The sequence below is a fragment of the Buteo buteo genome, chromosome 4, assembly GCF_964188355.1.
Source record: "Buteo buteo chromosome 4, bButBut1.hap1.1, whole genome shotgun sequence".
Classification (NCBI taxonomy): domain Eukaryota; kingdom Metazoa; phylum Chordata; class Aves; order Accipitriformes; family Accipitridae; genus Buteo; species Buteo buteo.
Genome location: NC_134174.1, coordinates 43,890,823 through 44,035,001, shown reverse-complemented (window position 1 = coordinate 44,035,001; position 144,179 = coordinate 43,890,823). Strand labels below are relative to the sequence as shown.

At 40.0% G+C, this 144,179-nt stretch overlaps 1 protein-coding gene and 2 long non-coding RNA genes across 3 annotated transcripts in view; 2 read left to right on the top strand and 1 right to left on the bottom strand.

Annotated features, from left to right (window-relative positions):
• The window catches only part of LOC142030128 (uncharacterized), a 17,168-nt gene extending 2,183 nt beyond the window's left edge, over positions 1–14,985 (top strand). Inside the window, exons 2-8 of the long non-coding RNA XR_012650093.1 lie at positions 1,620–1,676; positions 2,263–2,373; positions 2,832–2,929; positions 9,023–9,062; positions 9,164–11,058; positions 11,382–11,692; positions 14,533–14,985. This is a non-coding gene — a long non-coding RNA (uncharacterized LOC142030128). The remainder of the gene's footprint in view (positions 1–1,619; positions 1,677–2,262; positions 2,374–2,831; positions 2,930–9,022; positions 9,063–9,163; positions 11,059–11,381; positions 11,693–14,532) is intronic.
• Positions 14,986–63,299: 48,314 nt separating this feature from the next.
• Positions 63,300–123,238, top strand: LOC142030127 (uncharacterized). Its single transcript, XR_012650092.1, has 3 exons — positions 63,300–63,452; positions 110,845–110,901; positions 122,291–123,238. It is a non-coding gene; the product is annotated as an uncharacterized LOC142030127 (long non-coding RNA).
• An 18,749-nt stretch (positions 123,239–141,987) lies between these two features.
• ZNF503 (zinc finger protein 503) overlaps positions 141,988–144,179 on the bottom strand; it is a 3,978-nt gene continuing 1,786 nt past the window's right edge. The window contains exon 2 of the mRNA XM_075026907.1: positions 141,988–144,003. Within this exon, the coding sequence (XP_074883008.1) occupies positions 142,483–144,003 (1,521 nt within the window). The 3' untranslated portion in view covers positions 141,988–142,482. The remainder of the gene's footprint in view (positions 144,004–144,179) is intronic.

Below are 144,179 nucleotides of genomic sequence, written 5' to 3'. Positions count from 1 at the left end.
CTCTTGGCAGAGAAGTAACAGTAGATTTTTTTTTAAAAACAAAATTTCAACTTTTCCTTCATAATTAAGAAAAGCGTGAGGTTCCAGGGTCCATCATCTCTTTTAATATACATGATCTAAATATTTAGGAAATGTGATGGGTGTTTTTGGCATCCTCTGTTTTGGAGCATTCTGTAAGGCTGAGGTACTTCAGTGTGATGTTTATGACTTTCTCATGCGGTAATTTCATTTGCAACGCAGGAACACTCCTAATGGGTCTTTCAGGACAGACAACAAAATTGTGTGTTGTAGTATGGCAGGGATTAGCTGGAGTTTGAATACTCTTCCTTTCCCCTCCCCTCCACGGCTTTGCTAGGCAACTGTTGAAAAGTGGTTTTAATTGACTAAAATTTTATTATTAAGCATGATTTTCATAGCTGGTCACAGGGCACTGCGCTCACCCACAAAACTGCACAGCTGTGGCTCTGAAATGGGTAATTGACCATTTCTTTACTTCACACAAGTCAAAAAAGAGCATTAAGAGACCTTTCACTCAGGCTGAGCCTTGTAAAGGGATTCATGTTTAAATCCGAAGGAGGAAACTGTAAACCCAATATTAGCATCTGAGTATCATGTAAAGCCATAAAAGTCACAATTTATACCTGAAATTTGTAGCTTCATTTGGAATTTGTAACTTTATCAGCTAAAATATTTCTGATCATATATAGTGCATGAAGTGTTAACTAAACTAGCAGCCCACATTGGGGTATAGTGAAAATGAAAACTCTGAGACCTGCTCCCTGCGTCCAGGAGACAAGGCCAAAGTCCATCATGTTTTAACTTGGGCAAAAGTGTCAATGTCATTAGTAGGTCTAACACTCTTGATCTATGACAAAACAGGCTTAAAATATCTTGCTTATGAAAAGAAACAGCGTGTGTGTGAGTTTGTGTGTGAGAAGCATCCAGAGTTCGGCTCATCTGCAACTGTTGAAAGAGCAATATCTTGCTCTTCATATATTGTCCATCATTTCAGGATCTTAATGTCTTCCCAAGTGGTCTTGTCACAGCCATCCTATGACACCACTGGGGAAATGAAGACAGAAAGAAGGGAGGTCATTTGTTCAGTGTCCTATAGGAAATGTGCTAGAATTGGAACCCAGCTCCCCTGCGTCCTGCTCCTTTGTCCTGATCAAAAGACTGCTCTACCTCTCCATAGGCATCCACTGTGTGTTTCAGCTGTTCCTTTCTTCTGTGGGGCACCCTTTGTTTCAGATCTAAATTTAACTCTGTTTCACACACAGCTTGGCTTTTCATGCTGCTGTTATCATAAATTACAAATCCGAAAGTCTGATTCACCCAGTGGTAAAAACTGTTATTGTTACAGCCTAGGAACACAATACTGTTTCAGAAACTGATATTTGGTTCCTTTTAGTTTGGGAAAGCCTTAAACCTTTTCCTCTGTGATAAAACCCAGCACCTTATGGCCTGAATGGCATTGTGTAACTGCTGAAACAAATGACTACTACCAAGCTGGTTTGCTATCTAGAGGTTATGGAGTTTGGGTTATCTGAAATGTAATATTCAGATGGATCCCAAGATTTTGTCTCATCAGCATGATTTTTTAAATTTTTTTATTTTAGGGTCAAGAAAATGAATTCCTTAGGGGCAAGAAGAAAAACCCACTCAGATCAATCTAGGTAGGACCTTGTTGATTGCCTAGATGCAACGTGAACAAGTAAACAGTCAAACTTATGTTCCACTTGCCTGCAAAAGAGTCTCTGCATCCTCCAGAGGGTTTGTGCCTGCACAGCACAACAGAAAACCCTTCCCCCAGTAAGGCAGAAACCACTCATGGAACAGATTTAGTGGAGCAGAGCACTTGCTTATAGCCCCTGCTGCCGTTCACACCTGTCAGGTGGCTGCAGGGGCTGTATGGCAACTCTCAGCTGTGCTGTTCCTGATTCAGTCCCCAGCCTCTACTGGCATGTAAACTGAACCTAATTCTGAAATGTGGGTCATTCAAGGGCCGTTAGTCTGTTGGCCTTCAAATCTCATCTGTGAGAGCTTGTTCTTAGGCGGAGTAAGTAACAGGTTCTTCTCCTTTCCATCAAGGACAACCCCATAGCCTTTTGCAAGGAGCCCCACAAGCTCCACAGGAGGTTTACTAGCAGAGTCTTGTCCTTGTCAATAGAAATTTTGGGAAGCAGTTAGGAGGGGAAGGTTTTCCTATCACATGGACTTTTTTGTCTTGCTGATGGAAGAATATTGGTGCTGTCTGTTCAGTAGGTCTGCATGAAAATATTGGAACAAATGCCCTGAGCGCTTGGTCCAAGTTTAGCATGAAAATGTGACTTCAGTGCTGTTGGCTGCTTTACTGTTGCATCAAGTTGTTTGGTAAGTCTCTGTTTATCTCTGTTTCCTAGTTTGTGTTGATTCCTCTATTGGATCTTATTTTACCATCTTTCATCACAGGAAACTGTGTGTGTGCATTTTTAAAAATAACTAAAATAAAATGTCTTATCTCAAAAAGATACATATGTTTATTGCTATATGTAGACATTCAGGGTGCAGGTGTCATCCCTGACAGAGAACCAGCCTAGGTCTTTCCAAATAATTCAGTGTTTGGATTGGTGGGGGGTGGCAGCAATGGATTGTGTGGTTTTAAGTAAAACAAACTGTTAAACTGGGAGGCTGACAGAAAATATTGTGCTAGAGACTGATATCTAGGCATATCAGCCTCTTGCCTGATGGCTGTATGTCCCTCTGTATGTCCCTCATTTGGAGGCCTTTTCTCTAGATGTCTTTCATAACATGATAGTAATAACATGTGGATTCAAATTAATTTTTTCCAGAACACCTTCTTGAAAAATCGGTTAACCTGTGGAAAGGGAGCCAGCCAGAGACAGCTCTGAAACTACGCATTTGATCTGAATACCTACCTAATGCAAAGGTCAGACACAGACTACATCTGGCTGCCATGTTTTGAATGAACCATGCCAATCCCGCCCCTTGTCCACACGTGCTCCTGCAGGAAAAATACAGAGTTAAGTTCAAGTCTGAAATTATTGTCTTTTGCAGATAAGAATCCTAGATTCTAAATATCTCCAGCTTCTGAAAATCCATCTATAACACCTGGTACTGGAATACCTTGAAAGTCTGGCTGTGAAGCCTCATCCCACAAACCTAACCAATCTTTTCAAGCCTCCTTTTTTCTAATGGAAAAAATGTGTCCAAACCTTTTAATAATGAGAACCTTTGGGTGCAAATTTTACTGGTTTTCTTCACTTCTAAAAATGCACTAGTTGCTTCTCAGGCTAAGATCAGTGATTCCGCATCATTGCCAGGGACAGCCCTTGTAGCACAAGGGAATATATATTCATAGTTCTCCAATGTTGAGCTTCAGAAACACATCAAGGTCTTTCCCTACACCTCAGTTGATGCTCACAAATTTGGAATAGTTTCCTGCTCAGGGCTAAGCGGCTTACAAAAACAAAATCTGATGAAGTAGCCATCATGATTTACCAGGAAGCACACTCTAACTGCACCTAATTTGCAACAGCAGTGTCAGAAAACGGAAGGAAGGGAGAGAATAGTTCATTCATTGGGGGGGTTTGTTCATTTGATAAATGGCAGCTTGTCCAGGTGCTGTGTTAGAAATCAGTTTCAATTTGATTAAAGAATTGGGGAAGGAATACATTGCTTCGTTCATTCAAAGTCCATTAGTAGTAAAAGGAAGCTGGTTGCTTCCCCATGACATATGCAGGTGTTGCTCATATTCTGACTGCTATAAATTGCATAAATGAGGATGGGGGTTCAGGTAGTGAGTGGTGCAATGGAGCAGGCAAAACAATCAGAATAAATCTGTGGGAGGTCCTTCCCTCTTTTGACCTAGGAGCACGTGAAGCGTGTACCTAGTAGTAATGCCAATTGAGATCAAAGCTTCAAAATGGCACCTATAGTGTAGCAGACTGGTTAAGTGCACAAAGAATTAATAGAGTGATGGAAAGGATGGTAGGTTCTGAATCTCACTGCAGAAGGTGAAATGAAAGAAGGACAAGGCAATTCCACCAAGTGTTCTAAGTGACAAACTGTTTAGATTCTCAAAAACCCATTTGGCTCTCACCCAGCCCTGAAGATACATAAAACCCATTGATGTTAATGTTGTCAAAGGACCAAAAGAGATGCTTGATGTTGAGATTGCTGACCCATTGAGGGCCTCGCTTGTATTGAAGCCCACCCAGACTCACAGATTAAGTGTTCATGTGCCCATTTCACTGGACTAATACCAATAGACTTTCTCAGAAGATAGGTTCAAGGTAGGACCTAAAACCTAGGCTGCTAGATTAAAAGGAACCATGTAGTCTTCAGGAATGTGTTGGAAAAGACTGCAGTCCACCCTTATTTCTGAAAAATGGGTTTGTAATTCCAAGCTTCATACTCAAGGCTGTGAGTTTTAAATGGCAGCTACTAAAGTCAAGGTCTGGGAAGATATCTTTCTAAACTGTGAAGTCCGAAGTCATAGTCTCCTCTGAACTCCCTGTTGGCAAGCTCAATTTGCTCCGTGTTCAGGGTGCTGGTTTAAGCACCCATTTTTTATGGTCTTACTCTCTCCACACACCATGGGCAGACACGATAACAAATATTAGAATGCAAGATTCTTGCAAGGCCAGGTCTGTCCTGCTGGGTGCTTCAGTGCTCGCATTCCCTTCTAGGATAAACAGAGGGTGGTTTACTCTTTCAGCTATGATTTTTACCTCTTAACAGCACTAGTGCAGTAGAAAGCAAGCTACCATCAGATAAACACACAGATAAACATGTGGTAGCTATTTTAATTAATCATACCCCGGGAGCTTTGCCCATTGTGTTCCCAAGAACAGTGCACAAGATTCAGCACTCTAAAGAAACGCCATTCATTGCATCAAGTGACCACTTACCCAAAAACATGGCTGAGAAAAACTGTAATTTCCTTATAAGAATCATATGTCAGTACCTTTCCAGCTATGCTCTTGAATGCTCTTCATCTTTTTTTTTTTTTTTTGTTGTTGCCCACAAACACTGCACATAAACCCATCTACAAGGTGACTCATGGCATTATTCCGTGTCAAACCTCTTTCTCCGAAAAGGCTGTGCTGCAGTCATTTGATGCCCTGTTTGTTAGTGCCCTGGAGGCCTCCAGGCAATCCCCAAGTCAGCTGAGTTCTTGTTACCAGGGATAAGTGAGCTGCCACTCAGACTGCATGCCTGCACAACTGTGACTTCTTTTCAGTCATAAAGTCATTTCCCAATTTATGTGGAAATTATACATTGCTTACCAAATATAGGAAACAGGTCACATTGCAGTCAGTATTTCACTGGTGCTTTATGGCCAATTCTGGCTGTGACTCATTCAGAAGTTCCCTTTGGCTTAGCTTCTTCATAGCTGGGCTATTCACAGAAAGCAGTATTTTGTATTTGGCAGGTAACCTTGTTACAAGTGGGAGTAAACACTAACTATTTACAGGATAGATAATTGCTCAGGGGAGCAATGCTCACCTGCTTTCCTCTTTTTTCCCCCTTCTTCCTCTAACCCTTCAAAGTCTGGATTTCTGCCTTGTGCAAGAAAGTTTCTTATAGAGTTAAGAAAGTGGAAAATACTAAGAGGCTCAGGGAAGAAACATTTTCTGGACAGCACCTCCAGGGATGTTGGTATTCAAAACCTTGAGATCTATATTAAAGCCAGAACTTTGCAGAGTGAGGTTTTTCCCTTTTTACCCTGGATTCAAGCTTACACAGCTCCCTTCATGTTTTGGGAAGCATTGCTTCAAAGAAGCTCTAAGCTGGAAGAAAGCCCCTTTTATATTGAGGGATTGGGATTCTCCAAAGTGTAGATGTCCAGCGAGACTGCTAAAAAAAAGGTAGCAAACTATCTGAATAACTAGCCTGTCTATTTATGCAGGTCCTTTTAATCTCAGCTCACTCGCAAATGATTAGCAGGGTGTCTGTTGTCTGAGGGAGCTGTAGTACTCTAGGTGTAGTTGGCCTTGCCTGCACTTTCAAGGCATGATCAACCAGGTTTTCCCCTGGACCCCAGAGTGTGATAGGTCTCAGCATGAGGAAGCAGAACAAGATCCTCCAAGGGAGTGTACTTGCTGGTTCTCACCATGATGGGAGATGAAGCTATGCTATCCAGATGAACTCTCTCCTGCTACTGAAAGCTCAGCATTCCCTGATAATTTAATGAAATTGAAGCTGAAAAGTTAATGTTTAAATTAATTCTGAAAGATGCATTTAAACCATGAGTCCTTATATCTGATTTTTTTTTTACTGATGAGAAGCTTTATATTCTTAGAATTCACATTTTGTGCAGAGAGAGCTTGAAATTTTGTTGGGGGTTAGGGTGGTCATGTCAAAAGACACTTTTTAGGAGCGTATCTGAAGACAGAAGGTGGGACTTTGAAGACTGAAGAGCACTTCTAGACCCATAAATTAGAGCTCATCAGGTGAGAGGCTATGGTTCCAGAGAGATAAAAATCCTCTTTACAAAAGGGAGAAAAGAAAAGATTTAACATTTTCCAGTTTCTGTTTGGATTTGAGGGAGAGTACAGGCTGATCACTAGAATCTAGTCATATCTATTCAGAACTGGATATATCAAATTGCACAACTGGTCTTTTTTGTCTGGTGGTTGTGCCAGCACACACAGTGGTCACCAGCATGTGTATTTTTGTGCCATTTCATCTGTTCACTCCAGTCACCTTGTAGGGACACTAGGCTGCAATGTCACCTCTTTAGGCCTTTCAGAAAAAAAGAAAAATGTCATAGGGATGGAATAGGATCTCACCTTCAAGTTGGGAATCCACGCAGCACTGGAGCAGTTCAGGACATGGGAATGCTGGAAAAGGGCAAAATTCATATCGACAGATTGCTAAGCTGGAATAGCTACCGCCTGCTTGAAAGCCCAGCCATTCTTTTGGAGCCAGTTTAGGTCATCGCCTGTAATGTCAGTAAAGGCAGCCCAACAGTCAGTGAAATCTTCCATCAGATTAGGTTTCTATACATTTCCCATTGTGACATCAAGAGAGAATTTGAAGAGAAAGCTGACAGACCTGTGATTATACTGGCACAAGATATGGCTGTGATCTTTCCAGGGCACTCAATATAAGCATCATCTTTGAAAATGAGTTAGCATGTACATCTGTGGCTCAAGGGCAGCCCTGAGAGCACCCTCAGTCCTGCACAAGACACACAAAATGAAAAAGCCATCATGTGTCTCCCTTTCCTGTTAAGGACATCTAGTTCTGTTCTGAAGCCGGAACCATACAGTCTGTATAGGAACAGAAGTCCAAATTACTGAAGTTATTTTGATAATGGTATTGTGTCTAGGGCAGGCTTTGAGAATGCCCATGTACATAAGGTCATGTACTTACATTTGAGAATGCTCCAGTGCATAAGGTCTCTGGGGGACATCTGGATCTTATATATTACCAGAAATTTTCTAAAGTTTTCAATCCATTTTCCTTGTGCTTTGTAAAATGAGGCTACCTCAACAGGAAAGCAGTATTTCCCAATAAGCAAAACTATTTTATAAGCATGAACACAATTCCTCTGTGTTGGTGTCCTTCCATACATAAACAGCCATATTTTGCATCCTGTGTTTTCCTTTTTAAAAAAAAAATAAAAAACCAAGCCACAAACTATCAATGGAAGCTCTGCTGTGCCAGCTAACCAGTTAGCTTGGTGTAGCATAAGGTATGGGAAAGAAATGAATGTGGCTTGTTGTGACTGATTAAAAGGGGCAAGGAAGGAGCATGGGGAACAATGAGTGCGTGCTGTGTGGAGTGTGCATAGACCCAGAAAGTGAGTGAAATGCTGCTGAAATATTGATAGCATCTGGAATGACTGACAGCATGTGTGTATGTCTTGGCAAGTTTAATTGGATTTGTTGGGGTAGAGGGTGGAAGAATGTGGTGCATTTCCTTTTATGGGTTTCTTTCTTTCAATCTCTTCTTTTCTCTCCTATAGAATTGACATTCAGTGCATATACTTTTCATTGTCTGCATAGAAAACGTGGTCTTTATTCCCTAAATTTTAAGGTTGAGGGAGCTGTGTAGAGGGGATGAAGAGAGATGTAAAACAACTTTCATTGCATTTTATTTACTACTTGTCTTCACTCTTCAGTGAGTACTCATGCCTAGTGACAGTAGTAATTTGGAGGGAAAAAGAAGAAAAAAGAACATATAATTGAATAGTGGCTAAATGAATCTCAGTGTTATGATGCCAGTCATAACAGGAATTCTGTCTTGAGGACTTGTGTATATGCTGTACTTGAGTATTTCTGTGCTTTTGGTTTTGGCTTATTGTCAGTAACTAGATTCCTCTCATCTTGCCACAAGATTTGAAGCTGGGACTTTAGGCACAAAAGTGTTAGGTTATACCAAAGTGATAGAGTCCAGATCATCCAAAAAGCTGATAAGCACAACGTCCGTTCAGCCTCCTAACTTCCATTGCAACAAGCAGTTGGGGAGCTGCCTCAGTTGTTTTGATGGTCAAAGCCTGGATTCCCAACAAGTTGCGAGCCATGGTATATGTGGGCTTTCTTCTGCAAGGCTGTCTTTCAGCTCTCCTCTCTCCCTCCTGCCTTTTTCCTTTGTGAGTATCCTGTGCTTTTAAGCGGAGCTGTTGAACCATCTGTTCTCTCTCCAAGTCTGATTTCTACTCGCTTCGGTGGGAATCAGGAGTTCCCCTGATGTCAAAGCTAGCGAGCAGAAAACCACTCTGGATTTCTGATACCTATTAAAAGGTTTTTTGTTTTTATTTAATAAAACAAACTACTTCTAACAGTTGTTTGTTTGATATTTGCATTGCACTTACTGTTGGTGAAAAGTCCTAGCTTGGGGACTGCATGGATGGCAGCTATAAAAGTTTTACCTGCACTGCTGGGCTGGTGTGGTGGGGTCCTGACCTGGAGAGATACATCCATGGCAGATAGGGAGAAGGTATTTTGGCCTTCCACTTCTTAGCCTTTCACTATTACAGGTTAACAAGCAATCTACTTATTTCACACAGGAATGTGGATCTGGAATGGACGTCACGTCTGCTGTCACAGGTGAACTACTCCAGCTCCATCTTAAAATTAGTTGGGTTTGTCACTGTGACTCCAGTTACAAAGTTATTCCCTCCTCTGACCTTTGTCTGATTTCTGTTCAGGTCTTGTAGGTCAGAGAGCTGAGGCTGAGGATGACGGCTTCCAAGGTGTTTCAAAGAAAGAACCCCAATCGTTGCTCCTGGGCTCAATGGGAGAGAAGCCTGCCTTCTGCAGAGGTGTGAGTGAAAGAGCAGAAAATTGAGGAGGGCTTGCTTTGTATGGGGAAGATTGAGAACTACTGACAGAGGATACTGCATTTCATCAAAGGGTAAAATTTTTCGCTTGCTCCTGCTCTGAGTTCAGCTTGACTCGCTAGCCAAAAACTTGGTAATCCTTTTTCAAACCTGTGAGCTTTCCAGGCCCTCAGGCACATACTTCAGAGCTGTTGCCTCTTCCCTTCTTTTTGCTTCACCCTGCCCCGCAAGCAAACTTAACAGTCTGTGAAAACTGGTGGATAGGTAGGTATGGGGGGGCGGGGACGGGACAGACACTTAATGACATGTTCAGTCATCTCTGAAGAGATGAAGCCAAACGTGTGTCTGGTAGCAGAATATTTTTGGAGCAGTTTGTCTGTTTTCAAATAACAAGCTTAATTTAAGAATGTCATTACACAGCTCTAAATTCAAGGATGTGTTTTCACTGAAACACAATAGAAGCTAAGCTATCAGTCAGATACCTCATTTTCATTGAAGTAACAGCCAGCTTCACTGGCAGAAGTATTTCTGAATTTTTCACTCTTACTTACTTAAGGCTGCTTTTGGCATGAGATAAATGTATCTTCCTGAGACTGATTAAAAGACTTCTGGAGGGGGGGGAAAGGCAGAGTACAGGAGAACATTCACTGTCTGCTTGTTCGTTTGATCTGATTTGTTTTTATTAGCACGTGTGTTAAATTCAATTTCTGAGAAAAATTATTGATGCAAGAAACCAGGCATCATTTTTCTGCTCTGGATGTTGTACCTCCTTTCTTATGAGAAGCCTGAATTTCAGAAAAAAGCAACAAGAGGTAGCATTCATGAAGAGTCAACGCATGTCTTTATTACTCCACTAATCAACAAACCTCCATCTCCTGCTTGCTGTAAATCTGCTCCCATTGCCCCAGATGCTAACTCTATGGTCAGTTGTCTTTAATCTTAGCACCCTCTGCTGTGGACAGGTATAATAACATCGTATTTAATTATTCTTTTTTTATAACTTATGTATCTCTTTTTGTACCAAAGGGTCTACAAATGCAACACAGCCTGTGTCAGTGGAGCTGCATGTATCTCGTATGAAAAATGTATTGTCTTTCTTGTGTTAATCTGGAAGGTAGCTTCTTTCTAATGTTTACTGAAGAAAAGATATGTAGAATGGTTTTAAAATGTTCTGCATTAGAGAGGTTCCTGAACCAAAATCTTAATCTTTGCAGGAGAGAGGTGTAGGCATGTAACTGTGCTTGAGTCTGGAGATCACCTCCAGGTTGCAAAGGCTATGAGAAAAAGTTTATATTTGCCATGTTTTGTCCCTGTGGAACATGCACTGATCATACCACTTCTACATCTGGTGTCAGATTTTTATACATGAATGGGGCACATAGGTTAAAATTGGCTTTGTTGGCTCCCTCTTAACCACAAAATCTTTCTTGCCAGCACAGTCCCTAGCTAGTTCTTTGGGTCAAGGCATCACTTATGTCAGCAAGACTGGACCAGGACACGGCCTGTTGTTTCTTCTTATTTTTTTTGAAAGAAATACCACTCTGAAAATGTCAAAATAGACAAGAAGTGAAGAGCAAGTATACATATCTGCCTAATTTACAAAGAGAATTTTGCAGGGTTTATACTTTAAAAATCAAACTTTGTTATTATATCTTTTCAGTAACCAGTTCCATTTTTCTAATCTCTCAATGACAGGAGAGGAATAGATTTGATTTCAGCAGAGATACAGCCTGAAAACTGAAGGAAGAAACTATTCCTAGTAGGTAAGTGATGGTCAATTCTTCCACATTTGTTTACAGACAGAAAATCTCCTTTTCCACCCTAATGAAGCTTCTTGCCAGAGATCCTCAGATGGGAACACCATTTCCAGTGATTCTTTCTTCTCCCTCATGTCACACTTAGAACCTTTCTCCAGGTCTTGTCAGGCTTGAAGGCTAACAAGATGGCTATGCCAAAAGGATGCTTTTGAAAAATGTGATAATTTCCGATAACATTTAAGCAGTTGTCTGTACTTTAAATGTCTTCCTTTAAATACTTAAGTATTTGTTATCAATCCTCCCTTCATACTTTCTGTTTTGCCTTCTAGAAAGCAGCATGTGTAATAGTGATAATAGTATGAATCAGTCATTTCCCTTCTCACTCCTCCAATTCCATCTGCTGATCACTCATATGAGAGCTGCTTCTGAGGACTGTTGAAGATGTGGAACAGTGAAAGCCTTCCTGTCAAGCCTCCAAGAGCAAAGAGCAGCAGAGATGAGATTTTGAATACATTAATAATAATACCTTATGGATCTCAAAACACTTTACAAACATTAACTAATTAAGCTTCAAAACAGCGAAGTAAGTTTGCATTAATAAAGCCTATTTAGCAGGTGAAGAAGTGGAGATAAACAAAGGGTAAGTGAAGTGACCAGAGTCAAGTGGTGAGTGAAGGTCAGAAAAAGGTGTTCTGACTTCTAGTCATTCTGCCTTTCATGTGATCTCATTGAGAAAATTTTTGCAGTGAAGCTTGCAGCCATTTCAAATTGAATCATTTGGGATGTTTTATCTCAAGCCTGAGCATTTCTTACAAGAATCAAGATGATATAAAAGCTTACCAAAGTAATAAACATTTTTAACCTCTCAGGTCCAGCTTTGATCGACAAAGGGCCATTTCTGAAAGCGAGGGCAGGGGGAGAGGCAGCAGTGGTCATCGGGTTTTCTGTGTTGTGAGCCTTTCTTTTCTCATTTGTGTTGCTCTGGTGGTGCTAGCTGGATAGAAAACTGCCTTAACCTGCTAAATGGGAATTCACGTGGGCTTGACACTGATGTCATGCATCTATCCCACCCTTCCTATGGGAGGAGTAAAGCCTTCTCAAGGGATTGCTCTGCTCTGGTGATCCCAGCCAGTTTGTGCAGCCTTGGGGGCTATTATAGAGTGGAATGGCTTAGAGTCAGTGGAGCAACCCTGGCTTAAACCCAGCATAACAAAGTGGAGGATCAGGCACACAGTAAGTGAATCATGCAGAGCAGTGCTGACCCAAACAGAGGATGATGGCTTAGAACAGGTTCCTCAGAGACATTAAGTTATCCTTGGAAAGGCAGGTCTCAAAGCCAAGGCTTATAGTTTCCTAATGGGTTTCATTAGGAAGAAAGGAAAGGAACTGGAAAAAAGACGTGTAGCTTAAAAGGGAACAGCTTCAGCACAGTCTAAAATTCTTTCCATTTTTCAGTAAAAGCAGCCAATCCTGCCTTGAAATTCATGTCCCTTCAAAGTTCAAGGAGGCCTGTATTGTTGGCCTGCTCAGTCAGAACTCTCCAGCCACTTATTGTATGTGGATTGTACTCCAGGGAGTGACTGAAAAAATATGATTTAGTGAAAGCTTGTACCCAAAACACATCATTGGCCTCTGATCTCTGAACATTTAAATATTTCAAGCTTACAAGCGGACGCTGTCACGAGGACAGACCCTGATCCCTAGCTGATTCTAGAACATCTGTTGAGGCATTTACCAAGTTAATAGATTAGCTATGAGAATCAGGCAGGTGTTTTTCACCAAAGCCAGAAAACATCAAAATCAGATTGCCCTCCAAGTCTTTCAGCACAGGCAATCGAGTTAGAATGACTCATAGAGTCTAACAGATAATAAAACACACATAACATTTGCTTTAAGGTACAGGTGGGGATATTTTGTACTGTGCTTAGGAGAAAGAAAAACTAACTCTATTTGGGAATAGAGTAATTGAATACAGATGGGAGGAGGCAAATGAAAGAATTTAGCAAATATCTCAGTGGAATAGCTAATGGGAACGAGACAGAATAGGAAATTAAAAATTATTCGAAGCAGATGGACCATTCTTTGAGTTTTTTAAAATTTATTAGGGCTGCGAAAAAAATGTGTCTGTTTATTTTCCACGGCCATGAAATTAATGACTTGGTGAGTTGTGCTTGTGCAATTTTATGACTGCCATGTCATTTGTCATAATTTGGGTGCTGTTTGATATGGATTTATGAATATTTCCTCCCCCCAACATGATTTATGGATGTTGGTCATATGTGAATTAGACTGTCACCTTTAGTATGAAAAAGTACAAATGACAGATTATTAAAAAAAAAAAAGTGCTCAAGTCCTTAGTGCTGGAAATCAGAGTTCACAATCCCCTCCTCTGCTTCTTCGTTGGAAGTTTTTGTTTGGAGCTGACAATTAAATGTTTGGACTTGAGTCAAGCATATGGGAACATTGAGAGGGCTTGAATAGATCTGAACTCATCTGAACTTCACCTGTGAAGCTTGAGTCATCCTTGTACTGTGCACTGAAGAAAAAAAAAAAAAAATACACTACTTGCTATAGGAACAACTGATTTACTGTACCGCAGCGGCAAGGTGGCCTGGCAGATTTGCTGTCTGGCTTCCAGTAGTGGCTAGCTCTGTGTGAAGTTTCCATGAAAAGTGAAAATAATCTCACACAGTATGTCCAGTTATGCAGCACTGCATAGTTGAAGGAGCAAAGTTAAAGGATGTACAAAAGAGTCTGGATTTCTGTAATAATAATAGTATCCTAGGTTTAGATCCAAAGCACTAACTTGTATACTAACTGTTATCACTTCTACCAAAACTATTAGTATTTGCCATTTGGTTTGCAACATGTAGCAACAGCATGCATCACTTACGGACAGGAGAGGCAGCACGGTTGCTCCTGGATTTGAGCCACCTGACTTCAAGCATATAACTGAGGCACCTAAGTTAGTACCTAATCACCCGAGGCTCCCCCATTGATGCTGGAAAGTGATATGCACCTCCAGAGGGCAATTCAGCCCACGTGTCCCCATCCGTTGGCTATGCAGGCAGACTAAAACAGTACCCCTTCCTAACTTAGCTCCCCAGTTTGGTGTAGAAAGTCATGTGGGAGGAATTAGAGCCCAGCATGGGATATAGCTTTAAAAAGAAGAAACAATGCACCTTACATGACAAGAAAACGTTGCTGGTCATCTTTCATGCTGAGCTAGCAAATGTTTCCTTTATGGGGGATACAACTGGTTCATTCTATGGCTCTTAGGCAACTGTATGCTGAAGTTCATTTACTGAGGCCCAGACAATGTTGCTTCTCCAGTGGGAGGCTGATAATTCTTAGTAGTAAGTATCTCTGCACTTGTGGGGAAAGGATGGATTACTTTGCAGGGAGTCACCAAGGCAGTCTTTGAATGTCTGAATAGCACCTGTTACCTCTAAGGATAATTGATCTCTTCTTTTTTTGTAGATAGCCAAGCAAGAACCTGTGTTAGCAAACCAGTGTCATGTCTGCTGTTGTGATGGTAGCTGAGATGCTTTGCAGTGGTGTTATGCAGCTTCACAGAACTGAAGTTTCTTGCAAAAATAAACGAGGATTGCCTGTATTGAACTCAAGAGTGAGATCCAGTGATCTTAGCTGACTCATCAGGAAACCTTCACAACTATTGGAGGAAACTGCTTATCAATTGCAGTATGTTGATATAAATAAGAAATATCTCATTGCTTGGGCTAATGAAACTTGTTTCTACCTAGCAAATCTAATCAATCCATGCTCAGGCTCCTAATACTTTCAGCATGAAAAGTAGCTGATTGTTAAGTTGTCTGGCACTTCTAAGGTGAAAGTTTTTTCAGAAAACTGAAAAAATTTCAGTTTCAGTCAAGTAAAATATTTTGCTTAAATAAAAATGAAAATGAAATTATCTGCTTGGGATTTACCTGTGTTTAAGAAGTTTTTTCCTACTTGAAAAATGTTTCCAAACAAGCTCCTTTTGAATTTTTTAAGAAATCTTTTTTTTTTAAATTACCAAATGTGAATCATCTCAGTCCTTTTCAAATATTTTGAGTTTTGCTCCGTTATGGAAGTAAGTGAGTGAAAATGAAGCAAACTTGCAGAACCTTTATGTTTCACCAAGCCTGCATTCATCCCCAAAAATGTTTTGGTCAAAGCATTGAACCTAGATTAATTCTCCTAGTTACTTTTCTATTTTTTCACTTACTAGATGGATTGCCTTGTAAGTCTTGCATTATATTTTGCCATATTTTGAAATTGGTGAATTAAATATGAAATCTTTTTTTATAAAAACAATTATACTAGGTTTGGGGTGGAGAGAGGGGAGAATATCTGCTGTTGGATAAGGGTAGTGTTCTCACTGAGCTTAGATCAAAGCTGTTTTGACCATATCTGGCATTTAAAAGGCCAACCTGCTCATACCCTGTTGCCATAAAGAAATTTGCCAGGAAGGCAGGTGTCTAACTATACAAGCAATCAGATTGCAGAGCAAAGTAATCATGATTTCCAATTTTGAGCATAGCTTGCCACATTAGCACATGTACTTTGGAAGAGAGGGAGAAGTAATCAGAGGAAAGATAGAGACAAGGGTGGAGATCATTTCAGCCAGTACCGTTCTAATAGGATAGTAAATTTTATGTAGCTTTTATTAAAGTATTTTGTTTCTTTTCTATAAAAAAAAGGTCAAAGCTATCTGAAAATGAGAAAATCCCTGAGTTTGCTTTCATTTGTTTTTAAGAGTTACTGAAATGTAGCAGTGTGTTTCTTGGGAGGCACCGTTTGCACACACGTCTGCAACTCTGAGCGAGTCACAGCTGCAGAGTTTCTTTAAGGCATGCATGCTTGGCTTTGACATGCTGAGATTTATGGTGAGATTTAAGTTCTTGTACCAATGGTGACGTTTCCTGAATAGTTTTCATCCAGATGGTCTCTGAGAGGATAAGGTTTAACAAGATTTATTCACTGAGAGGGGGCAACGTGAATTAAAATTACAAGGGGTACTGTATATACACTACTTCTTTCCCATTCACTGTCTCACGAAATGTAGAAAATGCTCTCTTTCCATTCCCCCCCAAACAAAGTTAAATGGAGTTGCTTCTTTCAACATACCGTTCCACTCTGGGCAGATTAGGGCTCTGGCAAACAAGTGCTATTAATTTTGTTGGGGTGGAGGAAGGAGTTACTGCCCTTAATGTCTACCCAGCCACTTTGCTGTGGTCTTCCACCCTACTAGTGGAGGCAGCAGATGCAAGCAAGTGCCAGTTTATCAACTGTCATAGTTTGCAGACCATTGGCAGTTAAAATTAATGTGCTGGCTGTGAGCTGTATGGATGAGGGCTGGACAATGTTGCTTTCTGATGGCTCTGTTTCAGCTTCTGATGGGGGACCGCTGCAGACAGCTGGGAGAGGTAACCTCTTAAACCATTACCACTAAATCCAGCACAACCTCTTTGACTGAGCTCCAAGTCTTCAGCTTTTGAGAGCTGTTAGGACTAACAGCACTGTTTGGGGTCCTGAGACTGTATCTTCAATGGGTTGTGGGCTCAGTTAAAGGCAGTGGAGTGCCAGTGATTTGTTCAGGCTGAGGATCTAAGCATGGTAATTCAGATTGTGATTGCTGAACCTAGATTTTCTGGAAATTGCATGGTTTTTACAAACAAAATAACTGATGTTATTTCATATAAAAACCTTGTAGGTTTTTATAAGGTTATTGACACACAGTGAAACAGTTAAGCACACGCTTAACTGCTGCGAGATAAGTATCTTCACCAAAGAAACTAAGAGGTATTGCTCCCATGCCCAAAGTTAAATGTTTTGTAAGCATTTTGTTGGACAGTGTTAGAAGATTTATTGTTTTCTGGGTTTATCTTTTTAAAATACTATTAAGTCATTATGGAAGTTCTAGTACTATAGGCTTATTCAAGTTCTGCTTATAAAAAAGTTGGTTGGTATTAAAAGATCAGTATGTTTTTATCCATTGTTGTTTTCCCCACTTGCAGGCTGATTCTCCGCCCCCCCCCCCCCCCCCCCCCCATCTTGAAGTACCAAAAGTATCTTAACTGTTAGTAATTTGGCTTCTTTAGCAGGATTGACACATTTCAGTTTGAGTATCTCTGAACCAAGCCACAACTCAAGTGATGGAAGGCAACAAGTTCACCCTGGAGTAGCATTTGTAGAAAAATACACTGTACTGCTTGATAACCAGAAAAAAACACTTTTGCCAGCATATTGCATTTACCACTTTGAGCATGTTCAAGGGTTGTTTTGTTTGTTTGGTTTGTTTTATTATTTTGCTTTGCTATCTCATATTATTCTGGAGAAATTATCTTTCATGCATTGCCTGCTGCCAGTGAAGTTCTAACAGATGAGGTCTTCACAATCAATGACTGGTCTTGAGTCCTTCAGTTTGAGTTGTCAGCTTGTGATTCTTTTATTTTTGAACGTTAGCTACTTGGCGTTTCGTAATATCATCTGCCCTTTTATACTCTCGGTTTCATCAGCCTCAAATATAGGTACTCAAAATCACCAATTGCTTTTGAAATCTTGGGCTGGGTGAACAACATCTTTTTAAAACAATAGAAATAACAAGTGAGAAGACTTTGTGATTGTTCTTTATGTTTAAGAATGGACAGCCTGAGTAAAATGCAAAAGGGTTAATAATTGTAATGAAATAGGCCTCATTGTATTGTTGCAAGTTAAAAATATGCTTCTTGCCACAGGGCCTGCATTAATATTGTTTGAGAGAAGTAGCATCAATGTACTGTAATAGACTTTTATTAATAGGCTAGCACAGTCATCAGTCTCTGGCTTGGTGTATTCGGTGTGTGCTGAATACAGTGAACATGAGCATCTTGACAAGCAAGTAACAAAATCTATCAATCACTTTCAGTATGAAGATGCTGTGATAATTATGTTTACAGTGGTAATAAAATATGGATAAATAAAGTGTCCAAATCCATGGAAATTTTAGGCTCCATAGTGAATATCCTGTGAAATATAAAAGATAGCATCACCATAAATTCACCTAGCTGCATAGACTGAGATCATTATTCTCTTGACCCATCTTGCTATTTTTAGAGTAAATTTTGTGCATTTTTCATTCAGCACTGTTCAACGGTAAAATCACTCCAAGGCTAAAGGCCTAGGTTGCATTCTTTCCTTGCTGTAATCATATGCAAGGATGTTCAGTACCCTTCCTGTTGATGGTGCTGATGCCCTCAGAACAGCAGCGTGATGGCATTTTATAATTCGTGTTAGTCACTTTTTCTTTCCAGTATTGGCCAGAAAAAGAATGGGGCATGTTCTGCTCCCTTTTATGCTGCTCTGTGTGGGTGGTTGACTCCATTCATTTCAGTGGAATTACTCTAAGTTTACGGTATAAGGAAAAACAAACTTCCTGGTCTAGTGGCTTCTGGTGTCAATGAGTCAAAGTCTCCTCGACTGAGAAATGATCTGTCGTGATTGCCGGGAAGAAAAAGGTGCTGAGTTTTTTTTCTCTGTCCTAGCCCCGTGTCCCTGACAGGACAAAGAAGCCTTATGTAGCGGGAATCCATTGCATTTACATCAAGTTTCAATCTCTTTATAATGGCAGGTTAATCTATACTTTAGCATAAAGTCTGAGTTGCCAATCTGCCCCGCACTAGACAGCATCTGAATTTTTTTATTTCTAAGAAAATTAGTAAATTCACTTCCTGAAAAAGGTGCTAGTTTGACAGTCCATGATACTGATGTCTTTGTGCTCGACCATGGCACAGCCCTGCTCAGGCAGCAGCAGAGGCAGCTTCTCCTGCCAGTGTGCCTCCACCCTGGCCTGTAGTGGGGGAGAGGTAACTTTGCTTCCCCTGCTTCATTTAATTCTTGGCTCTATCTGCTGAGAATGGTAACAGAGTTGCCAGTTGTGGCATGCACATTTATTGCTAGGAAGTGAGCCAGAACCACCAATCCTTTTTGCATAGACACTGAACAGCGATGGTAAATACTTCTTGTTCATTACTAACCTAAGCCAGTTTTGAACTGAAGTCTTGGACGTGAAAGACTGTCTCCCATTCCTTAATCCCCTTAACATCTCAGTCTGCCTCAAAAAATTTTCTAAAACCAAATGTAAACCTTGTGTATAAAATAAAATCCAGGAGAGAAAAGAAAACCCAGAGTGAAAACTGAGTCTGTTTTCTTCTTCAGCAAGCTTCTTTGCTAGTAGTGACCCTGGAAAATTGTTCACTGATTATTCTCTTGAGAGATTACTCTAATTTCTTGCTGCTGTAGATGGCCATATGATCAATTGTCATCAGTCACTGCCTGATGATGGGTCATTACTTACCAGTGCATACTTGGGGGGAAAAAACACATGCGACTTCCATTAGGAGGCAGAGTGCACCTACATCAAATATGAAGTATACAGTAAGTTCTCATTAATAACATTTCAAGACTGTCCTCCTAAAGTTCCTAGCACAGAAGCTGCCTTCACAGTGGAAGAACTGAAGCTAAGAAAGAATTGCAACTTACACTCAGGAAAATGAGTATTCCCAGAAGTAAAAAAATCTGATTTTCAGTTGAGCATTTCAATAACAGAGATGGGTTTTATTGAGAAAGAAAGGTAAAGCTCGTTCTCTTCTGTTCTTTGCTTCAGGACTTCCTAGCTTGAGAGAGCTTTTGTATTTTAATTAATTCATTTAATTAAATTAAGTTACAGCCAGTACAAATATTCCCTTGTTGTTCCATTTCAAAGTTAAGAATGTATGTATAGCACCATGGAAAATGCTTCATCACACGGGTGTTGTATTGGTCAGGAAGTCTGGATGTCTTCAAGCACATAGAGAATAATTTTAGTGAATTTTTTAAATATATTCTTTCATATTTTCTAAACATCCTAGCAGCACTTCGAATCAAACCCTCAGCTGAGTAAACTACTGATAATTAAACAACGTAAAGCAAGCACAACCCTGCTATGCTGAGTGGCCTTTTGAATGGATTCTACAAGGACAGCCTCTTTCCTATAAAGGTGAAGGTAGCTTCTGTCTAAATCACAAGGATTTTCATTTAGGCTTTCAAAGTGAAATCTGGTAGACCAAGAGGAATAAGGTTAGAAAGGTGAAATTGGAAGAAGCAGTTGGGGTTTTTGGTCCCAGCAAATGGAGGGCATTGAAATATATAGAGATAGGATTGGATGAGATTCAGTGTTATCTAGTCACATTGCTGTGTGTTCCAGTCTGGTGCTGAATGACACTGGGTCTGGTGCATACTGTTGTAAATGAATAGATATACCCATAGGTGTTCTGTGAGTACGATTTGTTTCCATGCTTCCTCCCACTTCCCTGAAGTCCCATGTCTGTGTGGAAGACCTCTTAAGAAGAAGTCTGAAGAGAAGCAAAGAAAGAGGAAAGTTCATCCTCCAACTCATGCTTGTTGGTATCTTTTGTACAAACTGCCGGTAAAGGTGTTGGTGTGTAATCGCAGGCATAGATTCTTACCCATTAAGAAACTGAGGGTAGACTTCTTTTTTTTTACTGTGACACACTATGTAAATGTGTGCAGATTACTGGAATAACTGCATTTGAAATGACCATCAGACTACTTATTTTTAAGCACCTCAAAGCCAGTGTTGAAATTCTGTAGACAGGAAAGGGAGTGGTCAGCTCAGCCCTCATGTTGTCCTCATGTATGCAGGCGGGACCATGCTTCAGTGCTGAGAGAAGGCTGAAGTTCAGAAGCTTTAAATGAACTGGCTTGGTTGACTTAAGTTGCTCAGCTGTGACAATCTGAGTCCTTACCCAAGACCCTGCTGAAGCCTGCACTGCTCTCAGTATTTAAGCTAGCCAGTTTAAGCTACTTGGAGTATGTCCCCACCTCTGGATTACAATGGAAGTTATTGCAATGAATCACAACTGCAAACATTTTGCTTGAAGCATTTATCAGCTGAGCTTTGGCCTGCTTCCTGATCACAAATTGGCCCTGGATGGTTACTTGTAATATGCTGTTTAACACTGGAATGTACATTTTGGACACATTTTGGGAAAGGATCTCTTTGGGAAATATCATGGTCTCTAAACCTTCCAGCTTAATGCACTATGCTCACTCATCTATATTTACTAAGTTGTATGGGTTTAGATGGGGAATTTTATAGAGGAAGTTTGAGCCACAATCCCATTGAAATGTAGGGAGAGCTCTGTACCTCCTTCCCTTATATTATAAAATTGTAGGTAAAAGCCCTTTGCACATTTTCCCATTTGAAGTCATTTAGGACTATGTAGATGCCAGGTGTAGTAACCAAGTGTTCCTAAGGTGTTAGAGGCCTGATGTCCACTGAAAGTCAAGAGAATTTAGGTCTCTTTCTGTATCCTCAGGTCACTATACTGTTCCTTCAGACAGTGAAGTGTGTTTGTAAATCTCACCCCCAGTATTCTTGAAAATTCTACCCTTTAGCTGGTGCTCTTCTTCTTTAGATTAACATAACCACCCCATTGCCCCACTGTAACTAAAGCAAGGCTGCAGTGTTACCAATGTGTATTCCTCTCTGGCACCATCTAGTGACTCCAGAACTAGGCTTCTAACTACTACTCTCTTCCCATTGGAAAACAAGATGTTTTCCTTTGACAGTATCTTAAAATTCAGTTCAGTGCAGATGCCGCTCTCATGAAATGAACTCACCTTAGAGCAATGGTTGCAAAGCCTTTGGGGAGAAAGCTTTGTAATATGGCTCTTGTACTAACAGTTTAGATTCGTAATTCAAGGTGCAAAACTGCCAAAGCACATGAAAATAATGTGGAGATCTTGTTATAGATATTTTGTTACAGTAAGAATCAAGAAGGGTGTGTGTGTGTGTCTGTCTGTCTGTCTAAGAATGTCATAGTCTTTGAGCATCTTTTCTACTCCTAATAAAATAGCTGAAAATGAAATGAACATACTTAAATTATAGAATGATTCAGGGCATCATGTTGTTAATAATGTAGAGAAATGAGATATAAAAGCTTTTACTCAAGCATACCCTAAAGCAAATTTAAGTAGAGCACACAGCTATGATGCTGATTGTTTTCACAGGTGTTGGCACCATATGAATTAAATGAAAAAAATGGTGAAACATTTATGACTCATTAGAATTATGTGGTTTTCTAGCCTGTCCTAACAACTGAAAAAAGGTGTAATTTACATTTGCAGCCAAATGGCGTGAAGTAACATTATACTTTACCGACATGAAAAGAGGAGACTTCCAGATGACTACTATTCTGAATTTCTCTAGTTCTCAAATCCTGGATTTTCAGTTTTTCATGTGGACTTTTGAGAGCTAAAATTATTGCCCCATAAAAAAACCCAAAAGGAATATGGTAACTTTGAATATATAGAACATGTGGTTTCAAGGAGCGAAGTGCTGTCTGCTACACATAACACCTTTACAATCAGAATATTTCTCTTTTTCATCAAAGAACAAGCTTGATAGATCCAAAGAGAGCCACATCCATGTTTTTTTAAATAAACAAAACTCTGCATCCTCCTTTTCCTCTCTGTTTTTCAGAGTTTAATTTTTTTCTATCAGAATTGTTTTGTTGTAGATCTTAAATATTTACATGACGGAGGTATCCTGACAGGCTGATCTATAGCAGGAAAGCAACAAATAAACAAATTCATGTCTACAGTATTTTAGATTCTGGTTTCCTGAGCTGCTAAGTGTTTATTTTTCCTATTGTAAAAACCTGCATTGAACTACATTCAAAATAGAATTCACATGGCAGCTTTCAGGCAACCTCTAATGTTTTAACAAAGCCATAATACAAGCCTTAGCTTCCCATATGCTGCATAGCTGGCTAAAAAAGAAAGCAGCTGATTTATCAGAGCCTCTGTGCTGTAGATGAGTCTTCAGAAAAAGAACATGTCATACTTTGCAACTGAGACTTTTTTGCAAACACCTAATAAACCAGAAAAAGTTTTATGGGGCTTCATAAGCACATTTTTCTCCTCTCACCAGAGCACCAAACCCAGTTTGTAATCCTACTTTAATTTGTTTCATCGTCCCCTAAAATTTCTCATAGCACAAGCTTGCTCAATTCTGGCTGGCTAATTTGCATCTCATGGCCTGCAGTATCTCTTTAGGAGGTTAACTATTAAAAATACATTAGGCTGGTGTGGATGGTAATGGGCCAAATGCTGCTGCTTTTGAAGGAATCTGGGAAGCCTCATGCTCTCTCTGACTCTTGATAGCTGTGCAAGTATGTTGTTTGCTTTTGCTGTCCTCGGACTTTAAAAGTTCTAGCAGCACATGTAGGTGAGATGATTGTTCTTCTCAAACTCTCAATTGAGATAAGCACTTTTCTTCCCTTCCAAGCTTCCTCTAATCTTTAACATTACCCTTATTTCTGTTCTGCCAGAACTATGTCCTATTAGCATCCAGAAATGTTACACATAACTTTGGCTTGCTTACAGAAGATGATCCAACCACTAACATTTGCCTTCTGTAGCCGAATGCTGAAAGAAAAAATAATCCACATTTGAAATGTGAGACTTTGCTGCTGTCAGTTTCTGGAGCTGATTATTAGGACTACAGTTTTTATATACTCACTTGTACAGTAATTAAAAGCAATTCCCTCATCAGTTATCCTGCAAAGCCAGCTTTTAAGCAATGCTTGATGTACAGTTTATTAACCTAAGCCCACGTTGAAGGGAAGGTGACATAGTTTAAAAAGTAAGAATGAACACATCTGCTCTAAAACAAAGAGCTGAATGTAAAATAGATGCTTATTGTTAAACTGGCAAAAATGGCAATGTGATTTTAATTGGCAAAGTAGGAGTAATCACCTGGCTTGGGTCAGGTGTACACCTTCATTCTGTCCACTCCCATCTGTATACTTTTTATGTGGATTATTTTCTGTGTGGATGTATCCTGTCATGATGGAGTAGATGGTAAAAGACTTAAGGAGGGAAATCAGGGAATCAGTTAGTGTGGCATGCTGAAGAGGAAGAGCTATTCCGCCACCCGACAGCCTTTGCCTCCAGCCACCAACATTGTAGCTGAGGACACCTTTATTGCAGGAAAGAGATGTCAAATAATAAGCACTGAAGATCATAATATTTACCTGTGATAACTTTTCTAGATGGGTGCTGGAGACAAAACACTAGGCTGAATGAAGGCAAACTGAAAGTGAGCCCAGCTATGGATCTATCACATTGGACTTTTCTTGACCGTTGAAAACAACGTGGAATCTTGTGAGAATGCTCAAAGATTAGAAAAAAACCAAGCATTTAGAGAAGAAAATTGAAAGTGGAGCAGAAGTCCTTAAAGCATTACACACTTGCAGAACACCTAAAGCACCGATGGGGGGTGCCTGAGAAAGGGGAGTCAAACAGCTCTGATGTAGACTGCAGCATTTACTGATGGAGTCCTGGTATACGCAGAAAGGGGAAACAATGAGGTGAAAAGTTACTAGTGACTTAAATGGAGCTGTTCAAGGCAGTCCAACAGAACAGCATGGTGTGTGACAGGCAGTAAAGCAATTTTCAATCCACGGTCAGCCAGTGAGAAAGGAGCAAGCGCCATAGGAAGTTGTGCCCACTCCCAGCCACGCTAGGAAGTGAATGAAGAACTGCATGGATTTTGTTTTAAATGGAACTGAACAGTAATCCCAGGAGATATAAGAGCTGAGATCATGCAGTGGATACATATTTCACACCTGGGGATAGAGACATGCCTGAGATGAGCCAGGAAATGTATCTACAGGCCAGGCATGAATACTCAGTTGAAAGCATACATAGAACAGTGCAAGCTGTGTAAAGAATATAGTGATTGACAAGAAACGCCTCACGAAATCCCAGCCCAGCCCTGGGAAAAGGTCACAACAGATTTGTTAATTTCTTATGAAAGAAACTTTATGGCCACGGTAGCTTACTAACCCGGTTTTTGGAAGGTGTACAGGCAAGAACAATGATCAGAAAAGTGAAGGCACAGATTTTGACATGTGCTGTACCTTATTTACTGGTACCAACTGAGTGGTTCCTGATAACTCTTCATTTAAGCATTTGAACTTTTTGATGCCTTTAAAAACTTCTGCATAAGATTTATGTCCCTGAAAATACACACCAATAGGAAGATGGTATTAGCCTTGATGGCAGCTAAGAAACTGATGGTAGTGTTAGATTGATAATATGGGTGTTTGGCCTGGCTATTTTGAACCTCATAAATGCTAAGGGTTCACATGGTTTAAATAGAGACGTGTACTCAGACATTGGCCTCGCAGTCTAGGTAAGCATGTCTACTAAATCCTGGGGCCAAAACAATTGGTATTTTTTCTTTACAGTTCTTAGGAAAGTAAGCAAGCATGAAAGGACCTTTGCACCAGGGGATCGTAGTCTGTTAGGCTAACATAAGCAAGACAAAAAAGGATGTGAAGTGTGTGATCAACACAGAGGATCAATATGACCCTTTTGAGTGTCCTCATTAATAACAGGAAATAGGGAAGTTGAACAGTATGGAGAGAACTTGGTGGTTTCATCATTGGCATCTAGTGTTGTTTTAGCTCTTACAGAGTAGCCTGCCTGGCATCCATTTGCTACCCTGGTGGAGTGTCAGTCTGCTTTAGGTCCTGCGTCATATCTGCTATTCCTGTGCAGATGTCCTGGATGCCTTAGGGCTTCTCAAATGGCACTGGGCACCTGTGCATTGGACAGAGGAATCCTGGCCTTCGCTTTACAAAGCAGCATGCTCTTGAAGGGCCACAACAGCGTGGTAATAGCCACAGCCAAGTATGGCAGCAATGAGCAAGTTGGAGAAATCTTTAAACAGGTAAACCTGTGCAATAATTATCTTCAGCTTGGGTCTTTTAAGGCTGGCTGTGGGCTTAGCCCTGCAGCTTCCTGCCTTGGCCAAGAATTAATCACCTGTGGGGAGTTGTAATTCCCAGAGCAGATGGGAGCTGTCGGGTTCACAGTCAGAAATGATGGAAAGGGATACAGTGTGTAACAGTTCCCTTTGGGCAGGAGAGATCGGTGGGGACAATTGGGTCTCTCTAGCCAAAGAGAGGATATCACAGATAAAGGTGCTTTAGGAAGATGCTTTAACAGGCAGTCAGGTGTCTATGTAAAATACCCAGAGGAAAAAGCAATTAAAAGAGCTAGTTGACTTAAAAAAAAAAAAAAAAAATTGAAGAAAATTGAGTTAGTCTGGGACTGAACTTAATCACTTCACCAAGGTGCCCTTGAAGTTTATCAGACCACCTAGAGGTGCAATATCCTAGACAGGCAATGACTTCTCAGAAATGCCCTTCATCTGATCTTTTTTTTATTATTTTTCCCTACCCTAGAAAGACTGAAGTGTTTTGGTTTGGTTTTGTTGGAAGACTGAACTAGCTTGCCAGAGGGAATTCGGAGGAAACCAGAACATTTTCTCAAAGAGAAAGTAAGGCCCAGCCACACCTTGCAACATCAAATCTTTAATCATGTACCTGCCTGTATAGCAGCAGCAATATTCAGTGTTTCTGTAACATCATTCATGCAAGAATTTCAAAGCACTTCATAAGCACTAATTAATCAAACCTCACAAACACTTAGCAAGCAGCAACTTTGCCCACCAGTGAAGCGTAATCACTTCTAAAATGGAACACGATGGCAGTTTGATATCGCATAACGTGATGCAACAGGTCAAGGCAAGTAGAACAGGAGCAACTGAGGGCACTTGGGAAGGTACCCATCCTTAAACAGGTTTGCCGATACAGTGCTTCTGTTACACTGGATACACTTTGTGGAAATATTTTTGTGAAAAAGCAATTTTTGTATTGCACCCAAAAGAACAATTTGAAATATATTTTTTAACTCCTGGTAGAGGTCCTAATGCTAAAGGCAAATATCTATACTCTGCAGGGGCAATCCATCAGGATGCTTTCCTCTCTTTGTGGGACCTATTGTTTCCATCTTTCTAGCCAGTGGCACCTGCAGTCCTAGAGATCATGAAATAAACCACTCCTGTGTGGTTCTTGACCCCCAGGTGCTGCCAGCTGAGGTTCCACAGGGAAGGAAGCTGTGTCAGAGATGTCAGTCTTTACCGTCAGTTCCTCTATGTTTTGAGGAATGGCCTGGCACACTTACCCCCAGATGGGTCTCTCAAAGCTGTGATCCCCAGCCACAAAACCTGCTCCAGTACAGAAGCCACAGGGCCTAAATTAGGGCCTTCTGTTGGCCCAGTTAAAGCTATCAACATTCCAGTTGACTACAATGGGAGAAAGATTGGGCTGGCTCAGTTTCTTTATATTTCTGCCAATCCGATCTTGAGGGGCGGACTGATTCAGTTGTGTATATGTTGCTAATACTCTGAGCGTGTATCTTCCCAATTAAGCATATGTTGAACAACCTTGTGCTTTTCCTGTCTATAGGCAAAACATCCCTGTAGTTTAGGTCTCCTATCCCATCACTTCTCATCTCTTTTGGAAGCAAATGGGACATGGATTTTTTTTTTTGACATCATACAATAAAATTATATTGTACTTGTGTAAAACAATGTGCAAACCATTAAGTAGAATAATGAAATGCTGGAATTTAAAACAATAAGCTCGGATGATTTAAACCTTGTTACATTTTAAACGTGCAATATGTTTGCAAGAATGAAATTGGTCTTAGGGGCTGAATAAATAGTACAGATATCCAGCCCATTTTGGAAAGAACAAGTAATACCTAAGAACATAATTTAAACCAGTATTGTAATTAGCTGGTCATTTCACATTACTAGAGTTCTGGTCTTGTTGTTTGGCTTTATAAATGACCCATATAGTAATTTTCTAATTATACATAATATGTTTAAAAAAAACCAGCAAGAACCACCAAACTGTTTGGATGAGAATCTTTCCTTTGGCAGAATAGTGAAGAGTAAATTATTCAGATGGATTATGTGGTACGCTCCCCATTAATATGCCTTTGCAAACTTATTTAAAAACCCAAGATCTAGAGGCTCCTTTAACCATACCTTCAGGATACCATAATTCTCCCTGACTTGACTTCCTGATCATGAAGTAACACTATTTTCAGTCAAAACTCATCTCATCGTACATCTAATTGATAAATAATGGATATTACTGTGAATGCAAAAAGATGGCTTTGTTCCTGATTATGGTAGAAACTGTAGAAGCAGAAATTCTACTGTAGAAATTCAGTCGAACTTTTGCAGGACTAAATTGAGAAGCTAGGACCACTGGATGTTTCCTTGGGACTTGTTCTCTGTCTGCAGCATAGGGTATGAAAATCTTTCCAACTTTCAAGCTGGGTCAACCATATACCATGCCAATATTGAGATGGAAATCAGAACTCTCTTAAGGCTGCTCTCAGTTACTGTCACCTTCTTAACACCCTCAAGAAATCTTTTCAGTTCCCTGGGATTAGGGAGAGAGAGATGTTCCTAGTCACAGTTCCCTTATAACTTCACCTGTAGCAGATTAGCAAGTGATATGCTGCAGAGGAAGGCATTGTAAAGCTGCCATGTGGGTTTTTTTATTTTTGTTTTCCAAATCCAGCATTCTCCCAAAAGAACGTGAAGGTATGGGTATTTGGTTAAACTGACTTTTTGTCCGTTTCATTCTTGCCAATTGCTGGAAAGCAGCTACCGCAGGAGGTCAGCATCTGGCCCCAAATTTGAGTTCTATGCAATAGAGTGAGGATTCTTTAGTAGGCTGAATAATGTCATTAATATCAGCATGTCTGCAAATGGAACACTTCAGTGAAATCTCATTTCTAGGGAGATTCTAGATTGTGAATCATGATGCTGTATTGTGAAATTTTGGCTGTGTAAAGCTGTGTAAAGGCTTTCTGGATGCATAGATTTCAGCCCTCTAACTAGCCCCTTTTTACCAAACTAAAAATTAAGAAAGTAGTCTTTCATGTATTTGCCTCTTTTTTTATTCTCTTGGCTTTACAACTTGATTGAAAATCTATGCTAATTATAGATTTGCTGCAATAAAAAAATACATTGTGCCTATTCATATACTAGAAATTAAAAGTTGGGGGTGAGAAATGAAAAATTCATAGCCTTGGATGTTGAGAAAGTCAGACCTGCTGTCTCCCCTTGAAGTCACCTAGGTGAGGCTTTTTGACATAGTGGAAGCATCAATGAACTGCTCTTGATTAAAAGTTTGACAAGTTGACACTATCCCCCTGAACAGGAAGACCAGGGTTGAAAGAAAATTTTAATACAAACAGAATTTCATTAATACCACAGTTTGCTATAATGGGGGTCGGGGTTTTTTTTCCCACTGATATTTTTGCTTAGATGGTGTCATTACCTTTAAAAGGGGAAAGACACTATGGTTAAGCTTTGTCTTGGGAACAATGTCATGCTAATGGAATGGGAGCTTTCAAGTAAAATCTGAAACAAACTGCCTAGAACAGTTCTGATTCTCCAGGCAGAAACAAAACCAGTTTTAATAGGGTGGTTCCTTTAAATGCAGGCTCTATTCATTGAGCTAACATTTATTTTGTAGAGAGAGTACAGAAATTAATTAAACAATATAAAATAATCAATATAAACAGAATATTAGAATGGCCTTACATCTTCCAAGATCCAAAAATATAGTCTCACTTCACTTTATTTACCTTCTGAGAGCTTTTTTTCTAATCTGGTAACTGTTAGGCTCTATCTGCTCTGCTCAGTGTTAGGGCTGTCACGATGAAAGTGCATAAACAATATAAATAATAGTTGTTGGCACATGAAAGGAACTCTAAGTGGATTGTTCTTTTGGAATCTAACCGTCAGGGTTTTTGTTTGACTCTTAGGGATTTTTTTTTATTATTTTTTTATGTTTAATCCAAAAATTCTTATAATCTTAAATTGATTATTTGAAAAACCATCATTCTTTTAATATTTACATTGCAATTTAATATTTATAGCTTGATGCCAGGCAATTCTTATACCATTTAGTAAATATTTATTAAATCAGACTTGTTTTTAAAGACTTATAGTTTTGTAACTACTCTCTAGCGCTAATACCCTTTGAAGCGGAATGTCAGCCTGCACAAGTCAGTTTCTATATTGTCTTTCCATTCCTTGTCTGCAGTGATCCTTCTTGACTTCTTTTCACTGCTGAATAGTTAAATAGTTTAATCTCTTTCAGATCCTTGATATTATCAGGTTATATAGCCTCCCACTCCATTCCCACTCATCATCTCTGCAATGTAAGATTTGCACGTGGATTTTTGACTTCTCATTTGAGATTTGTAGAGGCCTTTAAAGCACTGTTTAAACCCACAACATCTCTCCTCATGATGCATTTTTAATTTCTCGTTTACAGGCAAGTAAATTGACTTACTGTGAGCTTACAGGTAATATTTTCCTGATACCGTTTAATTGTAAGTGTTCAGTTTTTAGATGTGGAGCTTGAGACATTTACCACCTTACTTACAGACTCATTCTAACTCTTTTTTGAAGACAATGAGTGTTGAAGTACTGACTCACAGTGGAAAGCAGACTGTGTACCTATTCTCAGTTTGGAAACCTAAAACTGAGCCATCTAAATCAATGAACTTGATACAATGCTATAAACAGCTTACCCAGTCACCAACAGAGTCAGTAATAGAACTTGGGCATCTGCTTCACATTTTCTTGTTCTCCTGCTATGCCATTCCTCTCTCCTTAAAGCATCAGTGACAAATTAAGTAGAAGTGGACATGTGAGGAGTACGGGGAAGAGAATGTTGAAAACAAAGCAATTCAGAGCATTTTATCCTTTCTATCCAAGTCAATGGCAGGTGTTCTATGTCCTATTACAGCCTTGATAGTGTGTTATGTTGCATCATTTCAGCATACTTGCTTTCAGAGTGGATGACTAAATGTCAGTTCACATAGCAGTTATCTAATCCAAATGATCCACAGTTGGATGGCAGCAGGTGAACAGAGGAGTGTCCAGTTCAAGAGCCTACCCTACCACTCCATACATGGAAGGCTGTAGATATTCCAGATTTTGTTAGTGGAAAGAAGCAGATGTAAACTAGGAAATATTTTCCTGTGATTTTACAGTTCTTTCATGATTGATTATGGGTCTACACATGATGGAGAAGAGAGCTTTTCAGAATAAATATGAACAGTTCTGATTATCCATCTTCCCATTTATTGACACAAAATGGGCAATAGACAACATGTTATAAGCAAAAAATGTTTCACTACATTAGGAACCATTTCTTTGCTAAAACACCCATGAAATCAGCCTCTTGACATATTCCCCAGCAAGTTAATCTGATCATGATTGGCTCTGAGTGAAATGGAAATGAGAAAATTCCAATAAGCATGTGAACATACAAAATGATTTTCAACCCATTTTAAACACAGGTTGGCTGAAGACATTACTTGTATAGGCAAGTAAGTGAAAAGCTGAAGTGCATTTGAATGTAAAAGCCAAAATCAATTTGATTTTAAATGATTTTCAACTGATTTTAAAAAGCAATGGTGTGGAACTTATGTGGGAGGTTAAAAGGCTCCAGTTTTATTCCCTTCAGACTAAAGCAAGCTTATTTTTTCTCCTTTATTCAATTTGTTATTTTTTTGTCCCACTACTGTTTTCAGGGGCCTGTATATCACTTTACCAGTTTTAGTTGCAATTATTGGACTAACAACGCAAAGTATTTTTATACACGGAACTGAACACCAGATAGAACTCCATGAATATTATATTATTCATAGCCACTTAATTAGACATACCTTAAAAAAAAAATAAAGCTGGTCTGCTCTGGTATAGCCTCAGCTTTATTCTAGCTGCAGGTTTCTTTCACTTAACATTCATAAAGTAACCCAATGGACTCTGATCAAAATCCCCTTTGAAAATAGCAAGAGCTCTTCCTGTTGAATTCAGTAGGCTGCTGGTCAGACTGTGATTACCCTCCATTCATGGAGCAAAATGATTTTGTGGTACAGGATCCATAATGAGTCTGAAGAAATCTGGATTCAATTTTTGTCCTTGTTTTGCCTAGTCTTGGCAATCTTGGGCAAAACATTTGTTCTCTCTCAGCTTTTGTTTCCTAAACTGTAAAGTGAGAGTAATATTTTTTCCTTTTTTTTCATCTTCTGTTATCTGTCAGTTTAGACTTTACTGGTTTTGGTTAGGGGATTGATTTTTATTGCATGTGGAACAGCAGCAATCCCTGCTTATTCCATTTGAAAAGTGGGTTGTAGCTTCTTACAGTACTTGGAATATTGTTGTGCTAATTAACTGCAATTCTAGAAATATTTTGATCAAACAGTGACAAGGAAACATAAGGTACTACAGCTCCTCAGGTTGGATGGACAGACACTAGCCACTGAATTCAAATTGTTCTAAGCAATTGCTGTTTATGCTTTGGAAGATGCTTCTCAATACAGATATGATAAGGACCCAGAACTGTGGTCAAACACAAGTTTAAATTATGTGGAGAGGTATTCTGCAACAGAGCTGAGCAGGATTTAAAAGTTTAAATTGGAACAGAATAGATCTGGCTGAAATCTTTGCACAAATATCTGTGATTAAGGATGGTGACAAATGTGTCTGTGCTATTAATTGTAGAATCCCATGTCACAAAGGATTCAAAAAACATAATCCATTTGTCTGGCAGTGTTTTAAATGAGGAGGAAACAAGAAGATTTCTGAGCCTTCTTTACATCACTGTAAGTTGAAGTAGAATTTTCTCCAGAAATTAGACTGTTTAAGTGTCATGAGATCATTTTTATCCTTTCTTTCAATCTCTCTCTTGGCATTCCAGTCCTTATGGCTTCCTACCCAATGATTTAGTTTTCTGTTTGCATTTATAAGGGGGTTTTATCACTAGTGTTTTTGCACAGTGTAATTAAAAAGCAGCTTCCTTACTGAATGCAAGGACTCTGAGTCAGTTCCCCATATTTGATACACCCCTCATAAAGCAATATGATAAATCTTGTATATGAAAAGAGATTAAGGATAAATTTAAATTTTGCCTTTTACTTCCGTATTTATCTATTTTTCAGAGAAAGTGCTTAAGTTCTCGGCACTTGGAACCAACTTAAGTGTCTGAGGGTCTGAAATCTCAGTCAATGCATTTATCCCTTCACTACCATTTAAAGATTCTTTGTGGTACAAAATGTCCGTTTTCCAATCTGCCTATTTACTCACTGTGTACGTTTTACTACCATTTTAAACTATTCATTATTTTTAAAGCTCCTGTCCCTGCAACAGTAAAAACTTAGTGATATAAATAGGCTACTAAAATGGTCATTGAGCTATTCCAGCTTCCTTAGAGTAATGCAGTCACATTAGTACTTTCATAATTTCCTTTTTGAAAACATTCAAACTATTCTGAAAAAATATTTGCTAAGCTGAATTTTCTCATGAGTTTGGTGCAAAATCTTTAGTTGGTGGAAATGCTCTGAAGATTTTGTGCATGTGTATTGTTGCATGACAGAATACTGCTATTAAGTTGGTGAGCAGTTAAATAGGGATTTTTTTCACTTCTGTATACCTACAAAGATTCACATTTGCAAAAAATTCTGGGACAATACTGAGTATGAATCTATAACAGCTTCACATCTTGAAGATTATATGTATTTCTTGCCCTCCACTCAAAAAGACCCTACATACAAGATTTAGAAAAGATAACAACAGTAAACCAATTTCTGGAAAGGTTTCCATATGAGAAGAGGTCAGGTAGAATGAGCTTAGAAAAGAGGTCTGAAGGCTGCAAAATTCCTCTTGATAGAATCTTAAATTCTATGAAGAAGTAATAGGGAATGCTTATTCTCTATTTCTTAAAATTGTAATAGTGCTTAAACAAATGGAAGTGCTTTTCCACATAAAAAACATTAATAAACTGTGGAAGTCTTTGCCACAGGATGCCATAAAAGCCAAATTAGATTAAGAAAGCAATTATCTAGACTTGTGAAGGGTACGCTTGTCCTTGCAATTAAAAACCAAAATCCTTCCTACTGAAAACAAAGATCTTGATACAGTCTCAGTGCAGGAAGTCTGGAAGAGCTGAATTGCAGGATATATACCATAGAAAGGAGTCCTCTGTGTTATATAATGCTGGACCACTGCTTTTCCAGAAGTTTTTGGGTTTGTGTTTTTGTATTCCACAATGAAATTTGATGGAATGTAGGAAAATCTTACAGCGTTGTTATGCCATTACAATTGTTTCACTAATTTAAACCTGTCACATAGGCACACTGCATCACCATCAAATATAGCTGCTTTCATTTCCAAGTGTGCTGATAATGTACTTTCTGACTCTGGTACATAGCAACTTTATTTCCTGTCCGTATTTCATACCCCATATAATACCCTGTGTATTCTATAAAATAAATGTGGAGTATATAGTAAGTACTAAAAGAAATGGATCTGTTCATATGGGCAAATGGGCAAGATTTTCAATTTGACTCCTAGTAGCATATGCATGCACCTACACGCAAATGTGATATAAAGCAAGAATGCCTAACCTGAGGCCTACAGACTCACTCCAAAAATACTAGAGTTCAGCCCTGGACTGTATTCATCTTAATGAGGGACTGAAATCCACAGTAAGACCTAACATCCTAGAATTCAAGTCATCCATCTTATGTTAAGAAGCATGTTGCGACCAGTGATGATTTTTTTTTTCCCCCAAGAGCTAATCTGGCACATAAAGGATGAGAACATTAGACATTTGCTTCTTTTTATTGCAAAATAGTAGCTTTTTTTTGACAGGACAAAAGTTGAGTCACTCTCAGGAGGATTATGCTACTAATGTACTTTGCTTATTGCTATATGGTATTGTCTCAACAAAAAAGCAGAGCCTACTGTTATCCATTACTTTCTCTTCTCATAGAGCTGCTCTGGATTAGCCAGACAAGTTACTGGCTGCTTAGCATTTTGCACACTACCAGCAGAAGTAGTCAGTTCCTGCAAGCATCTCACCTTGACAGAGATAGCTGCACTTTTTTTTTCAGCTAGTGTTTTTGTTAGAGTTTGACTGTTCATCCACTGGAAATGCTGACTGAGCCCATGGCTAGAACTCCCCATGGTCTGGCAGTGTGTTGCACATTTCAAGAAAGGAGGAGAACTTGGTCTTTTTGTTGTTATCTATGCATGAAGTTGTATTGTCAGAGTCTGGGCATGCTTCATGAACCAGCAGACTTCTATTGTGCCAGGTGGCCATGAATGGAGTTACTGCATGGCAGAGAATGGTGAATGAAGAGATTAAACTGTTTTGTTGGGGTTTTTTTGTGTGTTGGGTCTTCTAAAAGTAAAAAACTCAACCTTTTTAGGCTGACTCCCCCTTCCTCAGTCCACACAAAATTCAAGTTAGCCCAGCCACTCTATTGAAATACTTCTTTCTACTAGCTACAGTGGCAATGATACATGAAATGTCTTCCCTGACAACACATGAGCTCAAAGAGGACAGTTCACCCACCAAAAGGCAAGCAGCAGCTAGCTTTTTTGCTTCACCTTCAAGTGCCCCTTTACTGTATGCAAGCACCTGTAGAGGTTAAAATCACCTGAAAGTGATTGCCTGGATAACCAGCACTGGTAAGTTCGGGGCTTTGAAAGGTGGGGGAAGGGGAAAGTTTGGGTGCATAAATAAGCTGAAAAAATCCTCACTGTCAAATGAAATGTTCCTCTGCTTTATCACCATTATTTTTAGTGAGATTTTGCATTATGGTACCTTGAGTTTTAAATTAAATGTCAAATATAATTTGGCACTACAAAGAATGAATTATGTGACTGCCCTTAGAGAAAATCAGAAGGCTTAGCTCTGCGAGTTAAATTGGTATCTGCCTTATACTGAGCTGATGTGGGCTAATTGATTAGGATCTGACAGGATACCATATTGCAAATTCAGCACAATCTCTTCCATTAAAAAAAAAAGACTTAAGGTACCTTTAGGGAAAAGCAAAAAATCTTCTGTAAAACAGAATGGGAAGAGGAAAAGAGTATCTTCAAGGACTCTCTTTTGCATTGATCGTTTAGATTCCTCAGAAGCCTACACTACTTAAGGGTACAATATGGACGTTAATGTGACCCAGGTCACTTTGGAAGCAGATTTGCAGTCAGATTTCAGGTTCTTCTGGCCTAATTTTAAAGAGCAGCAAAATATTTTCTCAGATAGCTGACTAAATCTATCTCCCTAAGAACTAAGATGACAAAGTGCCACTTTAGATCATTAAAGGATGGTAATACATTTTAATCAGCAATTATATGAGGAAGGACACACCAAATGCTATAGCAGTGGGTCATTTTATAAATTCAGTACTTGTGGCCCTCTCCCTTTCAAAATGCATGATGTTATTTCCTGGAAACATCAGTCTTTAAAACCTATTGTCAAGTAAACAAGCCTTGTGTTTCTCACAGCCTTCATGTCTGTGTAGTCTGGGTTTAATTTTCTGTTAAGTACGGGTAGTGTTGGGGGGGGAGGACTAAGTCTGAAGTTCTAATGTAGTCAGGCTGGAATCTGTCACTCAGCTTATTGCATGTTGATGACTCAGTGCAGTTTCAGCTGTAAGCAGACCATGATTTATGGACACCAAGTGAACTCCTGCGGCAAAAACCAGCCATGAGATCAGAGCAGCAATAGGGCCCTTTTTTGGCAGGAGACAGCGCCTGCATTTTTCTCATTCATGCCAAACTGCTTTGCACGGCAATTAGCTCTGTCCTCATTTAGTCTCCAGTCCCAAAGGGTAATGAAAGCCATATATCATCTTCAAGGCTGCTAATTATCCAGCTCAGTTACAGGTAGGCTTTGTAACTGTGAGAAGGGCCTGTCTGCTTGATATTTATTGCTCTTCCAATAAGCAAGCAAAGGAGAAGGGGGGAAAAACTTTCTTGAAAGCTTGCCCATACCCCTTGCCTCAGATCCTTGACATACCTTCTGCAAATGTGCTAGTCAAAGGGGAAATGTCTTCATTCCACACATCCATTTTTCATGCTGTAACTAAACATTCAGCAAGAACAGAGAGCAAGTGCTTGAAACATGAGAGAATGTACATTTGGGGTGAGCTTGTCTCTAGTTGTTTGCTTGTGGAAAGACAATCCTCTGAATAAACAGCCATGAAAACAGGAAGAAGGGCAATAAGGAAGAATGAGGACGATCTTTCTCCTCCTCCATTCTTTTCTTCTCCTAGCCCTTCAGCACACACCACAGCAGCATGTTGGGAAAGCGATGGGGTTAGAGAACTGCAATACTTTTACTGAAGATACACCAGAGGATGCCTAGAACTCCATATTTGAACCCTCTCACCATCAGCCCTGACATACAGTAAAATTCAAATCTCTGTCCAGAGCTTGGATCCTGCCTGACTTTCTATAACGGGCTGAACCAGATGCTTGACAATTTCAGTTGTTTTGCATGCTGGTACTAATAGAGCCAAGTCTTGTAACTAGGAGACATCTTTTGCTGTTGTCAATATATTGGCTAAATCAACAGTCCAGGTATCTGAGTCCTTACTCTGCTAAGGAATGAACTTCCTAAACTTGGGTGAAATCCTGCTATGTTTTGAAAAGGTTTGGCTTGCTTTTGACCTCTATTTCATTTGTATTTTACCTCTTTATTTCATGCTTATTTTGATCAGTAGGCCTGAAGACTGCAAGTTCCAAGACTAAGCAGTCTGTTGCAGTGCCAGTGTGGCAACATCTCCAAATCCCATCAGCCAGTGAAGGAGTTGCCAGATGTCCTTTGTAACTGCCCAGTAAAATCTCACGCTTCATATGGAAAGCTCACAGAAAAGCTTTCTCCATTATTTCGCATCAGCTGGGTGCTTTTTTGACATGGAAAAAAGCTACCATGCATATGCAGGAAAGTAATTCTGCTGTCTCCAGCACAGGGCACGTCAGTGCATACGTTGTGCAGCTGACCTGTGCATGCACAGCATGCATGGAGTGACAATGCATCTCAAGGCATGACATTTGATCTCTCTGGCATTACCAAGGGTCCCGTTTACTGCAGGGTCCATTGTCTCAAAAATCCTCAAGACAACCTTGTTGTGTAGAAAGGCAGCTATCAAAGTAAGCCCATGGAAAGGGGGAGCTGGGACAGAAGCGGTCAGTAAAGCTCAGCAAATAAAAAGCTTTGGCTGGCACTGAGCTGCAGCTGGAGGTACAATGGGCAGGAGGAGCTGAGATTCTCATCATTTGTGCACAATGAGAGCAGTGTGTGACTATACTGGTCGAAGGTAGAGAAGATACAGACCTGTTGGCATAGTAGAGACACACTGAGAAGAGAATACACTGCTAGGTACATGGCTCTTTGGGTGGGGAGCTGAACTGCAGCACGGTGGGAGTTCTGCAGCCTTTCATGGCTTTGAACTGCGGTGTGGCATTGGGAGGGGCCCAGCACTGCTCTGGTGCCTCTGGGTATCTCCGCTGGGTTTATCCAGGCCTGACTTTCATTTCTGTCAGCAGCAGGAAAGCACTTTGAGGGCGGGGATGTGAAAGAAGGGGAGGAAGTTCCTTATTCTTTTTCACAGCTCCTCTTCCTGACTTCACTGTTGTGCGAAAATGGAGGGTCAACTTTCATGATCAAATGTGATTTTATTTTGATTTGTGTTGAGAATGGCAGAATGTTTTGCATGGTTTTCACCTTCCTCCTGGCCTGGAGGAAGCACTAGAAACTGGATTAGATCCAAGTGGTTCAGATACCGAGATTCAGAGGAGTATTGCAAAGGAGTGGGTGCTCATCTGTCATGTATTGGCAGGTCCCCTTGAACTGAGCAGTACTCATCTGATTTATACCTGTCACAGAGGTGCCCTGCAAACCTTGCGTTATTTTCATTGTCTTCGCCAAGTTTCCAAACCTGTTGACTTGAACTTTCAGTAGTTGCATTCAAAGTGCTCTCACCCCACCCTTCCTGCAAATAGGTATCCACGCAGCTCCTGCTGACGGCTGTGGGAACTGCTGTTGTACTTCCTACTGTGGAACAGAGCACTGGTGTCTGTATTCTGCTGTCTTGCAGAATCAAGGCTTGCAGCACCGTGCCACTGGTGGTGATGTGAAGGGCAGTGAGTTGGATAGAAGTTGTCGTTCAGGATCAGAGTGGTGATCTATCTAATCTGATATCTTGGCACTGATAATGGATAGTGCTAACTTCTGTAGAGGAAGCTGTCCCTTTTTCTCCTATTATTTAATTCTTTCTCTGATATGGGTTTAAATTACTTTTTTTTCCTCAACAGTAAGAATTTCTGTTTCTAAAAAAAAGTTGATTTTGCACTATTCATTCTGTAGTCCCCTAGACTTCTCTTTCTATACCTCTTGAAGTTTTTCTGCAGTATTCCTTGTGAATTTAGCAGAGAGCGGAAGATGGATAATAGGAAGAAACAAATGTTAAAAGCTTCATCCAAATCCCGCTGAAGCCACTAGTGTATTGCCTTTTCCACCATTTGGTTTAGATCTGCCTCGTAAGCCAGCTTTTCATGTAGTACTAATTAGCATGACACCAATATTAAATATAGTTTTGGAAGTAGTATTCTCTGAGATGAAGATGAGAAAGTAATGAAAAATGAATGTTTGAGCCTTACAGTTCTCTGTCCACAAAACCTTCTCTTAGAATTTCATTTCACTTGGTTTAATTTTTCCATTTATTGTCCCGTCTCTTGAAACAAACATTTGTCTTATATCTATTTCCATTTGTATTAACAATGACCGTGGTATCATAAAGGCAGGTATCCCAAATGCTTATTCTTTGTCAGTAATGTGATTTGTTGTGTAGCAAATAACATGGGAATCTGTTGTTTCCTTCCATCACCAAAAAAGGGTGATACATGGGTGTAGTTTTATATCAGCCATGGCTAATCTATTTCTAAACTGCTGAAAAGGTGGTGAAAGGGGGAGTGTCTGTCCCCTGTCCTTGCTGTTGTGTCAGCAGCAGCACTCAACCAGCTGTGTAGGCAGCTGCACTGGGGAGCGGCTCTGGCTGACTGCCGAGGCACACAACCACACGTGCTGACACAAAGCATGGAGGAGAGACAGGTGAGGTGGTGGAAAGGAAGGTCTGTCCCTTTCAGTAGCATTTCAAAGTTCAACTAGATGAAGCTGACCATGAAATTACATCCTTATTGTAGCTGCATCTCTACTCTTTCTGTTTAGGCCTCAGTTTGTTAGATGGCTTCTTTAGCAGGTAAGAAAAAAAGAAGAAACGTATAGATGTGTTTAATATGTATAGAAACATACAACATGAAAAGACACCTTTTTTTACTCCATCCATTGAAACAGTTAAAGTCTTCCCTGTAAATCCTGCTGCTGTTTTACATTCCCAATATACCGGATTGGTGCTGCTGCAAATGGAAACTAAAAGACTGTTGTCATTGTGTGCTTTGATCCATCACATACAGAGATGTTCTGAAAAGATATGCTGAAGGATTATTTCTAAGCAGGAGATTAACTCAAAAATAGGTGTGGTTGAAAGGCCATGTCAGAGGAGCCTGAGAAAGATATAAAAATCAAAGGTCATTGATCAAGTCGTACCTCAAACCTCTCGCCCTTGTTGCATGGACCCTACACAAGATAGAACTGCTCTCCAAGTTAAAGCTGCTGTGAGATAATTTTACTCTTCCCTTTCAGATGAAGCTGGGGAAAAAAAAAGAATATGGGGAAAACTCTATTTATGGCAATTTTCAAAATTGTTCTTGAGTGTGAGTTAACTGCTGTGGGAAACTTGCTCTGCTCATTCCTTGTGACAAACTGTTGCAATAAGCCTCCGTGTAGTGCAGTTTGGGCTGCAAGAGAACTCTAGACAACTCCTGGGGAATTTGTTATTCAGCATTGTGTAAAAATTCACTCAGAGAATTCAGGTCTTCAAAACTTCTTGACTAAAATTTCTCTGTGTATAAAATTGGCAGGAAGAAATAGGCATGCTGTGTATTTTGTCATCCTTTAAATCTTATTTTCATGGAGAAATGACTAAAGATTAAAGAAAGGGCTGGACAAAGCACCAATCAATACATGTGGTAAGGGAAAATCATGTGAAGAGAGGTCCGAAGTGTGATGTACAGGACATGAGCATATTGCTTCCTTCTGATGATGAAGAGGTTTTTTTTCTTTTCTAACTTGCATTTCTATGCTCAACACTAAATGTATTGCTTCTCTTCCTTTTGTAACAGGCAATCATTACAAATTTGACCAGCTCCAACAGGGAAGGCATCTATCAGGTCTCATCTGGTAAATGTTAAGCTCATTGTCATGACTACCAAATCTTTGGCATGTGTATGTGGGGAAGGTTTGGGGAGGAACATTTCATCCAATCTTTTATATACTTCGCTCTGTATACGTTCTTGTACTATGGTGATCTCTCTAATATCATCTACATGTCACTCCATTTTATGGCAGAGCAAGCAAGGTCAAAGAGACACACTGTGTGCATAGAGCAAAAGATACTAAGGGTTTTGGTGTTACTTAGGTCTTCGGGAAATTTGTTCTTTGTTTCATAAAGAAGTCTTGAAGAGCCCACAAGAAATTCCATCTCTTGTGCAGGTAAACTCTGGCCTTTCTGTGGAGTATCCTGTTGGGACAGAGGGCTGTGATTGATGATTATGGTCTTTGTCCTGGAGGTATATGTAAGTATGCTGGAAAAAGAAAAAAAAAATTATATCAGTTTGAAATTTTATGAAAAGTCATTGTAGGTAGCAGAGAACAAAGGTAGCATGCTGACAGTGCTACTGATGAAATATACAGATGCGCCCTTTTATGGGACCCAGCTAGCCTCTTGTGAACTCCCATGAAAATCCAGTAAGCAATACACAGTAGCTGGCTAGAATCAGCAAATTAAATATGGGTTTATTCTACGCTGATTTTTTACTACTGAATTTTTAAAGAAATAATGGAAAGCTCTTTCTCAAATTAAATGTTGTGTGTCTCAGCCAGATAGGGTACCTGTTGTTCGTGGTTGTCTGTCTTAATCCAAGAGGATCACCATCCCTGGGCTCCTCCACTGCAACACAGAGAGAATCCTGGCACCTCTGTGCCTTTCCTGCCTTGGGAACACTGGCAGGATAAAGGTGGTGAGTAAAGGCCAAATGTGTTCCTGCTGTTTGAGAAATCTTCCTGAATATGCAAGATTTTTTTCAAGTAAGTAGGGTGTTATTTCACGTTTGCTGTTCTGTCCTGCTCAGACTGTTTGAGACTATTCCTATCAAGAGTCATTGTGATTCTGTACCTGGTAACACCAAAAAAGTAAGTGTGGCCATGCATAATTCTTACCTTATTGTGTTTCTAGGCTGTATCTCTATATGATTAATTAACATGCTCATTAAACAAGAAAGAAAATGTTTTATTTACTAATACAATAAACAAACTACCAACTTATCTATGTTTAGTGAACTATCAGTGGTAGTGGTTGTTTTCAGATTCTAAAACTAATTATTACATTGAGTATGTACATTCAGAAGCAATCCTTTTATTCCTATCTTGCTTCAGGTAGCCAGACTCATGTTTATATGGGTTTCAGTCTCGAAGATAAGGCAACCATCCAGTTGTCCTCATTCAAACCGAAACAGAATTTTCTTTTATCAAGTCCATTGCAGTATTTGTTAAATCTAGGCTATTTCAATATCATTGTTAAGAAACAGATAAGCAAGAGATCAACTCTTCCTCTAGTTGGTCCTGCAAGCAGTGTCATAGTATTGTATCATAGCTTTGGCCTGTCTGCTAGGAAGAGAGATTGGAAAATCCGCTAGTCCCAATGTCTCTGCAATACAATAATTAGCACCTGATTTGAGGCAGGGCTCAGTTACAGCTTGTGGTAGGTAGCTGTCCAAGAAAAGAGTGAGAACTGTGGGAGCTCCTTCTCTTTCATGGCTTCCTGAGTGCACTCCTACCACTCTGATTTCTGCTTTCCCAGCTCCTGACACCTCATATATATCTGCGTCCCAGTTGAGACTCATTGGCAGAGGAATGCAATCAGAGCTTGCCTTTAAGCTTTCCACATGGTTCCCAGAGGCCTATATGCCTTGCAAGCAAAATACCTTTTGTGCTTACTACCGATACAGACATTTTCATCCCATTTATGGGTACATCAGCACTAAAAGTGCTGAGACACACAAGCTGGCTCAGCATGAGAAAGTCTGGAACCAGGAATGGTGGGGAAGGACAGCAGATGTATCCATGCTCGCTTTGTAGAATATTGCTCAGTCTAAGAAAGATCATGGTTGTGCAAACACAGCCAAATGACCTCTAGATCCGAGTTCTTATCTCTGCACATCATCACATGGACTAACCGTTCAGTCTGCATCCTAGAGTCAGATCCTTAAGTGCTTGGTGAGGGAAAATTCTCACTGGAGTCTGGAGAAAGGAGCATATAATTTTGTCCAAAAACACTGAATATGCAGTAGCAGCTGTGGGTTGTCAAATCCAGCATAGGATTATACCTCACATCATATGCTTCAGCACTTTATACAGACTGTTTAAATTAATTTTTAATTAGCTTATTATACAGATAGAAGATCTGCTCATCTCAAGTTTCATAACCACAACTTTGCCTGCAGGTCTCTCTATCAGACAGTTGGATGATGCCAGCACCCAACTTGAGCTGGAAGTGCTCAAACCCCGCGGCAATGAGACTAATATTAAAAGCCCTGATAGTATCAGGCACCACCCTCCATTATATCACAATTCCATTTCCATCTTCATGCCCAACCTTCTTATATACTATAAAGAGCTTGTGGAGGGTGGGGGTTCGTGACTGCTGGAAAACCTACATGCCATGGAGAGCCAAAGATATCTGACTGTGCATAATGGTGCTACCCATAACATCTGCATAGGTTTTGATGATTAAGTGCAAGTTCAGCCCACCCAAAGTGATTCATAATGAATTGTTGGTCCAGATATTGCAAACCACAGATCTTCTCCCTCTTCTGGTTGGAGAAGATTTTGTAGACATACACGCCTAATGAAATGTGACAGTGCCAGTTGCCTGTAATAGTATTACCTGCTTTGGAAATACCTTCTCTTCTCTGTTCAAAATCTGTCCCCTATTACGAGGTATACCATGTACATAGCCTGCAGTGTGAATAGACATAGCTGAGAGTACTAGCTTTACAGACCTGGAATTAAGGTACGTATAAAGCCATTTGTTTGGGTTTGTACAGGAAATACATAGCACGGTGAGGAACAGGCCACAGATCACTTAAGGTCCAAGTATTGTGCTTAACCAGAGATCATCCTGATCCCCTGGGTAACTACATGTTAACAGTCTCTTCATTAGATGTTTTTAGTCCCATTAATATATTCTTCTTAGAGCTTCCAACCCACTGCAATGTGACAAGCTGACAACAGTTATAATGAGATTATTCAGAAAATCTGGGTTTTTTGTTTTTGTTTCCTTCCATTTGCTATCAGAAATACCCTCAGAAAACTGATTTCCATAAGACCAGGATGGAATGTACATTTCATATGTTTCAGTATGACTTTTTAAGGATAGCTGCACTGCAGGAAACTAGCTTCAGAGTGATCAGATGGAAGTAAAGGCTGTCAACTTAGCTTGACACAAATTGTAAACATGACTCAAAAATTCTTGTGAAAAAGTATATGATTTGTTCTTTGTGCTACAGCAAATCTTTCTGGAAAGATATTCAGTCTCAATTTAATTTCTATGAAATCCTATTCTTGGCCTGTGTGGAACCATACTACACTTCAGTGATGGGAGGTAATCCAGCTGCAAAGACTCCTTAAGCTATTGTCCAGCCATTCGCACCTCTGGCATTTCATAATAAATTGAATCAACTGAACACATGGGGGGGGGGGGGGGCTAGACAAGGAACAGATCTGCATGAGTGGTGAAACCAATGACTCATCTCTGTCTCTAATTTTGTTCCTGTTCAGGTTGTTTATCTAGTAAGAACAGGGCAGGGAATGTGTAAAGATATACGTGCTGCTTATTTAGATCTGTAGTAGGAAGCTAATTCCTAAGCAGAAGCTCTGCTATGAAGCAGAGAGAGAGAGAGAATGATTTGATATAGGGATATTGTGAATTTATTTATTTTAATGACATTTCTTGTCTTTTGTTTTATGTGTAACAAAAGAAGATAGTGACTTTCTTCAAAGTCCATCTGTTTGAGATCCTTCATTGTTACTGATTTCCATTCAACTCCTTCCAGCTTCTCTATGAGTTGATGGCATTCAAGGGCCGAAGCTTTGTGATATATCTGCTGTGGTTTTATCAATGCCGTACAAAGCCTCATCTCTTCTCTAGTTCCTGATTGTGGTGAGCCTGAGGATGGAAAACTAAGCTGCACCGAAGCATTTCAATATCCTATTTCATTGCAAACTCACATTAAATTTGTTATTCTCTTTGAAGTCAGCAGAAAAACCCTGACTGACATCGAGTATCTGGTTCTGTGTTTCTGACAACATTACTGCTTGTCTGGTATAGCAGTCCCTGTGGCCGCTGAGAGTGAAAAGTAGCTGAGGCAGTTTCTCAGAGGTTGGGAATACTAAGAGCCCAGATAATTCACCCTCTAACTAACCTGACATCCCCTTCCCCTGTTCTTTTCAACTTGTTCTAACCTGTTAGTACCAGTGCCACTGTGTCATAGGTCTGTGCTGAACTGTCAATAAGCATACAAACAGGGGGGGTGGAGGTAACTGTTAGGCATGAAAGGGGGGAGGTAAGCAATTATTTTGCTTGCCCAGGAGGGGAAATGTGCTCTCAATGAACCTGGCTATTTCTCTGAATATACATGTTGTAGAGGATTTTCTGTGAGAGACGGGCATCCTGCCTCCAAAAATAACTTGTGCCTGATCTTTCAAAACCCTTCGTAAAGTAAGTTGCCAGTTATATGTTGCTGAGCAGAAGGGTTGTGAGGATTATTTCAGCTGTGGCAATCAGTTTACACCTTGAACCACAAGATCAGATTACTTTTGGTATTTAATTTTGAAATATTTCCCCCAGATGTACTGTACCTTTGCATGTTTCCCGGATGAATTTCATTTTGTTATTTCCTGCTCTTATTTCTGAGCTTTCTCAGGTCCTCTGTGTTATTTCTTTGTCTTCACTTATGTTTGCAACACTTCCTAATTTAGTATCATCTGCAAATTTAATTAATGTATCAGCTCTTTATATCACCTGATCAGTGGTTTTAAAATATTACTGGAATATTAAAAGTTTGCATTTAACACAGTCTCTGCAAATTTCCCAAGGGGCAGTTCCCTCAAATCATTTATTCTTGGGGGAGGTTTGTGTATGGTTAGTGTATATGACACTGTGGACGTGCATAAGACTACTTAATAGAAATTGCTGACGTCAGTTAATGCTTTCTTTGCTCTGAAAGCTTGGTCTACAGACATCTCAAAGGTGTGAAATAAATTGTGAGTGGGGGCATCGTACAATTGAACATGTGAGTTTTCTATGGGAAGCCTCTAGCAAAAGTGAATTTAAAGCTGTCACAAACATACTTCATGTCATAGGAGAAGAAATAAAGACTACAGTAGGAAAAGAAGACTCACTCCAAACAAATCTGATAGTTCTTTTAAGGAGCAGGAATAGTGAAAGAAGTAGTAAAGACGTCCAAGGGCAGCATTTTGTGGTGCTCTAAAACGGTGTTTTGAACTTGATATATAGTAAGTGGAAACCAAGGAGCTGAGAAGGAAGAGCATGAAAAGAGAAAAATATTGGAAGTGGCCATTGAAACAAAGAGAGTAAAAAGCTGAGAGACAAAAAAAAAAAAAAGTTGATGTAGCTGAGGCAGCAGATGACTAATGTATGAACTCTGAGCAGTAGAATAAAGAAAAGGCTGAAATTTTAAAGTTTTTAGACCCAGTTTTATGCTAGCATCTAAGCAAACATAGTTGAATATTTCAGGTGACTGTCCATTAAATGATTTACTAGCATGTAATGTATCGTACATTGATTCATTTTTTTAAAATTTAGTCGTTCAGCAGTTTAGTAAGAGTTTGTCTGGCAAGTTCCTTATGCAACCTCTTTGTTACTGCTTCATGCAGCCTCACAATTCTTGCAGGTTATTTTTTTCTGTACTTGTTTGACTTCGGTGGAGATTCCTTACTGGGCTGACATGTCTTTATGAATTGCTTGCTCTTCCTTACCTTTTGTAATTGCCTGTATTCTTACTACAGAAGAAAGAACATAATGAGATATTTTGTTTACTGTTTTTCTTTTACACAACACAAGTTGTCTCTTGCATTCTGAGAGGAATTTTTATTTAGTGGTTTTTAGATTATTATTTGATAGCCATATCCCCAGTATAATGGATCATATTTCCCAGTTACTGCCACTTTGTATTTTAGATACTTTATTAGGCCTAATTGTGAATGAGGTGCTAGGTGCTGAGCAAACACAAAGTGAAAGCATGGGCTTTGTCCCAGTGAATCTGCAGCTTACTGAGCGTTGTCATGCATTCAGCTGTTCTGGTGTTTGGAACTACCTGGTTAACATTGTATTTTAAGCATTGTTAGTGTTCTAAAACATAGTCTTCACCAAACTGGAGATTTTAATGAATATGCTTTGGCAGAATGAAACTGGAGAGGTTAGTTGGATTCCCTTATTGTGCTTTTAAGCCAAAGTCTAATTTCCAAGACCACAGGAAAGTGATGGTCAGATAGTATTTAAACCAAAATGGTGCTGTTTGTACAAGAGCTTGTCATGATGCCCAAAGCTTTTTGTGCAGGGTATTCAGCATTCACATAGTCAAACTTCAGGCATCTAGCCTGCGTGTGTGAGCTAGGTATCTAGGCTCTTCATACACTCGATAGAGGGATAGGTACCTACACCTTCATCATCCTCTGGAACTTCTACTTTCACATAAAACCTCCTAGCTGAGGGACCTAAGGGGAAGACTCTATCACTGTCCCACTGTGTAGCCACACTGCTGTCTTCAAGCAGAAGAACAGGCAGAGTCTCAGTAATGAACAGCTATGTTTATTTTTTTTAAGGGGTATGTCACTGAATCTAGAGCAATTGTCCACAGCTGTAATCACAGCTATGCTTAGGAATCAGTTTTAATGGGAGGGGGCAGCAGGGAAAGGAGATCAGCTTATCGTTTACACAGAAAAAGAGTCAGCATTGGGGAGGGTCAGATCAGGAACTCGTCTGTAAATGAAAGCCCTGCCCTCACTAGGCTACAGTCCAGTGGAGGGGGGGGGTGGGGGAGGAAGGCTCAGTGCAATTCTCTGGTAACCTCACTTATTAGGCAATTTTAATATATCTGTAACAAGCTCCCTTTAAGCCAGACCTTGGGTAAGGCCTTAGAAATGCTCAGCTGTGCCATGTGGCTTGTAACAAATATCACAAAGTATTGATTTATTCCATAACCACTCCCTGCTATGTGTTATGTAAATAATGATGTTTGATAGTGTGTGTGGTTCTTCATGCTTTAATGTATAGGTCTTGGGGAGGTCTTGAATCGCAAGATGAAAGGCCAACTGCCTCCAGTTGTCCTCGGGATGTGTGCATGACACTGCAGCTGCACACACATGCACCAAGCCCTTCCCTTTTGAGTGCATTTTATAATGATGATTTTAATGTTTTATCTGGGCAGGTATAATCTTCTAATTACATAACTTTGAATTTTCTCAGGTTGTCTCCATCTTTAACACTGTTAGTAATCGTCCACTGGAAAAACTAAATTCACAGTGCTTTCACTGCATATCTATACGGATTTAACCTAGAAAAAAAATGCAGTCTGAAAACACTGCTAATTGTACTTCAGCTTGTAGGTTGCAGAGCAGCCTCATTCTGTTTTCCCACAGCCCAGAGAAGGCCTCAAGGCCAAAATGTCACCTCAGATTTCTTTTGATCTCAACTTATATTTTATTAACCCTTTTAACTTCACTGAGGGTGTGCAAGGAAACATGTATATTCCTTTTCATATAAAATCAGCATTGTCCTTACATCTTGCGTGCAAATGTGTGGACAGTTTTTCATACAAAGGATTATTTAGATGTAATCTATATGCCTTGTGAGTTACAGATAAGAAGGGGCGGGCAGCATTTATTCTGCAATGTTTATGATTTATTCCCCTTTTATTTTCTCTCTTTAACTCCATCCAAAATATTTCTGAGAGCCTTAGTGAAATATAATACTAGAAGCCTTTAATGGCACCTTTTCATCTCACAATTGCAGAGTGCTTTTCAGGGCTTAATTAAATTTTACAGCATGCCTTTCAGGTGAGTGTAATTTGAATGCATCCATTCCTGTTTGTGAGGAAACTGAGGCAGGGAGTGGTGATTAACTCAAAGCTGTGAGCCAAATAAAATGTCAGAGTGAGAATTATGGCCCAGGAGATTTGATTAGTATCATATAATTCCAGCATGATTTGGTTCTTAAAAATTTCCTCAAATAGAAAACACAAATGATGGCTGCCTGATCTGGCAGAGGAGCTAAATAGCTTCTCCAGACTCTTCCTTTCCTTAGCCTTTGTGATGACTCGTGGTTTATGCTTCAGTCCAGTTTTGGGGCCTCTCAAATCTTTGGGCATGCCAAATGTTTGCTCAGCCCTCCAACACGATCAGAAAACGAGTGGATGGTTACATTCTACCTCCATCTTCTTCTCAGCATATGGCATAGGCCTTTCATCCTTTCCACTGATAGTGCTGTTAGGGTGGGATCTGAATGCATCCATCAACTCCTAAAGCCATGGTCTTCTACAGGATAAACTCTGTAAAATTAGTTGCAAAAGACATGGGGCCCCTTTCCTGGTCCTTGCCAGTGGTGAAGGGGGTGTTTTTCATCCCTCTCCTCAGTGAAAAGTATTGAAAGCAGCCTGTCCTCTTCAGGTAGGCAGGTGGAAGGGAAGAAAGCTGCTGGGAGGAAAGTGTTCGTTTACTCTGCATGTTTACCTTACAAAGCTCCTTTATAGATTCAGTCAGCAGCAGCTAGTACCCAAACACGGTTAGTGATGATGCTGCAGGATAGGCCATAAAGCATCATGCGGGAGTGGGTTAGGAAAATGGGAAGATATACTTTCTGAGGCATCAGTGATCATGGGTTGAAAATCATACCTGCTTTGACCAGAGCCTGACTGTGAGGGGACTGGAGCTCTGTGAGTGTCTCATGCACTTCTGGCTCCCCACTCTGTGCTCCTATCTGCAGAGGGGATGGTGTTATCCAGCCTGTCTGGCAGACCTGGAACTGATGTACACTGGAACCTAAAAAGTGGGGTATGGCCATTTCTTTCAAGGGATGTGAAACAAGACTGAAACCAAGCATGTGAGAGATCAACGCAGATACAGTGTGCAGGCTGAGACTGCCCTTCCCTTTGTACCGGCCATCATGGTGAGAAAAGGTCTCCTGGTTGTGGGACAGACTCATAACAAGCAGACCAGTAGTTTTAATGAGTTAAGGAATCCGTCTTTGGGAAATCAGTGGTGTGAACTAACTTTTCATTCTCTCAGCAGAGAAGCCATGTCCCTTTGTCACAAGAAACCAGTCTCAGACCTAGAGGAAAGGGAGAGAACACTCTTGCTGTTGAAGGCACAGTGCTTTGCTGCCTGGTTCTACTGGAGCCTCAGCCAGCACTGGGCAAGCACTACCACATCTGGGCTTTCCAAAGCCTGAGCAGGACTTCCCAATCATGATGTCTGACTCCAGTCCCTCCAGGCAGGGTATGCGATATGATAACACAGTATGTTTTCAGTGTGCTGTAAGATGGTCAGTCAGTAGCCACTCAGCAGGTATAACAGAGGCAAAGAGAGGTTTTCTACTTCCAGGGTTGTCAGCCTGGTCTCTTAAAAATACTTACCTGACAGTAAAATTGCTCCTCACAGTCTTGCAGAGGCCAATCTTCCATTGCTGTTTTATAAAATGGGCACTGCGTGGTTTATCTTTTTATGAGAATAACATAGTCAGAGTACAAATGAGGCAATGCAATTGCTGAACAGTTTTTGCCACTTACTGTTGATCATCTTTCTAAAACCTTTCTTTTCTCCTTCGTGCTGACCTTTTCTAATAGTGAAGTCAACAGCTGTGGCCACGTGCATGGGACATACTTTGACAGCAGCAGAACTCAGCTGACAGACTCTGGTATATATTATTTCAGCACCATCATCTGGGTCTGTAGCTGGCTCTTCTATAACTGTATTGAAGGTTGAAGGCCTTGGGTTTTTTCTCCTTTTCATCTTCTTTCCACTACACCAGCATTGCAGAGGGACCTTAAAGTATGCATAGGAAAATGGGCCTTGGGAACAGGCTTTACTTCAGAGTTAGAAACCCAGCTTTTTTTAATTTACAAGTGCGTGATTGTGTGTAAATCTGTTTCACTACCCGAACTTCACATCAAAGTATTTAAGCTGTGCTGTACTCGATGAGAGCAAGAGTGCATGTTTGTCATTGCTTAAGCAAAGCAGAAATACCTTCAGGAACAGGGAGAGACCTGAGCACAACGTACCTTAGAGGATTTGCCACTAATTTCAATGACAGAAGGGGTTTTTTACATTATTAGCACTCCTCCAGATTAAAACCTCTGCAACAAACGCCGTTTTGAATCTCACTTATGATTGAGCCTATTTCACAAGGGTTGTTAGGCTCCTTTGAAATAACTTGTGTGGGGTTGAACTAGTGACTTGGGAGACTTGAGGCCACCGAGAAGGAGTGCAGAAAGTGCCCAGGAGCCTAATTTGCCTCTTACAGAGCACAGACCACTCCCATTGACCCCACTGTCTGAACCCCTCAGCGGTCAGGAGAGCCATGGCAAGAAGTCAGTTGTGTGTATCAGGAGGAATTTCTAACGATCCCATGCTGGGTAAAGCAAGAGGAATTCCCTGTGAGCAGAGAGAGCGTCCTTGAGATCAGGATGCATCCCAGCTCTTCGGTGAGAACAATTCCAGAGGGGTGTTTAAGTGTTTAGTTTTCAGGAAGATTAGCCGCACCTTTCATTTGTCCTTTGAAGATTATTTTTGCTCTGTAAAGGGATTTAAAAAATGGCAAACCAGTGCACAGGCACTTACAAAAAAGAAGAAAACACAAGGTTATGGGAAGAAGCGGAGATTCTATCTGTTTTATTGAATGATCCTGTAATACAGTAACAAGAGGACAGTCACATGCTTAATCATCTCACTCTTACAAGTGGAAACGATGCTTGACAACAGAGTACACTGATATGAATGTAAGAGTTGGGGAAAGGAAAAAAACCCAAGAAACAAAATAAGCATAAAATGTAAACAAAATTCTGCTAGGAGTATTTGTAGTGACAGATGCTTTGGTAGATAGGGCAAAAAATATATGCCTTTCTCCTAAAGGGAAATAGGTGGAAGTCCATCAAATAAACTTTGTCCTGGCATATTTTATTTTTGCATGGAGGAAAAGGAAAAGATCTTTTTTGATGTGGGCCTTCCTCCCCCCCCCCTTCTGCTGTTTTTTCCCTTTTTGCCATACCAGAAAAAAAGATCATGGAAGATAAGTCAGGCAAAAGAAAAAAAAAAGGGGGGGGGGTGTTACTCTGAGTATCAGAGAGGGGGCTAATTGTCAAGGTTATATCTCCAAAGATGATTGATGTGAGGCTGGGTTTTTCTGTCAGCCTGTCACAAAGCAGGAATGTTTAATGTTCTCATTATTGGTTACGCTGTTGTGTATATTTCTCTGTCAGCACTGCGGACCCATCTGAACTGCCAAGGCACTTCAAAGCCCTGCAGGTCATTTATCATCCTCCTGACGCTGCGAATGTTCAGCCTCAGCTGAGTGCCAGGGATTTGTTATGACTTGAGAGCCAGCTGACAGACAGGTCTGCTGCAAAAAGGATTCCTTTTTGTCACACTGTGAAAACATCAATGTTCCTATAATGGCCGACAACTGTCAAAGGGGACTGCCACCTGACAGTTGTGTGGTCTCACTAATTTGCAGCCCGGTGACTTGTTTCCTTGAGTTTAGATTCAGTTACGGTGTCACATGCAAACAGGTCACCATCTGTCGTCCTGTGCCAGGGGGCACATGGTAGGGGGTGGAGAGAGAGAGAGCACGAGAGGAGGAAAAGATGAAGTGGCAAACTGGGGGTGGGGGAGATGCAAGGGGAAAATAAAAACGGCTATGCAAATCAAAGCCATGTCTTTATTTCAGATTCCTGTTTCCTGAATGTTTCTAGCCCACTACAATGTGAATCTCTGAAAGTTGTGATGAAAATTGAGGCAGGGAAAGAAAGGACCTTGCAAACAGCCAGAGCTGGGGGGGGGGGGGGGGGGGGGGGGGGAGAAATATCAGGGCTTTGTTTCCTTTCCCAGGCCATGACATGATTAATCGTTTTCTTCTGATCTAATTTTGGAACATGAAAAACAGCACATTTGTCTTGAAGAAAAATGATGTGCCGTACTGCGCAGATGGAAATTTCGAGCAATGAAAAAGATTAAAGTGAAATTCCACTCCTTAGACCTAATCATGAGTTGTAGATTATTCTGTCGTTCTAACCAGATGGTAGGCTTGATTCCACAACCCCCTTCTTATATTAATGAATACTAGACTGTTATATTTGACTTAGGTAAGTGAAATGTCTATCAAGCCTAATGGACTGCCAGCCAGCATAACACATGTTGTACCACTGAGGGTCCTTGCTGCATTTTTCATGTTTTATACTAATGTAGAACATTTTGTTTCCTACTGTTTTCCATCATTGTCACTGTTTGCTAAATATTTTCACATGTAGGGGGAAAAAAGTAAAAAACTTGTGTCCAGAGCTAATTTCCTCACGTTGGTCGCAGCTATAATTCTACAAGTAAAACAGTCACCCGAAGCAATGCATACAAGAACTCAATAGTAACTTGATTAAGTTCCCAGTCAACAAGACTGCACTAGGCTGTATGTTAACAAACCTAATTATAGGCAGCATGGTGATAAATTGTGCAGGGTGCGTGTAGCACATCTCTGAGGTCATGTCTAGAAAAGAAGTTTTGCCCCAGGGGACAGGGATGGGGTGTCATTTCTAAATAAAGTAAACACAAGTTCACTGATGTTTCCCATTGGGTTGCCTTCCGCTTTCTGACAAACGTTTTTCTAGCAGGGGTGTCCCAAGAGATCCTTGCAAGAACGGCAGAACAGAGGAGCAGAGGAATGAGAGGCTGGGGGATTCTCTTTAACCTTTCCAACTGTGCAGTCCTGTGACAGCCATGTAATTTCTACCACGCTTGGACTTGTCAGAGTCACGGGTACTGGTAATCATATGTTAGGACGGATGGCACCACTTGTGCTCAGAAACCACATTACCATTTTCAGCATTTAGCTCAACAAAATAATACTTGTCCTGTGTGCTGAATGCGAGAGCGGGGTGGGATCTCTTCCTTGTACACAAAGCAAAAGGTAAAAATCTCTGGTTTCTCCTGTCGAAGAAGCAACAGTTGGGCCTTTGTTGCACCCTGCATGTGCATGAGTGCCTGCCCCCGGTTGTGTCGGGGACCATGCCACCAGGTAGAGGAAGCATGTGTGCACAGTGCTGATTTTAGACATTGAAAGAATCAACAGGATGCATGGATCGAGTTACTCTCTGCCTAGCGGAGAACAAGTCCAGAAACTTGAGTAAGTGGGCAAGAGTTGTCCAAATCTGGACTTACTAAAGTGTGATAGATACAGTAAAGTTATAAATGTTTATTTAGGCTGAACAAATCCTGGTAAAGAAAAGCAAGGCACCAAAGTACACCTCCTAATCGAGTAACTAGGAAATTTACGTTTGAAAAGGAAAATCTTCTTGATAATGGAATGGATTTAAAGCTCACATCATTGCTTTAGTGATTTTGTTCTCAGATTTTTAAAAGTGTTTCTTAAGGTTAGAATCCTGAACTCCAAAGGGCATGCCTTCCTCAGCAAACTACCATTGATGTGAACTGCTGAATAAGGACTTTTGGATTGCGCCATAGAATAAACTCCGAATAGTGCTCCAGTGTGAGTACCCTGCACTTTGGACCCTCTTTGTTGACAATTTTCCCTCTCTCTCACCCATAACTTTTTTTTAAAGGATAAGGTGAGGAAGTCCTGAGCAGAATGCCTGTGTTTTGCTCATTGTGTCTTGCCCACACTAAAAGTAAACAAATTGGAAGGCTTAAATTAGTATGTCTCAAAATGTTTTTCTTTTTAATTAATTTTAATTACAAAAAAAATAGTTTTTTGTATTTGTACTGATCAGATCTGTCCAAGAATACAAGCTAAAATACCAAGACGCTTTCACCACATTTCTGTTATGGTTGGATTTAGACTCTGTCTTAGCCCTCCTTAAAGCTTGCTTTCATGGGATTGAAGACTTTTACTGATGAGAATTCCTATGCAAAAATTTGCGTGGCAGGTTTTTTTCCCAATTCATCTAGGACAGAACTCCCACTTACCCTGCATTTACTAAGAGCAGTATAGAGGAATAAGTTACCCCTTTAAAATGACCTGTGCAGATTACCAGCCTGTGTAGTTCATAACCTCTGGGGAAAACTGGCTTTTTGCAGTGTTGCTTCTCTTCTGCGCAGGGTGTGTGGAGCTGAGTTGGCAGTGAAGGGAAAGTAATTTGTTCCTGACAAGGGCCAGTAGCAGACTATTTCTTCACTGGAAGAAAGTGACAATCAAGCAGGAAATTGCAACTGCAGTTCCTTATTTGAACTGATCCTTCTTAGGAGCTGGTAGACATATCTTAACTTAGCCTTTAGCTTGTTTTCCTCAGTCTCACAGTTTTGCTTTCCGTGAAATGTCAAGGACCTTGAATTCCTGCAGTGTTTACAGTTTGGCCTGTGGAATTCGTGGCCTGCTCAGAGTGTTGCAGCTTTATGATTTTATCATGAACATAACAGAGGAAAGGCAGGCATTGCTCTTCCCTGGTAGCATTTCCCGAGAATGACTGCAGCCTGGGGAGAGGACTTTGACCTACTGAGGAAGAGTAGCACATCTGAAAGGGACAGCAAACTGTCTTTTGTTGTTGAGTACTTACTAAGTCAACTTATTTCAAATGCAGGGCTGGCTGGCTGGCTGGCTATGCTATAGCTGTACGTAAGCTTCAGAAAGCATTTGCCTTCCTGGAAGAGTATACTACAGCCTTTATGTTCTACTGTAACTTTGACCGATCATAAGTGATGGGAGGAGGAAATAAAGGTCCCCTGTTTGTGCTCAGTAACACTGCCCAGGAGGGCAGAACCTTGACTGCATGGAACATCTATAGAGGTTTGGAAGAAGGTTACTTACAGCAGGGTCAGCAAGATGTTTGCCAGTTTCCAGGTGTCCAAACTCTGCCTGAGTGCTCAGAGCTGGGATGCTCGTACTCATGTTTCAAATCAGTATGCCCACGTAGGCCTCGCGGCTCCGAATCAACCTGACATTAGCTTTCTGAAAACAAGAATCCATGGGTCCTAAGCACTTCTTATGAGAGGATCACTTACTTGAAGGGTGGATGCCCTTCTAAAATTCTAGACCATCCACAGTTGGCTTTCGCATGCTACCTCCACACACCCTACCCTTCTTGCTTGCCTGCCTTACTTCTGAGAAAATGACTCTATTCATCCTTCTGACCTGAGGCTCAGGTTATCGGATGCCAAAGCCATTTCCCCCTGGGCAAAGTGGCTCCCTCCTGTGGGACTGGGGGCGAGGGAGGAAGGAACACACTCTTTATCGTCTGAACTGCAAAACTGTCACTTACAATAGTTCTCATGAGAGGGGTGACAAGTCTTTTTTTTTTCCCAAATGTGTATTTCCATTTTACACATATTCCCAGCTTCCTGTTCTCCATGCACTCTTCTCGCTTTTGTACCCTGTAACTTTCATCAGTTTGTTTCTTTACTTTCAGATGTGCTCAAGGCACAGCAAAAGTTGATACAATCTAATACAAACTTCCCTGTTTGCTGTATCATAAAACGTAGTGCCTGGTGCGTTCATTCCCCTCCTGTCATCAAGTGCCAGCTTCAGCAGTGCTTAGTACCTCCAGGTTCTTCCTGCTGTCATTTTCACTTCCCCCCGAGGACTAAACATTTAAAAACTGAGAAATCCTAACTGAGATCCTAAGTAACACTTGAACCACGCTGATCTTGGGTAAACAGTTCCCAGAGTGTTACCATTCCTGATGTTGAAAGAGCAGATCAGTGAAAGAAAAGAATGTGCATACAAATTCTCAGTAATCAGGCAGCCAGCTAATTTCTAAATATTGAAAGATTCCTTTAGAAGCCATTAATTTTGTTTACATTTAAACTGACACAAAAACTAATGAGCCTACCATTTACTCGTGAAAGACTTTTACCCAATTTTTAATAGGAACTAATGGTTTAAGGCTTAATTTAGGGAGAGGAACAAAAAAAATTATAAACCTGGGTGCTTTTTTTGTCTATCTCTTATAAAAGTATTTATATACTTAAACTTTTCTTCATTTAACTGCTTTTTGCAGTTTACCCAGAAGACAAGTAAGAGGAAAGACTACCCATCACCCTTTGGGCACAACTTTTTTTGCCCCAACACATGTCTATGTGGGAGGTGATCAGGTGCTGAAGAAACACCTGATCTTTTGTTGGCCAGAAGCCAACCTTTCAGTGTAAGAGTGGATGTATATTTTATTGAACAGGAAAACCTAGGTCTTCGGTAAGCAGCAGCATTGCTTGCTTAAACAGGGCTTTAGACTCCCATCTCCTTCCGAAGTATAGGTTGGGTCATGTCAAGGCCCTGATTGGCCTTAAAATGGCTCTGGTGAGGTTCATCTGGGACCCCCACTCACAACCCTTGCCAGCAGGTCCAGAAGCCCCATTTCAGCTCAGCTTTGGGCACCCAGCTGTCCCCTAAGCCAAGTTATAGGTGTTCCTGTGTCATCCATCCGCTGCTCTGGCTTGCTGACTGGTTTTCTGGGGTGGACTCTAGACCTGCCCTGCAAGGTAGCTTTGTCTCCTGCCCTGTGTCCCCAGTGGACCTTAGACCTGTGTCACAGACCCATTTCCAGCCTCCTCTCCTGGCTGGGCTCCCTGGGAGGATCCTGCACTTGACTGTTTATCTCACCTTGTCTGGGACTGTCAGTGGACCCCATCATAACCACCAGCCCAGTCCTGTTCAGACAATGTGGGGCTGCACTCAGGTTACCCTCATTTCCCAGCTTGTTCTCTCCTTGGAGAAGCCCTGCTCTTGCTCCTTGATGAGTGGCCTTTTTTTAGGATTCAAGATCAATAAGTACGCAATGCAGTAGGAGAGCTCCCAGCCAGCATTCCTTTAGTCAAGGTCTGGCCCCTCTGTGGCCCTGTCCCATGTTGCTTGCTCAAGAAAAACAGGGTCTGCTTGAACATCTTACTGCTACATATGGTACAACTCTGCTCAGGGCTCTTGCACCAAAGTTGAAGACTTCTTCTCAGGCCCATGAGCGTGGGTTTTCAAGGGGCTGGGAACAAGTCTATTACAGATTCTACTTGGTTTTGCACCTGTGTAAGCAGTTCCTGCTTCAATATGTAATGGTTTTATTTTATTTAGGCACAGAACTCTTTAACCTGCTGTGTGACTTTGTGTGGATTCAAAACAGCCTCCCTGTCCCCATGTGTTAGTGGAAGGGATAGACTTTCCCTGATGCAGAGCAAAATTTATACAGAATTTGAAATGTTCTTCTAGATGAGATGCTGTGTTCTGTAATCTTCAAGGAGAACACAGTTCCTCTGGGGATATATATATATAAAAATACACTCGTATCTGAAAAAAACAGTCTTTCTAAATGAAACAGTTGAACATCTAGCTTCTATCCCAGTTTCTGTTGTTGTTATTGGTTTTTAGAAGCATATACTCAGAGTAAATTCTTACCAAACGTCTCAGAAAATATGACAGAAGGGTACTTGAAGAAAGGCTTCAGCATTATTGGTGACTAGCTAACATAAGCTGACAATAGCAGATGACTCTGGTGAAATACTGAAGTTTCATTAGTCCTGCCTCTTCCTCTTTCTGGGGTGTTGGTTCTGAGAGCACTTATTAACCAGTGGTTTTACCACATTGCTAAAATTAATCTCCAGTTTGATGTAAAATTAATCACAGAATTCTACTTTTATGGAGAATAGTAGCTACTGGAAATAAGGAAATCTTGCTTACCTCTGTCCTGTGACATGAATGTCAATAAACTCTAACCCAAGTTGGTGTCAGGGGCAAGGAAATATAGGTCAGAACTGTGATTTATATGATCAACTATAGAATTTAAACACTAAGTTCTCATTAATCTCAATGACAATTATTTAGCTAAATCCCCATATCCTTTCAAAAATATGCCTGTGTCCTACTACTAATTTTGTAATGTTCATACATAGTGACAGATTTTGTAAAACTTCTTTCATGAATGAACAAAACCCTAAAGTGCCATACTGATGAATACCAGTAAAAACTTAGAAGACAACCTGATTAGATTTCCTGTGGTAGAAGTATATTATCAAACAAAATACAGGTTTTGAAATGCAACACCCCAAAAGAAATACAGTAGGCTGAAAATTCCCATAATGAGAAATCCATGAGCCTAAATATTTGGTGTTTCTGATTTGCTCACTTCCTCAGGTTAATGTCTCTTCAACATGTTTCCAATTCTTTTTTTCAGCTGAACTCGTAGTTGTACTTTCAAAGGTGATGATTTGCAAATGATGATTTCCAGCCTACTGTATTCTGTGTATGGCAGAATGTCCATCAAGATGCCTGTAGGTGACATTAGTACTGCAATCATTCAAAATGCAGCCTGACAGCATTTCAATCAGTTCTCTTTTCAACACTAGACATCAAATATACATTGCAAACCCGGCACCTGCTCTACTTGTAGCATGACATCAAATAGGTTAGCCTCTGGTCCTAAGACAGAGGCTGTCTCTTGAACTGCTACACTAAGAAGTGACTTTGGCATTGATACTCTTGGAGATTAACACTCCACCAAAACTGGCGCTCAACCTACAATACAATCTAATCCCTTTACTCCGTGTGTTTCTCAGCACAGCTCACAGGAGCAATGTGTCTGCTAGATGAGTCAGCCACAGAGTCCAGCTCTTAACCTCATACTGTAGAGAATCACATTTACAGCAAAGGTGCAAGCAGAATGGCAGCCTTACGCTTGTAAAAGTTTGCCCCAGGTCTGAGCTCCTTGGGGTCAGTTTCCTCCCTTTAATAACAGCTGGATTGCAGGACCCCCAGAGGCACCTTGGGTGGCAAATTTTGCAACTCTTCATGCTCTTTTGGTGGGTGTACCAAGACCTGCCTTTTTAAAACAGCAGAGGAAGCACTAGGATAATATCCAGCTCTTGACACACTGCTCTTGAGATGAAGAGGTCTAGCTACTGCCATCCCAGGACTGTTTTGTCTTTTGCTGGGGATCAAGAACAGGTCAGTTAATGATGCCCTTGTAAGTTCTCATTTCACTTTTGTACTTTGGGCTAAAGCAAGGTCTACTCCTTGACCCACAACAACCTATACTGTGTCTGCTGGATCTTCTGAGTCAGATCCATAATTCCCTTTAAATGAGAGGACAACTAGCTACAGTCAAACATCATGGAGATGTCTGAGAAAGCAGGCAGGCACTGGCTGTGCCCAGGATTCCAAGTTCAGAGAAATAAAAAAGGCATGCCAGCATTCATAAACCTTAGAAGGACGGTGTGAATCCCCCCTCCTTCTCTTCTGTTTGCTATGAGGCTTTGGTGCTGATGGCATAAATCAGGAGGATGAACAGCTGGGAGATGAATCAGATGGAACAGTACTGGAAAGACATTGTCAGCTGGTCATAACAGTGGTGTACCCAAGGGCATGCAGACCACTGTGCAGCACAGGTCCAGTTTGGGCCTTCTGAGGGGACCCTAGCAGACAGGAGCGGGGATGCAGCTGCGACAGGTTTATAAGGTAAGAGTTTTGATGTGGCCTATTTACCACATGCCTCACCACCACCCCTACCAGTGCTGTAGAAGCTGTGATCTTTTATGCCTACAGGGACAACACCTGGTTCAGTCCTGATTCAGTCCCAGGCACTAGTCAGGATGGTGCTAATCACGTTAGCACACCAATCCTACGGTCAGGGATTGCAGGTTCGCGTTTCTTATATGGGGCAACGCCTTCCTCGCAGCATGTGCAGTGAAACGTGTAACAGTTGGTCTCACCATTAGCTTTGAGCCTGCAGCGGGCAGGAGGTTTGTGTCCCCTCACCCTGAAGAAACTGCCTTTGGTCACGTTCCTGGAGCTCCACAGAGGGCACTGCCCTGGTGATTGCTGCCACTCCTGCCATGAGATGCTCCGCATCAGGAATGCAAGTGCAATGGGAGATACACATCCCACATGGCACAAAAGAGGTTAATTTAGGGCCCAATAACCTTCACAGATGAATTAAACAGCTGAGCAGAAAAAGCTGTCATAAATATTTGCTAGTCCTAGCAGAGTTAATGGGGAAAGAGGAATGTTGTCTTAGAAGATGATGCTGTAGAAGCAGTACATGGACAGACTTCAAGAAAGGTAAGAAACTATAGAGGTGGGAGAGACTATTCAGAGCTGCTTAACTCGGTGTCTTTGGGCTGAAGGGACGCTTTTCTCTCTGAGGAGCAACTGAATCTCTTCCAAGTGGAAACATTGGGCTCTAGAGATGGACTGACTGGATGCTGGTAAATCCCACAATAGGGCAAAGTCCCTGCAGGCCTGCTCAGTCTGCTCTTTGGGACATTCAGCTGGCTGGTGCCCTGTCAACATTCAGGCTCACAGATGGTAAAAGGACACACAAGCCAGCCTGAGTCCTTGCTGGGGACACAGATGTGCTCTGAAGATTGCTTTGGGATTTATGTGAAATGACTGCTTTTTATTAAGAAGTGTTGAAACTAATAATAAATATTTATAAATTAGTGTATTAAATCGTTGACATAATACAAACACAAATATTTCTTAAGAAAGTGAATAAACATATAAAGCTACATTATTTTGTAAGTGAATTCATTAGTATTTATTACAGGAAATTACAATTAATTATTAAGCATTATGATGGCCTGCTTGGAGAATGGATATATTATTTTTATTATTATTAATAATTTCAATTACCAACTTTAAGTACTGGTGATTTCACCCACACATCCCAGGGCACTAATTTTTATACAGCATCTAAAATACACTTAGTGTTTTTGTTTTGTGTAGCTTTGGAGTACACAATAAATAGTTGAAAATAAAGTTAATTTCCTAGTTGCTAAGTGGAAATAGAATCTCTGCATGTCCCTTAATCAGTTATGACCTAGTTTGGGAGAGCTGGTTTATATTGTGCAATAAGAAATGTATTTCTCCGAAGTTTTCTGCATCATAATCAAAATGCCAAGAGGCCAGGTTTCCCCCTGCTACTGATTTTTATGTCCTTTCTGCCATCAAACAAGAGTTTGTATGCTCAGAAGCCTGGTGCCCTTACACCTACTGTATTAAATTGGCCTAACAAAACATATTGCCTCAAAAATCTCTGTAGATTATGATGGTCTCACTGTTGGACATATAATTATCCATGATGCTAACCTGGTTGGCCCTACTACAGTTTTGTAGATCTCCAGTAATTAGACCTATCACATAATATTCAGGCAATCTATTTTCAGGTATCTTCATTTGTCAAGCAGATACATAACCTGCATGTAGTTTTTTGGCTTGTCACCACAGGTCTTCACGTCCCCAAATCTGTGCTCTAGTTCTCTTCTCGTGTGACCTCCTCTAGCACCTCTGTGCTCTGATCTCTCAGGTTGCTACTTCTGACTTCTTAGCTACCTCACCAATGTGCTGTGCTTGAAACATGCAAACTCTCACATAGAGATGAGCATTTTCACTTCTCAATTACCACAATTAACTTTGCACCCAGTATCTTGGTAGAATGGGGAGTGCTTGGCCAACTGTACCTCTGACCACCCCACCCTCCTCTATGGTACTGCAGTGTCCCCTGAACTCCACTTGTCCTTACAGTCTCCCTGCTGATGGGAGCAAAGGCAGCTAGCAGTTGTTGCCATTCCTTCAGTGCTCAGGCAATCAGCATACAACCCATAGCCAAAGAGAATGAAGGTGCTAATGAAGGCACCTGAACTGATTTGGTGGTGATAGTCAGCTGTTGAACCAATCACCAGACTATAAAAATAGTGAGGTGGATTAACAGAGTATTTTGCTTAATACTGAGGAGTGAAGGTATTATCTGTGCATGATAGGTTTGCTTTATGGCACCTCGTAAAGTACTTTATGCTAGAGTAAAGCATAGATATTCTAGTTTTGCTAGAAGTGGGATTTAAGAATAGACATAATTCAATTTTTACACATTCTTCGGTGACTTGCTAAATCATTTCAGTGCTACTAAACGGATGGCTTGTGGATGTTGTGAATTGGTTTGCCTATCTGAAGGAGAGTAAGGGGAGGGATATTATAGTAGAGCTCTTTTTAGCTTCCTCAATTTTTTTCTTGTATTTTTAACACAGAGAAATGAACACATTCTTCATGAAAGTTGCTGGATGGACAACTTCTGTTTATCTTTACAAGTCCTGGAGGAACAGCAGTGGATTCCCCTGCCTTGCTTCACTTCCTGGGCTGGTCCCTTGTGTGTGTCTTGCACATAAGGAGCTCTGTTTGATCACTACCCTTCTTTTCTGTTGCGACTGCCTAAGGTAAGTGTTTGCTTCGTAGGGAGTTTTTTCCCTCCTTTGTTTTTCTCTCATTAGGAATGGTTAGCTATTGAGTAGGTATGACCAGGTCAGCTGATACAGATGGAAGAATGCTGATCTGATGTTAATAGCTTGTATTAGCAATAAGTGTGCTATTTTATTAACGCCACCTGAACAATCATTTTGCACTGAAGTATTTTCTAAGCAGAAATATAAAAAAAAAATTGCCTGGAATTTGCTATATAAGGTAATGTGACAAATGTGCATTGATTCAGCAGAACTGTTATTTTATGAAATCAGTTACTGTCATGCTTTTAGTTCTGATGTATTTACAGTAATGTTTTCCCTCTAGCAGGGCTTGACTGAGATGGGATTCTTGGCCTTCCATAGTAACAATTAAATATTTATTTTGTGTGTTTTTTCCACATTTAAAACAGTAATTTCTTGTTGCAAAGCACTTTGATATGCTCTGCTCAGATGGAAGACATTATGGAAGAATTCTGTTGCTGACAGAATTGAGCAAATGCTAAAAAACATAAGAAATAATTCAAATTTAGAAATAACTTAAGCTGGATTTGTGCTGTTGTTGCTCAATGCAGTAGTGTTTGAAAGACTTGGTCACAAACTGGAACCCTGCTGTGCTAGAAGCTGTATTGACACTGGACAAAAAGGTAGCCACTGCACTTGAAGTGCTTTCAGTTTTCCCACAAACACTTAAGCAATTAAGTTGGAGGTTCAGTTTGTTGCTTGCTTTGGTGCTTGCTCTGGCTTTGTTGTTTTTTTCTTTCCTGAATGATAATGAAAATTCATACTGAATGCATGTGTTGTTTTAATTGCCTAGAATACACCTAGTTGTTGTTATCTGAAGGCTTCATCCTCTGGAGTTAAGGAAAACCCTTCCCTTTACTTCTCTGCAGCAAGTTCTCTGTTCTTTGACTATCTTCCTTTATGTTCTTAAATATATGTACAAAATCCATGGTAAATCTGAATGAGGGCAAGTGCCACTGACCAGTGACTAGAATATGTATGTTTTAAAAGGGTTATAGCCATCCTCAACCCATTCTAGGCAATCCTTACCTGACCTCCAAAACCAGAACTACAGAATGGGGCATTTTCAAATAAGGCAAAAAAGTTTTGGCTGTTTCACTGCTAATACTTAACTTTTATGGATAATTGCTTTGTAACATTGGAGGCAAAATTAGAAAACCAAAGTCATCAGTGGTATTCCAGAAGGGACTAAGCCCACTCTGATGGGACTGTTCAGCTTCGCAAAAATATTGTATTCCCAGCATTCATCTAGTAAACCAGATCTGAAGGTCATTTAAGGTCTGGAGCAGATAGAAGTTTTTCTATTTACCTTGGGGGCAGAATTGGGTCTTAAATGATGTAAGACCTTCCTTTCCCCAGAAAGGGACCTACATTCACTTACATAATTATTTGTGTGAATTAAATTTAAACTCTGTAGCCAGCTAATACATTTGAAACAGTTTAATTTGTTTTTCCTAGCAACAGTGCTTTAGCCAAGGCCTGTGGGATTCAGAAAGGGAAGAGTGTGTGTGTGTATACACATGTGTATGTAATATGTGTGTGTATATATACAGTAGTAAAGCTTAAATTGTAGCTTTGGGTACTTTTGATATTAATTTGATCAGTGTATAGATACTAATGTAAATAACTCCATAGGTTTTTTCCATAAATGAGAGAAACACCTGTTTGCAGACATATTTTATGTAATGAAAAGATGACATCTAAATCATTTAAGATTCTAAAGTTGTTTTTTTCACTTTTTCAGAATGCGAATACCAAAGGTCAAAGGTGTTAGATGTATGCCTTTGCTTATCTTGTTATAGTGTTAAATACTGATAAAGTTACTGAGTAAATTATTTAAGCATATACTCAGCACTAATTATTCTATGTTGTGGTTCAGTGAATTCAGAAAATTAATTCTGCTGAACAGATCTCTACTTGCAAAAGCTACACATTTCATTGGGTGATGCTGTATTTCTTTTATGACCTGAAAATTACCCAGTGTTAGATAATGTTTCAATCCCCTAATAAGTATTTTGCACTAACTTATTTATTTGATTAAATGTTTTTCCATTAATATAGTAAAGCTTTTATCTGCTCTGTTAGCCACCAACGTACAGCTAGGTAGTCATAAAGGCCTCTGGTAGCCCCACAGTCTTTTGTAATTAAAATGGTTTGGGTTTAGTGTCTTGTAAGTAGCTGTAGTGGCCCTAAGCATGCAAGGAAGGCATAGAAAATGAAGCATCAGGGTGGGAGCTCAGGGGGAGGGGGAATGAAATAATCCGATGGATTAGAGAAGATGGATGGGGAAAATTTAATATTAGTAGTGTTGGTTGTATTACACTTGTATATATAGTTGATTCTAGTTGGTTGGATACCTGATGCAGTTGGTATCACATCTGTGGGTGGAATCAGAAAGGCAAAACAGCATGTGCTCAGCCCTGAGGAACTTGCTCCACAAAATCTGTGTGTTATGGCCAAAGGTGACAATAAGGAAAGGAAAGGGAGGTAATGCTACTTCCGCTGTCACTTGACAATTCACTCCTCTCTCTTAATTATATATGTGTCTGTGAGAGCAGCTTTGATAAATACTGGGCTGAAAATAAGCAGAGGAGTCTTGAAGGTGCCTAAAGACCAGGAAACAAAGAAGTGACAACTGTAATTTCCACTTGCATGAAAAAAAGCAGCACTATCTTTTATAAAGGGGCTGTGTAATGCAAAAAGGCCAAACTAAGGCAGAAGGGTCAGTTCCACAGCTGGTATAAGCCGGCATGGATCATTGACTTCAATGGAATTGAGTTGCTTGCTACCACTTAAGGCCCCAAATGCCACTCAGGTATTAGGACAATGTTTTTGATGTGCCCTTTGATCATATATTGCATGAGTCATTACTCAGAGTGCAAAAGAAAGTTGTTGCGGTTTCAAAAATCACTCGCTTCCCCACGAAAATTCACTGAAGTGTTTGCCCTAAGAGTCCTGGAATAAAGTTAAGAAAGCATCAGAAGCCACAAACCTCTCCCTGAGGAAATTTATAGGAGGGAACTGACACAGAAGGGTAAAGTGTATTCATGATGTTAGGGTCAATCTCATTCACTTTGTCTTGGCCCAAACTAAATTTCCACCTGATACTTCCTATGCCTGTGAATTCCCTCAAACTGCCATGAGTATAAAACAAATCCATTTTGGTCTGCAAGCAATATTTGAGCCTTTTAGGCTTAGGGATACCTGTTCTGCTTATTAATTTTGTGCTTTAGATGAATTCATAGAGATGGTGAGATAGGGCAAGAAGATTTACGTTTAGATTTGTTGAGGGAGCCTATTTTTCTCCTCCTGGCTGACATCAATAGGGTTGTGTGGTCTATTCACTCCATCAGAAAGTGCACCCTGAGAAAGTATGGAGAGGGCCCTGATTGCAATCCTGCCTTCGAACAGGTCACAAATCCATTGTTCTGGAACAATAAAGGTTTTATAAACAAAGTCTGACTAGAAAGATTGTGAGTTATGACATGACAAAAAGCCTTGCTGAAAGCAAAACAAGGCAAAAAAGAAACAGGGTAAGGCATAGCAAAATGCTTATAAACGTTAAGTTAAATCCCAGGTCCTGAGTGAGCCATTGATCCATTGATGTCGGAGGAACTGTGTTACCTTACAGCAGGGCTGAAGTTAGTCTATTAGTGTTTACACCACATAGTGTATGTGCTGTATAGTAACAGTGAAAATAAACGTGTAGGCATACAAGTACTTAAAAACCTGATTACTACTGACTTCAAAGGGATTGCTCACATGCTTCAACATAGGCATATACTTAGGCTTCTTGTTGGGGACTTGAAAGAGGCTGTGGATGATGCCCTTCTTGCATTGCCTATTGCAGTCATCTCATGTTACCTTAAGTTACTATTTCTAATGACCATCTGTTGCCTTTCATCATAAATTTAGCACTGCACCTACAAACTCTCCCATTGGCAAGGCCTGCTACAGTGACTCGTACCGGTAACTTACGTGGAAGTATTTTTGCAATACTGGAACTTCTTTGAAGTATGACTGTCTCTTTCACCATGCAACATGCAGTACCTGGTGTAATGGATGCCTTGTGGGTGTAAAGCAATGCAAGTGAGTAATTGGTGCCACTTTTGGTGGGTGGCACAACTGAAGGAGGCTCTGGGAAATACAGAGCAAAAAAGAAAGCCTCTTGAATTCCAACAGCTGATATGTTGAAGACATTCAGACTTGTATATATTTGAAATTAAAAATACTTACTCTAAGGTAATCTGGTTAATATATCCTCTGTGCACGGACATTTACATGGTCTCTTTATCTAGGTATTATTCAGCAAAGGGGAAATTATCAGCATTTCAATCCATCCCACCAAACCCAAGAAAATTCCCCTCTTCAGAGCTGTTCTGTAAAAGTAAAATTTTTTTTCCTCCCTCTTGGAACTGTAGGTCTCTGAAAAAGTAAGCTCATATTATTTTGTTATATGAGCTGCTAAAGTTTTTAATTTTGGTTGCTGGTGCCCAGAGGACGAGTAATCAGTTATTAAGCTAATCAGCCTTATGTTGTAGTGCATCAGTTTGATGAAGTTAGTGTTAAAAATCTGGCATAAGTATTTGCAACCTTCCTGTGTTAGTGGAATGTAATGCTTTTCCATGTGAAGATCAACTTAACAAGAAGATTTAATGCAACACTGGGGGGAGAGGAGGAGGGAGGTCAGGGCAGAAGGGACCGCAACTCTCTGTGTACTACACTTCCACCTCTATAGCTATGGCAAGCAATTTTTACCAAATGAAAAGTTCAGCATGTGTTTCGGTAAAGCAGGTGGTCAAAATGCTAAGCAATAACAATTTAGAAGTTGCCACTTTGCTACTACTGTCTTTTTTAATGTGTCTGTAAAGAGCATCTAAGAAGGCTGTGTGCAACTATTTAGAAGCATTATAATTAGCTAGTTCTCATTTGTTAATAAGTGGATAACAAAAGATTAAAAGTATCCATTTGCTATTTTGTTTTGCTTTTTAACTGCATTTTTAAATGGTTCTTGAATAAGATTTGTTAGTCTGTGATGTCTGTTTACTAAATGTGCTAAGCAAGTTTTTAGACAAAAAGCAGGGAACTTGTATAGGACTGAAAAATAATTATTATGCAGAAAAATACTGCAGTTCAAGCTTATAGGTAGGCGAAGCCCAGAGTTGCTTGGGATTACATTTAGTTCCAGGGAGAATGTGCTTACTGTTTTTATCAAACTAGATCCCAGAGTTTCTGCATCAGGCTTGTTTGGGGTGGGGAGTGGGGACTGTCCAGGTTTATCGAGCTGTATTTTGCATTCTGCAGCCTTAATCAGTCTGAAGCTAATTAGCAGCCTCTACACAATAAGGCCACAAGTCATTAATCATAGGAGATGAGAGCAGTCAGCCCCCATCCTCGACATTTCAAGAAAAGTTTTCTCTCGCGCTTTTTTTTTTTGTGGTAGGGCTTCAAAAGTCGCAAGATTGCTTTTCATGGTCAATAGTGTGTGAAGTATAAGCCATGTCTTGATGTGACAGACAAGGGACCACTGTTCAAGGACCCATTGGATTATTTTTTTTTAATGCTGTCCTCTAATAGAATGGAGTCAACTGATGACTTTATTTGCTTTGAGTTGAAGCATAGTTCAGCAGGGAATGAAAAAAAAAGTTTTAACGAGTATGATTTTTGTTAAAGGGAAGTTTGAATTTTTTACAAAGCTGCTTAGTTCTTTTTAAAAGTTACAATCCTTTCTTATGCGCAGCTAATGAGGAATGAAAGTCCTTTCACATGCCTAATACAGTTTAGTACAGTGTGTCTTGAAATCTAATGCTAACAGCCACAGGCTAAGCTCTAGGAAACCCTTGCAGGAAAAAAAAAAAAATTTCTTCAGGCTGTTGATTGAACTTCTTCCAAACAATTTGGAGCAGGAAATTTAAATAACAAGTTTATTCTTTTAAATTACACTGAGAACTAAATTACACGTTATATTTTATTCTACTTTTTTTATGTGCAGATATCTATATTACTCCCACAATAAAGGAATAAGCATCTAACATAACTAGATATGTTCATGGAAACATTTTCTGTAAAGGAAGTTCTGTTTCCTGTATCTTTTAGTCTAATTTTTTCTTTTTTGGGGGGTTGTGTGGGTGGTATCTATATGCCTGATGCATGTCTCTCTAGCAAGTCTTACTCATTAATTGTCCATGGTGGGTCCCTACACCTGTTCATAGCATCGTTGTTTCAGGCTGGGAAGATTATTAGAATATTACAGCCATTTAGAGCTTCCGGCTGGGACAGTCAGGGAGAGGAGGTGATTTTATAAGTAACAAAGATGTCCATACAGTCATCTTTTATTAATCACTGAATTTCCAGTATAAGCAAAACTGTTTCTTTGTAGGACAGGTTTTAGAAAGATGTCTTGAAGACTGTAGTGTATCCCTCAAGGCCTCCTGGTTATCATACTGGCCTCCACGGACTTTGCTGCTTTACTTCAGGAATTAACACTGAGAGCAGCTAATGGACTTTTCTCTGTTCAACTCTCCAGGAGTTCCTTGTTCAAGCAAGCGCTATACCAAACTCTACATCCATCCCTGTGTCTGGAGCCATCCACTGCAGATTGGGGGTGGCTTTTAGCAGGTGTCAGCTCAAGCAGCAAAGCTGTACAGTGATGCAGTACTGCACAGCAATGTCAGCAGCCTAGACACACTGAGATCTATTGCTCCTCTATAAGCGTTTCCAGTTGTACTTTGATTTGCTTATTTACCTTGTTTGGGGAGTCAAAATAATGTTGAAAGACTGTTTGGTTTGGGATTTGTTGTTGTTGTTTTGGTTTCTTTTCCTGTTATCAGTCTTTGAAACAAAAACAGTGAAACTGAGGAAAGAAAAAAATATAATTAGGAGGCTCAAACAAATGAAATCAGAGCTCTGTCTCCAGAAGCTCAGCAAGCACCTATCTATACCTGTTGTTGTTGTGTTTATTTGTCTGGATCACCAATGGATTTTGTCCTTGGACCACTGTTCTGATTTGGTAGGACTGATGTCTCCAAGCTGTTTCACATCTTGTGCCTGTTCTGGGATCCAGGAGTCTATGGGGATTGTCAGAGGATCACCTTGGATGATGGCAGGGAAAAGATTACCCCAGTCATAAGACTATGGCTGAAAAGATAACTCTAGATAGGACTTCAGAGTGAGAAGGCCTGTGTTTTCATGCCTCAGTGGTATACCTTTACTTTGATATGTTGTTTCTTCCTGGGAGAAGTGTTGGGAAGCCCTGTTAAGTGCCAGCTTTTCATTGTATTTTTGGTTCCTGCCACCCTCACCCCCCTGCAGTTGCCCACTCCTTGCTTTCCAGTTCTCCATTTTTGCAGTGTGAACCCAGTGACATTCCAGTTCACACCAAGCTTTCTGTGCTGGCCTGAGTGGGCCTGGCAGTTAGGCATCCATAACAAAAAAAGCCCCATGTAGAAACTTTAGCAAAACAAACCCTAGGAGCACTGAAAGAGCCATTACATTCCTCCTGTCATTTCAAAATGTGTACCATTTCACTGATAAGTTCTCCTAATATATCTTTAAACCATAGACCATAGCACTGGTTATGGTCTATTGTATCAACTCATACATTTCAATGAACAGACATTTTCTTTCTTTTCCTCTCATTTTAATACTGGAGGGAAAAAATATGACATGCATCCACACAAAAAAATTTGTACTAAAATCACATTAAGGATTTGACTAAGCCCACACAAGCAGAGAGTTAAGACTGATATTCTGTCGTTACCTCAGCTCATTACATCTTGCGGTTTTGTTACTCGTGTAGTCTGTAAGATCACCCGCCATCTGGAGAATCCTGTACTACCTGGAAGCAATAGGAAATGTTATGCTGTAGCTTTACTTCTGAACTTTCTTCGCATTGCCAACTTTCCTCAGTGTTACCATAAAACAGTTTTTGGTGAGTTATATGTATTAATGGCATTAATTAAACTATCAGCACAGCTGAATGGGAGAAAATGTGTCTTCTGAACTTGTTTCTTGAATAGGAGTAAATGCCTCATTAATCTTAACCATCAACCCAAGAACACTGTGTTTGTTAGATAGAATAATAAATGACTTTACAGGAAATACACAATAGCAGATGCTGGAATGCATCCATTCATTAGTCACTGTGCATAAATATCCCCTTATTTCCATGAAGAGACATTTAATGGAGGGCCAGTCTGACAAACATGTGCAAGCTTTCACTCACTCACCGAGAAAACGGAAGGGAGAAAATGTCACACAAATTTGCCTGCTGAACACAAAGCATCACATACCTTATCATGTATGCTTTTTCTGATCCTTGCCTATCTTTCATCAGATTGAAATGTGCATTAGCAAAGGCAAAACTGTCAGACCGGTTTTGGAAGCCCATAAGGCATTATAGTAATTTCTGCCTCTTGGGTAGAAAGTCTGTTTTGCTAGTGTGTCATCTTGGAGATAATCACCAACTTCACTCATATTGATGCAGACTCAAAGCCCAGTTCTGTGTCTGGTAAAGTCAAAGGAAGGCCATTTGCTCCAGAACCTTACAGGAAGGTATTGTTGGGTTTGTTTGTTAACTGGTGTCTCCCAGGATACTAAGAAACAAGCTTGTTTTAGTGAATAATAGCGTATTTAAAAAAAAAAAAGTGGGGGGAAAAAAGTTAAAAAAAAAAAAAGACTTGTTCCCCACCCTATCACCCCTGCTTTTTGTAAAATTATATGTATTTTGTAGTCTTGTAACATAACTGAGCCAATGAAGCACCTCTGGCAAACAGGTACATCTAGAGTTGTTCAAAGAAAACAGTAAAGCCTGTATAGTAATTGTGTGGATGGGAAAGCAAAACAATTGGTCAGAACTCCTGTTTTTCTCAGACTGTTGATTCAATGTACAAGAATCTTAGATGTATTACACAACTGTCTAAATAATTTGCTTGGTATGCTCCCTTGTTTCTCAATGCATGCCTTAATGAAATTTGACTGAAGGCTTACACTTTAGCATAATAGTTCTTAGAAAATGTTAGCAGAGTGTTTGGATGTCCTTTTGTGTTTGAGGTCTATCTGGTTTCTAAGGCTAAATTGACCAGAAAGACAAGAAAAACTTGATTTATGAAACAAATCCTTAGGCTGGTGATTACATTGTGTACCAAAGGTATCCGTGTGCTGTAACAGCACCCATCCCGCTCAAAAAATCAAAAATCTTCCATCTAAGCATGCAGGTGCTTTGTGTCAATATATTTTTCGCTGGTATTGCAGTGTTTTGTGCTAGAATACTAATGAGGGTGCTTGGCTTTTAGCCTGCACAGGCTCAGCCACATAACATAAGGGAGGACAAAGTTTAATTACTTATACTGGAAGTTTCTGAATAAGCATGGATTTGAAAAACTGTTATGCATGATTTGGTGAATCTTTCATCTGAATTGAGAGCTTGGTAATACTTTGTGGTATTGTCAAATCAAACATTTTGGAGCAAAAAATTCAAGCTGGCTACTGTGGTAACTTGGGAGGTAGTGCTTATTTTTCTACTGGTCTAAATTTGCAGTGTTTGCTCTGACGTTGTACTTGCATGAACAAGCATCAGCTTGATTACAGAATTAGAGCCATAGGTCAGCAGTGAGTTACTAACAAAGTCAAGGGAGGGCAAGTTTTGTTTAGAAGTATTACATAATGATCATAGCAGCCTAAATTTTCAGAGGTGACCAGTGATTTTTGAAATTGAAAATACTAAAGAGCTTTGTGTTCCTGCACATGTGTCCTCTGAGAACTAGGCCCACTTTGGTTGGTCACAGAAATTACTGCTAGGCTAACAGTTCACTAATAATGACAGAGAGTGTTAGTACTTTATGAAGTGAGATGCAAATTTAAGTTTCTAACCAACTTTTCACCATTAAAGATCCCACAGAAACCTCACTGGAGAGCTAAAGAATTTTCCCTTTTGTGATTGTCAGAGTTCCTTTTGGGGTAGCTTACATTTTTCCTGCATTACATTCCTGGTATGGTTTCATGTGGGTAGGTATACCAGTACTGGGATTTAAGTGTTCACATCCCTCAAAATCTGTCCCATTGGTGTACTATAATTATATTTCTATCCTAGGAGCAGCTACATTCCTGTGACCAGCTGAAAGCCTTTCAATATATACACTACTAAACTGAATTACACCAAATGTAGACATCTTTACATTGATTAGACAGGTATGCAGCTAATAAAACACAGCATTACCATTTTCTCCCAAGGGGTCATACTGCACAATGGCAGTGGGTCATTTCCACTATAGGTCCCAACAGGTCAACCAGAGCTGGAGCCAGAAAACCCCTTTTGGAAGAGAAGGGCAGAGTCATTCTTTACAACTGGAATGCCGGGTGGGAATCCTCCGGACTCCATCTGGAACGGCTTTGACCAAACAAAGGCCCCAGATCCTCTTGCAGTGCAGTCGATGGGAATACTGCCACAGCATTCCTTGGGAGCAACATTAGGCTTCGATTATGGTCACAGCAAGAGAGCAGTATATGTACAGCTGCCAAAAAATATTAACAAATAATTTTAGGAATGTTTGTCTCTGCTTTCCTTTCTTTTTGTTTTTATTTAAGGCAACTAACAGAAAAACAGGAATGAGAACTAAAATAAAAGTTTAAGGCCCAAGCTCCATCTGCTTCCCAAGAGAGATAAGTCAGGAAAGTCGTGGCTTTCAAAGCGCTTTCAGCCACTGTCCCCTCTTCCATATGGAGGGTTGTGCAAAGGCCTTGGCAGCCACTGATGTTGCCCCTAGCCCTCCTGGGGAAGCACAGCATTGTTGAGTGAAGCCTGCCTTGGCCTTTCCCCCTCCTAGCCACGAGGGTCTACGCTGGAACTGCTCGAGTTTTTCTTTTACGGCCAGGTATGCTGCTGGAGCGAGCTCAGCAAAATAATGGCACCAGATGTGAAGAGCAGGGACCAGATTGTGGTCCTGGGTCTCCAAACGGCTGGAGAGTGGTGGTACCTTTCAGACAACCCTTTCCCGCAAGGGCATTCTCCTCATGCACTTGATGCATCCGCTCCATGTTCTGTGCATTAGCTCTGCCTGTGCCTTTTTTATTAGTATCTCACAGCATGTGTGCTCAGAACAGCTTTCTTATGTTATAATCTCGAACTAGCTTTGCAAATAAGAATCACCTTAACTGGGAGGAGAGGATAAACCAGACTTTGTGGGTGCTGAATTCTTTCCTGCCTGCAACAATTAAATGTTTGGGCAGACCCTAGACCTTTTTGGCTGCTGAGTGGAGTAGAAATTAAAGAAAATCTAGTACAGTGGGAAGAAATAACTGCAGAAGCGTTTTCCTTAAAACACAGTGTGGACAGATTTAATTCCATGAGATTAATTTTGAAGGAAAAATGGCATCAGTTATGTTGTATAACTACCTACAGTTATGTGCTGGTTACAAACATTGAAGTCTTACGCTCCTGAGGTCAACGGGGTTTTTTTATCATTACCTTCAGTGGGAGTACAGTGGGATTTTTTCAAATGCATTGTCTAGATATCTTCATAATTATTCCTTTCCTCTGAGGCCTTTTAGAAAGGACTATAACATAGATTTTCCTTCTTCATAAGAATTAATTCAAGACAGTCAGAGATGCCTCTTTGTTTGTAAATTTTCTAGCTGTATAATCCAAGCTTTAATGCTGACCATACTGTGAGAGCTGAAGCCTTGAGTCTGGAGCACTTTGTATTTTGTCCCATGATGTGTCTTCCATAAGCTACAAAGGAGAAGCATTTCCCAAAGTGAAAGAATTTGAGAGTATGGTCCTGCTAGTCTAAAAGCAGGTCAGGATAGTCAGTAAGGTATGAGAAAAAGAAAGCCAAAGGCCAAAATGAATTCTGTCCATTCTTCTTATGATTGAAAATGTTTTGTGTAGGTAGTGGTAAAAACATAAGTGTACAAATAGCTGCTGACACCAAAGAACTCATTGTAACTAGATTAAATTACTTTGGTTTCTAATCCTATAAAGACTATTCGGAAGCATGTAAAAATTAGTGAGCAATTCTAGACTGCTCAGTATCTTTGCATCATGTCAACCTAGGGAAGTGAGTATAAAACCAAATCATTCTGACTTGCTGGATTTTAGATCCACTTTGTCTTCACTTTGCAGTTGCAAAATGTGGCACAAACTTCAGAGCAATTCAGAACACAGCTACGGCTTCCTTACAACTTAGATCATTCACTCCAGCTACTCAGAGTCATCAAGAGATTGCTTTGGATGTAGAAATCAGCAAATTTCATCTCATGTGTTTTGGAAATACCCTTCCAACCCCACAAAGTGGGGAAGAGTACATGTTTACTCATGCCCTCCTTCCCTGTGCTTACAGAGGCAAGTACTTGCTGTCTCTTAACTGATTTGTCTATTGTCTTTGCAAAAGTCAAGGTACTATGAAACATGCTTGTGGGGTAATGAAGGGAGACGATCAACTGAGCTATTTGGTCTAGCCTACGATGCTGTAGGATATAAGGACTGTCTGTGGTGTCTGAGGACATCAAAGTGAACACAGATGTGCAATCCCTATTTGTTCAGCTTCATATCAAGTAGATGAGAGAGTTTCTGGTGGCGGTATATCTAGATGTACTTGAAGGAGGACTCCTACCCTCTACTCATGGCTCTTCAGTGACTCACTATGTGGCTGAAAAAAACTATATGACACCATATTTTTGATCTTGCATATATGCAAATATGCATTTCACTTTGCATATTTGTTTTGCGTAGACAATTGGCATGCTGTTTTAGCTGTTGTATGCCCTTGCAAAGAAATGCACAAAGAACTGCAGCCGTGCACGGTATGATATCAGTTGCAGGCACTATGTATATGTTTGCATGCCAAGTGCTGAGGCTGTGATCTCAGTGTGCTACACTTTATAAATTGATCCCACCTCTGCTTTTAAATGCACGCCTGTTGGTCCAGCTCTGTTGGCTGTCAAGCGGTGGGTGAGCTGTGGTCTTGCTGTGTCTATCAACCTTCTAGAGCTAAATCCTCCCACTTCTGCTCTAGGAGTTCAAGGACTGACACAATTCACACCCCTAATATGGAGTTATGAAAGATGAGGCACTCTGGTTCCACATCTTTCCCCTCCACACCCCAGCACAGATGCACAAACTAAGCCTGTGACTAAGTGTCATTTTGACTTTCAGCAGAGCGCTCATTTGGGCTTGATCTTAAGCATATGGATAATCCACTGCTATTGAGCAACTTAAATACACCAACTTTAGGGGGACTAAGCATGTGCTTGGGTGCTGAAATGAGATCTTTGGGTTTTTTAAATAAATTCATGCCTAGCTATAAGTACAAACAAATGCTAATGTACATGGTTAATGATGCTCTAGCCAGAATTGCTCATCCTTGCAGCTGTACATCAGAGTGTAATTTTAATTAGAGTTTAATTATCTTTTCATTTATTTTCTTCAGCAAGCAAATTTATACCTTGCTGTAAGTTTTCTTGGGAGTATAAATTAAAGTAGCATTAATAACATTATATTTGTCCTAATTTGTGTATCTACACTTATTTATCTGGGTTTTTTATTAGTCATAATGAAGTATGTTTGGAGAAATCAGGCAACTAATCTCCGTATAGAAGAAAATAATGCTAGGCAATATCATTATAATAATAAGAGACTGTTTCTGATTTACTGAATAGAAATAATAATATCATAAATTTGCAATTAGGGTTTTTAATATATTTTAAAAATTAATTGGAGGGAAAGTTGTCTGCATAACAAGGGTTTAAGTAGAAAAAAGTCTGTATTTGATGCTGGAAATGAAATTGTTCAAAAATGAACTTGAGAATTTTTTTTTTTTTTCAGAAGTTACCTATTAATGGAACTTACTGTCAACCTAACTTACAATTATTTAATACTTCATTATGGAAATTAATCTCTTCTGGAAGATATTTGTGGGGCAAAAGTTCGATTCGAGCATTTTTACTAACTTGGGGAAGTCCAGATTGTCCAAATTTTCCTATTGGAGTCAGTTATTCCTTAGACATAATGCCACATATTAAATAATTTAAGAATTTGTGTTTCTGCTGATGCACCTCCTTCAGTCCAAACAAATGCTTTGAAATCATTCATTGATATATGAGAAAAGTGGAAAACTCTTGTGAGCCCCACTGTATACAGCAGAAACCTCAGGCACAGGGAAACAAGGTACAATGAGTTTAGATAAAGTGACCAATAATTTGAATGATCAAATTTTTGTATGCTCTACTTAAAATGTCTTAAGTCAGCTTATCTGTACTGGACATGTAAAAACTTCTTCTGCATATTCTTTTGTCTTTCTACAGTCTGTAGATTATTTCAAAGCATTGCTTAGCCAGTATCCAGATAAGGGATGGGTGGCTCTATTGTGTTACTTCTGTTTTGTAGTTCTGAGTTACTTCTCTCTGCATGCCTGAGTCAGCTGGCCTCACTTCTCTGAGGCATCTAAAAGTTCACAAGACATTTTCTACTGTCCTGGTTTCAGCTGGGATAGAGTTAGCTGTCTTCCTAGTAGCTGGTACAGTGCTATGTTTTGAGTTCAGTATGTGAAGAATGTTGATAACACTGATGTTTTCAGTTGTTGCTCAGTAGTGTTTAGACTATAGTCAAGGATTGTTCAGCTTCTCATGCCCAGCCAGGGCACCTGACCCAAACTGGCCAACGGTGTATTCCATACCATGGGACGTCCCATCTAGTTTAGGAACTGGGAAGTGCGGGTGGGGGGAATTGCCGCTCGGGGACTGGCGGGGTGTCGGTCGGTGGGTGGTGAGCAATTGCCCTGCGCATCATTTGTACATTCCAATCCTTTTATTACTACTGTTGTCATTTTATTAGTGTTATCATTATCATTATTAGTTTCTTCTTTTCTGTTCTATTAAACTGTTCTTATCTCAACCCACAAGTTTTACTACTTTTCCCGATTTTCTCCCCCATCCCACTGGGTGGGGGGGGAGTGAGTGACCTGCTGCGTGGTGCTTAGTTGCTGGCTGGGGTTAAACCACGACATCTACTTTTATTCTTTCTTCAAATTTTATATATTTTTTGATGGTTGCTAATATAGGAGGGCTGAGAGTCTTAGATGCACATCACTTGGAGAATGATAAAGAAACTGTCTGCTCCTCTGACACCCTCCTCCCCTTTCATTTCCATATTATGAAAAATAATCTCTGGGGTTTGGGGTTTTTTCCCCTTTCCCCCTTTAATTCTGGGATGCGATCTTTCTAGTTTCCCCAAAGTAGCAAGACTTGCTGTGGAGCTAGCAAGTGATTTTCTACTTTACTTCCTATTTGGCAAAGTGCCTTGCACTGGCACATGATATCTAGTCCTAGATTGCCTCTGCAGAAGGCACAGGATTCCTGTTGTGGATGTCTAATGATGGGCAAGGTACTGAGGGATTGGAGGGGCTACATGGTGCCAGGGATCAAGGCTAATTGTTACAATTGCTTTTCTGGAGACTGTTCTGAGACTAGAGGATGTTACTCAGTAATGTGGCTAGGAATAGTGAAAACATTGTTTAGGAAGGTTAGGACCAACCCAGCAAGGTGCATAGTTGGTATTTACCAAGATTGTATTGTCTGTTCTGCATGACGACAAAGTGGTGGTAGGATGGGTGATAAACCTCTGCCTTGTAACTTCAGAGCTCCAACAGAATCCTTCTTTCACTAAATTCCATGTTATATTCCTCCAGGCAGTCATGAAGTTGACTATGAAATAAATGTGTTGCAATGATAACCTTAGACTTAACAACAGCCTGTGTCTCCTATAAGTGACAGAGTATTCTTTCTATTTCTTAACTTGATGGAGCCATTAAGCTTTGAGTCTCTTCAGAATAGTATAACACAGAGAGTAGAAACTGGGTAAACCAGGTTTACAGAACTTTTTCAAATGTTTTAAACATTTTCCTTTCTAAGCCACACAAGTCTTGCCTGAGGCACCATTCCTAAAATAAAATTAGGCTTCTGAAAGATTTATTGGCTGCTTTTGGAACTCAGTGTAGTCATCTTTTGCTCATTCACATAATGAGGCAGTTGTGAAACCCTGACTCAGGGGTGAACTAAGCCCTCTTCAAAATGGGGACAAATGGGAATGTGTGGTCACACACATGCAACTTCATCGTAGAACTATGCAGCACAAACCATGCTAGAGAAGGGCTGTGTACAGTACCCCCAGCTCCCTGCTATATCCACTCCTGCTGTATTTGCTGTGAGGGCTGCTATAGTCCACAGGTATTCATGAAACAACTGGTGCTATATATGGAATAAGGAGTTGCAAAGGCACACAGAAGCAGATCTGTGTGGTCCCTAGTGATGACTACCCTGCCCCTAACACAGTTTGTTCTTGCCTATAGTGACATTCTGATCTTTCTTATTTAATTGCCCCTGTGTTGGCTCTGGTTCGTAGTTGGGGGTGATTAGAGAACCATGTTTCCCTGCTGAGCTAAACAGTCTTAAGTGAAGTGTACCAAGTGCATTACATTTAGTGTTCTATACTTCACATAGGAAAAGACTGCAGCAGCATTTGAAGCTGTTTCTGTTGATTGCAGCTGAAAGACCAGAACTTCCTGCTGCTACTGCCACTCCCAACCCCATGCAATTTCAATGGCCTGTTTTGCTGAAATCAGCCCCCCTCTGGGTTGTTTACTCATCAAAACTGGTTTTGCGATATAGAGGACATCAAATGTATTTCAAAACATGGAATAAGCTTCAAACTAGATCCAGGAAAGGGTGTGTATTTGTGCACACAGCTTCTGTGCCTAAGATGCTTTTTCCCTGAAACCTTTCAAGAAATGCTCTGAAAAGTATTGGGTTTTTTCCCCAGCAGTGCTTGCCATAAGATTGATTGGATTCAGGTGGCTTGAAGTAAAACTGTTTCTACTCTGCACCTAATTCTTTCCCTTTGTCTTCCTGTGCAAATACAAATAACTAATGCAGGCAAACAGTAAATTGCAGTGAGCAGTGGAAGAGCTAAATGGTAGCAACACTTAAAACATTGCTGAAATTCAAAAGAGCAGCTGTTAGACATTTAAACCTATCATTCTCTTCCGAACATACATCAAATTTACTTCATAGCACTGTCATAAAAATGTATGAGAATGTAAATGCTTGAGTGACCCATTAATCTTTTGAGCAGTAAACATAAAATCTTCTTAACCCCAGTGATGATATAACCATACTTTATTTTGAATGAAGGCTTTATCATAGAAGTGAAGATGTTCTGTGTCTTTCTGTGGTGTATAAATAAGAACGAATTAATATTAAAGTCTGATGTCTATGAAAAGTGTACCATTATATTGATTGCAATATGAAGATATATGTAGTGAACAAAGCTACACTCAATTTCTGATGAGCACAGAAAATCTAATAATAAATACACAAAGAGCATAAGCTTGTTACTCATTGACAGCAATCACCAGTCTGATGCTGTTATCATTATTATTTACTAACTAACTCAATAATGAGTGTTTGTTCTTACAGAATTGTCCATAAAACCTTCCTTTTTATGTGTGTCAAATGATAAACCTGGTTTCTAAACTGTCTTTGTGGTGAAAAGACACTTAAATATTTGAACTGTTGATTGTTCATTTCCATGCATAGGCCAGTCAGCTTGTCTCTAACCAAGCAAACTTGTCATTTATATCAAGGTGAATTTTGCTTCAATAAGGACTAGAGAAATATATCTTTCAGCTCCAATTTTGGAACGTTACTAGTCTTCCATTTATTCCAATTTTTTCACATACCTTCCATTGCCTCTTGAAGCCTTATTTGAAAGACATCTTGACTAGGCTTTAAAGGCAAAAGGTATTGCTCATGAACAACAAACTGCTTTCTTGTTGCAGAGCTAGATTTAGCCTTGATGTAAATAGGAGAAATTCCATTAAACTTGTGAAGTTGTCCAGTTCAAAGCATTGTGCCCACAGGGTAAAAAACTGGGAGAGTTGGAAAACTTCTATGAAATAATCAGTTTCATCTTCCCATCCAGTCAGGATTGTTTCCAGCAGTACGCTGAGATTTCTTAAGCAATGGGACTTTGTGTGTGGGGAACTTAATTTATTCATAAAATATTTTAAACACATCCAAGTAAGCATGGGAAAGTTTAGGTCTGTCAATTTTTAATGATACTTGGAAATGGAGGTGATTCCAATGGAAGGGGAAAAAAAATGAGAAGAAAAAAATGATAAAACCAAGTACTTTAACAGCTTGAGATAAGCTGTATTAGTTTAACTACAGATGCAAACTAGCTGCCAGGATATGTACTCCATGACAGGCAAGTGTCTCTAATAAAAAAAATTTCCACTATGTTCAGCATCTTTCTCTCTTTCCATTGTTCCTTAAAACTGTCTTTGAAGGACATCATATTATATTAACTCTCCCTTTGAGACAAAGTGTGTCTTGGTGAACAACAAGTTACAAGGTGTAGGGACCTTGATGATTAGTCAAAAAGATTGTCTGAATCTGAAAACCTTACCTTAACTTGAAAGGCAGGTTGCAAAAATGAAGCCATGGAACAGAAGCAATACATCAGAAAGTAGAGTCAGCCCAGACTTTCATGTGTTTTGAGAGCTCCCTCCAAAAATGGCATGAAGGTAATGTACATGATTAATGTACATGGTAGTCTAATTCTTGTAATCTTTCTTCAGTATTTGTATTAAAAATGCCCTATTACTGCTGCATAGCTTTGGAACAAAGGGCTGGCTTTAACCAGCATCCTAGAATGAAGGAAAATCTTTGAGAAGGGTTGGGGTTGAGGGCAGTGGGCTGGGGGAGCAGACCAGCTACACTTCACCAGCCAAACTAGAGCCATCAGAGCCCAGGCTAGCACTACCTGCACTTGTACTGTAGCACAAAGTCCTACAAAATCAGGTCCCAGCAAATTGGAATGAGGTCGTGTGGGTAAAAGGCTATTTAGGGAAGTGGTGGAAAGGAAAGGTAAAGGAGGAAAAAAGTTTTGGGTTGTTTTTTTTTTTTTCACTAGCTTCTCCAAATCTTCCCACATCCTAGACTTCCACTTTTATTTCACAGTCGGAGAGAAAGGGGTGTGTGGGGGGGAATCTTCTCATGCAACCCACTCTTCCCTTGCCACAGCATGGAATGTTGTTGCTCCCAGCAACAAGGTCAAAACAGGTAATACTGTTCTTCATCCGTGGGCAGCAGAATCACTTTTGCCTACAGAACTCTAACAAAACAAAATTTCATTCTTTCTTCATTACCCTTACTACTTTCATAAAATCTGAGTTCAGATATTTCTGAGTTTACTCATGCTTTCCTGAATGATCTTCCTCTTATCCTGCTTCTTTGGCACTACATGGTTAGTCTGGGTAAGAAATGAAGAAAAAATGGTTGCATGTTATGCTGAGCATACATATAAAAGTATATGGAGTGTTGGACAGATGGCATTGTTGTAAGACAACTTTTATAGAAAAATAGCTATTCGTTGTGACTTTCAGTCTTCCTAAAAGTGTTCAAGTGTATTTAATAGTATTGCAGTGTTCATGGTAGATCTAACTACATTCCTGGAGAAATTCCCACAGATCTTTCACTTTTTGAATAAGCTCACATGACTCATGGCACCTGGAGGATATGGTTGAGAGATGTTAGAACACCTGCCAGTGAGGTTAGGGACAACTTGAACATACTTGATGAGGTACTGTGAGTTCTAAGCTAGAATTATGAATAAGACACCTCTGAGATTAAGACCACAGTATATGAAGGGAATGCAAAAGACTGGGCCTTGAGACAGGACAGGCTCTAGAGGTAGAATGCTGATACAGGCATTTAAGAGGAGTGGTTCTGCCCTATTTATCAACTTTTTACTTTGATTAAAGAAAGGTTTCTCACTCTGGCTGAGAGTGCTATTGCAGTCCTTGATAGCTCAAGTAAAAGGATTGCTCTTGCTGGAAAGACACTCGTGAGTTCAACAGTATATTCATTAACCAAAAGCAAAGAACTGCAGATAACAAAAATAGATATGAGCCAACAAGCCCTTAGTAAGATCATATTAATAAATGACAAAGCTGTCTGAGTTTTGATACCAATCTTTCACACACACTGTAATTAAGACTGAGGTTTGATAGCCAGTGTATTCATGAGCCTCCACCTGGGCATGTCAGAGCTTGCATGATCTTTTGTGTAGACTTCTGTGATGTGTATTTATTGAAGGCATGCACATTCTTCTGTTGCCCATCACAATGAGAACTCAAAAAACGAGCAACAGCACTTAAAAATGTGCAACTCCTAAGATAAATGCTTTCAGTAGAGTACTGTCATGCTGGAAAGAGTTCCCTCTCAGTGGCACTGCAAGTGTGGAGTTGTATGCGTGATGCTTGTAGCTGGAGCCAGGCTAATGTCACTGCATGTTACTTCCTCATGAGCACCTGAGCTCTGCTGGAAAATGGCTCTGTAGCTTTTCCCCTCAGCCCACTTCACAAAGGAAGAGCTCTTTTCAAGAGCTAAAAATTGCCTTCTCTTTCCATTGTGAAATCAAACAATGCTCCTACACTTAGGCACATGTGAATGTAGCATTAGTTAAACAGTTCTGGAGTCTGAAAACATGCACATATAGCTGTCAAAATGTCACTGCAATTGTGCACAAGATTATCGTTCTCCTCTCAGGTGCTTTCCCCGAAGTGCCACAGGCTGAGGACTTAGTCATCGTATCTTGCAGAAGCTTCAGTCAGCATTGCAAAGAGGTGTCTAGGGCAACGCACGTATCTGAAGTCACTCTAGGCATCCTGCCTCATAATTCTGTGAGTGAATAGGGCAACTGTGTAGGGCAGAGCTTTTGATTTCTTTTAATCAAAATGGAGTTTGTATTAGTCCAGAAAAGACTGGACATACTTCACATAAGAATACTGTCTAAGATGCCTCCTTTGACATTCAAGTCTCCATTAGAAATACAGATGTTTCTCTCAGCTATGCATTTCCAGTATAGTTCTGATTTTCTGTTTATTTTTTGATTGCCCTAAGTAAGCCACATCAGTGCAGAAAAAATCTGAATGGTCCATAATAGTAGAAAGAGGAATACAAAAGCAAACCTTTTTCCCCACTCATGTGCATGTGGTTTTTCACTCACACATAGAAGTAAGGACCAGTCTTTTTTTTTGCCCATCTCTTTTACTAGCTAATGTAGGCAGTTATTTAATGTATTGACTCCAGTCTGTCTTGAAGGTCTTGATAAATGCTGCTCCATTACATACTTAAAGGCTGCTGTGACTCACTGTTGAGTATCAATTCCACTTTTTTTCCCCCAGACGTTTTCATTTTGCTTGTGGCTTTTTTCTACTTTTCTAGTCACCTTCTAGAGTTACTCAAGGCAATGAGCTTTCTAGTAGGACAATTTGTAGTAGCAGAATATTTTAATTAGGTATTGGGAATGTTTCTTGGAAGTAAAGAAGCCTGTAGATGTAACAATTTAGATCAGAAAGCTGAATCTTAAGAGTTATACCTGTCTAGTCAGGGGACAAAAAAATATCTGAAGTTTGCAATCAAAATTGCTCTAAACCCAGCTCCTACCTTTTACTACAGAATACTTTGCAACAAACTATTTAAGACCAATAACTCTTTGCGGAAAGTACTTAGTTGGAAAATGTGAATTATGAGTAAATTAGAGAAAATCACTATCTGCTGGTGTGCAATTTGCTAGAATAAAAAAAGAGATGAAATGTATTGAATATGTTACTTGTTATGAATTATTTGCCCATTACAAATTGATGCCCTGCTCTTCTCATGGATCTGAGCCATACAGTATTTCTCATTTTCTCTTCCTGTGCAGTTTATTAATATTCATTTTTTCCAGTTTCTCCTTACTTGCAAATCTTTCTTTTGCAAATGAAACAACATCTGTAGCTAGCTATAAATATTTATCACTTGAGAACAGCCATGACATAAAAACATCTGAAGAGTGAGATTGGAGGACAATTGTTGATTGTGGGTCACTGATGCTACAAAATTTAGAAATGCTAAATATGAAGTTTAAATTTATAAGAGCCTGTATGGTAAGGCATACAATAGTTCACCAGAACAGTAAAGCTTCTCAGACCTGCCACTCACCTGAAGAAATAAGTTCCTATATAAGATTAGGAACACATTTTTAAATTAACCTTTCCTCTTGTTTGTAAGCAATGTGATGGGCTACTGTGGGATGTAAAGATAACTATATCCTTCTTTACAATTCATGTTTTCTCTGTAGGGCAAAAATACTTTGCATGTGCTAGAGAGCAAATATGCTTAGAAACAAATCAATGCTATAGGTTTTTTCTGGCAAAAAAAACCTTATAAACTGGAACAGTGACCCTCACCCAAATATATCCTTCAGCATATAAGGATTAAGGTTGAGCTTTTCAAAAACCCTTTTTAAAATGAGAGGAAATCATAGCTAATTTGACCAGTCACTGAAAAATTTATTCACTGCTTGAGTTGAAAGGTGCTTTTTGCTCACTGCAAACAAAGAATGACAACAAACATACACTTGAAAAAAACAAAATGAGAGAAATCAGCACTATCCAGATTTTAACAACCACATGGCCTTTGCTTGCAGAGCCATTGCATCAGTTATGGCTGGGTAGGTTACTTCCAGATTCTCCTGATCAGCCTCTCCTGAGGAAATTGGGTCCTTTGTAGTGAGAACTTACAATGCTCTGCCCAGGTCAAAGCTTCTTCACTTAGTGAACTTAGCCACCTTTTATGAAATGGATTTAATCCCTGTTCAGAAGATCAATACAAAGTCTATGTGCTGCTTGTCCTGAGCTCAGAAGTGAACCTAATTCCATATATGAAAGTAGGGTTTTCCAGAAAGTCAGGGTCAAGCTTAAAAGTGCAGGTATGAACAGAGCTCTTGGGACCACAGTGTGAGAAAGATCAGGGATGCAGACTAGCAATTCAGATACAGCAATTGGTAAAGTCTGCAGGTTTGAAAGCTCCTACAGGATGCTGAGGCACCAATTTCCATGGCAGTTGCTTGCGAAGATTAAACTGTTGTTATACTAGTAAAAAATCCTTTGTCCTTTTTCACTCCCTCTAGTTTTCTGTGTGGGGGTATTAATGGAAAGCAGATGTTGGAATCAGCCTGCAAAACAGAGATGTTTGAAGCTGTTGTTGCACTGACAACAACAGCTTCAAACCACACGGATGCTCTTCTCATTGTTGTTGCCCCCCGAGTGCTCGGTCATGCTGTTCCTGTAAAGTCACTGAACAGTCTCACTGCATTCAGGGAGAATGATAAAAGTGCTAAATGCCTATTTCATCTGTTGTATACCTAGCATATTCTAGAAAACCTGGAAAATCATTTGCAAGGTAGGACCTGAGCCATCAGCTGACTCCACTGGGACACAACTCCTTAATTTTTTGATGTATGCACAGATAAAAGTCCTTCCATGAGCAATTGTTTCCAGGGATAAGAGTGTATGAGTGAATAATTTCTCACAGTAATGGTAAAATGCAGCCCCTGTTGAGCTAGCTAACCCTTACATGCTCAGTATGTGCCTTTTTTTTTCAGCTAAAACTTAGTGGGGAAACTGGGGTACATGCAATGTAATTTCTCAGACTGGAATTTGCTCAGGACTTCTTGCAAGACCACAATGGAATTTGCAGTCATCACATTTGTCAGGATGTCAGCTGTACAAAAAAACCAGCATCTCTCTAACAGGTAGTAGTTTTATTAGTGGGCACATTTATAACTGGTTTATTAGTGATTCAGAAGGGAAAAATGCTTCTAAATTAATAGCTTTAATCACTTCTTGCTACAGCATGCACTTTCCTTAGGAACTCCCCAATCAAACATATTGACCCAATTCTCTCTAGGTGTAACTTCTCCAGACACAGGGAAATAGCTCAGAGAGAGCTATGGGTTGTGATTTGACCTGTACTTGTCAGTGCAATGTCTCAGTGCACCAGGGCTAGAAAGGAAATGAATACAAATATTTAGGTATCATGAAGAAGCCTGCCTATCCTGCTCCTTCTTTGAAGATCCATGTACTATGAGGAGATGTGATGATGGGTAGCAGAATCTCTTATCTGTGGTTAAGCCAAAGTCACAGCCTTCCAATTATTGTGATGATGACTTCTAAAACTACTAGCTGAAAGCATGTACCTCTTCTGGAGGGAATGAAAAAAATGAGGGGTTTTTTTTTGACTTCTATAGTCAACCAAAATTTATATTTTCTTAGACCATGTGAAACTTTAAGGCAATGAAACTCTTGGAAGTAATGTCGAATCTCTACGAAAAGTAAACTTGGACTAGTGTGTTCTTTGGTGACTTTATCGGCTTCTGCTGAACAGTCATCCACTAAACAGTCATCTAGTCTTTATAGTTCTGAAGAAGTCTGTGACAGGACTACTTGTGCTGAGCTTGTAATAAAAAATACATAGTACAGGGACTTTCACATTTCAGCGTGAACTTTGAGGATGTTAACTTCAGTGTCATCAGCTGCATTTATGGCCACTGTATCTGGCTACCCTAGGACTGTGTGTAAGGGCATCTTCAAAATTATGGCTTTGGCCTGGGAATAGTTCATCATGTTTTTCTGTCAGTTAGTTCTCTTCTGTCTCAAGCCAACCATCAGTGCAGCAAAAATGTGGATTGAAGTCAATTTCAATGGAATATTGGGTGCAAATCAGTTGAGTGTGGAATAATTTAGAAGTCCACTCTGCAGTCTCATGCACCATCTCTAGTAGGAGAACTTCTTTTTCCCCTTCCCCTTCAAGTAGTAATACAACTCTGGAAAAGGACTTTTCTCCACCCCCATCCTTACCCACCCATATTGCACAGAACTAAATGAGGCTTTTGGAGATTAAAGTGCTTTGGATTGGAAATCTGGAATAAACTCAAAGATACTTCATAATTATCAAATTAATGGGGTTCATACCTTGTGATCTGAGGAATCTGGTGCTCTCAGCCAAATTAGTGAATGAATACAGGATTACTGACTACTGGAACATCTCAGTTAGCATTTGTAGCCAAACATTGACTGACTTGTCTATCTCAAAATTTTCTCTTTTTTGCCTGTCCTTACTGTACTGTGGACAGTTGATGACTTATTGTAATCATAGACCTGCACCATAAATCAGGAAATTGGTGCTATCCATAACAGCTAACAAAATTATTCTGTGTTGTCCTACAGTCCCATTTCCCTTGCATCTTTACTTGTAGACCTAAGTCTGGTCATTCAATTGTTGCTTAAAGATACAAGGGTAGCTCTTCTCTGGGGTGGTACACAGAAAAGAATTGGCTTGAAAAATAGATCTTAACTTTCTTACTTGCAGTGACAGAAGTGACAGGTGAGTCACTACTGTCCACATCAGTCTGTTCTACCAGATAGATTTTAAACTGTAACTGTAATTTCTGTTTTAATCCTTTCCAGAATAGATTAATATAATGATAGAAGAATTTTTTCAAGAAAATATCCCAAGGCTGTGAGACAGAACCCCCCTGTTTCTAACCTGCCAAGAGAAAGGCAGAGAGAGATCTTCTGGCAAAACAAAAGCATTTAAAATGTCTGGAACCACTTGAACTTCTCTATCTTATATAGGGAATGAAACAGCATACAGTAAATGTGCTGAATCACTCTCTGTCCCTTAATATACCACTATATAAAAGGTCTTTGCCCAGACTCAGTGGTGTCTTCATTTTACAGGCAAGCAATTAGCTGAAAGGAAAACTGTAAAGCATGTCTTTCCCATTCCACCTTTGTACATTACTATATATTCAGGCTGATAGAAAGAACCAGACTCAGAATAATTCATTAGCATTTTAAGGGTTATATAGCATATTCATACTGTTAACAATTGAGCAAATCAATGCAAGGAGAAATGCTAAACAGTATAGTCTTTTTTATTTTCATGATTAGTTGCTAGAAAGTTCTAGGACATGGTTTTTAAGATCCCAACTCCAACAAACCCTGCCACGTTACACTGCTTCACTGTAAATACAAGTTAAATTTTTCTTCAATCAACCCATAAAAATAATGATGACAATCCACTGGCTTGCCATTAGCAATAGTGTCATTCCTCAGTATGGTGTCACTTCACCTTTCTGCCTTTATGTTACCTCCTCAACAACTGTGCCAGCTCCTAAGTTTTGCACAAAGGAGTGCAGGGAAAATGGAAGCAGAGAAGTACATGGAAGAACACCATTGATTGTTACTCCCTCCAGCTTCAGCAGCTATACTCACATGAGTAAATGCTATGCACCTAATAAATTGCAAATTGTTTGTGGTGGTGAATGAGGGAAGCTGCAATATAGATAAGCTAGGGTCCACATTCCTGAATGAATTTTTGGGGGGGTGGGATGAAGGGTACCAGGCAGTCTTACTCCAAACCACAACAGTAAGAGGACCTTTGCTACTTATTTTATTGGGAATACATTTGAAATTACACCAAGTAGCTGTGATTTTAATAATTTATTAATGATTCTGGATGGCTAACTGGAGACTTCTTAAAGCAGAAACTGCTGAGCTACTTTTCTCTCAGAAAGGAACACCCAAATTCACAGCTGATTTATTCAAACCTTAACCTAGGTCTTGCTATAACAGTTAATGAGATAAGTCAATATGCACATATTGGTGCTACTTTGAGACCTTTGTGTTGTAGGCTATTCATAACTATCCTGCCTTTTTTCTAAAATCCACACTACCAGTAAAAGAAAAGAATCTAAACTCAAACTGGAATTGTTTTCACCAATGATGTAGAGAAGTTAATTAACCTCTATAGCTTTCAAGCATAAGATGGAATAAACCTCTTGCAATCTAGAGAAATTCATAAACTTCTGTGCATTTTCCTTTTACCTTTTAAGCTCTTTAATATCTGCTTAAGAATTAAGCATTAACTTGAACAAGTTCACCTTAATCATTCATAAGGAAATAGAAAATTAAAGAAATCTCACTCCCAGAATAAAGGAGGGGGAGGGAGCACACCAATAAGTGAACTTCATTTTAGTTTTGACACTTAGAAAACTGCAAGTTTAGCATATCACTTAGCAGTGGTTAATGCTAACTGTCACTGGAATGAGCTGATGAAGTAATGATTAATATAGTCAGTGTTTGCAAATTAAATTCCCTGGTAAAATACAAATAAACCAAAGGACTTCTTAAGATGGTCACGTTTGAATTTCTCAGTTGAAAAAAAACAGCATAAGGTGGGAGTGGGGTTTTTGCTATTTTTGAGTATTGACCAAGCTTCCCCCCTCCCCATTTTTTTTATTACGAGTCCAAAAAATTAATGCAATAGAATTTATCTCAATCTGGTTCTTATTTTTTAAGAAAAACAGTATGTTCAAAAGATTAAATAAGGCCAAACTTTTTTCATTGATATACCAATGAGATTCCACCCCTTAGTTAATTTATATGGTAGACAGGTTTATCACTGCTAAGTTAGCATCATGTTTTACAACAATTATTTCAAAAAATCTTACAAAAGTGGGCAGTAAATTTAAGTGTTTTGTAACAGCTGTCTTCAGAGGCCATCACCCCATATCAGATATTCAATAAATCTTCTGTTGTGATAGTGAGTGCTTACATCATTCCAAAGACTGTTTTAATTGTTCAATTTGGCTATTAAATGTCACGTGAATATTGATTTATTATTATTATTTATTTAGTTATTCATTACAGCTTTTAGCTGCCTTGTTACTGAAGTTATTTAATTTACTAGCCAAACCTAGATTACTAATACTCAAAAACTATGTCTAAGCCTGGTGGTTCTGGTCCTGTTCTCAGGAAAAGTAAAGTCAAAGGAGCTGCTCAGTTACTTCAAGTACAGCATCTGTATCAGTATTTGTAGACTCAGAATATTAGGTAGTTACTCTGCATAATTTTATGATTCTTTTGAGTAAAATAAAAGGAGGAATTAAAGTCATGTCAAATCATAGAGGACACTGCAGCTAAAAATTTCCAGTAGCCCCTGATGCTCAATGAAAGCTCTGTGGTGCAGTACTGTAAGACCCAACATACTGCTTTCAATCCTATCCTGCAAGAGGGTCTCTGAATCCTGAAAGTACAGTGAGCAAGGACTGCAGTCAGGTATTCCAGGTCATCTCATAGGTCATCAACCCTGAGCTTTCTGCCTAGGAGATAGGACACAGACATAATTTAGGCAGGCTTCTACATTTACTACACTTGTAAAGAAACGTCAAACTAATACTGGGCTATTTCAGAGGTTGTTATTGTAGTTGGCAACTAGTGGGTCCAGTATATTATATCTCTGTGAGAAGAGATCTTCTGTTTCCTTCTTGCACTTCCCAAAGTTAAGAACAACTGCATGTCTTCTCTTGGGAGCGTATTTGTCACAATTAGGCAAGAGATACATACTACAGCGTATGCCTTTTCTTCCTCATTTTGGCTTCCTTCTCTGCTGCAAAGTAATAGGTCTGACTGCCTAGTGTGCTAAAAGAGTCATATTTCAGCAACACCCCAGGCTGTGTGTCTGAACAGCAGGTTTTTCCTCTGTTGTTCTATTGAAATTAAGAGCAATGGTTTGCTTTGTTTAGAATATTTTCTGTCTGATTTTGCCTATCTTTGTTTTCATCACTCCAGAACTTCTGAACCATGAAACTTAAATAAGGGCACTACCACCTCGGTGAGATTCTGCCAACCACAGCAGGAACCACAGGGCAGCAACTAATTATTCTTTCTCAATCAGAACCAGTGTTACTCAAGGATCCCTTTAAGCTGATGTTCTCTTTTTTTTCCTCTTTGGCAGAAAAAGTTTTCCCTCACCTGGAAATACTCAGTCACCGCAGAAATAGCACTTGGATGCCCTAGTAATCAAGAGCACTGAGATGTAAAGGGACTGCTTACATATACAGAATGAGGCTCCCAGGTGCCAGATGTAGTTATGGGTAACTCCAGCGATGCTACGGATGAACTTGTCCCATTGAGTTATTCTTTTATAAACTTTCACTCAAGGATGGAAAACACAAGTAGGGACATTTAAATACTGTGTTTCTATAAAAGGTTTCATCCAAAGACCAGTGGAGTCAGTAGGAATCTTTCCAGTTATTCCTGTATGCTTTGAATCAGGCTATAAATGCTTTCAGCCAGGAATGTGACTCAGAACTGACTCCTGCAGATGATCCAAGGTCATCGAGACAACTTGCTTCAGTGAAAAATGATGTGAGGGGCTAGAACACTTTGATGTCCTTGTCGTTAACTTTTACGCTGCATAGACAAGCCTTTTGCCTTATGAATGACATGAGAAAGATATGACCCTTGAGAATAAGGATTGAGAGAACAAAATTCAACCAGTTTTGTTTTCCTGCCATGGGTTACTGTATTGGTCTGGCTGTGCAAGATCCACACCTTGGTGTACAGCAGTTACTGAGAACCTTTCCCTGTCTATTCTCCTTAGATAGTTACGAGGGGTTTTATAGTCTTAGAACTTACTTATCAGTCCTGAGTGTGTACTTGGGCTATACTCTGTAATACTATTTACTCTCTCAGTTACTGTATTTCTATCTGAGAAACACAGCAATGAATGAACATGAAACCGTCTATTAGGTGGGGTCAAAAGCACTGTGCATCATCAGGATATAAGGCAAGAATGAAATGAAAACATTTCTTAGGGGCAGATAAAATGGCTTACAGAGGTTTCACACTCTAATCCAGTCAACCAGCCCTGTGACTACAGGAACCTTTACAGTGTAGTTTGACAGGTTAAAGTAGCAAGAACACTGATGTATATTATTATTTAGGTTATTTAAACTGCCGTACCTCAGGAATAATTCTTAATCCATCAGATTTTTTAATACAATATAATAAAGCATAACTTAAGTTTTGCTTGGAAAATGCCTCCCTGATACCTATAAAATCTCATGCATTAGTGTTCCCATATATTTCTAAGGCAAATATAAGCAAAATAATCCAATAGTATTCAAAGGAGGAAATGTAATTAGAAATAAAAATGTAAGATAACCACATCCACCTTCCCAAAAAGAGATTTATATTAAAGAATAAGATGCAAGTGTTTGCTCTTAAAGCTTTTTTACTCGGTAATTTCTAACAGAACAGCCCTCTCTTTCCTCTTGTTTCCCATAGCTGTCCCAAACCAAGTAAGGGCTATATTTATCTTCAGTTCTGAATTTCTGAACTTGTGCTGTCGTTCAGTAGCTCTTCTTGGATAAAATACATCATCATTTACTCTATTAGAAAATAAATGTATGGATGTATTATGGAATTTGCATTCCATTACCTTGGTTTGCATGCCATAAAACATTTATTACACCCTTGGGCTACAGTCTTAATAATGACTGGGTGAAATGCACTAATGTGGTCTTGGCCTTGCTATAGAACAAAAGATTAATGCTCTTTGATGTCACCCAGCTAATAGTTGTGCTCGCCAATTTGTCCCTTCAAAAGACATTACAGTCACACAGACAATCCCTGTAAGACTAAAGTGAGCAAAAATGTTTAAACCAAACCACAAGCTGAAGCCCAGTTAACCAAATAAGCATTACATTAGATTTTCATTTCTAAAAATAAAGGTATGCAAGTTCCCTTCAGCAAAGGAAGAAAGATCATCCATGCTTTATTTCATCCTTTCCTTTACTGATTATACCCTGCTGACATCAAGTTTAAAGAAAGCCATCAATATTTTCTTATATTTTATAGCAGATACAAAAACATTTTAGTTAAGCTCCTGGAAGGCATATATCAATACAGCCTACAATCCCAAGCCTCTCACGCCCTTCTCATGTAATAAATTTCATTTGCCTCTGATAGAACTATTGAATTTTTTACCTACCTGCTCCTCTTTAGAGAGAGGAGGAAGAAGTTGTCCCTTCAACTTTAAGAGACAACTTTGAGAGTTTTAAACTTTTTTTACAAAATGTGTAGCTAATGTTTGTGTAGCCTATAAAAAAAAAACCTATTACAATTAAACCACCCTGTTGTGCCAGCAAAAGTTGCAGTCTTGTCAGACTTCATTAATTAAGCAGTGAATCAATATTTGGATCACAGACGTTGGGGGAAAAACTGTAAGGAGGACCCTTGTGGTGCAGGAGGCAGGCATCTCCCTGAGACCGTGTCCCAGTAGTAGGGGGGGGTTCTGTGCTGCTGAATGTGCTAACTTTCTAATGATCCTAAACTGAGAAAGAGGGCCTGGTTCACCATGTGATGTAAGTCAGCATTGCTATTTTGAAAGCAGTGGAATGACAGTGACTTACACCAGCTGAGTATTTTGACAAGACTCTATTATTTGTCACACTGTGCCGTGTTCCAGTCTGGAGATATGGTACTATGCCCATTTGAATTTTCCACATAGTTTCAAGAGAGGATTTTCCTGCTGCTGCGAATTCATATTTTGACCAAAATGGTTTTGCAATGTCCTTTCCAATTGAAAAAACAGCCGCTGGTATTTCTAACTAGAGGTGGCTGTGCTTCTGGGATGAAGGAAGCCTGTATCTGTTTGAAGCAAAGCTGTTTGCAATTATGTAATGTAAAGCACTAGCTATATAATCAGCATGTACTAGATTAAAATCCTTTCAAAGCTCTAGTGTATTGACTGACAGGCTATCCAAAAGCATGCTTATATAGCATAAAAAAATTTATAAAGCTTTCAAAACACTAAAGTAGTGGTCATAAAGCAATCCTTTGCAAGCAGTTGTGATTAACATAGCAGATGAGCCAAAGTGAACATCTTTTTTTCTTTTTCTTTTTTCTTTCATATTGCAAGAGAAAGCACAGTATGTTTTAAAAGTCCCAGTGCACAGGGAACATGGCAACACAAAGAGGAAAGTAAGACTCTACAATACCTTTTGAGAAATAGATTATAAAAAAGAGTAAGAAATTTGTTTGTTGAATAGCAGATGGAAAATGTCTTTTTATAAGTAAAGTATAGCCCCACAAATAGTAGCAAATACAGTGTGCCTAACACTGGTCCTGCAAATGAGATGACAAGGAAATAATGCAGATTATGTTATTTTTTCCAAGACTTATTTTGAAGTAAACATTTTAACACTTCTCTAACTACGTGGCAGGCCTTATGTTGCTGTTTGTGTATATTATACATATCAGACATATGATGTATGAAACATCAAGCATTAACAGTAGGGATAGATACTAGTAAATTTATTTAGATTAGTAGTTTTAAAGGGAAGTCTTTACAAACCTCCAAATGTCTACATAGAACTTTATGCTTATGCACGCATAATGATTAAAGACATTTCTGTTCTAACCATGTATGTTTTGTATTACAAAGGTACTATCTTCACTTCAAACCCCAAAGCCTGCAGTAAAATGTAATAGGACCAGCCATGCAGATTTGAGGACCTAATATGGGGAATAATACAATGTTTAATTAAACAGCAGGGAAGTTAACTATCTAAATTCCAGGGCTTTTTAGCTGGCTGTGTAGAATCCCCATTCTTTCTCCTCTTCAAAATGCCAGATTACCTGTAATGGTCACAAGACAATTGGACTGCAGCATTAAAAAAACCTGTAGCAACACTGGTGCATGTGTCTGTGCAGTACCACAGGACATTCCAAGACAAATTTCAAGTGAATTGCAAGTGCTGCTTCCTCTGCTTGGTTGGATTTGTGATTAAGTCTCATCTAAGTCCTAGTTAAACCTGCCTCTCTTCAACTTGAGTTGTGGTGAGCTCAGGGTCTGGTGTCTTTGTGTTTGGAAGCTGCTGAACTGTCTCTGCCTGCCTGCCAGCTAACTGTTATAGGGAAGAATAAAGATATTCCACTCCCAGGTATAAAGTAGGCTGATCTCTTCATATTTCTTCTCCTGTATGAGCAGCACATCTCTCTTGGCAACTGTATTTATGCTGGCTTCTGCCTGTGTTTCTGTTTTCCCTTTGGCTGACTGGCGGGTCAGAAATTCTGCTGGTTTGCAGTTAGACTAGCAATACCTCATTTTAGAGCCCAAAACAGAGAGGCCAGGCCTGTTCTGCTCGTCTCCACAAACCCATCCCAGCATGGCAGCCAGATGTGGCTGCTGTTTGTGAGAGTTTGCCATATCGTACTGTGATGCTACATCTCAGAATCACAAAATATCTGCCCCACAAGAAGTTGGTCGTTCCTCTTATCCCAGAGCTTGGGCAGTAACACACGTTATCACCGTCAACTTTGCTTCCCCTTTCTCCTTACACAGATACTTTCCACAAACAATGAAATATCCTTGCAAGACCAAGTTTAACCATTAATGGCCTACTACTAAACCAGCTTAAGGTCTTGAATCAAAAAGTGCCATGACAGAATACAGAAGGTTGGTTGGGAGTTCCTACCTCCTTAGGACTTCTGTACACTTCTCTAGAGGTGTTCTCACTAGGAGTTGTTTCTCTAAATCAACTACTTTTCAGGAAACAGAGCATTTAAAATGCTCTTCTCTCCTCCTGCAACAACCCCAAACTGTATGTTATGGTTACTCCTTACTGTGATCCTATGTTATTTCCATCAGACTCTTGCTACTCAGTAACAAAGACATTTGTTTACCTCTTACAGTTTTACATTCACTGTATGGCCACAAACTCTATTTCAAAATTGTCACTGAATTATCTTTTTCACCTTTCTCATTTGTTTTCATATTCTATACACACAGAGTTCTGGCATGGCCAAAAGAAAAAAGGTAGCATTGTCCAAGTTGTCCATGTTGAGACATCTACATCTTTGATTTCCCTCAGTATTTGGCTTTTTACAAAAAGCATCTAAAGTTCAAAGTGAAGCTCCAGTCAATACCAAGTACAGTTTGAACTGGCTAGTGTTTCATGTTGATCACTTGAAGTTTAAGGAATAACACAGCTGGTGACTCTGTCTAAAGTCTTAAAGTAGCTTGTTCAGCATCATATAAAAATTCTTTGGCAGAAGAAAGATAACTCCAATTCTTAGCAGTGGCATTCAGTGGTTTTAGCTATAACTGCTTTTTTTCATGTGTTTTAACTAGTAGCAGACATGAGGTAAGAATCCTACCATACACCAGGTTCATTGACTGCACTGTCCTGAGCACAGCATCCAACCTGTGCTCTGAATCGGGCAGTAGTTTTATGGAATAAATAGGATGCTTCATGGTGTACAAAGCAAAGGAATCAAAATAAGGCTGTGTCACTAGTTTGGTTCTCATTACCTAAATCTTAATTGACAGACTTAGAACTACTAAAAGATGACGTTATTGTTCCAGATTTAAAGCAAACAATACTTACAGCATAACTGCTAGTTTATCTTCAAGGGATTTTAGATAATTAGATCAATGCACAGACTTCTAGCATTCAAATTATTAAGTGGTTGCCAAAGAAGGGCTATTATCCTCTCTGTATTAGTCTTTAGAAAGGAATTAGACACAAACTTTACTGAAGAGTTCCACAGACAGCTGCTGACAGGGGAAGAGATGAGACCCAATATTAGGCTCAGTTTCCAGGATGTGAACTGGAGGAATAAGCTCCACTGCCCCTGTGAAACTAGCCTCTTGGCTATACCTTTATACCCTTGCTCCTCCCACAATTCAGTCTCCTCCATCTTCCACCTGCCATTCTGAGCCCACAGTGATTGCAGAAAAAACATGGCTTAAAGTTTGCACTTGGGTCAGAAGCACACATCAGCACTGTGTAGCCTGTGTGGCTCTTCTGGCACAAAAGGCATGAAGGAGATGTGGGATGTAGGTTACACATTGCACAGTGAGCAGAAACCAAACTGAGTGGCTGTTATTGAAGCATGCACTTCATGATGTAGTGTGTGTCCCAAAGGTGAAAAAATGTGCCCTGTAATTGTATGGTCTAATATGATGTGCAAGGATGGCATAATAAAGCTTTCAAAATTAAATTCTTACCTACATCTTGCATATAGAGCCTACTGCTATTTCTTAGTCAGCTTTGAAGTGCCTGGTCTTAAAATCCATTCTCACCCACTTTCCCACACTTGTGGTGCCACCAAACTATAGGTTTTAAAGTATCTTCTTACAGCCTTACCAACTGCAATGCCTTTGGTAAGTAATGCTTTAAAAAAATCTTATATTTCATGAAAAATCCTTCTACTTCACTTGAATACTGCTATTATTAGTATCTGAAGTGTCATACATTCATTCTGGTGTTGATGTGTTAGTTCTCTTTTCTGCCATGTATTATAATGCCTTCCAGGTCACCAACATAAATCAGTTATTCAAATTTTAAAAATCATGTTCCTATTACAGAATTCATTGTATCCTAGAATGGGGACTTGCTCTGCATGAGAAAACATCTGTCCAACATTCATAGCTTGAAAACAGGAAATTCTAACAGAAGGGTGGCTTACTAAACTTTTTCTGCTTAGGCTATCTCAAGGAAAGTACTACAGTTTTTATGGCATAGCTCAATCTAAGAATAGTAACCTATTATCTATTCATAGCCAGTAATGATCACCTGTGAGCACTAACTTTGCTCTTCAGTACAATGAGTGCTGACTTGGCCACAGCCCAGTACGTTAATAGTAGCATTGCTGTTTAAACTGGGGGAAAAAAGTCTATTCATGGAGTGCCTGTGTTTGACATGCCTTTGGTTTAGTAGCCATTGAGTTCAAGGAGCTCCTGCATGTTGAAAAAGTTGTAAAGGGCTAAATAAAACCATTTATATATGGCTGTCTTCTACTAATAAGTTCCTGGATAGTGGAATCACTGCTGGCAGGTCAGTGTGCATCTTGCTTGCAGGCATGTAGATAGCCCACTTTTCCATGTGGTAGGTAACTCTCAGTGTACTTTGGAGATCATATAACAGACAAATTCTGAGAAAGTTGGAGTGTTTTTTAGGGGAGACATATATATATCAAAGTTGTTTGGTGGGGTTTTTTTCTTATATATGGAATTTGTCCATACCTATCAGTTACTGGTTTTTCTACAGACAGAAAGAGTGGTTGCCCAGTGTGGCTGAAAAAAAAGGCAGTAGTTCTCTGACTGAGTTTTCAGCACTTTTCTATAGGATAAGATGGGGGTTCTCTCTAGCAGGTCATCAGGACACATTTCAAAAATCCATCTGCTGCAGTGGGTAACAGCTGGGACAGCTGCCTCGTATCAATCTTGTGCTAAGCCTGCTGGAGATCAAACTCAGAAACTGAGGAAGAAGGGCTTTTGCTGCAAGGCACAAGTGCATGCAGTTCATTTAATTATTTCAGGAAGTCATGTATACTTTGCTCATTTTGGACCAAAACACATAATGGTTGTATTTTTCAATTGCTTTTTGTACAATTAATTACAAGATGTTCTTGGCTTGCCTGGATACCTGGTAGGAATGGTATGGTTGGTCTTTGCTGAGTCAATTCTTTTCCTTCCAATAAATCTTAAAGAATGTTATGGGATGATTTTTTTAGTAGGATCTTTGTTATGGGAAATGTTACAGGATGGCATTCTGTGCAACTCTTTTATTTGATATGAATGTGAGAACATTTGAGACCATAAGTGGACTTACTAATGTGCAGATGGCATTCAGCTGTCTCTCTCTTCTATCACACCAGAAGGTTTAATCTCCTTGCTCTTGTAGAACCAGATCACTTGGGAGGCTAAAAGGCAAGTTGGACCAACCTCAATTCAGATAAAATGGAATTTGGACAGATGGGGGGATGTTCCTGAAGATGATTGCTGACAAGGCAAATGTTGTCTCTGTTCTAAAGAAGTATGACTATTTTTTTTTTTTCCTCTGGCAAAACCTGTATGTTCTTATGACTTTCTGTACCTCTTTCAGTATTATCAACTTCCCTGCATAGGCCATTGAAAGAAAAACAGAACATTGGTGCCTCAAACTGCAACCTGTGATGGCCAACTCGTAGCAGGAATAAATATCATACCCCCAGCTTCTCATTCTATTCTAAATTCTACACAGAAGAGAGCATCTAGAGAAACCCCAAAGTTGTCATAGTGGCCATGATTTTCTTAGTCTGTCCTAAAAGCCCATCACCTAAATGAAAAGTGAAATAACTGAACATATAAGACCTCAGTAAGTCCCATCCATATTGCAGTGAGGAAGGCTGAAAACTGCTCAAAGCATGGCAAATCATTGTTAAATATACCTCAGTCTCAAACTGACTCTCATTTGGGATATCTAGTCAATTTGGAGCAAGTAAAACTTAGAATTAACCTTTAGCTATATGAATCAGTGAAGTCTGTGAAGAGCAAGTGATCCAGAAAAGCTGGTTCACCCCATGCTTTTGTTGATGCAAGCATGCATAGAACCATAAGCAATGTGTTTATATATATTAAAAATCAAGAAAGGAATAAATAGAGTTCAAGGAAAAGCATGACAGAACAGGGAACACTTTTCCTACCTGGCATATTCTTCCATTGCAAATAATCAGTTGATGATATGTGCAATGAACAAAGAATCACTGCATGAAAAACTGCAGCCTCCCACAGTTATTGCTTTCCTCATGCTTCCTGCCTGAACAAGGGAATAGAAAGCTTTCAATTTGATGTTGACGTTATTTCCTTGAATGGTTTTGTTAAAGTGCTGAACGTACAGTTTGTTTGCTAGCAACCTTTGGATTTACGAGTTGCCAGTCCTGGAGACGTTACTGTTTGTCATGCATTTTCCTCCTGATTTCCCTTCTTTATCCTCCTGCCTTCAAACCTTTTAAAAGTCTTTCCATTGCTGATACTTGCTCTGATGCTAACTGGTAGTAATAGAGTGCTGTGCAGCTGTGGCACTGTAGCTTCCCTCTGGATAATGCTGACCGCAGATTTAGCAGCATGTGCCAGCTCAGCACATCTTGATAACTCATAATCTCTACCATAGGTTTTTATAGTTTGTCTCGTCTACTGTAAATCTCTAACTCACTGTCATCGACAGAGCTCTTGACCTGATTCATAGGCAGCAGGAATTAAGCTCCTGTCACACTCTGTTAAAAGATGACACCACTTATGCTGTGATATTATACAAACAAAAATAGATGCTCTTGAATATAGTGAATCATAGAACAGCATCAAAGGTCATGTTATTATTTTGAATCTTGTTAATTAAGCCAAGTAACTAAAAAGAAGGAGAGAAAAAAAAAAGAAACCCACAAAAAAAAAGAAAGCCATGCACTAGCCAGCACTCAGAAGTACAGGCAGGCTATGTGATCTTTTCTACTAACACATCTGTAATTTGGGGTAATCTAGTATGTAATAAGAAAATCATGTACATTACTAAAAAGAAATAGTTCTGCTTTTTTTTTTCCCTTCTGCCTTGCTGCGAATGTATAAGTTGTATTCTAGTGATAGATAGTCCTCAGTCCTATTGCAGTTTGCATTGGTTCTCAGCTATAGATAGATTCTGTCCCTCTAAGGAAAAAGGACCTTGAAAGTATTAAAAGAAAGAAAGAAATTAAATCATTTTTGACGTTTTGACGCAGCAGAAATTAGAAAGGTTTTGCTGTAAAAAGGAGCCTAGTCCAATTATGTCTAGTTTCTCATTAAAGATCAATTTGTCCAGTAATGAGGACCCTGGGTACGGTACCAAAATACCAGGATCAGACCCTGGCTTTTCATGGGACTTCTGTACAGAGGCTTCATTTCACTGTGCTTTTGATTTTTACCATATCATCTGTAAGTCTTGCCCACTACTAGCATAAGGTCCCAGGAGACTGCCTCTTGCCATGTGTGCTCACTGCAGCTGGCCTAGCAGAAGCTCTGATTGCAGGTGGAGGAGCAGGATGCTGTAATAAAATAAACTTGATCTTCAGGGGCTCTAAATAAGACAGAAACATCAAGTTGCTTTGAGTAAATCATATTTTGAAATGCATGAGCTAACTTTATTCAATCATTCCAAACATTTTGGCTTTGTTACATGAACAAATATAGACATTTTCATCTGAGAAGGTAAAGTGTTTTAGATAGATACACGATATAAGTTGATCTTCATGGAAGCTTTTTTGGATTTTTAGTTATCATATTTGCCAGCATGAAATCATGTGATAATTAGTAGATTCCTTAACTTTATAAGGCTAACTAAACATTCTCAGTACACAAACATTCTCACTATACAAACATGATTCAATAACAGAGGCCTTCTTTGAGGGAGTACAAGTTTCCTTCTGACAATTACACAGGTTCCTATTTTGCATTTTTTGGTAAATGGCGGTGAAACTATAACTGCTCCTGCAGGTGTGTTTTCCTGAAAAAAGTATGGCTGACTGACCCACCTATCACATGAGGAGGTTAATGCTCAGAAAAGTATTATTATTATTTCAGACAGTTCCAAGTCCCCTTAACTCAGTCATCTTCATGATCAAATTCCCAAACTGTAAAAATCTGATGAGTAAAAATATGTGGAATTGCAAAGTAATCACAGAGAGATGGAATAATGGGTTTGTAAGAGAGGAGACTATACGAAGACCCCATTACACCACCTTTCTGCTGTATAAAACTGGTTTGACTGTATCAGTAGTTGTCATCTGAAAACTGGTTTGTGAGACAAGTTTGTTATTTTAGTTCACGTGCAGAGGAGCTGGCAGAGAAGGGAATAAATACCTCGTGATACTACCCAATCTCCTTCGGGCAAGTTCAGTGCAGTTAGTAAGGACTGAATGGGCACACACCATCTCCTTGGAGGACTTTTTCCCTTTTAGCTGTGATGGAAAGGCATTGGCACACAGAATAGTGAGCACTGTGTCTTCTGTCTATTGTGTTGTCAGTCTAGGATTTCAGTTTCTACAGACAATGATTTAGCTTCTTTCATTCATATCAAGTTCGCTTGAGAACGTTTGTTTTGCACTTTGAATTGTAGACGTATATCTTGTTATTAAAATAACTTTATTGGAAATTTGGCCCCATTTAACCCCATAGACATATTTTTCCTCTAGTGGTGTCAAGATTAGATGATGTAGCATTTTAATTTGTCATAGATATGGCCTCACAATATCCGCAAAATTGAAACACTTAACAGCATAATTCAGTATTCTAAATTCAGTGACCTGATACATATGATGTGTGATACATATGATCTATAGCACTTCTGTCTATATCTCTAAGGCATATTGGTGCCAACTGATGGTGCTAAGGTGTCACAGAAGAAAAGACGGCCACTTCTCTGGTATGTATGTCTTCTAGCCTTAGGATACAGCAAACCTCTGTGTGAACTCTCTCATAATCTGACCACACTGATCAGAAAGGAGAAGATCCAACAGTTCCTCACTCCCAAGCAGTGCTGAATTGGGTACAGGTTACTCATGCCCGGGCAGTCAGGGATAGGGTAACCGCTGCAAGGCTAGTGTTGCCTGGAGACTTGGATAGTCATAGGTATTGTTTCATGTCTTGGTAGCAAAATCCCTCCATTTGGATGCCTCTAGCACTGACAAATGCAGGATTTCTAACGTACCTTCACAGAGGGGTAAATCTCAGTTTCTCTTGAAATCTACCGATAAGGACTGTGTCTCAACTTGGGTCTTTTGAGTCCCCTGTGGGAATAACCAACCAATTGGGACAGGATGGGACACAAATGTAGATAATCTGTAGCCTGTTGTCTCCACAATCCTAAACAATTTTAGCCATAACAGAGACAACTGTTAAAATTGATAGATACTAATCTCGCCAACAAAAAAAGGGTATGGACTAGGTTATGGACTACTTGTTAGCCTCATGCATGTCAGCTGGCTAAGTGCTAAAGCTCTGTCACTACCTTAGCAACATCATTGCATGTCTTATCTTTATTATAGAAACAAATTAATGAAAAATTATATAGATTAAGGAAAGTAATATTCACATCCAGTTCTCTTCTGTAATAGAGAAGCTATCTGATAATGATAATTTCCAAATTCCAGTGTGTTTTTCTGTGCTTTCTGATTTGATATTTCAGTGTGCTGTCACTTGAAATTAATTGCAACTAATTAAAAATGATCCAGTTGGGACAATTGGACAATAGTTCTCTGGAGATTGCTTCATTCCCAGAGGTTTTAGTGGCTTGCTGCTGTAGTGGTTCAAGTCTTCAGAAGGGTGCTATACATCATAATGTCATTTTACATTGTTATTTCTCTGAAAGCAGCAATTTAAAAGAGTCTCCAGTGAACCTTGAGCAACTTTGCACTAAAAAGAAAAATGTTACTGTTCAAGATCTGTAAAATATCAAATATAGATTCAAAGAAATCACTTGACATGAATAGTAGCATTAAATTTGTGCCATTATTTGCATGTAATATATAATGTTGTAGTAAAAGGCTAACAAAGCATTTAGGCTGCTCTGGGGCTCATTGATTTTCTGCACCTTTGTTCAAACTAGGTCAAAAACAATGTTGGTCTTATTTTATCACACACGTTTTTCTCACATTTGAGACTTATGTCTTAAAGTCATATAACTCAGTTTAAGCCCACAACATATTGTGGCCTACAGCACCTATTTAGAGAAAAGCAATAGTCTTGTTTTGGTTTAAATTACCCTAACCACTAATCTGGCTAATCTGAACTAAACTTCAGAATATATAGAGGGCCCATTTTTTAGTAACTTGGGTGAACTGAGGGCTTGATGTAATAAGGCTTGCTTTCATGTTAGGGTGAAGGCCAGTCATTTAAAGAATTATGAAAATGAAGCTTGTAACCAGTGTAAACGTGTGGCTCTAACGCAGCTAAACAGCTCATTTGATATTCTGCCTCACCACTATAAGCAGAAGCATAGAGCCTACTAAAATTAGATTTTGTCCCAAGTCTCAAAGCAACAAATCTTACTGCCTGTGCAACCCATACTTAGCAAACTTTATTCTGTGAAGAAATAGAGATGCAGAATTGAGGAGTTTTATAGTTCTTAAAGAACAAAAACACAAGCTAAAGGCTATTTTTAGACAATTATGAGGCTTTTAAAAAAATTGTATATAGTCCTGACATTTCACATCATTTCTCCACTGTGTCATTGAAACCAGCTTATTTGTTATCGTGTGTGATCCTTCCTCCCACTACAGCACAGCTGGAACATCACCTCCTCTCAACATATTTTGCTTTTCTTAATTCTTCTGATTTCCGAACAGGACCATCAGTCAGTCTTTGAATAGGTTTGATTCAACACTGTGTTATTTCATTTTTACACTGCCATAATAGCATAAAAATCAATGGAGTTGCACTGACATACAAATGGAGTAACATATTGGCAGATCAGACCTATTGAGTCTGTTTTGCTCGCAAGACCATTAAAAATGGTTCTAAAAAACTTCAACAGCGAGATAAGCAGTAGTTTATTTTCGTACATATAATCCATCCTGTGTTCTAATACTTGTGCTCCTAGTAATGGAGAATGAGTGGATTCTTGACTTTCTTGTCAAGAAACTTTTGAGGAAAGCTATGTTAAAAAATGTGTGTATTTCTTTGCACAACAGTAATCTCCATGTCTCTTATACAGACAGAGAACTGATCGCATACAGATATGCTAATGGATAAACTACAGGGCCAAAAAAACCAGACAAAATGCTGGTCCCACTACAGTCAGTTGCAGTTTTACCTTTGACTTTGCTGGAATTAGGAATTTATCCTAGGGATCTCTCTTTATTTATCCCAACTCAGCCATGCTAACCAGTGTACACAAGTACCTGCTTCTGCATTAAGTATGGCATTATTTTCTTCTTCATTAGATCAACACAAATCTCTCAGCATTTTTCTGGGACTATCCTAATATCCTCTTGCTAAATGCAAAGTAAGAATAAGCAGACTTTACTTGCAGTGTGTTTTATGCACACTGAAGCTCAGGCTTTGGTAGACTTCGAGAGAGAGAGAGAGTTCCAGAGAGAGTCAGTAGGAATGTTTTGTCCATCAAGATGTTTGAACCAGACAATAAAAGCACTCCAGGCAGTTGTAAGTTATAACCACTAGAAGATACAGAGAAAAAGGCAGTCTCAGAGATAACTGAATCCTAGACAATGTACTGTGGTTGGAAGATAACTCATGTCACCACTGCTGCAGTTGGTTTTTAAAAAGTAATCTTTTTCTATTCAAGGCAGGGAAGAAAATCACTAAAACAAATAAATGACTGGGTGAAACTTAAAGAAGACTCACATGCATTAACCTTTATTTTGTTGGTAGACAGATATGTTTTGCTCAGAGGGCTGGTAACAGATCATAGAGTTAAACAGGGAACGAATAGTCTCTCTGCTTCTCTTTCTCGTTTCTCTCTCTCCCCTGTCCTCCTTCTCTCTTCTCCCTACTTTCTTTCTGTCCCCCCCATCGTCCATCTGTCCCCCATGTCCCCCCCGCCCCTTCTCTCTCTGCAAGTTTTGAACCTTATTCAGGCTCTGGTCTGACATTCACTGCAGAAACTGCTTTACTAGCTTAAGACAAAACTCCTGCTGGTATTACCTCTTCCCTTGCCAGAGGTTATTGGCCCCACAGCAGCACAAAGCTAAGTGGATTACTTCAAACAGTCTTCTATGGCAGGTTAAACTGCCTTGGCTGACTTTGCAATGAAGTGAGTGAGGATCACTCATCTGCCCCACTCTGCTGGCTCTGCAGGAAGCTGTGGAGAGCAGCACAAACAGCTGGTGGCCACCACAAAGCTGGTGGCCCAGCCACCTCAGCAGTGAATGCCTGAACACATCCTCAGTATGATCATAAGCAAAAGTTAACAATTTTAAGCATCATTTATGCTAGATCCTCTTTAATAAGGTCTCTTTGTGGCACTGGTGCTGTGTGCTTCCATACCCATTCTGAAAGAATAGCTCAGGGTCTCCTTGGTTTTAATCTCTGATGGTTTTAACCTTGGTTTACCTCTGATGAAAGAGGTAGTAGGGAGAAAAACCTTGACTGGTTAAATCTCTCAGACGCAGCTCCCATTTACTGAACTTAAGGGAAGTTTAGCTGAATAAAGATAGCATGGTTTGATCTGTATTAAAGAACCATCTCATGGTATTTCAGAATCACTAGGATAATCATTAAAATAATTTTACATAATTACATATACTACAGATTCCATCATACAGACACACAGGGACTGGGTAGTCACTGTTAGTATATATATGACATTTCTGCAACTTTAATAACAGTGATAGGAAAATAGTAGCACAGAGTCCCATTCTTTCAACTTCTCAGTGTAAACCTTCTGGTTTTGTATTCTGGCAAACCAGTAAACAGAAATCTGGTTTTTGCAAACATTTTAAGGGCTTTACTCCATGGTCTACAACACCTGGTGTATCTCAGGTCTTGGCATAATTTAAACAAACAGGCCATGTAACACATCTCTCTCTCTCAGTCAAATAAAGCAGACTTGGTGTGCTGCCAATTCTGCTCTCATTTATTTGCTAACCCCAGGTTTTATTTATTCCCTGAATCATCAAACACATTGCAGAGAGTGACAGGAGCAGACAATATTACATCTAATAGCTATATAATAATGTAAATAAAATATGGTAAATCATCAGGTACATTACTTGCCTGTTTTTAACTACCCCATTTCATTTTGTGCACTTGAACCAAAAGTATAATAAATGAAAAAGCTTTTTGCACAGAGCAGTTAGAAAGAATATACCCTTTGGATGCCGAAGCCCTGTCATTTACATTAAGTGAAAAATACCTTTTACATATAAATACACCTGGATGTAATACAAAATTTGCTGCATGGGCCTCATCCTATGCTCATTATTGTCTGTGGCAAAGTATCTTCCAACTTCAATGATTCGGGGATCAGCCCAGCACTGCCTAACTGTGGGATACAGTCCTGTAAACAGTAACGGATGTGAAGATCTGTGATACGCTGAAATGCTGGAATGCTTTCCAGTGTTGAGTAAGAGTTACTGAGAGGATTTCTATGATCAGAGGGAGAGAGGAATTAAGGAGGAAAAAGGGGAGGAAAACAATGTTTTGAAGTTAAGAAGTGTGAAGGAGATCACTCTCAGTTCCCACAGGGGAGAAGAGTTCATGGTCAACAGACCATTGTGTGGATTAGATAGGCAGAACAAGTGTGTAGGTGACAATAAAGCCTTGCATTTGTTTAAGGTTTGTGCTTTGATGAGATTTGTCTAGCTAAGGTCTAGCTCAACCTTACATCAGATTGTTTTTCGCTAGAGAGTTGGTTTAAACTCACTAGATGAAGGATCAGAGCTGACAGGTCAGTTACATGTCACTTCTGACATTAACTATTGAAAAGATTAATTATAATTTTAAAATCTGTAGTATTGCTGTTGAAATACATTTCTGAAAACTGATTCCATGAGGAGTCTTCAAGAGCAGCATGCAAATAATGAAGGGAAATCTACTGCCTGAAGACTTTTGTGTACAGTTTCTGACTATAAAGTTCACCAAACACTTACTTTCTTCTGTTTATTAGTTGGCCATTCCTGCTAGGTTAACATGGGAAGAGAAGACTCTGCAGTACTTGGGGTTGTGCCTTGACCATGTAATTGGAAAAGTAAATGGTTTCCCTATGATCAGAGTTGGAATCTGTGCCAAAATGACTGAGCTCCATTCAAAAACCCCTTCTCATGAGTCATATTGTGGCAATGCATGTTAGAAGAGATGGCAAAATACCAGGAGTAAAATAATCAGCACACCTCAGGCTGCTAATAATAACAAAATAAGCTTTTCCTACTGTGAAGCTGGCTCCTCTGTAGAGTCTTCAGACTTACATGAGCTTCCTATGCAAGAGTCTAACTCAGAATCAGGCCACTATTTTTTTTCTTTAAAAATGTACATCAAGAGCCCAGTTTATCTCCTGCCCTAAAATGTAGAGAAGCAGCACTTAAATTTCCAGTTTTTTAGCTAGTCCCAATGTCCTTTAGCATGTGTCTCTTAGAGAAAGAATGTCTGCAATATTTTGCATCTGAAAAAGAATGAATGGCAAGGCATAGTCGCAGAGGCTGGAATTCAAGAATCATTGGCCTCACTAATAAAAAGCCATGAATCACTGGCTTGACTGTTCCAGGTCCAACTCTGGACACCCCTCTGTTCCCTAAACCCATCACAATATATTAATTTGTACTGAAGCTACTCATGCATTGTGCAATACATGCATTTTTACTCTCTCCTACTCATGCATTGTGCTCAAAAGACACAGCAGATTTTTTCCTGCTATTCTAAAAAGCAGCAGAGGGCTGCGAGTCCTCACAGATTTGAATGGAGTACATGCTAGAGAAAACAATTATTTCTCATCTTCAGCTTATCAGTTCTCCAGGATTTCAATAGCCATACTGAGGAGGAGAGTATACCCCTTTATTTCTGAGGATTTAGCTCCTTCTTCTATTACGTGGGCTGGGCAAAGAGCATGGCCCTGAGTATTCTTCATGTGATTTATTCTACATTGACAACCACTTAAGTGGAGGCAAAGTTAGACCCAAAAGGCACAAAGTGATGAAAGCTGGAACTGAAAAATAGCATGACAGTCAAAATTGCTGAGTTTCACACAGCCCCTGCTCTGACAGTGTTAGAAAACTCTTGGTGTAAAAGAATCCCAAAGAGCCTTCTAGAAACCAAATCCCATGACTCATACTCTCTCCTTGAAGGCTTTTTCTTTCCCTCTACCAAATGACACTGAAAAAAGCCTTGTGGACTTCACTACTTGTTGCATTTTGACAGCTTTTAGTCAAAATATTTTCCATTTATGAAAGAAGGACTTCTCTATATCCCAACCAAAGTTATAGGCGCTAGCATCTGCAAGTCAGACTGGACTGTTTCTGGTTGGGGTCATAGGCTGGATGGTCCCATAGAGGTGCAATGCCTCTTTGGCAGGGGATGGGAAGGGATACAGAGGAGTTGTGCTACCTCAGGAACTTCATGAAGAATTAACTCTGGTGGCTTGGGCACTGTTTCCCAAGGACTCCCAAGAGCTCAGATGTCACTTAATGAATCATCACTTTTGTGTTTACCTAGTTCACTAGACTGGTTGAAAGACTGACAAGCCCATGCCACTGCATTACCTGCTGCAGGTGAAGCTAGGAGGAATTGATTCTGGTTGCTGTGTATATTATGATTGTTCCCATGCAAAAGTAAATGGGAACAAAGGACTACCCTTTCCTTCCCAGCAACCACCCTACATTGATTCATAAAGGTCAGATGCTATCTAATCTTCCCACTGGCATTCAGTTAAGAATGCAGTTGTGATCTCAGACCCTGAATACTCAAGCTCCCTCTGAGTATTACACAGAACCAAAAGTTAACTGAGCTGCTAAAAGGAGCATGCGTTACACACATAAATAAAACTTATTTGAGGACAAAGGTGTTGCTTTGATGATTGCTTTTCAGAGTAGAATTTCATGTTAAAATGAAGAGTTTGGGAATTGTCCGTATAAGCTTGGAAGTGTTATTAAGATAGCTATGGCTAATCCACTGAAGCCAATCAGTCTTTTCAAGTTTGTATGTTCAAGACCCTTTTATAATCCAAACAGTATTAAAAAAGTGTTTCCAGTGTTTTCCAACTCCCCTGTCAACAGCTAAGAAATGGGTCATCATGTATGTGCTTTGTTCACCTTCTGTATGTATGAAGATGCAATAATAAACTGATTTATTTCCCCCCCCCCCCCCGCCTCAGGCAGAAGAAATGGCATTCAGAAGGAATGAAAAAAAGGAAGAGAACAAAGGAGCATAGGTAGGCCTTTTCTAAGTGATTTTTTCTAAAATAAAAATTCAAAATTAACTAATTCACCTTATGGCAAAGGTTGGCTAAAACTATAAAAAAATGTTGAGTTTTGTTCTAGCTTGTGTAGCCTTCAGTAGGCCTTAAATTAATTGCAAAGATCCCTGTGCTTGCATGGTGTATCTCCAACTACTTCGTGGAAGAAAGCAAGCATTGAAAGGAGACTTCAAAGCCAAGAGTGCAATAACAAACTTTTGCGTAGTTGTATATGTTTTTATAATACAACTTTAATAAAGGGTGTATTTTCTCTTCAGTCTGGATTTCCCTCTTTTTCAACATGAGAAAATTAAAGCTGAAAGATTGTATGTTGAAGTCCATGCTTATGTCACTGTTAGGTTTGCAGATGAGAAAATGAGAACGGCTAATTTTGCTCACTGATGAGCTATGTGTATTTTGTATGTTTATATACAGTAAGCATATGAGAGGAAAAAGTGTTTTCTCATTTCCTTAAATTTTAGTTTGCAGATCTGGTACTGCTCCCTTTGATACTATGCCTAATAACCTTTTGTCTCACTAAATTAGAAACTCTGCAGTCAGCTGGGATGAAAATAAAGGTGTCAGCTACAACATTAGGGTTTTCTTCTACGTGACCCAAGCAGTGGCAATGTAGATTACTCATCAGGAAAAGCTGGTTCAAAGAAGTGATGTGAATCATAAAGCAGGCACCAATTTGTCACTGTATAGGTGCATAAACCTATTACACTGTACATGCTAAATGGCCAAAAGGAAAATCAGCTGCCAGGAGTTTTTGATATGTTCATAATGTCTCTGTTGCCTTGGTACCTTTATTGAACCAGTGCTGCCATGCCACTAAATACGTTTGAGGCATATTCCACTGTTTCTTTCACTGTATTGTTGATGTTACAGATTAAACTCTGCATATCTAGCTTATGTTAATTCCCATGGCTTCTTAATGCTTTTTTATAATAATATAAACTCTTCACATAGTCCAATTATTGCTTCAACCTGTATCCTGTACCTTGACTTTTAAAAGCACTCTAGAGTTCACATACAACCTTACAGCTACAACACAATAACCAACAACTTATTCCACACTGGTTAACAAGTGAGAAAGTAATTCTTTTTTTCACTCATTATTACAAACCTCAGCCAAATTCAAATTGACAACATACTGGAGAGAAATTTAGGGCCTGAATGTCCAGCACTGCATATTCCACCATCATTTTCACCAGTGCATCATGGTAGTAAATTGATAACTCTGTTGTATGTTGCTTTGAATATCTCTCAGCATACATCTACACGTAGGAGAATCCAGCCTTGTATACCAGTGTTGGGTACCCTGCACCTTCTAGTTGGCTTTATTACTCTCAACTATTTAACAGTCATTTCCTCAGTAATCACTTGTGCATTTCTTCAGGTAATATTATTACCTTGTAACTAGCAATGTTACTAGCATTAAAATTTTGTTTTGCATTATGTTGCTTAGCTTGATTTATTAAGTTGCACTAAACATAAAACAACAAAAAACATATATGCATAAAAATTAAGATGCTTTCTATTCTTAACCTTTTTAAACTGTTTTTTAAAGCAAGGTTTCAGCTTGGTTTGGATGATTGATTATAGGAGTCTTGTGCATGCAACCAAAGCACGGTATTTTAAATCATGTCTTCTTTTCATTTTTAAGGAATGAAATGATCTTTATATCTTGACATGTTTTATCATTTTGAGACTGAACCAGTTATCTGTATGAGTTCAATGTGTAGCTCTTTAAACTGATAGAATATTATCAGGACTTATTAAAAACAAGCACAGCTTCCTATTACAGCTGTATTTCAAAAGTGAAACTAATGGTTTAACAAGTTCTCTGTAATGATATCATCAGTTAATGGTATTTTTAATAAGTCTTCTACCAAAAAACGTTAAGATGATGTGGTATTTTAGTTCTACAGTAGTGGCTCTTACGTGAGTCCCACTGCTAAATACTTCATACAAAATTCTCAAAGAGGTTTTTTATCATATATGTATTAAAACTTGTTCTCTGGGACAACCAAATAATAGGAATAAAAATAATACATCATTTTACTCTTAATTACCAATTAGTCCCGTGGGACTGTCCTTATCCTTTTAATGGTAGTCCTAATCCATACCTCTAACAGGCATAAAACTGAGCTATTCGAGGCACTCCTGCTGTGTTTTGCCCACTGGATGTTTTTGTTCCTTTGTTTCTTGCAGATAAAAGTGAGACAATCCATCCTATGTCTTTCTAGATCATAATTATTTTTGCACAAGTGCAGTTTCTTACTAGGACTTGGTCTACATAGCAAAATTTTGGCATCACAGCTGTATCAGGGACTATTTTTTTTTCCTTTACTTCATTCCACCATAACTGTGCTGGCAAAACTTCTACTTTATATGCACTTACACTACCAAGAAATCCTGTTGCCGGTTTTGCTCGTATTGCTTGAGAAACACGTTTGTTTCTTTTGCCTACCTAAACCATACCCCTTCAGGGACAGATTACTTTCATTTTGGCTTTCCTAGTAAACCTTTGTAAGAGTAGATATGTATGGGAGGTACTAGGACACAGGTTTGGAGGAGGACTAGCTCAATGACACCATGATCTCACTAAGACATGCAGTAGCGCAAAATCCTATGAGAAAGATGAGGGGTTTTGTTCTTCCTCATCAGTGATTCTTTTAGTCCTCTAACCACCACCACTGATGAGCTCCACAGATGTCTGCGGCCTGTCAAAGATTAAGTAACTTGTTATGTAGGGCTTCAAGTATGGGAGTACTGAGAGTAAAAAGGACAGTGACAGAAAAGGGAAAGTCTTCACAACCCCAACATTAAAAACACACCATAGATAGAAAAAACAGATTATTAAGGATTCTTGGTAAGTAATGTGACAATCTAAGTCATAAAAGCTTTAAAAGCTCTTTAAAGGTCAGTGGATTCCAGTAAATTTTACATTAGTACTTTGAGGTTTTGAAAGTAATGTACTTAATGAAACATTTTATTAGCATTTTTTATTCTAGTCAATAGATGTGATTTTTACAAAAAGTAGATCTTTGTGGTCTACTTCTTCAAGGTGCCATCATGTCAATCAAAAATAAGTCCAGCTGATAAATTATTTTGGTAAATAAACAAAATGCTTTTGTGGTTAGTTTAGTGTTTTCCTAAAGTCCCAGCACAGTCCAGGAAGTATTCTGCCTACTCTCTTAACCAAATTTACTGATTGCTATGTGTCAGCCACAGCTAGTCTCTAATATTGTTTTTGCCTTGCCCTTAACAATCTTACTAAGATGCATCTTAACCCATACTGGCTTAAAAACAAATGCAGAAGGCAGTGGTTGCTTTTAAAATTATTACCCCAGACATTTCCCTGGTGAAACATAAACACATATTAAAAACATGACATTAATAACTGCATAAAAGGAATGTTAAAAAAATAGTTTCAGGAGAGAGAATAAACCATTAATGAATTACTACATTAGTGAAGTAGTTTGGGTAATAGTTGAGATGTTTGTACTAAGTTGATAAATGCTGCACTAGTAAATCACTTGCATATATCTTCTTTTCTAGCCTTAGTTCAGAGTCCTTTAGATCTACAAAGGTTGTAGATAATTTTTGCACCCACTCAGTCAATGACTGGCAATGCAGTATGTAGCTGCAGTCATTCATTCTGTCAGTCAGCAGCCCTTGATAATGTGCCTGTCAATATAATTCAGTGCCTGTTCAAGGAAAGTGACACTTTGAATAGTGGACACTTTTCAAAAGCATTCATACAGGGTCAGTTCCATGATAAATAAATATATTTTGTGTTTGGAACAAATAGGCAATACGCATGAGCTGGAGTCTGAGCAGAAATACACAACCAGTCTGCAGGACACAATGAACTGCAATGAAGACTGAATATCATAAATGCAACTTTATTTTTCATATTGTATTAATTATGGGATAATGGATAATAAAGTCTTCAGGATCCTACTTGGCTCAATGGAGCCCTGATCCATGACAAGGGGCACTATGCACTACTACACTACAAATGAGATATTAGAATAATACTATCAATAGTTCTTTAAACCCTATTAAAAAGGGCACATATTTTCATTGCTGAATGAAAAACAGAGGCAGAAATCTTTAATTACCACTAACAGCGTGTTAAAGAAAGTATTTATATGGCATACAGTGTTTAGTTTCTAGTTTCTATTAATACAGGCTGAGAATGTGAGGAAGAAATATGTGATAGTGACAGGATTTTTAATGGTACCTCACCTTAAATGCATTTTAAAATATGTAAATCAATAAAAAAATTATTTGTAATAGCAGACTAAGAGTGCTGGTTAGCCTTACTGCTGAATGAAATGTATGCTACAAGCCCTATTACCATACATCGTGGGAGCTGTAGTTAGGATTAATCTGTCAAAAGGGATGGTTTAGTGTTGATGAATATGACATGTGACCATTAATGATGTTGATTTTATCTCCTGAGATTAGCATGATTTACTTCAGATGGATAATAATGTCATTTGCTTGATGCAGTAGATCTGTTTACGAGCTGATTAAATTGTAAGGCCTTGCTTCATTTCATGCTATTTGGTTTACAGCTTCATTACTGCAATCACAAAAGCTGTGGAAATGTCCCACATCCCATGTCACAATAAATCATTGTTTAAGATTGCAGCTATGTATTTTAGCATTTCAGTTTTGCATGGACCATGCATTCCTTAACAAATATGTGATTGGGAATACATTAACAAGATATTCTGGAACATACTGCTGCAGAAATGTAGAAAATCAGCCTGAATCCTTTAATTGAGATTAAGGAAGCACTTGAGTAATTAGCTGTAACAAATTACCTTATTATTTAGACAGTGAAGTAAACATTTTTGTTGCAAGAATGATTATCATAAATCTGCAGAAAAGTGACAGTCAAACAACCATAAAGGAAACTTGTAAGCAAACTACATTTTATGCCTATTACCTTTTACATTTAAATAAAATTTATCAGAGACGTACTCTAAAAAGAATGTATTTGTTGTTTAGGGATAGTATATGTTACAAGCTATACCATCTGTAACTATTGCACTGGGAAGAGTATATGCATGTAGATCACAAAGGAAAAAAAAGAATCTTTTAATTATAATGGCAAATGCTAATGTTGCCATAGTTAAGTCTGTGTCAACGTTTTCATTATAAACCCAGTTATAAAGGAAGGAGAGAGGGAGGGTGGTAATCAGCTATCAGATTGCTGTGTGTTAAAATTTTGTATACAGAAGGGCACACTGAGCTCTCACACCATATAAATTGGCAATATCTGTGAAACCTTGCTTGCAGTCCCAGTGAGAGGAGGACCAGGGCCAAGCTCTTAGCTTGGGAGTGAGGGTGACTTTTTGTTGCAATAATTTTTTCACATTTTACATAAAATTATATCACTACTTTTATTGTACACATGACAAAAAGTTACATTTATCAGTCATATGGGGCTTTTAAGAGCTTGTGGCTTACCACTGGCTGAATTTGATAACTACAGTTGATTAAGTCTTTGTTCATGTGCTTAATTTTAATGAAAGTTTTTTTTAATTTGAAGAGCATGCTTAAATAATTAGCTAAAGTTGCATGTTTTATTGTAAGAGAATGGAATTTCTTTTAGTTCTCTCTCCCTCCTGTTTTTTTTAAAACCCCCTAAGCTGGTTCCCAGCGAACTTCATGGAAACATCTCAAATTACTTCACATGTGAATTCTGCTGGGTTATAATACGGTCAAATGTGAATGTGAACTTCATTGTGGATTTGTGAACTTTTTTTTCTCTTAGCAAAACTCCACTCTACCTCAAAATATTTCAGTTGGCAGATGAAGAAGTGGGAACCCCAAGAGGAACTATACTCATGTATAGTCATATACATGTACTCAAATGATATTCTAGGTCAGGCCTAGGGTATCCAAGGATTTCCAAATGTGTTGCAGCAATGACCATGGTCAAGATTTTTTACAAATGATTCATGACTTGGCTATTCTGGTCACCCAACCTGAGACATTTTGAAAAGCCTGGGTTTTTTCTTGTTTATCTGTTTGTTTTTAATGTCTGACGCATGAAACATTCTGGAAAGTGGATTCTTTCAGAAGAGTTCATGCTGCAGATTTAGAAAGAGGGGACAACTCTAATGCTTGCAACTCAATTCTGTCTGGTGGTTTGGGGACAGATTTACCAAGTTGATTTAGTTTTCCAATATATTGTGGCTGCTGGGCATAGATCTACCACCTTTGATTTTTTGCAGAGCCAGTCCCTGTTGACATTGGTAAAGGTAATGAAAATGTTTCACATGTTGAAATGTTGATATTTCCAGCAACATTTCAACTAATCAAATGAAAACCGTGATAAACATTTTCTCCTGTTTTTCCACATAGCTCTAGACCTGAGTTAATGAAAACATATCCTTGAAAATAAATGTATGAATAAGTTTATTTTTCACCAAAAAAAATCTAACTGCTGGGGCAAAAAGAAAAAGCAAAAAGAGGAAACCACACTTTGAATCTTCATTGCTTCAAGAAACATTAGTAATATATTGCATCTCTGCTTAAGTTGGCTGAAATGTTATTATCGCAGTTTAACAGTTTTATGTTTTATAACTTTGAAATTAAACAAAACAAAGGCTTCCTCTCTTGATGAGCTGCACCTTTTGACGGCAATTTGGTTTCCAGCCAAAAAGAAAATGCAAAGGCAAAATTTTTCAGGGTGCACATTCTTTCACTGATATTCCTGTTGAAACTAAAAGAAGAATGCCCTTGAAAATCCTAACAGCTGGCTTCACTAAAAATATATAATTTCACCACCCACCTGCCAGTGATGGTTAATTTAATGTAATTTATGCATAGGAGAAAATCCCTTCCTAGCACTATGAGGTGGAGAGGCTATCAGCCAGGCTGATGGAGTAATGGTAGTTTTGTGGAAAGAAAGACCTTTAACCTGAATAGCTGAAGTCATCTCCATGGGCTTTAGTAACCACTATTCATATTAACAAGGACAAAAGCACTAAGGACATATAATTTCTTAGTTCACTTACAAGCTGTCCCTAATCTGCCCTCTACCATTCCTTAAACTCTGATGTTTGGGGAATCTATTTAAATACAACTAATAAATTCTGGCTGATGCTTTGAGGTTGTTTTTCTGAAAATGGTGGCACTGTGCAATATATATGTGCCTACCTTACTGATAAACCTGCTACCATGATAGGAATGAGGAGACTATTTGATCTTTGTGACTAAACCCCAAATAAACAATTTATACATTCAGAAAGTTGATGGCTACTGGAAGATGCTTCATCAGCCTTCTCTGCAGGTGCTTTCAAGTACGATAATTATTGAAATAGGACAGAAAGAAGTAAAAGAGCAGTTTAAAATTATGTGGATGAATGCAATTAAAGGACAGAAGTTGATTCTCTGAGTGGAAGAGGGGAATACCTATGCAATATTTTGCAACAGGAGAATTGGTTTAACTGCAGGTCTGTTCACTGATAAATGAAGCAAGCTAATCTGAAAATAATAATTAAAACAAAATGGTGGTCTACAGTAGAAGGATCCTGGGCAGCTTTAGGCCAAAGAATTTTCCAGACTGGTGTTGAAACTCAGGCAGGAGAATACACTTTTTGTCTGGCTTTGGATCTTATACTTCCACACAGAATATCCTCAACCCTAAGGCAAGGTCTGCAGATGTTACACCCACTGCATCTGAAGATCTAAATTGTATATTCCAGGTCATCTACATAGCAGGAGCTCTTGGGTACCAAGAAAACTGTGGTATTTTGGAAGACAGTACTGCTCATGAGAACTTATAACAATTGGATTGCAGAATTCCAGATAGAAAGCTGAGTCCAGCAATATGTTAGCACTGTTTTCTATTTGAACACTAATGTTAATAGGGATATTTTCCCAAATTTAAGCCACTAAGAGAAAGCGCTGAATTTTCCTCCAGCAAACAATTTATGTTCCTTCACAAACTTGCTGATGTCAGTATAGTTGGGCAGGCATGTACTGGGACCAAATTTTCTTTAAGAGGTTCTTAAGGAATCAGCATGCCCTGAATCCCTGGCTGTTCTAGAAGGCATCCAAATGGCTGCTGAGGAGGGCCAAAGTTGTAGGCAAAGAAAATCTACAAGGCAGTGTGTATGCGTGTACTTACATTACATCCATCATGAGCCTTGTTATAACGTTTAGAGGGTGCTTGATGGCACTTACAGCAGTGACTTCTGAGCAGCTTTGGGAATCATAACCATGTGTTTTCTGAAGAAAGATAGATTCCTAAAAAGTATCTTGTTAGATTTCATGATGAGAAAAATCTCTATGATGATGCAGTCTGATGTTCTGTATTACCCGTGCCACAGAATTTCATTGAGGGGCTCCCGCATTAAGTGCAGCTATGTTTGATTGAGCTAGCTAAAGAATATGAAGAGAAATTGGGGCAGACTATTTGTTATTTTCTCCCTTCATAGAGTTCAAAAATAGGTTTTGCAAAAAGCAATTGTGCCTCCTTCAATTATTGCACTACCTCTAACACAGAGACTGCTGTAGTCAAGCCTTTTAATGAACAAATTTTGTAGAATTTAGGGTCTCTTAAGTGCAAAGCCACAACAGACTGTGGCTCTTAATGTGCCACATGAGCATTATGTTGCTTGCTTTCTCTGTCAAAGCTGGCATGTACCAGAATGCAGTAAAAGAAAAACTATTTCATTCAAAATTAAATGGCGACATCCAATTAAAGAAAAGTCTCAAGTCTGAAACCGTAAAATCTATTGAAAGTTTCTTTCTGTTTTAGAGGAAATGTACCAATTGCTAACGGAAGAGTTACTCTAAACGATGGACTACGAGTTAACTATTATGTGTTCTAGTAGGATTTGTGGATGGATTTTTTTTTTTAATTCCTTCTCCTCAGAAGATTTGGAGAAAAGAACAGAAAACTATTGAAAAGATTTGCTTAGTCTTTTATCTTTTGAATCAGTGTCATACTAACAAAAAGATGTTTTGAAGTCTTTAACCATTAATTGACTAACTGGTTTTCTTTAGACATAAAACTTGTCAAGGTCTTGATTGTTGTGAATCCATGGTGATAGATTCTGGCTGACTGCCTAAGTACAAGGTCTCTGAACACTAGGGTAACACTTTCTGAAACAATTTGGGCTTATCCCCCATAATGTCATTTAAACAAACTTAATTGACTAAAACTTTCATTTTTGTGCATTCTGTATGAGGTACTATTTGAGAAAAGAGGCCTTTTAGGAACAAACCCTAAATGACAAAGTCTGACCTCTACCTAGCCTTAGATTTCTCAATTCTTGTTTATTTACACAAAATAAGCCAATATTAACTGCATTAAAAATTCACTATAAGCAGAAAGCCTGTTATATACTCTCATTTTCCTTTAGTGAGTAACCTTTAAAATGGGTCCAAACTGAGACTCTGTGAATAACATAAAATTCACACACTTCCACAGTAAGACTAATCGTTATCTTTAGATAATTGCCCATGCATGTCAGTCAGTAAGCTTGTTCTTTATGAAAGGAATAAAAAGTTTCAGACTGAAAGTTAAGACTTCACATTTTTTTGTTGCAGTGAAACTTTATGAAGAGATGCCCCTGGGATGATTTTCTTAAATTTAGAGTTCTGGACATTCCCAGAATTACACATCCATCTCTACAGAATAGCAATTTGCATTTTCCACTTCCCTTTCACTGGTAAAATGACTTGGGTTTGAGTGGAAGTAGTACGTCAGATATAAATAATATACAGGAGTGATTAAAACTGAACTCTAATGCTTTTTCCAGAGAACACGACAACTCTGGAATGACTGCTTCATCTCTAGGAAGTCTTTGAGTATCAGAAGGTAAAAGTTCTTAACACCTAATGAGTTTTGCGTGGCCCACACAACATGAATTGGTGATGGTACTCTACTCTGCAGTTGTCAGGGCCCTCAGGGCTCTAATAGGCCTTAATGGCCCTCACCCGCTTTCCCCAGGGTCTCCCCCAACCCCTGCCTACAGGCCCTGTAGCTCCCTCTGTCCCTGCCTGAGCTAGACTGTAGGAGTGCCAGTCTCCAGCCTGGCCACAGGCCCCACTGATCCCAAGCCCGACCCGTGGGCTGATGGCCTTGGCCTCACTTTGTCACCATGGACCTGCTCAGAGATCATGACCTCAGTTACACTTACTGGGTCTGATCCTGACCTGCAGATAGACTGCCAGCTTGACCATAGACCTGCCTCATCACCACAAACTTGTCTAATGCTCTGAACTCTTGTTTGAACATCAGCTGCTATCTATGGTCCTGTCCTGCTTTCTCACTGGGACAGGCAGGAGCCTGCCCTGGTGACTGTGGCATTGCCCTTGGCTCCCCATTCCCTGTTGGAGCAGCTGCCCTTGCTGCTTCCTGACAGTAGTGCAAAAGGTTTTATCTTACCAAAACAGTATCACAGATAGGACCCGTAGACCAATCCTTACTCTGCTGTAGTCAAGGGTTGACTTCTGGCGATGTTGGTGATCTTTTTGTTTGGGAATCTCACCAAGAAGCCCATCCAGTGAAGGAAGCTCCTGTTAGCAGTGTACTTGTTTCATGAGCAGAGGACTTCTGTCGTACAATTCCTTTTCTAGAATAACCACAGAGCTTTAACATAAACATCATGTTTTCTTTTAGTCTTTCTTTAAAAAATTATTCCAAGAAAATAAAAGTTTAGCCTAAGCAGCTTTGTAATGAGTTAAAAATCACATGGCTGAGTTGGGACTTGGGCATATTTCACTACAGACAAAGTCTAGCTGCAACCTGGAATAGTGTGAAATAGTCAGTTTTGTCTCTTGGACACATAGAAGTACTGCAAACCTAAGTGTCAAGCAGCAGCTGTACTCCTCAAAGGGTGCCAATCAATGTGCCAGTTATTTCTCCTAAGAGGATGCAACTATTATTAGCAGTTATTGTTAGAATGGAAATCTTTCTGATTTAAGGGATTTTATTATATTTTGGGTTGAATTGACCTAGGTTTTGCTGACCAAAACAGAAAAAAACCAAATTTCAATCTTATTTGAAGACAAGTTTTAATGGGAAAATGTTATTCTAGCTTTCAATTCATTGAACACATATTCAGAACTAATTTTTTTCTTTAGATGTTTTATATAGTAACTTTGAGACTGTCCCAGCTTTGTTAAGTCCATTATCTCCATCAATAGCACTTGTATATGTGATACCTAAAAGGTATTATTTAGTTATTATGCAGGTCTTGTTTGTCTGCAAAGGCACCAAGTACAATTCAACATGAAGGTGCAGTGTCCTTAGGCTAACTTTTTTATTTATCTGGATGAGACTTTCTGAATAACAGTGTGTCTTGCCATTGTTTTACAGAATCAAGTCTACTGAGAGCATACAGCAGAAAGCTTAACTGCACAGTTGCAGAACAGAAAAAGAGGGTGTCTTTGAAGGAAAAATGGTGCTGTCAATGCTTCTAGGATGCTGAAGGGTACAGTGATTTTTATGTTATTTTGAAGTGCTGCATCTGTACAGCTGAAAATTAGATGCAGAGTGAAAATTACTACTGAGACAAGGCTCAAGTCCCAGTACCAACAAGAAGAAAGAATCTGCCATCACTGAAAAAAAGGATGTGTAATCCTTTTAGGGCCGTGTGCCCCATCTCCACAATGAGTGGTAACCTGTGTGAAGGAATAATGAAGGAATGGAGTGTGCTGTTGTAACGTACTGTTTATTTACTGTTGTTTTTTCTAAGATTATAAAATAGTTTGAACATCATGAAAGTTTTCTGATATAACTTCATGACCCTTCCTTTTTCCCCAAGCACTTATACCTTAACATATTTTACAATTAAACCAATTTATTAACAATAAAAAAGTATTGAAAGACCAAATACTGTAATGAAAAACATTACAAGAATCCCTTCTGCCAGTAGTAAACAACAAAATTGAAAAGGTATGTGTTAAAGGAACATTAAATATCAGGCAACACAGTCTCACTGATAGAGGTAGTGGAGAGCTGAGTGGTTGCACAGGAATTAGTGAGAACCAGGAATAGCTGTTCGCTGAATAAGTTCATTAACCTGTTCCTCATCTGTCAGTCACTGCACGGCTGTGAGTGTGAAGGACTATCCACAGGTACCCATGTACATTAAAGCAGGGTTCAGCAATTTAAATTAGTGGGACAATAGGGTAATCCTCCGACTGCCATCATTTCTGCTCTTTCATCTCTGGCTCAGCATCAGAGAACAAAGGGGCCGTGGTTTCACCCCTATTTTCTTACTTCTCTCTCTCTTTTACACCTTTAAGTTCCTCACTGAATGAGAGGTGCTGGTTCAATCTGCATACAAGTCTTTATGCATTTCTTGCCACAGGTCATCTGAGAAAAATTTCCCTGTTGGCTCCCCATCTGCTCTCCAGTAACCTGAGTGTTTGTCTCAGACCTATCTAAGGTAGAAAGTCCTACCAAAGCAAGGAAAGAACAAGTACTTTTTATCATTGGAAAGACAGAAAAAAAGCCATTCCTTCTACACTAAGCAGCTTGCAAACCAAAAGTTGATAATTTTACATAGTTAATATGTTTTTATTTCATCTCTGATCATTCACTTGTTCAAAAGCTGTTTCAGGCCAGTTTACTAACGCACAGACAGACTAGTAATTATTGTAGATTTAAGACACCTAAAACCAAAAAACTGTCAGGCCTGACTATTGCACAAGGGGATCAGACTAAAAGGCTGACACATTACTACTTTTTCAGATTAGCAAAGTGTTGGAGGCAGGCTTCCCTCCATCATTCCTAAAATGATGCTAATCCCTAGACCTAACGTTTTGCAATTCTATAGCTGGACAGCACCTATACTAAAAGGATTTTCCATCGCTGCTGTCTGCTTAGCAGATTAGCTATAGGAGGGGACTCTACAGTACAGGCCGTGCTTGACCTGCAGAGAATCTCCAGCTGTCTTGAGTTTTTTTCTGTTTAGAAAATTCTCAAGCATTAACAATTAACAGTGGAGAAACATTTAAATTATGTCTATATTTTACTAACCACAACATCTCCAGTTTTCCCTTCTGAAAAGGGAAGGACCAGTGGCCCAAGATGGTTGTGACCAAGGAACTTCTTAATTTAATCTTTAATTTAATCCACTGTGACACAGCACAGACTATGCCATAAAGCTAGCACTAGTAAAACCATATTTAACAGTATAGCAGTAAGACAAAGTTATACAGTGAAAGTGCATGAAGAAGTATGTATGTCTCCTATAATTACAGCTTTCCTCCTTTTTTTTTAGGAATCAATTTAAATATAGTTAGAAATAATTAGCTTGATTTTAAAAACATTTACCTCACTTTGAAGCCATCTGGGCCCACTTTAACTTGGTGGGCTAGAGGTTATGATGGAAGAAGAGTGATACCAAGGAAGTAGCATGCCTTCTCACCTCATGAAGTTAAGGTATTTCATAGTGTGACACACTGTAAACAATGACTCTGTGAGTCACAATCTGGAAAATCCTCCAATGTACAGAGCAATTGGTCTAGAACAATAGTAAAGATGACAACTTCTCACCAACTAAAGCTCTTTGTGGCTTCTCCACCTCTTACCTGGGCAGACCCGTGGTATTGGGTCCCAGACCTTCCCATTTGCTCAATAATTGTGAGTCCTATGACTTCCTCTTGTTCCTGTTTCTCCCTCTGCAACCTACTATTCCCTAGTTCTGCCTCAGACCATTCCTTTTATGTCCTAAAACTCACACTGTGCTGTTAAAGACTTTGCTTGTGAGACTGCAATCTCCGTATTGATTGAGGGGTGAGGATGAAGAAGGTAGGACGTTCTTAGCCCTTTCAACAGAGGAAGGAAATAGATAATTTTTAGAACTGCTTTGGTCTCTTTATTATGCAGGATTTGATGCTGAAATTTTTAGTTCTCTCAAGCCAAAGGCTAATCATTTATTCGGTCACTTCTTTTGCCGTTTCTTGCACAAGGTTGCACACAGAGCAAAATTGCTGATGTCCCTCCCAAAATGACACTTTCTGCTCTATTCACACCAGAAGGCAATCAGAACTTGTGTGTGATTCTCTATCCTCCTAGCAGTTCATAGGGACATCTGACCAGAGACTGCTGATGCACAGACAGCTGGAAGATGCAGTGTCTTTTACAGAGAAGGAATGTGGGAATAAGTAAACAGAAGGGCCAGAAATCCTCACCCTAAGGAACTGTGGAACTGACACTGGAAGACTGTCAAGTCAGTATGTCCCCAGAATGAGAGGACATGAGTTCAAGCCACACATAAATCCAGATTTCAAAGGCTGAGCTCAGGTAAGACTCTGAATTACCTGAAACTTGTAAGGAAAGTACAGGAAATCTACAGTGATTTCATATATTTGAAATCTGTTCTCAATCAAACTAAGACAAATTAGTTTCAACAGAAAAAAAAAAAAAAAAATCCTTGAAGGGATTCCCAGAATTTTTAATTAAGAGGTTTTAAAAAATTCATGTTTAAGATATTACTGTACTTGAAAATTATTCCAGGCTGAGGCAGGGTGTGAATTAAATGGTAACAGCCCTATAAAAATATTCTACATATAGAAGCTTATCATATAGCATGATTACCTTAGTCTAGTTTCTATTCTAGAACAAGCATGTCAGCAAAAGAAGTTATTCAGTAAGAATGCTGCTTTTATTCTTGAATAATTTCATGTGCAGTCAAGCCTTTAGTCAAATCAGCACAACTCTGTATGGTAGATAAATCGTCAGTCTATCCCTACCTGCATTTACAGGAAATCTGTATCTCTGTTACTAAATGCAGCTGACATCTGAAAATGTCATATTTGTTTGCAGAAAAAGCATAGAATTTACAAGTCACCCCACTCTTATTAATCTACTATTTCTTGTGTCCTTTGGAGGCTTTATGAACTGCATATCCTTCATATTTTGTGTTCAATGTCATTAGCAAACTGGTAAGTACCATGGAGAGAAGGAAAACCTTTTTCTTCCCCTGTTTGCTGAATAGCCAAAAGGGAGAGTTTTTGACAACGCTCCATGAACTTTATATAAAAGTCCAGGAGAAGAAAGCAAAGTTGCTTTTCTTTGGGGGGAAAAAAACCCCAACAACTTTGCTCTAGTTCAGTAAAAAAAAACCAAATCCCACACTAAACCTTTTAACCATAAAGGCTTTCCTTTCTTCACATGGTCTAAGTATTTGTGTTTGTCACCTGTGTTTGCCTAGTTCTGCCATGAGAGCTGTCTCAAAGCCTTAATAAAACATTAATGTCCAAGCCTCAGAACTTCCACTGTTACATTTCTATCATTTATCTCTGTTACTGATTTTAGCTGTGGTTACTTTTTAGAAAAATAAAATAGCTAGCTATACTTTTCAAGGAAGACACAAGATTAATGCATGTATACAACTGGGACCTGCTGCTCATGATTTAAAATGTCAGTAGGAACTCTTAATGTGTAGAAAACTGTTCATTCCCTACTTTGTGTAGTTTTTATACCTTTACTTTAATATTCTTCTTTAATACAGGGTTTAACAATTCAAGTACAGACTGGGTGGCCTTATTAGCATCTTTCTCTGAATAAACAAGTATATCTTTTAATTCAATTGTGCCTAAAAGTTGCCACCACTAAATGGCTACTTTATAGTCCATAAGAAATTACGTGGTGCTGGCTGTTCAGGCATGTTTAACATGAACTTGTCCCAGCTGTATTCTTATCAGAGAGCAACTCCTGAAGAGCCCATGAAGATCGATCTGCTTTTTTTTTCCTACTACAATTACATCTCCAGTCCCGGTGCTTCCCCCAGCAGACTGGAACAAAGAGGTCAGTACTATTATCGTATTTACAGTTTATGTGCTGTGGGCAGGAGTCTGCATCCCTGTTTAACATCACAGCAGACTATAGATATCAAGCACTACACAAACATTCGGTGATAACATTTTTCGGAAGTGTGTGAGCCCAAGACCAACTGGTTTTCTTGCCGGGGAGGTCATTCTAGATTTCTGAAATAGGATCAGTGAACAAGATAATTCCTCCATCTCAGATATGTTTTTTTTCTTTAAATATGTATCATCAACCTTTCCAATTATTGGCTATTCTGCTCTATGGCACAATAAAATAAAGATATATTTAGGAATGATGCAATGCATATTTGTGTCACTCCGCTTGCACAAGCTCAGTATTAACTTCAGAGAGCACCAGCTCCACAGTATTGAAGGTAAAAACTGCCTGGGAGAAGAGTAATTACTAAGGCCTGGCTGTCTCTCATTTGTATACATGGGATACTCAGCACGGGTGCAGTCAAGAGCACCCTTCCTTCATCCTAATAAATACAGGATTCCTCAGCTGGCTGGAGACAGGCAACTAGCAAGCACGTGGGATGTTTAGACCTGGAGTTTAACTCAGCGCAGTCATGTTGGCAGCATGGTATTCACTACATAAAATGCCCGCTCCCACATGCACTGGCTGTAAAAGCAAAGCTGAAACGACTCCTGCTGCCACACGTGCTGTCTGATGTGGCCTGTGTGGGGCTGACAGACAGCGCTGGCAGCTGGGGCCCAGTGGGGCCAGGCGGGCTTTCTCCACCAGGGCCTGCAGGCCCATGTCCCTCTAGTAGCGTCCCCACCACCACCCTGCCCCCCAGGTGCTTCTAGAAGGTTCCCCAGTGCCTCCCCTCAGGAGGAGCCACACCTCTGCCTCAGAGGTGAGGGCCCAAAGGCACTTGTGGAGTCAGCTATGGCTGCTAGAGAGGGGGAGGATTTGCGTGTCCCCCTCCCCTGTTACTTGTGAGGGGAAACCTGGCCTGAGGTGTACAACATCTGGGTACAGCCACTGCAGGTGTCTCCAAGACTTTACAGCCACCTCACGAAAATCTGCTGGGCCACCAGCACCCATCCCCAGCATGGGGAGCTGAGTAACGCTAATTGGGCAAATTGACAGAAACTGTGTGATTCAACTCACTCACTCGGGAAAAATCAACGCTTGTCACACTGGGTCCTCTTTAAAAGGGAAAGAATGGCTGCTGGGAGGCTTTAGTGCAGGTAGCCCAGCATTTGGCTGCTCTGGGAAGATGGAAGCAGGGGCTGTTTTCTGCTACCAGAAAGATGGATAGTAAGGAGTTGGTGCTGAGCTGTGGCCGGGTTGGTGCAGGCCTGGCTCTCTGCTGTCCCTGAGACCTCGGCCATGGGCTGCATGGCCCTATGGGAAGGGCTACTCACAAGAGCAGCAGGGAGCACCTGTGAGGACTGCAAGCAGGTCAGTGACTGAGCAGAAATTAGATTACTTTTTTTTTCTCTGAGGAATTCTTGTTGTCATATTAACTTCTTTCAGACCTTTTTAAAGTATACATCAAGAAAAATGTTTTTGCAAGTCATCATCTACTTAAGTCTGCTTTGGTTCAAATGTTATTCCCTTTGCTATTGAAAGTAAACTTCTTTTATAAAGAGCTATTTTCCTTTAAAACCGAGGATTTTATGTTTGATATCAAAGTAGCCTTTAGGTTGTTTGCTACTTATGTATCTTGCATTATGGTATTTCATTTTAAGAATGAATTATTTTTGGCAGGATTATTTTCTTCAAAAATATAAAAGTTGATTTGTTCAACTTAAGATTTTATGGATTTTGCTAATAACTCATTTTCTACAGGAAGAAGTAATAGTTTGTCAGGATGGCTTTCCTCTTCAGAAGGGAGTTCTGTAGCATTTTTTTATGTGTAATGTGGCTGGCTCTAACTGGTTGTTTTGTGATTTACTTCTGTTGTTAAAAAAACAAACTGGGGCTTCTTGAGTGTTAGAAGGAAAAAATACACAGTTTTTAGACTATTGTTCACCTAATCATTAGTATCACGCAGTTCCTTCTATCACAAAAATGTTATTTAATTGTTTGATCATGGTAGATTTAATCCTATCTATCGACTCCTCTATCACAAGGCTTTAGAACAGGAAGACATTCACTGGGCTACCGAGTGTGGCTTACTCCCACTGTTCTCAGAGGATGGCTGTTACAGAATGTGATTGCTTTACAACATTGCTGGTGAGCCATTTGCCATTGGCACTGACTGGAATAGAGTCAAAAACAATGAGCTACCACCATACACTTAAAAAAACAAACAAACAAAAAAAAAACCACCAACAAAAAAAACCCTGTACCAGCTATCAGTGCTTTGCTGGTTAAGAACCATCTTCTAATTTCAAACTTAGTTTATTCATGGCCAGCTAAAGTCCATTTGGTCTTGTGCCAAAATTCCCTTTTAAATTAAATAGTCCTTTTTTTTTCCTCTCAACTTTTTAACTGACACAGTTAGACAGCAATCCTATCCTCTCTCAGCTTTTGTTATAGTAGCCTGAACAAACCAAGCTTGTTTAATCTCATTTCATAAAATAGGCTTTCCATTGCCCTGATCTTCCTAGTAGTCCTTCTCTACCTGCTCTAGTTCCAATTAATCTCTCAAATGCAGGTGACTAGACTGTATGCAGTATTTCAGGTGAGCTCTTGCCAGTGCTTTACACAATGCTATTACTTTTCCTTGTCTCTGTTGGAAGTTACACCAGCTGCCTTACCCTGGTGATCCATACTCATTGTATTTTAGCAGAGCCACCTTATTAATGTTGAGAAATTACAAAATGATGCTTTTGTTTTAGCCCAGAATGCTAGGATTTATTGTTTTAAAATCAGAGAAATTTATTTAGTGTGTTGTGATCTACTTTGAATAATCCCAGACTATATCTTCAATTTTTTTTTTCCTGTGCCTTGTTACTTTCAACTTGTCATTGCAAAGTTTTGGCTATTACTGGAATCAGAATAATAAACATATCAATCTCAGACATCATATTTCCCTTCTTAAAATAGTCTTTATTAATTTTGTGCTAATTTTGTTTTGGTGAAGTTTGGTAGAAAGTCCCTGCTGCCGTTGCGGTCTCATATTCTAGAGTTCTGAGTTGGAGTGGAGATTAAGTAGACTCCTAGAGTTTAGAGCTGTACCAGACTTGATTTTGTTTCTACTTCAACTGATTTTTCGTTCTCTAACATCATTCCTATTAGCCATTTCCCTTTCACTTCATGCTTAGTATTGCCCTTCTTATTTAAATTAATGCCACATATCAATTTGAGGTTGGGAACATGCCTGCATTATCCTCAGTCTTTATTGCATTCCTTTCTTCTATTTTATTTATGTAACTGAAAAAATATCTTCATTTTAATACGCTTTGCAAAGCCTAGCACACTTCTCTTTTGGCAATCCTTACTTCACCCCTATGCTTCTCAGATAAGGACTGATAAGTAAACAAAAGGTTTTTTTCTGATGTGTTAATTTTGTTTCTTTTTTCACATGTAACACATTTCATGAGGTGATAGTGCATCCAGTTAGGCCTGGAGTACCTTCTTCTGTTTTTTTTTTTTTTCTTTCCTGTGTTTGGAATATAGATTCTTGACCACTTTAACATTCTTGACATGAAGTATGTGTAATAGTTTGCTCCCTACTCAATCTATTAGCTCCTCAGTCCAGCTGACATGACTACAGCCTAGCTTGCCCTTCTGAAATTGAAACCTTTAGAGACCTACTTCATTTGTTTTCCTGTTTAACTTAAATCAGTTTTGTCTGACTTGATCCAGAGTTGACTTCAACTGGCTTATTTCTAATATTCTCATTACTTCTCAGTAATAGAATATAAAGCATCTTATCACCTTTTATTGTTTTGACAAGGATTTGATTCAGTGTATTGTACATTGCATCCAAAAATAACTGGATGCTACTACTACAGATAACATTTGTAGTCCATTCTGTCCCTAGTTTTGTAGTTATAAACAAATGCCCTTAGCTACCACTCCAGGAAAGAAAAAAAAAAAAAACAAAAACCAACAACACACCTGTGTCACACTGCATACAATGGACCCTAATTTAGGGAATGCCAGAATCTAAGATAATGTTTCCCATGCTTTCCTATACTGTAGTGAACCCTGCTAACAGTACCACTAGAGTTAAGCTGATTTTTTTTGAGAGAGAGAGACTTGAGCACCTGTAGTTCAGCTCTTCTGAAAATCAATTTCTTAGCCTATAAAATGGATTAGTCTCTAGCCAATCTTTAACTTGGTTTTGAGTAGATACGCATATGTAGCCCACTGTTCACTGTGCTATGCCTCCCACTCTGTGTCCGCATCTGGCCAACAGCGGATATGAGTATGCTACAGCTGCTTGCTAGGGTATTTAACTCAAGGTGTAAAGGTTTGTGATTTAGCCCTAGAGGTCCCAGGTAATGAGCAAGATGATGATTATTACACTTCTAGAATTGTATGTACTCACATTCTTAAGGACAGCTTGTGTGGGGGTGTGGAGAGCATAGTTTCCTTTTATCTGTTCTAAACCTCACACTTTTTTTTCTGGAATTAGACTATTACAAAATACATCAAAAGAGACTTCACAGAAATGTGCCTGTCCTCATATTAATGTCTGCAACAAAAAGACTGGGATAATGTTGCACAAATGAGTTTAACATTTAATAGATGATGAAATAACATGGTTATGCAATAATTGTTTTCAAGATGGAGTTGAAAACTCACTACCTCATTCTGCTAGTATTCAAGTTAGTCTGTAAACTAGTCTGTGTATCTATGCATATAAAAACTGAGCTAAATTACTGAGCGATAAAACTAAATTATTGCCTTTGCTTCATCCAAGATGATTAGCTATCAGAACAGATGTAATTATTTTCAGAGGTGCTCTGCATAAAAAATGTTTTTCTTTTACATGTAGAACCTTTCCTTTTCCTTTATTTTCTTATTTCTTCAAAGGAATTTTTAATGGATCTTTTTAGTTCATTTTAAAATTATTATTCCATGATTTTCTTGGGAAAAGACCTGGACAAGTCTTTTCTGTGTAAATAATATATACAAGATAAAAATGTATACATCTTGCCCATCACTGAAATGTAGCAACTTCTTGAGTAAAACATGAGAGATGACTGATCAGACAGATGTGCTGATTAAACTCCCCATGCTCTTGTTACCTTGAGAGTCATCAGCTCAAAATTGACTGTCTGTGATACAATAGCTAAAACCTACTCAGTTCCATTTTGCATAACACCTAAAAGTACACCTGTTCAATGTCTTCTTTTTTTATGTATTTACTACTGATCTATCTTGCATGGTCTCTTCAGAGTTTGTCATCTGAACCTTCTCATCACAAACAGAAACCCCAAATTCCCAGAGTTTGCTACAAGGTACTCCCAAGCCCCTTCCCAAATTGTCATGAATTGTACGACTGTGGTGCATGTATTTCGTTCTTATTTATATGGAATTAGAATTTGTAAGCTTTAGGGCTTATTTTTTTGTCCCAGGAGAAATCCTGCCTTCCTTAGGATTGCTAGAAAGCTTCTGCTGATTTCAGACTGTCTAGAATTTCACATTAGATTGTGAACTTAGGGTGTGTGCAAGTTTTAGTAGCTTAAAAGTATAAATGTGAATTGACAGAATCCCATTAACCAGCAAACACAATTAACCATGTGGAACACTGTTTATATAAGTTTAAGTGTTTTAGTTAGAATAAATATTTTCTCCCTTACAGAGTTAGCTGGTTTTAATAACCTGTGACCTGGTATATTTGTGTCTATGATGATTCACAAGTACCTTCTCTAATAGGGATAAACTATACTGGTATCATCTGTCAGTAGCGGTAGAGTTTACCAGCATTTTTATGTGCTTTGATAATACCTCCATTTAGGAAATTGTACCATTTTAACTCAGTCACTTTAGAAATAGGTAAGTTAAAATAGTATTAAAAGTGTTGACTGTCTATCAAGGAGATAAGACCTGCTATAACACTTTTCCAACTTACTTAACTCTAGAAGAAGATTGTGGTACCTTGAGTAGCCAGTTTTCTCAGAGAATTTGTTGGTACCGGATTTGTAGATACATCAACAACCACTTGTTTCTCAACCAAATGGTACAGTTAAACTAGAAAAATTAGTTGCTCCATCTGGTCTAAATTCCTTTCTCAATCTTTTTATAAACCTATTGATGTATGTAGTATACCTGCTTTTGATCAAGCATAACATTTTACCTTAACTCCATAAAGTCAGCCTGAAGACCATAATTATAAATGTGATTAGCTCTCTTCATAAAGTGTTTGACATCTCTACTGGAATGTATTTAGCAGCTGATCCTTAAAAAAAAAAAAAAAAAGTAGAAATAAGTTGTGTTGTGGGGTTTTTTTATCTGTTTTATCTGGAACACATTCCCTGCACCTGCTGGTGCAATATATATTTAAGGAAATTGTAACCTTGCAAAGGGAGGGGAATTGGAAGGGGGGGTGAGGGGGATGGACATAAGATTTTTTTTTTTGTCCTGTGAATGTTCTCAGACTCATGAGCTCAAGTATTTAATGATGGAAACTGGCTATATGGTTATTCTTTAAAAAAGCCAACAAAACAAACTTAATCTTCTTGTAAAAACACATGTAGGGACAAGTAAGATTTTGACTGGCTTTGTTTTGGTCTCCATCAGTGAATTTCTGTGGTAGCCTGATATAGGCAGTGGTGAGCAGCAGAGGGACTGCAGGTGTGTGTGGTTAGAGAGGATGGTCACCAGTGGCTCCACACAGGGTGGGACAAAGTAACAAAAATACAGACCAAAGAGGAGAAACATTTTTTACTTGGACAGCCAGGAACTCTACTACAAGAACCAGTTTTTCTTTTCTGTATAATCAATGAACACAGTGGGAAACTTTGCCTTTTTACTAAGGCCTTGTCAGGCAAAGCTTGCTGTCACCTAACATACCATGGTGGTTTCTACTTTCTTTTAAAAAATGGTGACTTGAAGGCTACTCCACCTGAGTAGACTCATCTCCTCTAATTACCATTTAGTGTAGAAAGGGGATGTTGAAAGTGTCCTCTCTCTTTGTGTGTGTGTGCGTGTGTGTGAGAGAGAGAAGGTGGGAATATTATTAAGTCTGAGCACTGACTGGGACACCTGAGCTCCAGGCTTTGAGAAGCACCATAACCAGTAGACTAAATAGTCTTGTTCCTTCCTTCTCTTTCCTTCTGGCCTGGTGCATTTTTATGCAAAGTGAAATGCCTTCAAAGGAGGGAGTGGAGATTTCTCCCACATTAAATAGCCAGGTGATCAGGAACCCTAATAAGAAGTGAGAATTGTGGGTTCGAAACCTTTCAGATCTGGGAATTGATATGTATTCCTCTGCCTCAAGACAAGCACTTCAAGCATGGAGAAAAAGCGCAGTAGATGATGGTAGCAGTTGATCTTTCCTGATAGGAAAAAATACATCTCCACAAAGAAAAGATTTAGGGCTGTGCATTGTACAAGAGGTGAGACATTTCCCTGCAAGTGTAGGTAGATTGGCTGTGTTTGAGAATCTGGGCTGGTGCTTACTAATCAGTGAAACTAAAACATTATATTGCAGCTGCAGTTTTAGGTCTTGTGATGGCTGAAAGGGTGTTAGGAGTGGGATCACTTCCCTTGCACGGAGTCTGCATCCTCGCACTGGGGCTGTCTGTCCCAGTCCCAGCTGAACCGACCCCGCTGAAGCCATGGCAGAGGATGAACTGCAGAGGTGGCCTTTCCCAAACAGGGTGCTTCGCCACGAAAAAGCCAAGTGGCTGAAAACGGTCTTTCTCCCGGCCTTGCCACGATGGCAAGGCCTTTCCCTGCAGACAGGGCCCCGAGGTGCAGTGCTGCCCCATCGCGTCCCACCGAGAAGGCAGGCAGGGAGATAACCCGTCTCGGCCAAGAGGAAAAGCGCCGTGAGGGCCCCGCTGAGGCGCCGCGGCCGGGCCCCGGGGGCTGGTCCCGCCGCCGGGGCGGCCGGATGCACCCCGGGCCGTGAGCCCTGCCCTGCGCCCGGGCTGCCCCCCCCCGCTGCCCCGCTAGGGTTACACGCCGGCAGGGCGCAGCTCTCGGGCTTTCTTCTCCTGTCCTTCCCCTCCTCCTCCCGGTCTAAGTAATGACGGCGTTACTAGCAACTGATGTGTTTACCTCTGCAAAACGTCTTAGTGGGTAGCAGCTTACGAGAGTAAAAAGGCTGGGCAGCCAAGGATAGGGTACAAGCGCTGAACCTGTAATACGAAGAATAGGTTCATAATTACCGGCATTATGCTGTCCTACCGAAAACATAGTCAGTTCTGCGTGTCTTCTGTGATCTATAGTAATTATCCCTATTCATTTTTCAAGACTCTTGCGTCACCGAAGTACCTTGAAGCGAATCCGTAGGACAACGCCGGCAGAGAGGATGCTGCCTAGTTAGGTCTGATGGTAACGGCTTGCAAACGGCTGTGTCGAGGTGCACCTCGCCGCTCGGGGAGAGCCTGGCCCCGCCGGGGAGGGGGCTTGCTGTCGAGGGCTTGGGCTCCGCAGCCCCGGTGCCTGTGTGCGGCGTGGACGGAGGGAGAGCGCTGTGAACATAAGCTTCAGCTTATAACGCTTTTAACTAATGATCACGGGGCTAGCGTGACACGTAAAGGAACTGGAAATTACCTGATATTGAGTGAGAAATCATTAATCAGTTTAAGGCTGGTTGGGTCCGGTTTTCTTAAGGTGATTGAGGAAAAAGGGAGAAGGGTTTGAGGAACATGAAGCCCGTGTACTCACTTCTAAATTGCATTGAACTTCTAGTTATCCGTGGAAAATCCTTTCTTAAAAATACCTGCTGTCCATCCAGTAACGTAAATGACTCGCAAAGTGTTTCTTAGTCTGTTTGATCTCGATTGCCCAGTAGCATTTCATGCCTCCCCCCCGTTTAAAAACAATGGGAAAATGTGGTGTTTGGACTTAGACTAATTTTTCACCAGCGACAAAGGGGCTGTTTTCTGTAACAGCGTAGATTATTAGAAACTTGTAATTTGCAGTTCGCATTTGCCATCAAGATCACAGCAGGGAAAAAAAAGAGACTAGAGTCTGCAGTAGCTTCCGTAATTCCTGTTCACGACGGATGGAAAAAACAACGCTTTCAGAGCAAACTTGCTTGAGTTTAATATACAGTGACTTCAGAAAGTGCAATAAAATCAATTAATGTTGCAAAAGCATTGGCCAAAAAGAAAGCGGCGAAAGGATTTATGGAAATGTAATGGATTTACAAGCATTTATCCTGCGACTTGATAAACAGCAATGGGAAGCAGAAATGGTGAAAATAATTAGTCCCGCAGCCTCAGTGAATATGGACAATTTATTATTATAATTTTATCCTTTCAGTGGTTATTCAAATTTATTTTTTAATTTTGTGATCTGAAGTGCAGCGGCATTAATCTAAAGTTTGGTCTTGGCTTCCTCGGGGGCTGGGTTTCTTCTTCTGACATTTTCTCTCTTTGCAAAGCGTGATCTGTCATTTGCCAGGGCTTTTCCACACAGAGAGCTCATTCTTAGTTTTTCTGCCTGTATTTTAAGGACTATTATCATTGGCCTTAGTAAATAACGTTACCCAGTGGGGGAAGAATCAGCTGTTTGCCTCCCTATGCGCCAGGATTTTCTTTCCCTTTTAATTTTCAGACGAGTTTTTCATGGAAACTTCTAAAGAGTAGCGATTATAGAGAGGCTGTAGGAGCATGCCCTGGTTCTTGAGCAACGCTGGCACAGAAAACTTTTCTGCTTGCTCTCAGAAGTTTGTAGTCCTATTATTACAGTTGAAAAGAGACATCTAACATGGAGTAAAGATTACAATTTCCAGAAGTCAGAATTTATTACAGTTAAACTGTGATAAGATCCCATCTGTTATGAACACATGTAGCACCAATTGTTTTTCATACAACTGCAATTTATTTACCCTTCAGAGTGAAGGAGATTACAAGCGTGATTAAAAAAAAAAATACAACCAACAACAAACCAACCAACACCACCACGGTTTCTGTTTAGTCCGGCCTATCTGTTTTTATCTGGCTAAATCCATTTATGCAGCAATACTTCCCTTCGGATTAGATCGGAGATTCCCTCTGCCCCCAAAGAAGCGATTTTTATCGGGTCCAGGACTGGCACGCCGGGTGCCGGCGGAGGCGGTGCGCGGCTGGCCGCCGAGGCGGGGGCGCGGGCGCCGGGGCCCTCTGCGGAGAGCGGCCGCTCCCGCCGCAGCCGGCGCCAGCGCTGCCCTTCGCCTCCGCCGGGGGGGGCCGGCAGCGCCGCCTGGCGGGTGGGAGCCCGAACGAAACCTCGCAGGGCCGCCAAGACAAAGGGGAGAAGCCTCCTCTTCCCTCCTAGGGACCCGAGCTGCTCGGCACAACGTCCCCGCGTGGGTCTCCACGTAAAGTGTGCCACGCTCTGGCCTGCGCTTCAGGAGAGCAGTAAAGTTCATTATTAACTGGAAGGAAGGAGAACCTGAAACAGTGGAGGGGGAGGGGAGGTATTTTTGTGTTTCCCTCGGTCGTAGTAGTTTAGGAGCAAGGAATGTGCCTGCTCGTCGTCTTACCCCATCCCACAGAAGTGGTTTGGATCAAGGAACACGCACTTCACAAAATAAAGCAGGAAAGATGAAGCACTTAGGAAAAAAAAAAAATCCCACACGTTCTTACTGCAATAGCCTAAGAAGAGTGATCTAATTTTGTTCTCTTTCAAACTGTTACAAGGCATATATGTGTGTATATATATATGTGTATATATATCCTCCAGGTTTCAGTGGGCGTCTTTCTGCTGCTCTGTTATCATTATTTCTTGCCTTGATGTGACGTTGAAGACAGATGACAGCATTGTCAGGTTGTCTTTAATTCATTTGAAGATTAAAAAAAAAAAAAATACACACAAGGCTTCTTACAATATTCAAAGCCTGAACGGCTTTACTTTTTCACATAGGGGATGGGGTGGCTGGGAGGGGGAGCGGTTGATGAATTTCAGACATGAAGAGAGAACAAAGTCTGCATCGCTGTGTGCGCACACACACGCACGGAACAAGTGGCCGGAGGTGGGATTTTTGCAGCAGCAGCACCTGGTTGCTCTTGATGGAGAAATACCCAGCATTAGGACAGCCTTTTCGCCTTTATGCACAAGCTCAAATGTATAATCTGCTTACATTTCAACTCCGTCTCTGCTGCCAAAGCATTCCACCTCCAAAGAGGTGGGAGCATACCGACTCAGGGTCCGTCTTTTTTCTTTTGACACCTTTTATGCTTCACCGCAACAAAATTTTACCTTTTAAAAAAAAATTTTAAAAGCGATCTGCCCCGAATTTCCTAGGTCTGAGCTGAGAGACTTAGCAGGGATTAGACACCTCCGATCAGGACTGATCGCTTGCCTGCCACAGGTCTGTTCGTGAAGCAGTGCTGACTGTGTTTTGCGGTGAAGAGAGAATCGTGGGGTAGGGGTCTCATCTTGGGGTTAGAAATGTCTGAAATTACACCCCAAATCTGGATGGAAAGGAGATTTGATGCTGGTATCTCCAGCGATTTTCCAACTTTAGATTCGTTCCTTTAAAAAACAAAAACCAAAAACAAAACAACAAAAAAACCCCACCACTACACCAAAAAAAAAACCCAAAACCCAAACGAACAAAAAACCCGAAACGGCGCTCTACTGAAAGCCTGTAGTGAGAGCCAACAGTATTAAAGCAAGGATGCATTTCTCTCCGTCTTTTCTAAATATGAAAGAATGAAGTTTGATCAATGTTTTAACAGAATAGGAATGCACGTTTACTTTTGTTTCGAAAGCTTGGGCCTTCCAGGACTCCCCTTAGCCCGGGTGATTTCGATTGTAGATGTGGGCAGTTCATTACAAACCTCGGATTAGAGAGAAGAGGGTCAGCCCCAGTCACCTCATTGCGCTTACCTTTCTGGCTGCGCTGAAGGTAGCTTCAAAGGTAGTGGATGGGCAGCGGGTGACTATCCGGACTTAGAAAATGGAGCCTCTTATCACTGAGGAAAATCTTCCCGTCATAAAAGCATTCTTGTATTTTAGCTCTAGCATACGTTTTGCACTCTAAAATCAGGCAAGCAAATGTATAGGTATGTGGTTGGTGTGGACTTGTACGCATAAGCCAAGATACATATGCCCATATAGGCTCAGCTACTTTACAGAAACTCTTTTGCTGTCTGTGGAGTCTGATGGTTTATTGTTTCATAAAACTAGCTTAATTACATTTCCCCATAGATAAGATAAACAGAACCCTTCTTTTCTAAGCGTTCCTTATCAGAAGTATTTTGCCGAAGTGGCATCCAGAGTAAGCCTTTGAGAGGGGACGGAAATGCATTAATTTTTATTTTGGTTCTTCAGTTGCACTTTGCATCTGACAAGAGTTGATTTAAATATTACATGAGTTTATCTTTGATGTTCAAAAAGATTTGTGAGAAAGGCGACACTGTTTAATTTAAACTAATGTATGCCTGACTCTGGTCAGATTGATCAAAGTTTCGGGGTTTGATGGGTTTTGCCCTTCTGTTGCTTGTCCTCTCGAGCTGGTTTTTCACTGTGAAATTATTTTAGTTCGGTGGCATGGACCAGCGGCTGCTGTCAACTCCACAACCCATCCAGTTAGTAAGAACGGGGATGGTGGGGGGAGGAAATAACAAATGCAGTGCTTTTACCTAAAAACATTATTGCCCGTAAGTCAATTTCTATTAGGAGGAAAAAAAGAAGAAAAAAAAAAAAACAAAACAAACAACAAACCCAACAAAACAAAAAAAACGGATTTCCTAGATTAATATAAAAATCCTAGGTGACACTTGCCATGTCAAATACTTAACAAGCCTGGAAGAGAGACCTTCTTACCACCACCGTACATATAAAATAAGCTATTTTAATTTTTCATTAATCTCGGGAACAGTATCTGAGCAAAACAGTAATAACAACGTTAAGTATTCATTTCGTCACTTGTATCAGAAATCTTTATGTGTGTACTTCTTCAGAGCTGAAATCCACAAAACTGCTGTTAGGGCTCCAGGACACAGAAATCCCTCTCGCGCTCTTTTTAAAATAGCCCCTGCAACACCTGATTGCTGATGGGTTTTAGCTAGCGAATTCCGAGCTGTAGCTGTTGGATATCTGTAATTGTAAAATACGTGAACAGAAGTGTATGGAGTGGTGGTGGTTTTTAATCGCGGCAAATCTGTAATAGTTGCTTGCACACCCAGATGGAGCCTGAAATGTAATTTTCCTCAAATTAAGAGTAGTTAAAATAGCGAAGCGGGGAGGGCAGGCTGGCCGGGCTGCCCTGCCAGCGCACCGCAGCCGGTCTGCAGGAGAGGGCGGGGGGAGTGCGGCGTGGGGAGATGGTTGCGAGCTTGTTCTGCCTTTCTCGGACTCGCTGGACAAACTCTCCACCACCATCACCCCCACCCCCCCGAGCCGCAAAGCCCTTCTTTCGATTATTTGCTGTGTTTGTATCCTCTTCCAATTTCGCTATTAAAGTTTACTTGGTGCAGTTAACAGCACTTCCCTCCCCTCCCTTTCCCTAACTCTTCAGTTCATAACGAGAACTCATTTTACATTCCCTAAAGCAGAGATGTTCCCTTCCCCATTTAATGGGGGAAAACCCCCAACGTTTGGTTAAAGCGCAAAGCATTTCCCGTTCCGCTTTCGGATCGGTTTCCCAAAAGACCCGCAGCGCGGCCCATCAACCGGCGCCCCCGCGTGCATCCCGGGCACGGCCCCGGCTCCGGGCCGGGCCCGGACCGGCCCCGGCAGACGCGCCGCGCCGGGTGCCGGGACGGCCGGGCGGGCGCTGGAGTTTTCATTAGCTTGCTGCTTTTCTCTCCTTTGCACATTAACGCTAACTTCCACTAATTATCTGGAGTAAATGCATTAGACTAATTAGGATCTGGGCACCACGGGAAACTTTGAACAGTAATTATATTGTGGGGGATACAGAACGAGGGAGAAAACCCAGTGATTTGTCAAGCACAGTCGCCGCTTGCAACTTTTCCCCCTGCCGGGGCGTCGCGCTGGGGCCGGGGCGAGGGCAGCCCGCAGCGGGGGGAGAGGGGCTGTGCGAGGGACAGCAGGTACTCGGCTCCGCCTGAGCCGCTCCCTGCAAGCGCCTGGCGGACCGCGGGAGCAAAGCCATTCGCTGGCATCGCCTGTACGGACTTGGGTATCGCTTTTCCGACTATCTCGGCGGCAACGGGTTGTTCCGCAGTTTCGGTAGCTGCTCTGGCTTTTCCGTCGCAGCCCCCGCTCCTACCTGAGTGCAGGACGACGAGCCGGAGCCGGGCGGTGGCCCTGGGCGCTGGGAAGCCCGGGCTGGGGAGGCAGAGGCGCGGCGCAGGCAGGGGTAGCCCCTCTCGGCATCACGTCGAGTTTGGCACTGCACTTCAGTGAAGAGCAAACTTGGATCAAATAATGGATGGACTTCTTTTTTTCCCCCCTTTCCCTTCCCTTTTAAAAGAAAATGCGTCCTCAGAGCAGTCCGATTTTTTTTTTTTTTTTAACGTGATGATCGTTTGTGCTGCGGTACAAACTGAAGAAAGAAATTAAAAATAACTGGATGAGATCAAACAGCGCTTCCCCTAATTGCTTCTTAACTTCTCATTTAGAAAAACAGACGAATAGTTATGCATTACACTGTAAAAAAAATAAAATCTTTCAGATAATCTCTTACTCTTTTACAAATAAGTAAGTTCTGCCTTCCCGTTTCTTTCTAAAGAAAGGACGAGGTCTTTTAATTGAAACCCAGATTTAAAAAAAACAGGTTTTCATAGTAAAAACATTTTTTTAAAAAAAGTTAATCTTCCTTAGGAAAGTGAGAGATTTAACCGATTCTCAGTTTTCCTATTTCATGCCTACGAATTCTACTGAAGGGGAAAAAAAATACTCCCGTCTGCTTTTTTTTTTTGAGAGAGCGAGCGAGCCCTGGGGTTACAATAAAAAAACTTTGGGTTTTTTTTTTTATTTTTAATTAAAATTGAATAAACGCTTAAGGAGAAATTAGCAGTTGCCTCCATCCAAGACCTACTCGGGTTTTGTAACAGAATCAAAGCATATTAAAAAAAAAAAAAAAGTAAAACCTTTTAATACATCAAATATACGGAATTTTAATCTTTAAAGCGATACATTGTCTATTTTAGTACATGACGTAAACCTTACTTAACCCTTTTTACAGGGTGGACTTAAAAATTAAAAATAGTTAAGTGTTCCTTTTAAAGAACAAAATAAGGCAAATGAGGTTTTTGGAATAGAATTGTTTTTGTTTTTCTTCCAGAATACATACAAAAAAATACCAATTCTCTTTCAAGGGTATACACCTTAAAAATAATTGCAATTTGAAATTATAACTGACAAATTGCGAGTTGTTTTTTAGTAACAAACATGCATGTAAATTTTTTTGTTTCAATGAGACATTAAATAAGAACGTACAATACAATCATAGCAATTTTAAAGTAACATTAAAGAGAAGACCTCTATCTTTTTATTTATATTCTACAATGGGTGTTCCACTTTTACCTATTGAGCTCAGTTAAGTAATGCACTTTATGATTCGTTGTCCCGCTTGAAGCTAACATAAATAAATACAGTGCTCATGGATCCAGTCCTCAAATGAACACTATTTTATAAAAAGTCTGATTTTTTTTTTTTTCTTTCCAACTTTTATAAAGTTTTGCAGGGCTTCCTTCCCTCACCGCTAGCCTCTGTGTTGTGTGTCAAAGCCCCGCTGCCTGCGCTCATTGGTACCCCAGGGCCGAGGCTGTGGTGAGTCTCTGCCCGTAGAGTGCATAAGGGGAGTAGTAGGGTCCGGTGGCGGCGGGCACGGGCACAGGGGCCCCGGGGGTGGGCAGGGGGCTCTTGGAGTAGGGGTGGTAGCGGCTGCCGAGTCCCAGTGCATGGTGTGGGCTGCGCAGGGCCAGCGTGCCCGGGCTGCCTGGTGCGCCCGTCGTGGGGATGTGCATGTGGCACGCCATGGCCGCGGCTGCTGCACTAGCCAGCGATGAGGAGCTGGGGTAGCTGGAGAGGAGTTTATCGGTGCCCGGGAAGGCAGTATGGGTCCGCAAGTGGCTAAGCAGCTCCTCCGAGGTGGCGAAGCGCTTGTCGCAGGGTCCGTTGGCCGACACCCAGTTGCAGATGTGTGGCTGGGGGTCGTTGGGGAGCATGAAGCCGTAGGGGTACAACGGGTGGCCAGCCAGCGAGGGCGGTGTAGCGCCAGTCAGCGAGGAGTGGACGCTGTGCAAAGGGTGGGTGGGGTAGACGAGGGGGTATCCGGACTTGAGGGCCTGGTCATGGGCGCAGGAGGCACCGGCGGCACCAGCCAGGTGGCTGGCGCAGTGGTAGCTCAGGCAGTACGGGTCTCGGCACAGGCTCGCCGTCATCACCGACGGCGGCGACGCTCCCGCCAGCGGGCTCGACCCCGCCGGCTTGCTGCAGCCCAGGCTGCTGGCAGCGGCCAGCTGGGCCCCCACCAGGCTGGAGGATTTGGTGGGGTCCAGCGTCACTCCATGCGGCAGGAACTGGGGTGGGTAGCCGGCGTAGGCTCCAGCCAGCGTGCCCGGGTAGCTCATGCCCGCCGGGGGCAGGGGGAAGACGGTCTGGCCCGGCTTGTAAGGGGAGACGGGGGCCACGAGGCCGGAGCCCAGGACGGAGGTGGAGGAGGTGGCGGTGGTGCTGCTGCAGGAGGAGGCGGAGTCCGAGGCGATGGGCTTGGAGCCCGGCGTGCTCTCCTGGTGCTGGTTGACCTCCACGTTAATCCCGGCACAGCTCACGCTAATCCGGCTGTGGCTGATGCTGGTGGTGCCCGGGCCTCCCTCCGAGCCGGAGCTGCCGCTCTTTCCGCAGCCCTCCGAGTCCTTCTTGTCCTCCCCGCCTTTGCCCTCGGCCGGCAGCAGCCCCGGCGAGCAGGCGGAGGCGCTGGAGTTAGGGCTGCCTGTCCTTGGGGTGAACGGCTGGCAGGTGGCGCTCGGCACCCGGAATCCCGACTTCTCCCCGGCCGCGACCCCCGCGGCGGGGGCGCCCGCGCAGCTCGCCGCCCCCGGCTCCTTCTTCTCCGCGCCCGGCTTGGAGTACGGCTTGAAGCTCGACTTGTCCTCCACGCCGATGTCGCTGAGCTTCAAGGGGCCCGACTTGGAGTCCTTGTCTCCTCCGGAGCCATTGGAGGTGACCGAGGAGAGTTTGGAGGAAGGGGACGGGTCCGGCTTCCCTATCTGCGAACAAGTTTGTGCCAAAAGGGCCAGGGGACTCTTCTTCGCGTCCAGCTGCGGAAATCAGAAGGACACACAAAGACAGAGGTTTAATCGGAGTCTAAGAAAAACCCCGGGGCATAGCTCGGACGCTTGTCCCGTACGTTTCTGCAGCGTAATGCAACTAATGAACAATTTTGTGCGCATTCATCACCCTGACAGCCCCCTCCCCTGCATGCACCATTTTCCAC